General features: G+C 33.2%; 1 protein-coding gene across 3 annotated transcripts; it reads left to right on the top strand.

Annotated features, from left to right (window-relative positions):
- Nucleotides 1-27,297: 27,297 nt before the first annotated feature.
- On the top strand, nt 27,298-89,973 carry ZFX (zinc finger protein X-linked). Of its 3 annotated transcripts, none has more exons than XM_051985087.1 (9): nt 27,298-27,392; nt 34,961-35,108; nt 43,748-43,836; nt 55,230-55,799; nt 81,358-81,507; nt 81,891-82,034; nt 82,643-82,777; nt 83,340-83,480; nt 84,464-89,973. In XM_051985087.1, exons 3-9 carry the CDS (start codon nt 43,776-43,778, stop codon nt 85,645-85,647), a joined length of 2,385 nt encoding a protein of 794 aa, XP_051841047.1. In that variant the 5' UTR covers nt 27,298-27,392; nt 34,961-35,108; nt 43,748-43,775; the 3' UTR covers nt 85,648-89,973. The 3 variants fall into 3 exon arrangements, with proteins under 3 accessions (XP_051841047.1, XP_051841048.1, XP_051841050.1); XM_051985088.1 differs by lacking the exon at nt 27,298-27,392 and adding an exon at nt 29,858-30,114; XM_051985090.1 differs by lacking the exons at nt 27,298-27,392; nt 34,961-35,108; nt 43,748-43,836 and adding an exon at nt 54,196-54,703.
- Nucleotides 89,974-144,179: the final 54,206 nt, after the last annotated feature.

Raw genomic sequence — 144,179 nt, 5'->3', positions numbered from 1 at the left:
CATTGCAGGACCGCCAGAAAAAAATGCCCAGATTTGAGAGATGGAATGTCTTGTTCCTAGAACAATCGGGAGGCTAGAGTTTTTGGATCGAAGAGACATGGTAGGGAATAAGGTGTAAGAAGATTGGAAAGATAGGAATGGTTATGTCATAGAGGACTTTGAATGGCAAACATAGCAATTTGCCTTTGCTTCTGAAGGGGTAGTTGCTAGCTTTTATTGAGAAGAGGAGTGATATAGTTGTATCTGAGCTTTAGGAATATTACTTTGGTGGCTGAATAGAGCAGAATGAACTGGAATGGAGTAAGACAAGGCAGGAAGACCCACCAGTAAGCTATTGCAATAGTCTTAAGTGTAGTGATAGGGCCTATGAGAAATAACTCCATTGAACTTGGGAGGGGTGAAAGTAAAAGTCTTTAATTACACAACTGCAAAGATGGGTATCCTAAAGAACAGAAACCTTTGTCCTTTTTCATACCCCAAACTAAAGAACCTCCTCTTTTTGCTCTACTGGCTGAGTACCAGAGGTCACAATTTATAAGGAATCTATAATCCCCCCCACCTGAAAGTGAATCATTACTTCTGGTTACATCATTACTCTTCCCTTGGTGTTTGCCTTATTTGGAAATAGTTCAGTCCTTCCCCTGATTCTCTATTGGCTGAATATTATCCTGTCTGAAGAGTAAGTCTTAAATCTCCTCCTTTGATCACATCATTACATCTATTCATCTCCCTCCCCTCCACATTACAATAGTTTTTCTTATTCTAAATCTCCCCCTGTTTTTATTCTACCTTGTTCTTATTCTAAATGTCCATCCTTAATTGTGAAATGACCTAACCATTTTGGAGAGCAATTTTGAACTAAGCCCAAAGGACTATCAAACATGCAGACTCTTTGATCCAGTAGTGTTACTACTGGGCTTGTATCCTAAAGAGATCTTGAAGAAATGAAAGGGACCCACATGTGCAGAAATGTTTGTGGCAGCCCTCTTTATAGTGGGAAGAAACTGGAAACTGAGTGGATGCCAATCAGAGGGAGAATGGATGAATAAGTTATGGCATATGAATGTTATGGAGTATTATTGTTCTATAGGAAATGATGAGCAATCTAATTTCAGAAAAGCCTGGAAAGACTCACATGATCTGATGTTGAGTGAAGTTAGCAGAACCAAGAAAACACTGTACATAATAACAAAATTATGTGATGATCGACTGTGATGGACTTGGTTCTTCTCAACAGTGATGTGATTCAAGGGAATTCCCATAGACTTGGGATGGAAAATACCATAATCCACAACTAGAAAGAAAACTATGGAGACTGACCATGGATCAAAGCATAATATTTTCATTTTTTGTTTTTTCTTTCTCATAGATTTTCCCTTTTGGTTTGATTTTTCTTGCACAACATGACAAATAAGGAAATATGTTTAAAAGAATTGCACATATTTAACCTATGTCAAATCGCTTGCTGTCTTGGGGAGGGATGAAATAATGGAGAGAAAAAAATTTGGAACACAAAGTCTTATAAAAACAAACATTGAAAACTATTTTTACTTGTATTTCAAAAATAAAATGCTATTACTGAATATTTTTTAAAAAGATATCTAAATCTCCATTCTTATTACATTTTCCTTTCATTTTCAAGTCTGTATTTCCTATCTCTAATTACATTCTCCTTTTATTCTTATTTTTTATTTCCTTGTTCTGCATCCTAATCTCCATTTCTTAGGTTTCAATTTTATTTTTTCTAATTTAAGTTTTATTTCTCTGTATTTCTCTATTTCAATTTTCGTAATTTTCATATATTAGAATGGTATTAATGTCAGAGAAGAGACAGTAGTATATTGCAGAGATGTTGCAGAGGTGAGATTGTAAACCTTGGTTACAAATTGCTTGGGGATAGAGAAAGATATAATATCGAAGAGATGGTGAGAAGTTGAGGATAACCATAAGGTTGCAAGCCTGAAGGACTGAGAGGTACTATGGCTCTCTATAGTAATAATGAAAGAAAGGGCAAAAGTTTAGGAGAAAAGAAGTTCTGTTTTATACATTCTTGCTTTAAGAAATCTATTTGACATTCAGTTTGAGCTATCTGAAAGGCATTTGGAAATGCAAGACTTGAGGTTAGCAGAGAGATTAAGGATAGGATAGGCAGGCTGTGTTTTACACACTATTAAATAATACTTTTACTGGACAGATGACAGATCTGTCAAAGTGTTCAAACAATTTAAACACCTATGATTTAATTGGTATGGCTATTCCTTACATTGTTGCTGCTTTGGTAGATTATCATTGAGTTGCTGCACATAAAAAAAAAAAAAATCAACATCTGATAGCCAGATTTATGGCAATGAGTCTTTTAAATTTTAGCTTAGGGTGATATTCAAATAGAAAACATGTGTTCCATTCATAGGCATTAAAGTCCTTTTAGTATGATTGAGTTTGTGTTCCACTGATAGCCTAGGTCACCACCATATTAAGATGAATCATGAAAGGTGGACTTTAATGGAGAAATATAATATTAACACTAATTCTTTAGATTTAATTATCACTTTAAAATTTTCAAAATGCTTTTTCTGGCTTTTTAAATTTATAAAATTATTAACTTAATGACCATCAACAAAGAAAAAATTCAAATATATTAATATGATCAAAATATTTTATATTAAACCACATACCTCTAGTTTCCATTTTTAATTAACAAAGTAATAAAATCATTGTTTCTTTCTATGTTCTTAATCTTCCTTTGTTTTCGTGTATTTTAAAAAACTCTTTATTTACACAATTATAGGCAAGGTACATATTAGTCCTTTGGTTCTACTTTTTTCACTGCTTTGCTTCAACTTTGCTGGGCCCTGGAAATACAAATACAAAAGTGAGAAGTTCTTGACTTCAAAGATTATGTTCTATTAGGGGGATACAACATATTCACAGATTAGTAAATATGATATATATTCAAGATAAATATAAAAGTTAATTTTGTGGCAGAAGTGGCAAGAGCATATAATAAAAACAACTAGGGAAATCAAGAAATATTTCACGAGGTAATATTTTTATGTCACTATTTTGTTATTTTCTGTCTTATGACAGAACAATATTTCCTTATATTCATATACTACAATTTGTTTATCTCCCACATTTGATAATTGCTTACAGCTTTTTACTATGATAAATAATGTTACTGAGAATATTTTTGGACAGATAGGTCTTTGTTTCTAGGTCAATGATACCTTTAATGCATTTTTCTAGGACTGGGGCCCTTGAGTCAGAAGTTATGAACAGTTTTATAGTTTTTACTGCCTAATTCTATATTGTTTTCAAAACACAGTTAACATTTAAGTATAGGTAATGCAATGGGAAGCAAAGCACCAGGATTAGACTGAGAAAAACTCTTCTTTGTGAATTCAAATCTGGTTTCAGATACTTACTAGCTGGGAAACTTTGGTCAAGTCATTTAAAACTATTTGCTTAAATTTCCTCATCTATAAATGAGTTCAAGAGGGCAATGATAAACCACTTCAATATCTCTGCCAAAAATCCCTAGATGGAGTCATGAAGAGTTGGAGTTGACTGAAAAAATAACTCATAACAAATATTTTACTGTTTGCAAATTGTTATACATATATTCCCACCAGGTGGCACTAATGGTCATTAACTAGGGACACCCATGTTTTGTTGGAGTAGAAGTGTTGAGTAACTCTTGTTTCCTGGTGATCAGATATTCTTCTTGTTCTTGTTCTTGTTCTTGTTCTTCTATCTTCTTCTTCTTCCTCCTCTTCCTCCTCCTCCTCCTCCTCCGCCTCTTTCTCCTCCTCCTCCTCCTCTTCCTCCTCCTCCTTTTCCTCCTCCTCCTCCTTTTTCTTCTTCCATCTTCCATCTTCCATCTTCCATCTTCCATCTTCTTCTTCCATCTTCCATCTTCCATCTTCTTCTTCTTCTTTTTTCTGTTTTCAAAACACATGCATAGACAATTTTCTACATTCATCCTTGCAAAACCTTGTGTTCCAAATTTCTTCCTTTCCTTTCCCCTCCTCCCTTCCCTAGGCAGCGCTAGTCATCCAATATCTGACAAATATGTGCCAATTCTTCTATTCATATTTCCACAATTATCATACTGCACGAGAAAAATAAGATCAAAAGGGAAAAAAATAAGAAAGAAAACAAAATGCAAGCAAACAACAACAAAAAGAATGAAAATACTATGTCCTCTCTGTGGATGTAGATAGCTCTCTCCATACAAGTCTGTTGGAAATGGTCTGAATCATCTCTTTGTTGAAAAGAGACACATCCCTCAGAATTGATCATTGTATAATCTTGTTGTTGCCATGTACAATGATCTCCTGCTTCTGCTCATTTCACTCAGCATCAGTTCATGTAAATCTCTCCAGGCTTCTCTGAAATCATCCTGCTGATTGTTTCTTATAGAACAATAATATTCCATAACATTCATGTACCATAATTTATTCAGCAATTCTCTAACTGATGGGCATCCACTAAGTTTCCAGTTTCTTGCCACTACAGAAAGGGCTTTCCACAAACATTCTTGCACATGCAGCACCATCTTTCTAAGTTAATGGTACTCATTTTCTAGAAGTCTGTGGATTTGTGGATCTATCAATGTGAGTCTAACTCTGAGTTGTCACCTTCTGGCTATGCTCAGTTCTTTTTGACTAGTTTTATTTACATAACCATGGTATGGCAACGTTAGTTTTCCATAGAAGACAAATATTAGAATGCAGCATACACTAATTTTACTCAGATAAGAATCAATCAATAAACAGTACTTAGTAATGCAACAAGTATTAAGAACTTTCTAGATGTCTCCACATCTAGAAATATGATTCAACCTGTACTCTGAGTCCATCAATTCTCAATTCAGAAGTGGGGAACATGTTTCATCATGGGTCCTTTGGAACTGCAGTGAATAATTGTGTTGATCAAAGTTAGTAAGACTTTCAAATAAAATGGAGTTAATAGTTTCTTTTGTTGTTATGTTTAAAATACCATTTTATTTTTTAAAGTTCTACATCAACACAATTTTTATTATTTATTTTAATATTTTTCTAATAGTTTTCAACATTTATTTTTATAAAACATTATGTTCTGAATTTTTCTCCCCTTCTCTCTTACCTCCTCCCTCTCCAAGACAGCAAACATATAGGTTAAATGTGAGCAATTCTCTTAAACATATTTCCATATTTGTTATGTTGTGCAAGAAAAATCAGATGAGAAAAAACATGAGAAAGAAAGAAAAATAAATAACAATAAAGGTGAAAATACTATGCTTTGATCCACATTTAGTCTCCATAGTTCTCTCTCTTTAGTCTATGGAAATTGCCTTTAATCACTGCTTTGTTGAGAAGAGTCAAGTCCATCACAGTTAATCATCACATAAACTTGTTGCTGTGTAGAATGTTCTCTTCATTCTGTTTACTTCATTCAACAATAGTCATATAAATCTTTCCAGGCTTTTCTGAAACTAGTCTGTTCGTAATTTCTTATAGAACAATAATATTCCATTATATTCAGGTACCTTAATTTATTCAGACATTCCCCAATAGATGGGCATCCATTTAATTTCTAGTTCCTTGCTACTACAAAAAGGGCTGCTACAAAGATTTTTGACATAGGGTCCTTTTCCCTCTTTTATGATTTATTGGTATTCAGACTCAATTGAGACACTGCTGGATCAAAGGATATGCACAGTTTTATAGTCTTTTGGGCATAATTCCAAATTGTTCTCCAGAATAGTTGGATCATTTCACAACTCCATTAACAATGCATCAGTGTTCCAGTTTTCCCACATTCCCTCCAATATGTTTTCCTATTATCTTAGTCAATCTGAGATGTATGAAGTGGTACCATAGAGATGTCTTAATTCTGATTTCTCTAATCAATAGTGATTTAGAGCATTTTTTCCTATGACAAGGAATGACTTTAAAGTCTTCATTTGAAAATTATGTGTTCATATCCTTTGGCATTTACCAATTGGAGAATAACTTGTATTCTTATAAATTTGACTCGGTTTCTTATATATTTGAGAAATGAAGCCTTTATCAGAAACAACACATTTCTCAAACACTAGATTACTATAGTCATTGACTATTGTGACTTGTGAAGCTAACCTATTCCAATATCCACTACTCTACTTCTTAACTAGTACCAAATGGTTTTGATGACTGCTGCTTTATAAAAACTATAATTTTTTTTCACAGCTTTCTACTTCCCTTCTAATCTTGGCTGCATTGGTTTTGTTTGTGCAAACCTTTTTTTTTTTTTTTAATTTATTTTTTTAAATAGCCTTTTATTTACAAGTTATATGTATGGGTAATTTTACAGCACTGACAATTGCAAAACCTTTTGTTCCAATTTTTCCCCTCCTTCCCCCCACCCCCTCCCCTAGATGGCAGGATGAACAGCAGATATTAAATATATTAAAGTATAAATTAGATATACAATAAATATACATGATCAAACCGTTATTTTGCTGTACAAAAAGAATTAGATTCTGAAATATTGTACAATTAGCCTGTGAAGGAAATCCAAAATGCAGGCAGGCAAAAATATAGGGTTTGGGAATTCAATATAATGGTTCTTAGTTATCTCCCAAAGTTCTTTTGCTGGATGTTCAGTTCATTATTGCTCCATTGGAACTGGTTTGGTTCATCTCATTGCTGAGGATGGCCAGGTCCATCAGAATTGGTCTATAATATTGTTGTTGAAGTATATAATGATCTCCTGGCCCTGCTCGTTTCACTCAGCATCAGTTTGTGTAAGTCTCTCCAGGCCTTTCTGAAATCATCCTGTTGGTCATTTCTTACTGAACAATAATATTCCATAATATTCATATACCACAATTTATTCAGCCATTCTCCAATTGATGGGCATCTACTCACTTTCCAGTTTCTGGCCACTACAAAGAGGACTGCCACAAACATTCATGCACATACATCAGATCCCTTTCCCTTCTTTATGATCTCTTTGGGATGTAAGCCCAGCAAACCTTTTTTAATTTAATGTAATTAGAATTTTGCATTTCATAATGTTCTCTAGTTCTTCTTTGGCCATAAATCCTCCCTTCTGCAAACATCTGAGATGTAGACTATTCATTGTTCTTCTAATTTGCTTATAGTATCCCCCTTTATGTGTAAATTATGAACCTATTTTGACTTTATATTGGTAATTAGATGCTGGTCAATGCCATTTCTGCCATTTTAAATATTTTCTAATTTTCCCAGCAATTTTTGTCACACAGTGAGTTCTTATCCCAGAACCTAGAGCTTTTGGGTTTCTCAAACATTAAATTACTGTAGTCATTGACTATTGTGTCTTGTGAAGCTAACCTACTCCAATCATCCACTATACTTCTTAAACAGTATCAAATGGTTTTGATAACTGCTGCTTTGTAAAAACTATAATATAGTTTTAGGTCTGGGAATAGTTAGGCTACCTTCCTTTGCATTCTTTTTTTCATTAATTCCCTTGATATTATTATTTTTTTGTTCTTCCAGATGAATTTTGTTGTTTTTTCTAGCTCTGTTATTATTCAATTTTACAAAATTTTCATTTGCATTTTTTTACTCACTCTCTCCCTTTTTCTTGTCTGAAAATAGTAGTTTGATATAGATTATATATGTACAATCATGTAAAGCATATTTCAATATTAGTTATAGTTATGAAAGAAGAAACAAATCAAAAGGGAGGAAAAAGAATAAAGTAAGTGAAAAAAAAAAGTATTTATTAGTTTGAATTCTTAGTCCATCAGTTCTTTCTTAATTTGATTATGTATAACATTTTGTCCTTTTTACCTGTCTTGGATCATCATGTTGCTGAGAAGAGTTGAGCAATTCATGGGTGATTATCACATAATATTGCTGATATTGTGTACAATTTTTTCCTTGTCCTTCTCATTTCACTTAGCATCAGTTCATATAAGTCTTTCCAGGTTTTTCTGAAATTTGTCTATTCACTTTTTGCATAATAATATGTTTCATTTATATACCACAACTTGTTTAGCCATTCCCTAACTGATGAGCATTCCCTCAATTTCCAATATTTTGCCACCACAAAAAGTACTACTATAAATATTTTTTTGCAGGCCATTTTCCCCTTTCTATGATGTCTTTTGGATACAGATCTAGCAGTGGTGTTGTTGAGTAAAAGGATACATGGAGTTTGGTTGCCCTTTGGATATAGTTTCAAATTTATTTCCAAAATAGTTGGATCAGTTTACAACTTCACCAACAGTGCATCAGTGTTCTGATTTTCTGATATTCTCTCCAACACTTATCATTTTCATTTTTTTGTCATATTAGCCTATTTGTTAGGTATGAGGTAGTAGTTCAGAATTCTTTTCATTTTTATTTCTCTAATCAAGTGATTTGGAGCATTTCTTCATATGCTTATAGATAACCTTGATTTCTTCATCTGAAAACTGCCTGTTCATAACCTTTGACCATTTATCAATTGGGGAATGATATGTTTTATTATAAACTCACTTCACCACATATTAAAGAAATTAGTCCTTTATCAGAGACATTTGCTATAAAGATTGTTTCCCAGCTTTCTACTTTCCTTCTAATCTTAGTTGCATTAGTTTTTTTTTTTAATTTAATGTAATCAAAATTATCTACTTTGCATTTTATAATGATATCTCTTGTTTGCTCATGAATTTTTCCCTTCTCCATAGATGTGACATATAAACAATTCCTTGTTCTTTTAAGTTGCAAATGCTATTATTCTTTAGATCTAAATCATGTATCCATTTTGACCTTATCTTTGTATATGGGTGAGATGTTGACTTATGCCTAGTTTGTGCCTTATCTCTTTTAATGATTTGGATCATATAATGCGTGGTACATATATGTTTAGTATTATTACTTCATTGCCTATTTTATCTTTAAGATGTAGTTTCTTTTTTTATCTCTTTTAATTAGGTCTATTTTTGAGTTGGCTTTGTCTGAGATCGAGATTGCTACCTGCTTTTATTACTTCATGTTGTATAGTTTTTGATCCATTCTCCTATACATTTCCATTTTATGGGAGAGTTCATCCCATTCACATTTACAGTTATGATTACTGTGTATTTTCTTCCACTGTTTTTTTCAAACTCCTGTTTGGCTTTCCTTTCACTCTTTCCCTCTTTGACAGTATTTTGCTTTTTTCTTCGACCTCCCATGGTCTGTCCTCCCTTCTGTCAGTGACTCCCTACTCAGGTAAGAGAGATTTCTATATTCAGTTGATTGTGTTTGTTATTCCCTCTTTGAGCCAACACTGATGATAGTAAGGTTCAAGTGGTGTCTATTGCTTACCCTTCCATCTTTCCCTCTACAGTAATGGGTCTTTTACATCTTTTCATGTGAAATAATTTACTCTATTCTACCTCTCCCTTCCTTTTGCACTCCTTATATTCTTCTTTCTCAGCCTTTATTTTTTAATATCATTCTCTTAAATTCAGATCCTGACCATATTCTCAGTCTTTGTGTATTCCTTCTAGCAATTCTAATACTGGTACAATTTTTTAAAATTACAAGTATCTTTTCATGTAGGGACATAAACTGTTTAGCTCAATTGAATCCCTTATGTTTTCTTTTTCTCCCCTCCCTCCTTTTTTGTGTCTTGATACTTGCAATCAAATTTTTGGTTTAATTCTGGTCTTCTTATGAAAACTTGAAATTCTTATATTACATTAGATGACCATTTTCCCTCTTTGAAGTATTACACTTAATTTCACAGAATAGGTGATTTTTAATTGTAGTCTTTAGCAATTTTGCTTTCTGGAATATCATGTTCCATGACTTCTGATGCTTTAATGTTGCAGCTACTAAGTCCTGTGTGATCCTGATTGTGACTCTCTGATATATTAATTGTTTCTTTTTGTCAACTTGCAGTATTTTTTCCTTGACCTGATAGTTCTGAAATAATGTAGCTTGGAGTTTTTATTTTGTGATCTCTTTCCTGAAACGATCAGTAGGTTCTTTCAATGTTTATTTTGCCCTCTACTGCTAGGAAAAGAGGGCAGTTTTCCTCGATAATTTCCTCAAAGTTGCAGTCCAGCAATCCTCTTAGATTGATTGTTGTTGTTTATTGAATTGCTTTTTTTCTATTTCGTAGCTTTTCCCCTTAAGAACTGATTTTTTTCTTGTACAACATGGTGAATATGGAAATAGAAGAATTGCACATGTTTAACTATATCAGATTGCTTTCTGTCTTGAGGAGAGAGGGAGAGAGGGAGAAAGTTTTGGAACAGTTTTGCAAAGGTGAATGTTGAAAACTATCTTTACTTATATTTGGAAAAATAAAATACAATTAAAAAAAAACATGCAGTCCATATCTTCCTTTTGATAATCTTCAGGTAGTCCAATGATTTTGACTTCTCTTATGGATCTATTTTTCAAGTGAGTTGTTTTTCCAATGAGGTATTTTACATTTTCTTCATTCTCTTGAATTTATTTGATTAATTCTTGATGTCTCATAGAGTCATTAGCTTTTTTTCATTCTCTTGAATTTATTTGATTAATTCTTGATGTCTCATAGAGTCATTAGCTTTTTTTCATTCTCTTGAATTTATTTGATTAATTCTTGATGTCTCATAGAGTCATCATTTACTCTATTCCATTTACTCATTTCCAATTTTTAAGTTCTTGTTTTCCTCACTTAGGTTTTGTACTTCCTCTTCCATTTGGCTAATTGTACTTTTTAGGGAGTTGTCTTTTTTTTTTTTTTCCAAATTGTTGATTCTTTTTTTTTTTTTTTCATAATTCTCTTGTATCATTTTCATTTCTTTTCCCAATTTTTCTTCTATCTCATATGATTTTTTTAAGCTTCTTTTTTCATCTCTTCCCATGAGTTCTTTTTGAGTTTGAGACCACTTCCTGTTTTTGTTCAGGGCTTTGCTCACAGGTATTTTGCCATTTTTAATCTCTTCTGAGTTTGTACCTTAATCTTCTCTGTCACCATAATAACCTTTTATGGTCAGATTCCTTTTTTATTGTTCTTATTCTTTTTTGTTCACCTTTTTTGGTCTTTTCCCTTTCTTTTCTTTTCTCAGGATGGAAGGGGCACTATCTCAAGCTTTTTGTGCTAGGTGCTGCAGGCCCTGCCTGTTTCCACAGCGCTGCATTGATATTTCCCTGAGGCCCACAGAGGATCCTTGTATCTGGTGCTATGCTAAAGGGATGTGGTATAGATGGGTGGAGCTGCTGGAAGCCAGAGGTATCTGATAGTTTACCTGATGCTAAACCAGTGTTTTAATGATGGTTTCTGGCTTGTGTTGAAGCCAGTGGGGTTTTTCTCCATTTCTCTGGGGCTATACTGAAGCACTGTTGGGAGGCTGCCTGTTGACTCTGCTGAAGCATGGGGGACTGTCTCTTGAAGGCTGCCTTCAAAATAAACATTGAAAGAACCTACTGATCATTTCAGGAAAGAGATCACAAAATAAAAACTCCAAGCTACATTATTTCAGAACTATCAGGTCAAGGAAAAAAATACTGCAAGTTGACAAAAAGAAACAATTAATATATCAGAGAGTCACAATCAGGATCACACAGGACTTAGTAGCTGCAACATTAAAGCATCAGAAGTCATGGAACATGATATTCCAGAAAGCAAAATTGCTAAAGACTACAATTAAAAATCACTTCAAACCTGAGTTTGCTCAGGACTATGCTGATGCTCATGGAGATTATTAGAACTGGAGTCTATCCATTCCCTTGGCTATACGAGATACATGGAGGTCTTGATTTTGATGTTTGTTACCTCTATCATATTGAGGCTCAGAATATCCCATTGGTTTACTGAGGTGAAGCTTGCTTCTGGCTTGTTGTGACACTTCCTGTCCTGGACTGTGCTCTTCTTTTACGTAAGCGAGACAGGCTTTTCTTGTCCATCTTTCAAGTTTCTGGGGCTCAAAGACTGTTTCACCCCATTTTTTTGCTTTTCCAGTATTTGTTTGGGGTTGTTATTTTATGGGTTGTGTGGAGGAGAATATAGAAAAGGTATGGTGATTTACTGCTTATTCCACCATCTACCTTCTGCAATTAATCATTTCTGTAACATTTGTCTCAGAAGAATGTCATGAGCATCAAATTAGATGATTTATGTAAAGTGCTTTGCAAACCTTAAAGCACTATATAAATATCAGCTATCATGATTACTATAGGTATTTTTACACTATTTTACAGTGCTTGGTACACAATAGTAAATTAATAAATGCTTGTTAATTTTTTAAAATAGCTATGAGAAAACTGAGATTCAGAGAAGTGATTTGCTCATGATCACTTTTTCAGGTTTTCCTTAGGAAATCTAGCATTCTCTACTTAAACATATTGGCTCTCTAGAGATTGTAGTAAAGCAAAGCTCCACTAGCAGTGTGATCATATACTTCCCCTGCCCAGAACTGTATTAAGCTTTTAACTTTATTATTTTTAAGGCTCTATTCATTTGATAGACATGTGTAGTATCTCAGAATTTGCATTGTTTAAATGACAGTATATCATTTTTTAAATACATGCAAAGATAGTTTTTAACATTCACCTTTGCAAAATCTTATGTTCTAAATTTTTCTCCCTTCTTCTCTGTTCTCCCCTCCTCAAACCAGTAAGCAATCTGATATAGGTTAATAAACATGTGTAGTTCTAAAGTGTTATATTCTTCACTAAAGTGTAAAGTTCTCTGGGAGCAGGTTTCTTGGGGAGCTTCTGGTGGCAGCTGTCATTTCAATTCAGTGTAATCACCCCAAATGCAGCCAGGAATTAAAGTCCAATTCCTTTATTGTCTCTTTCAAAGTTTTGTCTCCTTCCTTGGGCCTGGTTAGCTTTCTTAGAAGCCTTTCTCTCTCCTTGGTCCTAAGAGCTCCTGGTGCTAGTCCTTTGCCTCTGCCAGCTTCTGCCTTTAGCTCCCTCCAAATGTCTCCAGCCAGCACAAAGATGGAAGATGGAATGAATCTGCCTCCTCCAAATGAGCTTCTAGTGGGCTTCTGTGTTTTGCCCTGAGAGCTTCTTGCTTATATGCTGTACATTGAGTATATACCAATCATTATATCAATAAGAAACCATTATTTATTGTAGGATTAAATCAATGCTAAACTAGATTTAATCACTGTGTCCTCAATTCCACTTACTTAACACCTTGTAAGAATCCTAACACTAAACATATTTCCATATTCGTCAGCTGTTACAAGAAACATCAGCTCAAAATGGAAAAAATCATGAAAAAAAAAAAAAACAGGGCAAGAAACAACAATAAAAGGTGAAAATACTGTGATTTGATACACATTTAGTCTTCATAGTTCTTTCTGCCTCTGGATGGCATTTTCCAGAACAACTCTATTGGAATTGCATTTAATTGTTGAAAAGAGCAAATCCCTTAAAACTGATCATCACATAGTCTTGTTGTTACTATGTACATTCTGCTTACTTCACTCAGCATCAGTTCATGTAAGTCTTTACAGGCTTTTTTGAAATCAACCTGCTCATAATTTCTTATAGAATAATAATATTCCATTACATTCATATACCATTAACTTATTTAACCATTCCCCAGCTTATGGACATCCATTCAGTTTCCAGTTCCTTGACACTACTAAAAGGGCTGCTACAAAGATTTTTGTCCATGTCGGTCCTTGTCTCTCTTTTTTTGTTTCTTAATAATATGCACCAAAATTTTTTCATAATTACTGCTTTAATATATATTTATTGTATTATTATTATATAACTTGAACTCACATTAAAAGTCCTCCTCCATTTGTATTTTTTCTTAAAATTTTTTAAAAGTATTTATATGTGTGATATTTTTTATTTAGTTATCATTACAACTTTGTATAGTAGTAAAGAGAGTCATATTATATATTTACATTATAAGCTTTTTAATTCTAGGGAAACTTTTGTTTTTATTTATACCCCAGCACTTAGCACAGTGTCTGTCATATAGTGAGTCAAGGTTCCATTTATTATTTTTGTCATTTATCCATCCATTTATCTATCTATCCATCCATCCAACTATCCATCTCTCTAATCTTCTATTTATCATCTATATCTATTTAGTCCAATGTAGTTCACATGACTCATAATACTTGCCAAGGTACAGGTTCATTTTCATAGTTTGAATCCCTGTTATGCTATGCTAATACTTCCTCTTTTATTTGCATCTAGCAACAATTCCTTATATCTCTTTTTAATAATTGGCTGTTTTCTGTTTTGTGTCTAATTCCTCATTGGTTTGTTTCCTCTAGTACCAGGTCTTCTCCAGGGAAGTTACTCAATTGCACTGGCCCCATGTTTCTTTTACTCATTGGAAATGTGTTTCATAGTGTTGTTCCAGTTCCTTGGCTGCTCCAAGGGTTTTCTCTAGGTAACCAAATCCATGTTTGTCTGACTTGTTTCAAGTTGACCTCTCTCTTAAAAACCAAGTCCATACAGCCAAAATATATAGACAAATAACAGAAATATATAAAACTTTCCATTCCCTCAATAAATATGTAAACTGACATGACCAAACATTTCCCAAAAAATGAATTTAAAACTCTTAAAAACCATAAAAAAGAATGCCCTAAATTACTAATATCATCACTTATAAGAAGAAAAACAACCCTAAAGTTTTATCTTCTACCCAGAAAATTGACAAAGATTACAAATGATCCTTCTTCCCTGCCTTCCTCCCTTCCTCTCTCCCTTCCTTCTTCCCTCCCTTCCTCCTTTTCTTTTTCCCTTTCTCCCTTCCTCCATCTCTCCCTTCCTCTCTCTCTTCCTCTCACCTTTTCTTCCTTCCTTTCCTTTTTTGGTGGTATGGAAAAACTTGAAATAAAGTAAATGTTCATTGATTTGGAAATAACAGTAAACTGTGATACTTGTATGCAATGAATTGTTATTATGCTATATGAAATGACAAATATGAATTTCGAGGAACATGGAAAGAGTTCCATGAAACAATGCAAAGAGAATTGAATGGAGCCAAGAAAGCAATATTCACAATGCCTACAACAATATAAATAGAACGGTAAATAACTATAAAACAATTGGAAAAAAAAAGTGGAAAATTTCATGTTATAATAAGAGATTAAAATATCTCCTTCCTCTATTTTTTTTTTCAGAGATGGGAAGTCCATAGGTGTGGAACATTGAGAATATTATTGTTCTTTCTGTGTACAATATTAATTGATTTTGCTGGCATTTTTTCTTTCTTTTTAATTTTTGTCATAAGGGCTAGCTCTCTGGGAGAGGTGAAAGTAGGACCATAGGGAGGAATTTTAAGCAGTATAAAATAAAGTATTAATAAAAATCAATTAAAAATCCCCAAAGTCCATGGTGTAAATTAATTAATGCTTCTTGGTGTTACATTTGTGAAATGGATCATTTGAGTCAATGCCAGAATAGACTATTTTAACAGGACAATACAGTTGAAATTTTGCATATTACTCCTTTCACATTTTTACCAAGAAGAGATCTTGGGTTTTGGGTAAACAATTTTCTCAATGTCAGATAGTAAATAAGAAACCTAAGCCTTCTAGCTCCTTGTCCAGTATTCTTTGAACAACACTAACTACTCCTTTTCAATATGATGTACTTTTACTATTTATAGATGGGAATTATTTAAGTTTGCTAAATATGTTGAGTGATCTATATGACATTGTTTGATTTATATAAAAATGTGATAGCCACATTAATCTCTATTATTTATCATCTCCTCCATATAACTTATCTCTTCCATATAATTTTAAGTAGGTCAAGTCTTTTGTTTCTCGGAAAAATAGGAGAAATACCCTCAAAGTGTCATAAGCCCTTAAAAAAACTTAATAGGTCATAAGATCACATTGCTCATCAATTTGCTTTTCAATTACATCTATAACATTTCAGAGAAATTTTCAATTCAATTTAATTTTAACAAAAATTTGTTCATTATCAAATTCAGAATTTACTAGATTCCTAAAATTCTACATAAATTAGTGCTTAAAAGGTGGAAAAATCTGTAGTTTGGAGGTAAATTTATTCTCTTTGCTTGATTTTTCATACAAATGAACCACTTATTGTCCCTCAACCTTTTTTTTTTTTTTTTTTTGAGCTTTTCTTGGTAAAGATATTACAATGGCTTGCCATTTCCTTCTCCAGCTTATTTTACAGATAAGAAAACTGAGGCAACCAGGGTTAGGTGATTTGCCTAGAGTCACACAGAAACAAGTGCCTGAGGCTAGATTTGAACTCAGGTCTTCCTGACTCCAGGGCCAACACACTCTGTACCACTCAGCTTCCCTTCTCAATCTTTACAATAATTTGAGTTAATCTACTCACTCTGAGAAGGGTTTAATTTCTACCAAGTATTGATTCAATCTTAATGGGATGCAATTTGCCACCCACTATTCACCCACTGTTCATTTGATGAATTCTTAAAAGGGGTATACTTGCACAAAGGAAAACTAACAAAACCAACAAAAATTTTATTCTTTTAGTGGAAGAAATTTTGGAAGGGGAAAGTTTCATGCAAAAATAGGCATGAATAAAAGACAAAAATGATAGGGATTTTTCGGCAAAAACACACAAAAGAACCCCAAAAGTTCTTATTATCACAGATAACCAGGATGATATAGTCACTGATCTACAGCCAGACATTCTGGAGAATGAAATCAGGAATGTTGCTAACAAACAATAAGACTGGAATTCCAGTTAAACTATTTAAAAAACCTAAAAGATGATGCTTTTAAAGTGTTATCTTTAATATGCCAGCAAATTTGGAAAATACAATATTGGCTGTATTGGAAAAGATCCATTTATGTCCCAATCCTTAAGAATGGCAGTGCCAACGAATGTTCAAATTACTGAACAATTGTGCTCATTTCATACACCATCAAGGTTATGCTTAAGATTCTGCAATTTCAACTATACGAGAACTATATGCATTAGGGTCATTATGCTTCTAGGTTTCCTAATATTAAACCAATTTTGTATTCCTGGTATAGATTTCACCTGGTCATAGTGTATGATTTTTATGGTATGTTTTTGCAATTTCCTTCTTAGAATTTTATTACAGTATTTTTTTGCATCTATATTCATTAGAGAAATTGGACCACAGTTTTCTTTCTCTGTTTTTACTCTCCCTGGTTTGCTTATCAAAAATATATTTCTGCCATAGGAAATATGTGGTAGGACTCCTCTGTCTATTATTAGGAGTTATAATTGATTTATTTTCATCTACATTGTTTGTGTATTCATCTTTATTTTTTCATTGAAGTTTTTTTTATTATCAGAACATATACATAGATAATTTTCAATATTCATTCTTGTAAAACCTTGTGTTCCAAATTTTTTTCTTTCCCTTCCTCCAATCCTCTTCCCTGGATAGCAAGTAATCCAATATATGTTAAACATGTGCAATTCTTCTTTACATATTTCACAAATATCATACTGCACAAGAAAAATCAGATCAAAAAGGAAAAAAATGGGAAAGAAAACCAAATGCAAGCAAACAACAAAAAAGATGAAAATACTATGTTGTGATGCACATTTAGTCTCCACAGTCTTTTCTCTGGATGAAGATGGCTCTCTTCATTACAAGACCATTGGAATTGGCCTGAATCACCTCATTGTTGAAAAAGCCACATCCATCAGAATTGATCATCATATAATCTTACTGTTGCTATGTACAGTGTTTCTCTGGTTTTTACTAATTTAGCATCAGTTCTTGTAAGTCTCTCCAAGCCTCTGAAATCATCCTGCTGTTTGTTTCTTATAGAACAATAATATTCTATAACATCCCCAACTGATCGACATTCACTCACTTTCTAGTTCCTTACCACCAAAAAAGAGCTGCCACAAACAAAAATGTTTGTAGATCCTTTTCCCTTTTTTATGCTTTCTTTATATACAGGCCTAATAGAGACACTGCAGGATCAAAGGGTATGGACAGTTTGATATCCCTTTGAGCATAGTTACATATTTGCTCTGCAGAGTGGTTGGATCAATTCATAATTTCACCAAAAATATATTAGTGTTCCAGTTTTCCCCCAGCCCCTTCAACATTCATCATTATCTTTTCATATAATTTTAGCTAATCTGAGAGGTGTGAGATGGTACCTCAAGTTGTCTTAATTTGCATTTCTTTAATCAATAGTGTTTTAGAACATTTTTTCATATAGTTTTTTAATTTCATCATCTGAAAATTGTCTGTTCATATCCTTTGACCATTTATCAAATGGGGAATTACTTGTATTCTTATAAATTTGATATAATTCTTTATATATTTTAGAAATGAGACCTTTATCAAAAAAAATTGGCTGTCAAGTTTTTTTTTTTTTTACCAGTTTTGTACTTCTCTTTTATTCTTGTTTCTGTTGGTTTTGTTTGTGCAAAACCTTTTTAACTTAATGTAATCAAAGTTGTCCATTTTGCATTTACATTGTTTTATCCCCTTGTGTTTTTAAGGGTATCAACTATTAACAGCCAGGGTTTTTACCTTTTGCTCTAAGCCATTTGTTCTCTCAGCTTTTTTTCTACCTAATTCTTCATTAATAATTTCTTTTTTCTCTCTAGAGAAAATTTCTTTCAGTCACTCTTGTAGTTGTTTTGGACAAGTCAATTTCCCCCCCTGAATTGTGTCTTATGGTTGGTATATCTCTGCCTCAGGGTTTACCTCTTGGGCTTCCCTTAACCTGTACTATTTTTTTCATTATGTTCTGTTTCCTTTTGTTTACTCATATTTTCAGTCTCAATTTTTAAAGTTGAAATTTTGTGCTTGAGCCAGCCCAGCCCCTCTTGAACCCTTTGCTGCATTGGGTAGGACCTTATTTGGTTCTCTACCCTCCCTTATCTAGATGTTTGCTGCCATTTTAAATTTGAATAGTGACCAGTATTTGGTCCCCTACCTCAGTATCTGGCTGTTGTCTCAATCTTCTGCTGAATTATTGCAGATTCTGGTTTTAAATGTTGTCTGTTTTCTTCTCCTTCAGTCTCTTGTTGTGACTCTGCTAGGGATATTTGGTCTGCAATATCCTAACTCTATTTTGGGGTTTTGGTGCTGAATTCTCACACTAGTCTCCAGTTCTCTGTAGAGAATACAGTCCCTGTTTCCCTGAGCAGTAACTTATGACAGTCAGTTCTTTCCTTAGCTTCTGTTTAGTTAGGCAGAGGCTGGGATTTGATTTCAAATCTCAGCATATTAGGGCTCATATGACTGGCTTGTAACCCCACTGTTTATAGTGTTGGCTGGTTTCAAGTCTACTTAGGGAGCTTGTGTTGGCTTCCTTGTCATGGCTCTTATCCTTGTTTCTGCTGGCTTCAAAGTTTACATGGCTTCCTCGAAGTGTCTCCTCTCCCCATTTCTACTAATCTATTTTGCATGGTTGTGGACTAAAGGGATAAGCTAACGTCTATTTTCCTTTTTTTTTTTTTTTTTTTTTTTTTTAATTACAGATCTTTCTAGGATTTTTTTCAGATGTATACTGGGGATTATGTGGAATAGCTAGGTGGCACTTTGGATAAAGCCCTAGGTCTTTAGGCAAAAAAGTAGTTTTCAGTCATTTTTCAGTTATGTCTAACCCTTGGGGATCCCATTTGGGATTTTCTTGGCAAAAATACTGGAATGGTTTGCCATATCCTTTTTTTGAGGAAACTGAGGCAAACAGGGTTAGGTGACTTGTCCAGGGCCACACAAGTCCCTATGACACCTAGCTACCCAGTCAGAAAGACTTGAATTAAGATCTGACCTCAAACAGTAGCTGTGACTATGAGCAAGTCACTTCACCTCTATCTGCCTCAGTTTCCTCAATTGTAAAGTTGGGATAATAATAACACCTGCTTCCAGTGTTGTTGTAAGGATCAAATGAGATATTTCTAAAGTGCTTATTATAGTGCCCAACATATGATAAATGTTAATTGCTAATATAGCTGGATGTTTCTACACTCTTTTATGTTGTCTTCATGACCAAAATATTAAATGTAATTCTCCAGTTTACTCAGTTCTTTGATTTCTTGTGTGATGTATTAAATTGATTCAGCTCTGAAAGAGCAACACTAAATTCTCTCAATTGTTGTGTTACTCTCTAGATCTTTTGATAATGTGGTTAGTGTTTAACCCAAGGAACTAAATTTTGATATTCCATTTGGTGCTTTTTTGGAGGAGGAGGGGAATGAGGTAAAGTTCAAACCTGCAATTTTATTGATATTAGGAATTTGTTTTAAATAAACTCTTTGTACCCATTGCAAGTTGACATCTGTTCCTCAATTGATAATCTTAGAGAGTTGACACACTGAATAACTAATAGATTTTGCAGGTATCAATGGTGAGATTTGAATACAGATATTCCTAATTCTGAGGTCAACTTTCTACTATAAAGTGTTGCCACTATTGGGAAATATAGATTTAATAATATTATTGTTTTATTGTCTATGATATCTTTAAGGAAAATGTAAACTTTGCATTTATTGCTGTTGACACTGGATTTTTTTTTTGTTTCATTATTTAAAATCATTATTGTAATTCCTGCTTTTTTGAGATTGTCAAATATCTCATAAATTTTGTTCCAGGTCCTTATCTTCACTGTCTATGTGATTTTATATTTGAAATGTGGATTTTGTATATAGTATATAGTTGAGTGTTGTTTTCCAATGAGTTTGTCCATTCTCTTGGATTTTCTATATGTTTATTTGGTCCCTTTTAAGTTTTCCCTAAATTAATTTGATTCTGGTACTATCTCCCTTTTTGTAAGCCTGCCAAGCCAAAAATATGCCTAGGGCTAAGCAATACATTTTCAGTTCTTTTGTTAATTTGTTAGCTGGACTTACACACCTGTCTATATTCAGCAAACAAAAATCTTGGGAAATGGGATCAAAATCCCAATATCAAATGATCTGTTCACTCAACAGGAAGTCTCACAGACTACTCTTGCCCTCTAGAACTAGAATTGTGCTATTTTTTTAAATCATAGATTTTTATTTTCAAAATACATGCAAAGATATTCACCAATGCAAAACCTTGTGTTCGAAATTTTTCTCTCCTTTTCCTCCACCCCTCCCTTAGACAGCAAGTAATCTAATATATCTAATAATAATGTAAACATATGTAAATCTTCTGTACATAGCTCCACAAATATATTGCACAAGAAAAATCAGATCAAAAATGGAAAAAAAAGAGAAAGAAAAAAAAGCAAACAAATAACAAAAAAAAGGGAAAATCCTATGTTGTGATCCACATTCAGACCCCACAGTCCTCTCTCTGGATGTAGATGAGTCTTTTAATCACAAGTCCATTGGAATTGGTCTGAATCTACTCATTGTTAAATGTCCATCAAAATTGATCTCACATAATTTTGTTGCTGGGTACAATGTTCTTTTAGTTCTATTCATTTCACTTAGCATGAGTTCATGTAAGTGTCTCCAGGCCTTTTGGATATCATTCTGCTAATTGTTTCTTATAGAACAATTATATTCGATAACATTCATATGCCATAATTTATTCAGTCATTCTCTAACCAATGGGCATCCACTCAGTTTCCATTTCTTTGTCACTACAAAAGAAATGCTACAAACATTTTTGCACATGTGGATCCTTTTTCCTTTTTTATGATCTCTTTGGGATACAGACCAAGTAGAGAAACTGCTGGGTCAAAGGGTATTCTCAATTTGATAGCCTTTGGACATAATTCCAAATTGCTCTCCAGAATGGTTGGATCAGTTCACAACTCCACTAACAAAATATCAGTGTCCAATTTGTTCACATCCCCTCCAACATTTATCTTTATCTTTTCCTGTCATCTTAGCCAGTCTGAGAGGTGTACAGTGGTACCTCAGAGTTATCTTAATTTGTATTTCTATAATCAATAGTAATTTAGAGCATTTTTTTTCATGTGAGTAGAAATGATTTTAATTTCTTCATCTAAAAATTGTCTATTCATATTTTTTGATCATTTATCAATTGAAACATATTTTAGAAATAAGGTCTTTATCAGAACCCTTAGATATAAAAATTTTTTTTCCCAATTGTCTGTTTTCCTTATAAGCTTATCTTCATTGGTTTTATTTGTACAAAACCTTTTTAATTTGATATAATCAAAACCTATCCATTTTTCATTTCATAATATTTTCTATTTTTTTTGGCCATAAATTTCTTCCTTTCCCACAGATCTGAGAAGTAGATTATCCCTTGTTCTATGTCTAAATCATGAACTCATTTCAACTTTATTTTACTATAGGATATTAAGTGTTGATCAATGTCTAGTTTCTGCCATATTATTTTCCAATTTTCCCAGCAATTTTTGTCAAATGCACCTTAAATTTTTCTTTTTTAATTTTAAAAATTGTTTAGTGGGAAGAATACTGGATTTTGAGTTAGAGGATTAGAATGCAAACCCCTACCTCTGTTATTTGCTATCCATGTGACTTTCGACAGAACGTTTGATCTCTCTGGTTCTCAGTTTCCTTTACTGCAAAATGAGTTGTATTAGTTAATTTCAAAGGTCCTTTTAAGGTCTAAATATACTAGACCTTAAGGGAAGGCAGAGTCAAGGTACCTAGCTACTTTTGCCCTACAGCCCCTAGTAGGAGATGCATGTTCCTTCCCCATTATATTTATAATAATCATTAACATAATGACATTCTGCAATTCCAGAACTGCTTGAACATAATTATATTGCAAAATATGACCAAATAAAAATGATACTGTACTTTCCCTTCACAAAATACATAATTAGGCTTCCTGAACATTAGTAAACTTCTACATAATGTGTATTTGGGGTTGGGGATTACCTAATTATTTTGAAATGAGATATTACAAATCTTCTAGATAAATGAAGTAAAGAAAAACTGCTCTCCATAAAAAAAAAAAAAAATGTGTTTTTGAGAATTGCAATGCGCACTAAAGTACTTTGTTTTTTGAATTTTGAATTTTGTGTCCTGTGCCTTAGAATTGATGAAACAGAATATGACTATCAGTGATTTTATTTAAACAATATTTCTTTAATTTGCAAGATACTGCAAGAAAATAATTTTCACTGATGCAGGATTTTAAACTTATTTATCTTTTAGGTTTCTTGGAGTCATAAGTTAACATTTCTTAATGTGCTACAAAGTAATACCTAAAGTGGGAATATGGAATTTGCAGTATAGTATGAGAGACAAATAAGTTTATTTTATTAGGCATATTAGTTCAGTAAATTACTTTGGGCTTTCTGGGAGAAGGTAATTATTTTATAACCTTTGGGATATCAAATAATAGTCAAAATGTCTTTTAATAAAGTCAGTATTTCCCCCAAAACTAACATTTTTTTTCTTTACATTTTGGATTTTTGTCAGTCTAGTTACGAGGAAAACTGAACAATTTCTAGTCTGAGTTAAGAAAAAAAAATCACAGGGAATTGGATTGTTGCTTGTTGAAAGATCTATAAATATGAAAAGGATTTTTAAAAGTGTTTTGTTATTAAAAAGCTGTCAAGAATGTCAGTAGATGCTTGCAACTATCTGATACACACTAACAGCTTTGAAGAAATAAAATATGTATTTTAGTATAGAATAAATTCTTTGAAATGCTGTGAAACTAGCTCTTTTTATATTGTGTATGCTTTTTAGTTGTATATTCTTTATGTTCTAAACAAGCAAGAATCTTTTTGTACTTTTTTTAGTGAAAATGATGGCATTTTAGAATTATTATATTTTAGTGTCTTTAGTTTTATTATACATTTATTTCCTTAAGGGAAAATACCACACCTGTGGTACTATGTATAGTGGCTAGAACTCTATAAGGACTTATTAACTTTAATAATAATACAACTAGAAGTAGTATTTAGCACACTTGAGTGCACTATGGCATAAGACAGTCAAGAATCTTCAATTATCTAAGAAGTACAGGTATTAACTATCTTAGACTGAGTCATTACTTTCATAAAATTCACTTTGTTATGTGATTGTAATGAGCCAATGAGGTGTGATGTCTATAATTTTACTTAAAATGATTTCTTTTAAATTTCCTTTAATCAATTACTATTGTTATGAAACCCATTTTATAATATACTTTAAAGTGCATTTCAAGTGATGTTAGTATGTCCTGATTTATAGCCTTTTAAATGATTTTTTCCTCTCCTATTCCAAAGACCAAAACAAAACAAAACAAAAACCCAACCCCAAATGCTGACTATAATTATCTACACAGTAGTAGATCACATGTTATTTACTATTTTCACATTAGGTTATATTGCTACTTACAAAATTATATTGTATCCATCCCTAATCTTTTCATTACTTTTGCCCTTTCCAACTGACTCGTTTCACATCTTCACTTAGATAAACATCAACATCCTGAATTGAACAGGCCTAACCCAAACTCATTATTTTCCCTCTTAAATATATGCCTCTTCTCCTAACTTAGCTGTTTCTATGGAGGATACTACCATCTTCCTAATCATTCAAGTTCATTATTTTTAGTAACTTTGATGGACTTTTTCTTTTCTTTCCATCATATCCAATCAGATGCCAAATCCTGCCATTTTTCTCTCTCTATCATATCATATTTATTCCCTTCCCAGTAGTCCTTGAGCTGCCACCATCTGTTGAAAATTTTTCACTGCTTTATCACTTCTTGCCTTATTTTATCCTAATATCCTTCTAATTGGTCTTATTGCTTCTAATATTTCTTTTAATTCATCCTTTATAGAATTAAATAACTGTTCTGAGAAATCAATCTGATGATTACATTCCCCTATTAAAAAACTTGTAGTAACTTAATGTCCGCACTAAAATATTCAAACTGCTTGGAATACCCTCTAGAACCTGACTCCAAACTATATATATATATATATATATATATATAAAATATATAAGCTTCCTTAATGAATTCTACATCTCAGTCACACTGAACTTTCTGGCTGTTTTTTTTTTTTCAATCTCTTTATCCTCAGTACATAGTATCATTCACAAAGTGGATATTTAAAAATTCATGTTTGTTGACTTGAATTATTTTACAATCACAAATGCTCCCCCTTGTTTTTCCTACAAATTTTAAGTATTTTTATGGAGATTAAAAAACATACATTTAAAAGTAACATCAAACTAAATTTTTTGGCCTTTTAAGATTATTGATAGTAGGTATGTCTTTTTTTTTTTTTTTTTTTTGCAGCCAATAGTTTCCATAAGAGTCTTGTTATTTGCTGAGGGATCTAGAAACATACCAGGGATTTTTTTTTTTTTATCATCATAAAGGAATGGTAATAATAATAATGATAAATCTAATTAATATATGACAAAATTTTTGGTTGCAGTTTTTTGAATTGGTTCTGACTATTCAATCCCAAGTAGTTATAAGGCTACCTGAGTGTTATAATGTATACTTGAACTCTAATACTTGTAAGTTTGAGGTCTCTGAACTTTTGAAAAGGGACCTATTAAAAAGCTGTTTTTTAAACATAGCACTTCAAAGTTTCCATCTGAAAATGCTTAGAATTATTAGGCTTTTCCCTGAAACAAATTTATAGCCTTAGAAATAAAAAAAATTGAGAAAAAATATTTAAAGCACTATGAGATCTTATGAAATATGTACTGACATATTACCATTTAACATTTTTGTGAGTTTATAGATTCACTTTAAAATATTTTTTCATAAATTTCTTAAGATTATATTTTAGTGCTTTAGTACATGTTGAGGACTTTGAGGTCAGAAACCTCATTCATATACATATAATTTTATATATTCTTAGGATATTGCTTAACACCCCCTCCTCCCCAAACAGCCAAATTAGTCTATGGATTACAAAGTGACTGGACTCTATGAGACTTGTAATTTTGTGTTTTTTTTGTGCTTGAACAAACACTTAACTTGGATTCAAACACATACAATGCAGCCAAGCAGAATTGTATTAAAAATAAGAACTCAGTCTTTGATATTTACAAGGTTTGGCTCAGGTAAAATAGAATGGGGAAAAATGATGCATTTTAAAAAGAAAAAAAGGTTTAAGAAAAGATTATTTTATTACTGTTGACTTTATATCAAATTTTTACTTACAAAATTATTTTAAATTAGAAATGCCTTTTTATTTTAACGTACATTCACCTCAGTACCGCAACCAACTAACTTTATTATATTTTAAACACTTGGGAAAATAATTTTAAAAACACTCAGGCAAAGGACTTAAATTCAAATTATTGGGTGTACCACTTAGTATCTATGTGACCTTGGACAAGTACCTTTCTGGTCCTCAGATTTTTCATCTTTAAAATGAGATGGACTTAAGATCCCTTTGAGCTTCGAAACTATGAGGATAAGACTTGGGTATTTCCATGCTACCATCACTACAATATAGGGGGAAAAATAACATACTTGTAGAAAATACACAATTTAAAAATCTTTATTACATGTATTTCTGCACATGTGCAAAGCCATTTTAAAAATGTAGTCATTTCCCTCCCCCCTTTTTTCTTTTTTTGCAAAATAACAGAAGCAGTTGGTTCTTATGGATCAATGAACAATTTAAAATATTTAACTTAATTTGTTTTGCAGTTGCACTAGGCTGGCCTTCCTCCCCTCCCTTCTTTACCCCCCTCCCCCATCCATTTACACTGGTAAGTTCGTTTTCATTTTAAAATCAGAGCAATACTATTTTTAAAAAGGAAATTAATGTATCGGGAGGGGGGAGATGCAAAATTTATCCTCCTTTGCCAGGGAGGATGAATAAATCCGCTTGGGGGGGGGGGGGGGAATACTGAGGCCTTCAACAAATGGAGTTGAAATCCTCGATCCCGACGTGGAGCTAGGCTGCTGGTGAGTCCTAAGTGAAGGGACAAGGTTGATTCTCCGGGGGAAAGGGGGTGCGGGGGCTACACTGGGGTATCCTTTTTGGCGGAGAAGAGGAAGAGGGGGGGCTTTGAGGGTAGCCTCCTGGCAGAGTCTCCCCGGGTCTCAGCGGGTGGGAGATGAGCAAGTCGCAGCCCCGAGCGGGTTTTTACGGCCGAGCTAGGGCGGCGGCGGCGGCGGCGGCAGTGGCGGTGCGTGTGTGTCGGGCGGGCGGGAGAAGGAGGAGGAGGAGGAGGAGGTGGCGGCGGCGTCGGTGCTGGAAAGAAGCGGGGAGGGGGGGGAGCGTTGTCACGGAGACTCCGGTGCCGCCGGGGACCCCGCAGCAGCGAGGGAAGTGGGTTCCCCCGGCGGAGGGGTGCAGGCTGCGGCGGGGCCGGGGCGACGGAGGGACCCGGAGGGGAGGTGAGAGACCATCTCCCCTTCCGCATTTTCCTGGGTCTCTCTCCCGGGCGGTGACGTGACGTGCTGACGGCGGGCCCGTGCCGGGGATCTGGGCCGCTTTTTGTCAGCTCCGAGCTCGGCCCCTCCTCCCTCCCTCCGCCCGCCCCAACCAGCCGGAGCCCGGCCCAGTGCTCCAGAGAGAGCCCGGCCTGCAGCACCCGCGACCGCCGCCGACATCCCTACACGCCTGCACGGTGAGTCCCCGGCGCGGCGGCGGCCGCCCGGCCTAGTGCGCGGGAGGGCGGCCTGGTCGTGGCCTGGCCGGCCGCAAGGCCCCCCTCCCGCGCACTAGGCCGGGCGGCATGGCGCGCGGCGCGGTGCAGGCCCCGAGGAGGCCGCAGCTAGGCCCGGGGAGGAGCCCGTGTGCCCAGAGCGGCGGCGGCGGCGGCGGGGCCGGCGGAGGCGCGCTCCGTAAGCGGGAGGGGGTGGGGGAGGGCGAGAGGCGGGGTGGGGGGGGACACAAGGTCGGTGCTACACCGGGGCCGGGGGGTATCGTGCACGGGGCAGAACCGGGGATGAGGCGAAGGCTGCAGGGGTGGGGGGAAGGCCGCAGGCGGGCTGGGGGTAGATGGAGATTTTTCGCTATGTAAATATCCGCGAGGGAGGGGGGGTTGGGGGACAAGATGGCGGCGACTCGCTGTCTGCTGCAGGAGGGCGGTTGAGGGGGGTGGTGAAGCGGGGGAGCCGCCATCTTGAATTAGTCGTCGGGATAGAAAATTCCGCTACAGACCGTGAGGGGGAGTGGGGGGAGGGTAAACTAGGGCTGCCCCCGCTAGGAGCTCGGGAGATGCGGAGCTGCGGAGTCTGCGCAGACGGGGGCGTGCTTTCTCTTCTCCCTGGGACTGCTGGAGCCGGCGCCGCCATCATTATCACTTTGCCTCCAATTTCTTGGCGTTAGCGCCACCTTCCTGCTCTTCCTCTGGCACCCGTGACTGCAGCTTCCGCGGAATTTTAACTGTGCAGCCTGGGGCGGCCGCCACCGCCTCCCTCCAACGCTTGTGGGCCTCCCACGAATTGCACCCGGCTCTTGTCCTCTTCGGAGGAGCCGGCGTCCTGATGTGGGCTTGGGGTCAGGCTGGAGCCGCCGAGGGGTCTCCCATCCCCTCGGGGTCCCTCATTGCTCCTATATTTCCCTCCCGGGTCCCGCTCTTATCCATCGCAGCACCCCGAGGTTCATTCTGTGCTTCTGTAACTTACTGGACCATTCAAAGATGGTCTTGTACAGCAAACAAAGATCTCACGGAATCCAAGAGAAAGGAGATTAAAAGGAAATTGTAGATTAATTTTACAGGCACGTTCGGATGGTTCTGTGCCCTTGACTCTATTATACTACGAGAAACATTGTTGCTTTGGTTTACTGCAGAATTAAAAAGAAACTAACTGGCTAGGAAAGAAGTTAGAGTTATTCTTGTTTTGTCCATACAGAAAAAGTACAAATCACACAGACCAATAAACACGTCATCGAGATTTAAAGTATCCATTTAATAAAATTCTTGTCTTAAAAATAAAAATTAAATCTAGAGATTAATACCTTTTTTTGAGATCATTTTTCCTTAATGTTGCGTTTTCAAATATGTACAAGATAGATGAGATATGGAAGTTTTTGAAGGATTTCTAATTGAATGAGAACAGTGATGTAATGCTGAGTTTGTTGCTGAAGTGTGTGTTTGTAACATTTTAAAGGATGCTTTCGTATTAAAAAAAAAAAAAAGTTAGCAATGTTTTTCAGTAACCTAAAATGTGTTGACAGCGTTTCAAAATTAAGAAATTATAATAACAGTAATTGGTTTGAACTGTTGTCACCAAAAAACGCTTTGAAAATTTTGAATCAGTTGTAGGACAATAAAGAGATGTACAGTGTAATGAAATTGGAAAACCTGTCCAAAAGTTGGTGCCTCTTAAATACCTTTAGTGTGGATTGTTGCCCCTGTTGCTTTTTTTCTATTGGAGCCTTTTGCTCACCCCAAATAACCTTTGTTCAGAAGCTGTTATCATTCACAAACTCTAAGGAATGATGATGCTGTAGGTCAAATTCACACGATGGGGGATGAGGCTTATGAGAATTCTTCAAGTAAAATTTGATTTCTTGTATTTTTAAAAATAGTGTAGAAAAGGTTTTTTTTTTGTTTTTTTTAAGGCATTGATTAAATTTAGATTACTTCATGCAACCAATGTGTTTCAACTTGGTTATGGAGAAATTAATCATCCTTTTGTTGAAAGAATAATTTGGTTTGTTCATCTAGTCCTTTGGCTAATGTTCACATGATGGATATCCTAAAGACTAGGGGATGAATAAAATCCCTAGGTTCTAGAATTTTGGACCTAAATCTCTGTTAGTTTACTTAGTGAAAATGATTCCAACACATAAATGTAACAGTAGTTTTATAAACTGCTTTGAGCCAAATGACTGGTAACACACAACGATCTTGTAACTAAAAGAATTTCTCCTATAGATTTCCACTCTTTTGGGCATGTCTGGTTTTTGAAAATAGTTGAGTTCCTCAGTCCTTATGAAGTAGATGTGTTTTTGAGGATTTGGATGAATCATATTTTTGTAAATTGAATCATTTTAAGTGTTGGAGAGATTTATGGCAACTTTTATAAAATGAATAAGAGAATCCAAACTTGGAATAACAAATTAGTAACTGACTTAAGTTCAGCAGTTAATTTTCATTCATTAGGTACATTTTCTTTTTAAGATTAAAATTAGTGTTTAAGATTACTTTAAATTAATATAAAAATAAATAAAATTAAATTATTATTGGGAGGGAGATGATAGCTGCTCTGGGGGTAAATGAAATTGACTGCATTAAACATATTTTAAATGTGGTTTTCTGGTTTCCTACAGATTAGAGGCACCCAACTAGGAGAGATGAGAGCAGCCTGTGTTATGTTAATGAGAAAATCTCCAGAGAGGTGTGTAAGTTAGAGGAAGACACAATTATGGCAAAACTGACAGCTGATGTTCTGACCTGTAGAGAAGAAAGCATAAGAGCTAAAAATAAAGACAGTAGTTGTTTACCCTATTACAATAATGCACATTGATAATGAGAGAATCATCCAGAAGGGATTAAATTATGCTATTATAGAAAAGCAGGAAATTTTCTGCATGTGGATGTATGGGGGACTATGGGTATAGAACACTACAGATAATGTTGAATTTGGTTATTAAGTTGTTTGGCTGAACTGTTTCCCACCCTCTGCCTTCCCCTTCCCCCCTTTTAAGAAATGGCTCTAGGCTAGAAAGGACGGAGGAATATGTCAGCTATTTTAGTTGATGTTAAAACATATCTCAATAAGAATTTTAAAGGAAGAATATATGCAAAAGCGTTTCATAAGAAATGATTAATACTACTATACATTTATATTGTGCTCTATACAGTTTAGAACTTTCTTATGCACTTTTTTGATGCTCAAAACAATCCTGTGAGGGTAAGGGCAAATATTTTTTCTCATTTTATGAATTGAAATGTAAGGTTCAAAAACATTGCGATTTGTCTAAAGATATGTGGATAAGATAGTAGGAATTGGTGTAGAACCTTGGTCCTCTTACTTCTAATCCAATGTTCTTTTGGAGATGGAAGGGATAAGCTTCAGTTAACTGGAGAATTCTGAGAATTACTGAAAGCTATGCCATCTGATGAGAGATCCTGAAACTTCCCTTCCCCCACCTTAACAAATTTGTTTCTTCACTCATCCTATCTTTTCAAGGTTGAACTCTATACCTCTTTTTTGATCACCTATCACTTGTCTCACATTTTTCTTTCATCTTCCACCCCCTCTATAATCCCTCTCCCCCCCATCTTTCTTTTCTCTTTTTAATTGAAGCTTTTTATTTTCAAAACATATGCAAGGATAATTTTTCAACATTGAGCCTTGCAAAACCTTATATTCCAATCCCCTCTTCCCCCCCCCATTCCTTTCCCTAAATGGCAAATAATATATGTTGAACATTCTCTCCCACCTTTCTAGAAAATATGCTGTTAGATTTTTCCTTTTCAAAAAACAAATAGTCCAAGCCCTTTTAACTTCAGTACTCTTCAAAGTATTACTCTTGCCTTTATCACCAAAGTTCTTAAAAGAATGAGTATGTATGCATGTAATATATAAATAATTTGATGTCCTACTCTTTGTGACTTCATTTGGAGTTTTCTTGGCAAAGATACTGGAGTAGTTTTCCAATTCCTTCAGCTTATTTTACAGATGAGGAAACTAAGGCAAATAGAATTAAGTGGCTTGCTCAACTGTGTCATCTAACTACTATAGATACAAAGAAATGTATATAAATGTGTTTATGTATTTTTAAAATTTATATATATATATATATACATACTGTCCAAACTGCCTAACTTACTCATCTTTTTTGTTAGTTTGGACTCTTTTCTGCCACTTTTATTTCCTAATAGCCAAATATAGTCACTTAGACCAAGTGTATCTCCACTTTATAGCTTTGCAACATTTGATGCTTGGTTACCACTCCAGCCTTAAAAGTTGATCTTTCTTTTGGCTTCCTATGATACTTTTCCTTGTCCTTTGACTATTCCTATATCTTTCTCACTGGCTCCTTCCTTTCTACTATATCCTTAAGTATCCATATTCTCTAAATAGTTCTTACTATTTTTTTTTATTATGTTCTTTTTCTTTACTGTCTTACCTATTTACATGACCTTAGTTTTCACTCATTAAGGTGATTCTGGGAACTGTCCAACTCTGTCTTCTCCTTTATGTAGAAGACCTATATTTTCAGTTGTTTGCTGAACATTCTTTTGGATATCTAGCTTTGAGTTGGAATGTAATTAAGCATTTTTCTGCACTGCCGCTACCCAAACTCACCTCCTTTATCTGTCCTCCCTATTTCTTAATGGCACCACTATTTTACATAACCCAGGCTCAGAGTGTCAGAATCATCTTTGGTCCACTCCCTTCTCTTAGTAACTATACTGATCAATGTATCTAACCTCTCTAGTCTCATCTTTTCATTCCCACTGCTGTCACCCTTAAGATCCTGATTTTTCATTTGGCCTTTTCTAATAGCTTTCCATTCAGTCTCATTACTTTCAAATTCTCTCTCCCCCTTTTTATTCCCTTCCCCTAATAATTCTGTGCATCTTGTACCCATATTTTATCAGTTTTGTTTCTCTTGTTTTTGTCCTTTCTTCAGCGCTCCCTCAGATTTTGCCTTCTTATTGAAATCTACAATGTGTACTATATTACTTGACCTCTTGTATTGAAGTTGATTCTATGTCTTATCTTTCTTACTATGATATAGACTTCCTATGGTTATGGACTAGAACTTAAAAGATAATAGATTTACAGATGGAAAGGATGTCAAAGGTAGTTTGTCCTTCAGTTCCCTATAAGGCCTTGTAGATTCTGATTGCTCAAATAATTTGTTGAGTGAATAAATTTTGAAGCAGTCTGATGGGGACGCACACATTGTGCAACTTTATGAGAAAACTGATTAGGTTTTATTTATCAAAGTTAATTAAAATAGTTGCCTTTGAGGACATTAGGAAAAGACTTGCCACCTCATAGTAGATTAAGTATTTTTGTTGTGGGGATTTTTCTTTCATGTTGTTACTAGGTAGGACAGAATAAACATCATCACTTATTATGAACAACAGTTCAGTTTTTATTTAAGTGAAATATATTGTTTTTAAAAGAGTATGAAGCTTCTAATCAAGAGTACTTGGGTTCAAACTCCATTCCAGTATTTAATTATCTATAGGATTTTGGGCAAGTCATGAGACCTCTATGTGATACAGGTAATTTCCTAAGAGTTAAACCATAGCTATGTCTTCATCTCCCTGTTTCCACACTATGTGCTCCCCAAATCATAGATTCTTTCCATATTTGGGAAACATAGGATATCCTAAGTTCGTGTTTTTGAAAATGGGCAGCTAGGTGGCTAAATGGATAGAGCACCAGCCCTGGAGTCAAGATCTGAGTTCAAAATGGGCCCCAGTCTCACCAGACACTAGCTGTGTGACCCCTGGGCAAGTCACTTAACTCCCTATTTGCTTAAAAAAAAGTATTAAAAACAGTAGAATAAAGGCATTTGAGTTTTAATAGTTTATTTCTTTTGAATTTTTAAGTAATGTACTTAGGTAAAATAGGGTTTTTTTGGCAGGGTAATTTTGAGTGAATATGAGCAAGTTTAAGCCAGTATATCATTAGATACTTCAGAAGATCTTTGATCTCATTGTTGTGGGTACCTCTTTTAACAGGGCAGATCACAAAGTTTTTATTTACTTGGATAATAGTATCCAATATCTAGGTAACTCTTGTCCATAGTTGATCATTCTGTAAATGGTCCAAAGTTGGGAGCTGATAGAGAGGAGGGGAGAAAAAGAAGGAATGCTGACAACTACTTAGTGTCCTGTTTTTGATTTTACTTGGATATCAGTGGAAAATCTAGGCTGACCATTTGTAATAAAATTTTTTTTTATTAAAATTAAAATTTTTACTATTTATTAAAATTTTTTATTTTTATCATTTGTAATAATTTTTTTTTATTGAGATAGAACTTTGCTTCGGGGAGAAATTTTAGGATGTTGAAAGCACACAAATTACAATTCATCCTTTTTTTCCCCTTGTATTTAATTCTGAGCTCAGTACATGTTTATTGACAATTTTTTCTCAAGGTCTATCTATAGAAAGTATAACTATCTATATAGATAGATAAACACGGAGATATATATGTGTATATAAATAATAACTAGTTATATATTTACACAAATATAAAAAAACTTATATAATTATATCTCTATCTATAGATAGAGATCAGCTTTGTAGGTTCTACATTCATAATTTGGACAACATTCATCCACTTTTTTTTCATGTGTGAGTAGTTAGGCTCATCTCCAGTAAATGATCACGAATTTCCTTTATGGGCTCTGCATTTTTTCAAGGCTAGATGAAATCAGCAAATAGGAGCATCTGGAAGATATCATTTGTAAATCCTTGCTTGTTACTTTCTCATGCCTTCATTATGGATTCACTGAATGCTTGCTTAGATTCTAGAGACAAGAATTAGGAAGCATTTAATTCAATAATAGATACCCATTTTTTTAGTGTCTTTCAAGTATCATCCTTAGATGCTTTAGGAATTATCTCACTTAATTTGAGCCTCCCACTAATTTTTTATAAGCTTGTTTTTTTCCTTACCTTACTGTTTTTTTTTTTAATGAGATGTTCGTCATCTCTATATTAAACTAATATTATCCTTATTTGCCAAGTAGCTTTCCCTTTCAAAAATATCATGTTTGTTGCTTGAAATGGTTTCTAAGCTTTTTTGGCCTTGTACATTTTAAAGAATTCACATATACATACATACATACATACATATATATACACACACATATATATATACACGCACACACATACATATGCATGCATATATATACACACATATGCATGCATATATATCTTACACATTATCTTAGCAAGTGAGCATATTATATATTGTCTCTTTCATTCATTTCCCAGTTATTGGCTTCAGTGGCTCATTTGAATAATGTCTTACTAAACTAAGACAACAGATTTGGAAATGATACTTTAAAATTTAGTTATGGAACTAACTCCATCTTTCTCTTTTTTTTTTCCCCAGTTTATTTGTAGATTAGAAAAATAAGGTGAACTTAATGGATTTTTCAGTTCACAATGAATGAGTACAAAGGAGAAAAAAAATTTGTTCATAAAATCAAAAAAAGCTAGAACTGAAAGGGACATTAGATACTTACTCTCAACCCTGTTTTTACAGATGTGCAAACTGAAGCCCAGGGAGGTGAAGTGACTTGTTGACCATCACATGGTATGACCAAGTGAGAATTTGGATCCAGGCCTTAGTACCAATCCAGTGCTTTCTCCAACAGACCCTGTTGCCTCTTCAGTGAGAGAAAAAGCTTTTTGTAAGTTGAATTCTTTTGTAGATTGTATTGTAAGTTCTTTGAAGTCACACTCTGGTTTTTCATCCCCTTTGCATATAAATAACAGCTTAAATAATTGTTGGAATTGAACCACATTCTATCACTTCAGGTACTCAAGTAAAAATTCTGTTGTCTTTTCTTTAAAAAAAAATTTTGGAGTTTCTTGAGTGGTTTATACCTTAAGCTTTTGTACTACAGTAGAGAAGTAGTTTAGAATTGGAGGATTTGGGTTTAAATCTTGTCTCTGCCACTTCTTATCTTTGCAACCTAACTTCCAGGGGCCTCAGTTTCCTCTTATGTAAAATGAAGGAGTTTACTTCCAACTCTAGATTGTATGACCTTATGATCCAAGAATGATTGTTGAATGGTTTCATCATAAGTTTCATCATATTTTATTTTCTCCCTAAACTATTATGATCAGAGTTACATTGTGACTTTGATTTTCAATTTTAATTTTCTAATTTTAGCATTTTAAATATTAATCTATTCTGTGATGTGGATGAAAAACTACGTCTTTAGCATATGTATTTCCTGAAAGACATAGGATTTGTGAATTTTAAATGAGAGAAGGGAAATAGCTTTTTGAATGAATTTATGTCATTTCTTTTGGATGAATTAATATAGGCTGCATATTGTGGAAATTTATCAGAATCTGAATTTGAAAAGAGGTATATGTTAGGGTGTTTTAGTAATTCACATTACAAAAAATGGCATATAGTTCATTAAATATATGAGTCCTATGGCTATAACCCTCCTGTAATAAATAGTGCTTTGTAAGTTGGAGGGTCTTAATAAATTTTATCAAATGATTCCTTAAATCCATTAATGGTTCCCCAGTGAGAAGAGAAACTTAAAGCTCAGATGTTTAGGGAAATGTGCTAGTAATTAAAGATGAATCAGAAATGAATGGGGAGAAGCTCAGAAATTATATGTAAATAGAAAAATGAGATCTTGTTTATTAAAAATACTTCATTTGCATCAGAAGAATAACACAACTTTTATATAATGATGCTAAATAAGTTAGCTATATTTCAGTGATGATGGATTGAGTGGAGAAAGTGATTTCTGACCAGGGGCATTTTGTATTCATTAAAGGCTTTAAAAAAAAAATATATATATATATATATATATATATATATATATATATATATATAATATATATATATATATATATATATATATATATATATATATATATATATATGAATTAATTTTAAATGTGTTTTGTGAGCTTGTTGACTATTATCTAAGCAGAACATAACTTGACTGTGCAAACTTTCTGTTGGTGTTAATCTCACTTGGTTTAAATCAAAGAAATCAAAGAATCACAAAGTGATTTTGTGGATTTTTATTGCTAATTTGTTATCCATTCATTCATTACTAATTCATTGCTTTTCAGAAAAATTTCAGTTTTTAATTCAGATTTACCTTTTATGCCAGCTTTTTTTGTGGTTCTCTGTATTCCATAAAAATAAGCTTGTTTTTTGCTTTTAAAATATGCTTTTAGTAAAAACTTTCCCCCTCCTCCCCAACCATCACAAGGGAAAGTTGAATTCAAAACCAGTTTTTAACTAATTGTATATTGGAATTAAGGAAAACCTAACATTAAAATTGGTTACTGTCAAAAATAGGTTTGCACTCATGAGTTAGCAACATGGCACTACATAATTATGAAGAATGATTTGAGAAGGATGTTGAGAATTTGAAGAAAGATGTTTGTGTTGGCTTTTTAAAAAGCCTAGGACCTACATATTAATGTACAAAAGTAATTCTAATGAACTGCAAAAATATCAGGTGTTATTTTAGTAAAATGAACTTTGATTTCACATCTGCTCATTTGCAATTCATGTTGGAACTTGTGTTTCTCCTTGTTTGTGTAATAGGAATTTCTGCATTGGTTGTTTTATTTGCTTTTAACTTGTGTTATTTTTATATTGAGCTCCTCTTATTGCAAACTTTGGCTTTACTTTAAAAGCCCTTCATAACTAAATCTCTTCCTATCTTTCTAATCTTTTCTCTATGTGCCCTATGATCCAATGATACTGGCTTCCTTGCTGTTCTTGTACAAGACACTCCATCTCCTGACTGAGTATTTTCACTGGCTGTCCCTCATGCCTGGAATGCTTTCTCCTCAGCTGCACTCCTGACTTCCTTGGCTTCCTTCAAGTCCAGCTAAAGCCTTATCTTCTGCAATATGCCTCTCTTTTCCCATCTTTCTTAATGTTAGTGCACTTTCCTGAGACTGTCCTTCAATTTTTCCACATATATATTGTTTGTACAGTATTGTTTGCATGTTGTCAACTCCTTTAGATCAGGGACTGTTTCGCCTTTCTTTTTTCTCTAGCACTTAGCACAATGCTTGGCACATAAGCACATTGGTGTTTAATAAATTCTGGCTACTTGCAGTCATCTTAACTCTCCTGCCCTTGATGGTTTATTATTTGTATAAGAGTCTTAATTTCAAAGTCAATTTTGTGGATAAACCTAGAAGTTGTTATTTTTAGATTAATGCACATATTCAAATTGTTATTGTTACATAATTTACTGTAGATTGGCATTGGTTATTCGATTCATTTCAAATATTGTTATGTGCAAGAAAGGCAATGTAGAATCTAAGTTCTTGAATTTATAAAGTAATGTGATAAAGATGCTTTGAAGATTAGTCTGATAATGTACTTTTTCAAAAGCTTTGCTAAAATTGTGCTAAATTTCATTTGTGGACTTTTCTATCATAGCACTAGGAGAATCAGGAGATCTGGGTTTGACTTCAATTTCTGCCATTAACTAATTGCATGAACTTAATCTTTAAAATAAGAGAGTTGGGCTGGATGCTCTTTTAGCTCTAACAATACATATTACATATTTGCATTTACAAACATCTATATATATGTCTATATCCATATATACACACATATATGAGAAAGTGGTATGTGTTTGATATGAAATGATGTATATGGTATCTTTAGGAATGGAGAGAAAGGAAACACTGTGAGAGTAGTAGTATAAGATTTACTGGCAGATTGATAGAGTGAATGAAGTACAACTTGGACTTAGTGCCAGGGAAAATACTGATAATTTTGAACAAACTAGAAAAATTTAGTTGGAAGGTTAGATTAGAAGGGAAGTCATTTCAAGATTGTTTATTTTTGGTTATGTTGAATTTGAAATGATAGATCACTTTAAGTAGAAAAATTATTCATGAAACTGTAGTTGTAAATCGGTCATCATTATAATGCAATTGAGGATGACAAGTATGAAGAATATAAGGTAATATAGAAAGACATGAAGTAAGGCAAAGTAAAGAAAGGAGAATGAGAAGACCAATTAGTTGATGGTCTGTTTCTGTTAGAAGCCTAACAGCTTGCTGAAGTCAGTGGAGGCCTTTCTCAAAACCAGGAATATTTGGGTTTGACATCTGCTGATTGTATGAACTGAGCAAGTCATTTAGCCACTCAATGTCCCAGACTCTTCTCATATGATGAGAAACTACAGCACAGTTGTCCATCTGCATAGATAGAAGGAGTCTCTTTACTGGTCCTCTTTCTACACAGATAAAATTACAGGTCTAGACTGCTTCCCCATCCACTTCTCACCCCTCAGAAACCCAACTATGTAATAGTGTTTGTATTTAGATACATAAATGCAGAGGTGACTAACAAGCAAAGAATAGGAGAGGAAATAGAATATTTGCATAGAGGTGTAGTATTTTTTAAAAGTTTTATGTGTAAGGTCATAATTGGAGCCTGGATGAATTGGAGAAAGAAACCTGAGGGAAGAGGAAAGAGGGAAGAGAGAAGTGAAGAAGGTAAATAGAATAATCAATGGGAAAAGAAGGGGGAAAAGAGGAGAAATAAGAGGGGAAAAGGAAGAAGGGAAGGGTAAAAGAGGAAGAAGAAGAAGGGTAAAAGAAGGAGAGGAAAAAGAAATGGTAAGGAAGAGGGAGTTAGGGGAGGAGAGGAGAGAAGACAGGATAGTAGAAAAGCTAGGGATTTTAAGAGGTGGAGGGATAGAAAAAGTGCATTCCAGTCATGGAAGACAGGCTTTAGAAAGGCACAAAGATGGGAAATGGCATGGCAAGTGCAGGGCAAGAGCTAGTTTGACTTGAGACAAGGAGAGGAATATGAGTCTAGAATGATAGAAGCCTTAAATATCAGTTTAAGAAGTTTATATTTTATGTTAGAGGTAAAAAGGCTGAGCCAGATGGAAAGGCTATGAGTAGGCTGTTGGTTATATAGGCTATGAAACATGGTCCAGTGAATGGTCTGGAGCTATATTCTGATTCTACCAGGATTCGAAATTATTTCTAATCTGGATTAGGATTGACCCAGGACATGTTACCAAGAGGCCCATTGCCTAGATGGAACAACCACAAGGCTTCATGTCAGAAAGTTAGTGAAGGCTATAATCAGTCAATAAACATTTATTAAGTGCCAACTATGTGCCAGGCACTGTGCTACATTCTGGGGATACAAAAATAGACAAAAGACTTAACTTTCTTTCTTTCTTTCTTTTTTTTTTTTTAATAGCCTTTTATTTACAAGTTATATGTATGGGTAACTTTATAGCATTGACAATTGCCAAACCTTTTGTTCCAATTTTTCCTCTTCTTCCCCCCACCCTTTTCCCTAGATGGCAGGATGACCAGTAGATGTTAAATATATTAAAGTATAAATTAGATACACAATAAATATGCATGATCAAACCATTATTTTGCTGTACAAAAAGAATTGGACCCTGAAATACTGTACAATTAGCCTGTGATGGAAATCCAAAATGCTGGCAGGCAAAAATATAGGGATTGGGAATTCAATGTAATGGTTCTTAGTCATCTCCCAGAGTTCTTTCACTGGGCGTAGCTGGTTCAGTTCATTACTGCTCTATTGAAACTGATTTGGTTCATCTCATTGCTGAGGATGGCCAGATCCATCAGAATTGATCATCATATAGTATTGTTGTTGAAGTATATAATGATCTCCTGGCCCTGTTTGTTTCACCCAGCATCAGTTCATGTAAGAAAAGACTTAACTTTCAAGGAGCTCACAGTCTGATGGGAAGACAACAAGTGACAGATATGTACAAACAAGAATATACGGTATAAATAAAATCATATGGGTATAGATGGACAGAAAGGGAGAATTAAGAGTTGAGAATGACTTCAGATTTCATAACTGTGTGACTGATCAAGTGAGGGCATCCCATCATCTTCTTCAGATTGCCTCTAGTATAGATCTTGAAAAAGGCTTTCTGTTCTTATCATCCATGAAAAATCTTATTATCTTGTATGCTTTAGGGTTGGTGATTTTTTTTAGGAGATTACTACTCCTTTGTATTTATCCTCAGTTGCTGTATCGTCACTCAAGCTCTTCTGTCCTTCACTATCGCTCAAAGTCTGTCCAAGCTTATGTTCATTGCTTCTGTGACATTCTCGGTCCATCTCATCATTTGCCATCCCCTTCTTCATTTGCCTTCAACCTTTCCCAATATTACCCTCATTTAGTTGCCCCTGTGTCTACAAAATTGTTATTAATTGGTTTTGTTATTACTTAAAGTTAATAACAATTTTTTTTTTGTTTGAACTTGTCATTTTATTGATACAGGTAATCCCCAGGGAGGAAACTCCCTCTATCCATGCATATCAACAACTGCTCTTCAGTTTACAGCCTTAGAGAATTGCCTATTGGCATTAAGAGGTAAAATAACTTGCCCAGCATCATACAGTCAGTGTGTGTCAGAGGTAGGGTTTATACCTAAGACTTCTTGACATACAAGTCCAACTTTCCACTAAGGGTAGGTAACCCTTTTTCTTTCAAGAGCCATTTGGATCAACATCATTTGCAAAGCACACAAAATTATCAGCTTACAATTCAGAAGTTGTCATACCTAGCTTACAGCTCATACCTGTGGTTGCCTTAGCAAATGATTTTGTGGATGTTATGCAACTCGCAGACTAGATCTTCCCCACTCCTGTACTATACCATGTTGTCTTAATAAAATTAGAAAATTGTGATGTTTGACTAAATGATCCAAACCAGACCTATGAAAAAAATAATTGAAACTGAAGTGAGACCTAGGAAGTGGCATCACTGATAGTGAAACCTTTACTTAAGGCATTTTACTTTTATTCAACCATGTAAATGTTGCTCGTAGATTTAATTATACATTTTACTCTGAATCCCTTTATTGATGTTTATAAGAAGGGCAGCTGGAAATTTGAAGAGACGTTGGTGGTCATTTTAAACTTATTGTTTACTCATGGGGAAACAGGCCTACAATGGTCAAGTTACTTGTACAAGGCCTCTGTTTGCAAATTCAGTGGTTTTTTTTCTCCTGTGCTATCTTGGAGCTCATTTTTAGCCAAGCTCTCTGTTCATGAGCAATTGTTACATTATGGAACCCTGCAATACTCTATTGATATAGGTTAATTATAAAGATAAGTTACTTCCTCTTCTCCCTAGTATTTAAGAAGAGTTAGTTCAATTTAAAAGTTGTGAAGACTGAGTTAGCACCTTGGTGCAGTAAAAAGACTAATCAATTTAAGTTAGAGAAACTGGGTTTAAATTGTTACTCCCTGTGTGATCTTAGGTAAGTAATTTAACCTCTTTGGTTCTCAGTTTTCTCAAATACTTAATGAGGGGTATTGAATTAAATGACCTGATGTCCTTCTAGTCCTAAAATATATATATATATATACACATATATATATGTGTATATATTTTTTTAATCACATGTGTTTTATATTAAATTTCCAGCTAAAGCTTTCCTTCCTCCTTTGCCCATCAATCTTTTTCTTGTGATTAAGTTTTTTTTTTTTTTTAAGAAATAAAAATCAAGTCAACCAAACCAGTCAGCACACTAATACTTGATAATATATTTAGTATTTCATGTATCTGAAGTGAGTAGTCCTCTATCTTCTCAAGGAAAAAGAGGGATAATCTATTAAATCTTTGATTTTCCTTGTCTGAAAGAGGAGGAATCAACCCCAGAGAAGTTCACGTCCAAGATCCAAGATCACCCACTTAGCAGAGACAAGATTAAAATGAAAGTCTTCCCATTTTCTTTTATTTTGTGCTGTACTCCATTAAATGAAAATTTCAGGGTATTTTTTTTTTTTTTTAAAAAAACAACAACAAGCTATTATTTCAGTAAAAACTAATAGGAATAAATGGTTTGAAATGTTTTCTTAAATTATTTATGAAATTGACTTAAAAGAATGCAATTTTTAAGTTAGCTCAGACCTTAGAGTTATAGCCAATATTGTTTAACCAAATATAATATTTTACAATTTACCTAAAAGATGGTATTGAATAGCTTATTGTTTGATTAAAACTCTTTATGATTAAAAATCTTTATTATTTTTAGTGTGTGTGTGTGTGTGTGTGTGTGTGTGTGTGTGTGTGTGTTCCTGTTCAAATTTTTTCGTCTTTGCAGGATGATTTCAGTTGTATCCAGACTGAGGTACCATGTTTAATTACCAAGGTAGCATTGGATAACATTACTTTTTCAACAATTGCTATAATTTTAGTCTGCGTCTAATCACATAGAAGGAATTCATTTGAATTGTGTGTGATTGAGGTAAATCCAAAGATTGTGATTTTATATCATTACAGGAAATCTAGGGTAAAATCATGTTTCATTATATATGAAATAAAATTTCACAAGGAGTTTTTGAACTGTGGGCACATAAACTTAAAAAAACCCCAATCTCTTTTTGGAACATCAATTTATTTGACAATTTTTTTTTTCATTAAGCAGAATTAACACTGTCTTTTTAAACTACTTTTAATTCTCTGGTTTGCATGTTCAGTCCATTTTCAATACTTTTTCCTGGATAAAAATCATATTTAAGGATCTATATAACAGTATTTCACTATAATTTTTGTTATATCAATATTAAAAACTGACAATCTTTATTAATGTCATACTAAATGCAATTGTCTTTGTGGAAATATTCTGCTTCCTTTTACTTGACACTTTTTCAGAGCTAAAAATTTTGCAGCATTACCCTACATTTACTCCTAAAAGTTTTTAAGTTGAGCATAAGCTGCTTCTTGTGCTCAGTGGAAGTAAACAAAAATGGTTGACTTCTGTTCTTAAGTTATTGTTACCTATATTGATTTATATAGAATTTTTATCTTAAGGATTTTAACAATATTGCAAAGGATATTAGGATTAGGCTTGAAATTTGGAAACTTTGAGTTAGAACATTAAGTGCTTTTCAAATTAGGATTGTTTTGTTGTGTATATATCTTTAGCACCTTGCACAATTTATGGCACATAGTGGGTGCTTAATAAATACTTATTGATTGTGGGAATTCTGTAGTTAAAGAATAGGTTAAAATTAAATTTAAAAAAGGAAATAGATATTAGAGTTAAATCCTTGGACTGGGAATAGTTTGAGTTATTCATTGGTCTATCTGGTTTTCCTAGTTATTTTTCAAACATATCAATTTTTAAGGATATGGACTTCTTTTAATTTGGACTGACAAGTTTTTGATGATATTTAATGTATCAAAGGAAAAAAATGCCCATTCTGAGGCAAGGAAAATAACTTCATTAATTATAAGCCTATAACTTTGACTTATGAAAAGATTAATATGGGATTTGGTTTTTTCCTGGCTCAGGATCAGTGACTGATGAGAATTAAAGGCCATGGATGAAGATGGACTTGAATTGCAGCCACAAGAGCCAAACTCGTTTTTTGATGCAACAGGTATCACAGCAACTTCTTGGGTTGTTTTAACTTAATCACTGAAAGAGGATAAATTGTGAATGAGTGGTATTCTTGTTCATACATCTGGATGTTTATGCTATTACTTTAGAGTCAATATGTATACCCAAACTTAGGTAAATTTAACTCATTCTGGGCTTCAGTGTCTTCTATAAAACAAGGGATTGTGAGATCTAAGATCCCTTCCAGATCTAAATCTTGTGATCTCTTCCTAAATTGCCTTTCCCTCCCAACTTCCCTTTTTTTGCCTTCAGAGTCTTAGAGGCAATTTTTGCTATTGCTTTTATGCTTTTTTCCAGGCATTAAATCTTCAAATTCTTTGATTGAGTTGCTAATCACATTCAGCTACTTTTCCTGTTTTCCTTTTTCCTGAATTATTGTAATAACCTCTTGTTTTCCTTCTTTACAATTTCTCCTCCCTCCAAGAGTTGTCATTGCCATCAGAATGATCATCTTAAAACTGCTTTTATCATTCCATTCATCTTCTTTGGCTTCAGTGGCTCTCTATTGCCTCGCCAGTCCAGCGGTCTTGGCCCTCTCCAGTCTACTCTTTTGCTTTCTAGTCACAGTAGGAATATGTTCTATATGGCAAGGGACTCTTCTTACTGTCCTTTCACTCATTAACGCTAATTCTTTTTTTTTTTTTTTTTTTTTTTTTGGAAGTGTCTTCCAACTGTTTAAATTTTTTATTCTTCAAATTGTAAAGTAATATATAAATGGTGATCTGTTAATAATTAAAGTCAAAGCCCAGTTCTTCTTCTGTGAAGCCTATATAGGTCTTAACTTGTTTTGTAGTCATAGCACTTAATAAAATACATGTATAGTTTTGACAGGATGGCATATGTTTAATTCATGTGTATTAAGTCTTTATAAAAGCTAATTCCTTTAGAGAAGAGACTTTTGAATTTATTTTTTCACATGTTCTAAATGCTAAAGGGAAAAAAAAGCAGTAGATCTTCATTAATACTTATTAAATAAATCCATTTTGAAGAAAAATATTTGTAATTTACTCATAGGACATTATGAATTTGACAGTGGAATCTCTATGACCAAAATCCCTTAATAGTTACAACACTATAGTGAAAAAGTAATTTTTCTGTCCAAACCACTAGCATTGCAAAGAGGTACATTTTAAATTATAGAATCAATTTTATAGGTTTTTTCTATTTTGTCCTGTGAACCTAACCTATTCCACTGATTGACTACTCTATTTCTTAGCCAGTACCAAATGGTTTTGATGACCGATGCTTTATAATATAGTTTTAGATCTGATACATCTAGACCATTTTCATTTGCGTTTTTTTCATTAATTCCTATAGGCTTTTTCACCTTAAATTTATATTATTGTTAAAATAAAAAAAAAAATACCCAAATTTCCAGAAAATAAGAAATTTGACATCTCTTTTAATTTGCTTCTAAAGTAATTAGAATCTTTGAGCTACAACATGGTCTATGCAACAATGACTTGGATTTGAAGTCTTAGAACTTGTGTTCAAACTCTGTGCTACTTAGTGTCATGATGAACTCTAGGGCTAGTCGGTTTTCCATAAACCTTTTATGGGAGTTCAGTTTTCCATAAAATGAAAGGATTGGAATACATGATCTTCATGGTTCCCTTCAGCTACAAATCTTATGATCATCTAATATATTACAGTTGGAAGGATCTGTAGAAAGTTCTTTTGGTCAACTACCCGCTTGAATGGTAAATGTCTTTAACACTAACTCTGACAAATGCCAATCCAGTCTCTTTCTAACTAGGGAACTCCTTACATCTTGAAATATTCATTCTTTCAGATAAATCTAATTGCTGGGATATTTCTTATATTGATAAGAGTAAGAAGATGTTTCAAATTTCTACCCATTAGTCCTTAATATTTATTTGGGAGACAAGTAGAATAAGTTTGATGATCCCTCATAAGTGTGATAGTCATATAAATATTGAGGGCAATTACTTTGTCTGCCTCATTTCTCCAAGCTAATCATTTCCAATTCTTAATGCTTACATAACATGCACTGCACTCTCTCTATGCTTTCTTATCTTAAATGATGTTTATTTGTATCTTTTCTCTAAATATGCCATGGAAGTTCCACTAAATTTATTTGAAGTGTTTTTAATATCTAGTGTCACATTTGGAGTAATCATTTCCTCTTTCCCTCCTCCCCTCATTTTTGGTATCTACCTGATTGTTTCTGGTCTTACATGTTATTTCGTGTCTTTTGTGGTATTTTTGGGACATTTGTAACACTAGAAGATTAGACCTTATGTGTTTAAATTTTTTGATCATTAAAAACTTGTGAAATGGGAGGAAACAAAGTTTTTTCTAGTTCATGTTGATATAAATTCATTAACACTCTTTGGATCCAGATTTTCAGGCGTACTAAATGCATTTAAGTTTGTGATCTAGGCAGCATTGCTGTCCTGCAACCATAATGATATACCTTTCTGAAATAATGATATACTATGTTTAGTCTGATATATTTGCTTAATAACCCCGACAAAAGAGAAAATGGATTTGGTCTGACATCACTTAATTTTTCATGATTTTTCATGGTTTCTAATACCTTGACAAGTGCTAATGTTTTATAATTTGATCTAGTATTTTATTGATCATGGCCATTAAGTCTGGTCTAAAGCGCACAAATTTACATTTTCTCATTTTTTGAAAATTGAAACATTTGTTTTTAGTCCAGGCACCTCTTCTTATACCTGATACTAAAGATAAATTATGATTTAGCTGTCATCTATTCAAGCAACATAGGAATTCTCAAATTCCAAGTGACTTTTACTCATTTAATTAGAACAGTTAGGTGGTTTTTTTGCTTCTTCACTTATCTTCAATTTTAATTTCATCTTAATCATTTTTACTTTACCTTTTATTCTAAAGTAATTTCTCTTAGTATATAAAAAGCAGAAATAGTTGGGTAGTTGGTTTTTCTATCATCTGTTAACTTTGATCCCAAGTGTTGGACCTTCTTTAAGAATTCTAGTCTTTCCTCCAGTGTAATTACAAGGGTGTTTTTGTAATTACAAGAATTTTTCATAACCTTCAACTTATTTAGAGCTCTAGTCTTCTTAACACCATTCTTCAAGGAGCTAGTCATTCATAGATTTATTTTTATTCATCCCTGATTGTGTTCCTAATGTCATATTTTGAACATAGTCTTGAATATTTCAATGGATCTGAGATCTTAATCAATGTGGATATTCTTTCTGTTCTATTCTTGGCTATATTTTTTTGTGTATATCTCCTTAAGATTTACCCAGACTCCTGAGGGGCCTTTTTTTCAGTCTTTTTCTATTTTGTCAGTCCCAGTAGAGAACTTGGGCTGTACTTTTGTTATTTTTTGTGCTCAATTATAAGATTGGCTCACTTGTTTTTCTGACCATTCATAATGATATATCTTGTGCCGTTTCCTATTTGTGCTAATCATATTTGTTACCCTTTGGGTCACCTACATCTTTGATTCCTTACAAATTCTGATATTTTCATATTTGCAATAAGACAATATTGCTGGAAGAAAAATATAGATGTTTGTTCTAGGATAAAGATTAAAGTCATATTTTTTCATCAATTTGTATTATCAATCTTTTTTTTTAAAGTAGTATCTTATTGTTGGTTTTTTTTTTTTTTGAAATAACATGCAAACACATTTTCAACATTGATTTTTGCAAAAATTTGTGTTCCAAATTTTCCTCCTTCTCTCCCTTCCCTTCCCCAAGCCAGCAAGCATTCCAATATAGATTAAAAAATATGTAGTTTTTCTAAACCTATTTCCATATTTGTCATACTGTACAAGAAAAATCAGACAAAAGTGAGAGAGCAAAAAATAAAGCCCTATGAGCAAACATGACCACCAAAAAAAAAAAAGTGAAAATACTATGGTTTGAACTATATTCAATCTCCATAGTTTTCTCTCTGGATGCAGTTGCTTCTCTCCATCACAAGTGTATTGTAATTGTCTTGGATCACTTCATTGTTGAAAAGAGTCAAATCCATCATACTTGCTCATCATATAATCTTGTTGTTACTGTGTACAATGTTCTCTTGGTTCTACTTACTTCACTTAGAAATAGTTCATATAAGTTAAAGTCATTATTTTAAACCCTAGAACTTTAACCTTAACCATTTCTACAAGAAAAAGTAGATGAAGAATTCCAGTTATCTAGCCAAGTGGACAAACTGTAACTAGAAAGCCTTGACCTACTTTTGTATGGCCTATGAGGTAAAAATGTTTTTTATATATTAAAATATCACAAAGCTATTTTTAAAATGTAAAAACTATTCTTATTTGGAAGGGGTCAAAGGTCTAGACTTTTTGTAGTTAAATAGACAACCTTTATTAGCCTTTGTCCACTGCAGACTCTATAACTGGCTAGTGAATTGTGATTATACTTTTAAACAGGAGACTTGAACAGAGTTGTCTTTGGGAAACTGCATAATTATTTTAATGGCCTCAAATTTCTCTAAAGCAAGGCCCATTCTTATAATATTAGTATTGTTCTGGTGAAATTGTATGGTTGTGAGTTATGAGATACTATAGACTCCAAAGGTTGGAAATTAAAGATCACGCAAAGGACAATCAAGAGGCATATGGTGGGTTTGCACCATATTACAAACAAGTAATTATGAAGAAGTTACAGACATTATTAAAGATAGGTTTCTTTTAAAAAGATGGTGAGATAGCAAAAACAGAATTATTGATTAAAAACCTGCTTATTCATCTCAAAAGAATTTATGTAATGGGTGAACCTATGATGCATTTGTGGGAAGACTTGGAAAAAAGTCACAGTAGATAGGCAGCGATGGGTGGTTTGCAGCCTGCCTTGTTGGAAGCAGTGATACCACAAATCATGTGAAGTAACAAAGTAATCTAGCTTACTTTTTTCCCCCACTTTTGAACCCCACTCATTGTCTACTTAAAGTGTCAGCTGTAGATATTGTGTGTGTGAGATACATGAGGCTGTTGGGTAGTGTAGTGGATAGAGTTTTGGACTTAGACTCAGAGAAGATCTGAGTTCAAATCCAGCCTCAGACACTAGCAGTGGGACCCCAGGCAGGTCACTTAATTTGTTTGACTCAATTTACTTATTTATAAAATGGGTATAATAATAGCACCCATTTTACAGGGTTATTCTAAGAGTCAGATGAGATTATTGTAAAATGCTGAGCTCAGCATCTGGCATATACTAAATATTGTATAAATATTATCTTCTCAAATATACATATGTAGTGTATACATATTTATGATCATATACATCACATTCATACATATACAATTTATTATGGGCTTCCAACCTCATGTTATGATTTAGACAATAGATATTCTATTTAGTATTTGTTTATAGGTTATTTGCTTGATCTCTTTAGAGTGATAATCTACTTGAATAGACTTTATAATATTCATATACTTGATGAAATCAGCTCATTACCATCCATAAAAGACAAACACTTGGAAAAAATCCTCACTATTTCTCCCTTTCATTTAGGTCTGGTATATTGGATCAATGATGGACCTCTTTGATGGGCATATATTTCTTGGTTCTATACCTTACTTAGTATTGATCACTAAGGTTTTTGAATAGTTATCACTGTTTGCATTTATCAAGAATTTTGTATGAATTTGAGAGATCCTTTTAAGGCTTTACTGAATGCTTTTTTTGTAATCAGTAAAATCAAAGTGTGATATACAGTAACCTTGGTTAGCTATAAAGGATAGTTGGCAAAACCTTGTCTTTTCCCTCTCATATTTTCTTCAAGATTACCCTGGAAGTACATAGAACAATTTGCATAAAAGATTTCATAAAGTTGAGAACATAGACATATAAATTGGTGGTTACTGATGTTCCTTCATTTTCCTTTGAGGGGTCTAGTTATTAAAAGTGTTTGTGATCTTTCCCCCTATTCTTTTGATACTTTTTTTCCTCTTATGATACACCTTGTGATGTTTTTTCCATACTGCTTGCATTGAATTGCTTCTAGCATAGATTCCAAGATGGATTTGATTTGGTTTATCTTTTCTTCCTGACTTTATCTTCTGTGCCATTTCTAATTCTTTGGATTACATTGGATATAGGTGTTAAGAATGATGATGCAAATAGTTATAATATATATATGTATATGTATATATACATATATATATTTTAATAACTTTTTATTGATAGAACCCATGCCAGCGTAATTTTTTACAGCATTATCCCTTGCACTCACTTCTGTTCCGATTTTTCCCCTCCCTCCCTCCATCCCCTCCGCCAGATGGCAAGCAGTCTTTTACATGTTGAATAGGTTACAGTATATCCTACATACAATAAATGTGTGCAGAACCAAACAGTTCTCTTGTTGCACAGGGAGAATTGGGTTCAGAAGGTATAAATAACCCAGGAAGAAAAACAAAAATGCAAGCTGTTTATGTTCATTTCCCAGTGTTCTTTCTTTGGGTGTAGCTGCTTCTGTCTATCCTTGATCAATTGAAACTAAATTAGCTCTCTTTATCGAAGAGATCCACTTCCATCAGAATACATCTTCAAACAGTATCATTGTTGAGGTATATAATGATCTCCTGGTTCTGCTCATTTCACTTAGCATCAGTTCATGTAAGTCTTGCCAGTCCTCTCTGTATTCGTCCTTCTGGTCATTCCTTACAGAACAATAATATTCCATAACGTTCATATACCACAATTTACTCAACCATTCTCCAATTGATGGGCATCCATTCATTTTCCAGCTTCTAGCCACTACAAACAGGGCTTCCACAAACATTTTGGCACATACAGGTCCCTTTCCCTTCTTTAGTATCTCTTTGGGGTATAAGCCCAGTAGAAACACTGCTGGATCAAAGGGTATGCACAGTTTGATAACTTTTTGAGCATAGTTCCAAATTGCTTTCCAGAATGGCTGGATGTGTTCACAATTCCACCAACAATGTATCAGTGTCCCTGTTTTCCCACATTCCCTCCAACATTCCACATTATCTTTCCCTGTCACTCTAGTCAATCTGACAGGTATGTAGTGGTATCTCAGAGTTGTCTTAATTTGCATTTCTTTGATTAATAATGATTTGGAGCATATTTTCATATGTCTATAAATAATTTCAATTTCTTCGTTTGAGAATTGTCTGTTCATGTCCTTTGACCATTTATCAATTGGAGAATGGTTTGATTTCTTATAAATTAGAGTCAATTCTCTATATATTTTGGAAATGAGGCCTTTATCAGAACCTTTGATTGTAAAAATGTTTTCCCAGTTTATTGTTTCCCTTCTAATCTTGTCTGCATTTGTTTTGTTTGTACAAAAACTTTTCAATTTGATATAATCTAGTTATAAAATATTAATAAATTTGTTCCATTTTACATCAATTTACTTTTGAGGTAATATGGCTCCTTTGGGTCACCTGGCAGATTTTCCTTTGATTTGCTTTTTACTTTTTTATGAGGTTTTATTATTTGTAATCTTTTGTCATCCTTTCTCTATTGCTTTACAAATGGATTTGTAGTTTCAATCAGTCTTGCCCTTGGCTTTTAATTCTTCTTGGCAAGAAGATCAAGTATTTACTTGTTATTGCAGTTTGTGAGCTCTTTTTTTCTTTCTTTGGTTGTTTTATAGTAGTTGATAGTGATAGTAATAATTGAGGTCATTATTTGTCTTTTTTTCCCCAGTTTCAATTTTTCATCATGATGGATAATTTGAATAGGTATGAATATTGAAATTGTTGGTTTGAAATGGTTTTAATTGTTCAGAGTGACTTCTCATCTTTAGTAATGGTCTTATTCCTAGATTTTGATCTTTGCTCTGGCTAGTCAGTGGTCCATTTGCATACCAAAAAAACTGATTAAAATTAAGAAATTAATGACATACAAGTATGAGTCTAAAAGCCTTTGGCCCTCTTTCATTTCCAGACATTGAACCATATTTTGTAATATTAAAAAAAAAAATCTATGCTTATTAGAAAATTATCTATATAGCCATATTAATGTTATAGGTCCCTTTTTGGGATTTACTTGTTTATTTGATTTTGGGGCACTTGTTTTTAAGAGTCTTTTTACCCTTCTTTATCATAGATTCATAGGAAAGGGACTTGAGAAAAGTCATCTAGTTCAACTCCCTCTTTTTTACATGAGGTCCAGAGAAGTTGTGTTATACCCAACGTTACAGGTGGTATCAGGCAGGATTTTTTTTTTTTATTATTTCCCCCAATTATAATTGAAGACTATTTTTAACCATTTAAAAAAAATTTTGAGTCAAATATTCTTCCTCCTATCTTCTCTATCCTGCTCCCTGAGACGGTAGGCAGTTTGCTACAGATTGTACATGTGCAGTCATATATAGCATTTCCATATTAGTCATGTTGTGACAGAAAACAGTCCAAAACAAACAAACAAAAAAAAATAAAAAAAAATACGAAAATTAAAAATTATATGCTTCTATCTACATTCAGATTCCTCTTTGGATGTGAATAGCATTTTTCATCATGAGTCCTTTGGAATTGCCTTGGATCATTGTATTGCTGACAACAGCTAAGTCATTCATAGTTGATCATTGTATAGTATTCCTGTTACTGTGTATAATATTCTTCTGGTTTTGCTCACTTCATTTTTCATCAGTTATGTCTTTGCAGGTTTTTCTGAAATCATCCTGCTCATCATTTCTTATGTTACAGTAGTATTCTTCCATTATAGTCATATACCACAGCTTGTTCAGCCATTCCCAATTGACAGGTATCATTAGAGGCAGGATTTAAATGGATTGTAGAAACAGTGCTCTTTCAGCTGTTCTGCATACAGCCTTTTGTTTTAGATTTGCTATCTGTCAGTTATAATCTCTTTTTTTCTCTGATATGTGTCAGTTATATTATTCTAAATTCTAGGATACATAATAAATTATACAGTATTCTTCCTCTTGGCTATCACAAGCTTTAAAATGATATGATTGTTTTCTCCCAACGTTACTTTTTTTGGTTTACCAGTCCTTCTCTGATATTCAGAATTGGGTTCAGAATAGCATCTTCTCTAGTCACTTTTTCTACCTTCTAAAATAGGAAATTAACATTAAAGCAAGTCAAGATGCTTGGCTCTTGGCAGAAAGAGTCCCTTAGCAGATGTCCAAATATTTAAAACTTCTCATCATAGCCTTATCTTGCCTTCTTGCCAGTTTTTTTATTTGATAAGTTTATATTACTTGTACATTCCTTTTTATTTTAAATTAATTTTTATAATCCAATTGGAGGATATTGTTAAATAGGATAATTGTTTTTTTGACTACTTTATTGAAATATGTAAGAGGTGGTTAAATTTATCTTTAAATCAAAATAATTTCTTTAATGAAATTAATTTAATAGTAATAGTATGACAGATCCATGTAATTCAGAGAATGGAAGAGACATTTAGGAGCTGTGAGATTTCTAAACTCTAAGAAGTATTTGTTGGACTTTCAGTAAATTCCTAAATTTGGAGATACACAAATTTTAATGTATAAAATAATTATAATAGAGAATATCATTTTATAGTTGCATAGGACTTTAATTTGTATTTTCTCATTTGATAGACAGCATGGCATAATGGCGAGTGAGCTGGCTTCAAAGTTTCAAAGCCCTGCCTCTGATACACACATATTATCTGAGTGATCCAAGTCTTTTAATCTCTTAGTGTTCTAGGCAACTTTTTTAGACCAAGTTTCAGAGAAAGTTTTGAGCTGCATTGATAGCTTCCTCATCTAGGGATTATCATATGTTAATGAAATCATAGACATCCCTATCTCTTTTCCTCTTTAATGTGAGGGAAGTATAGAAGCTACTGTCCCCATTTCATAATAAATGCAGAAACAGGGTGAGGGTGATTTCGTAACTATCAAGTTGGATGGCAAAGTCTAGGACTTAACACTCAGATTTCTGCATATTAATTCAGTAATTTTTGTACCTCAACATGTAAATAAATATATTTAAAACTAGAATCATGGTATTGAAAAAATATATATAATAAGAAAAATGGATACAAATGTAAGGAAAATGGATATAAATTGTTAGAAAATATTTTACAAAAGAAATTGTAGCAGACATAAAATATTTTTAAATTGATGATAAAATTATTTTTTGGCTCATTTGAAATAATTTTTGACAATAAAGATTTGTCTTTTTTTTTATTATTATTATTATTCAGAATAAATACTATGTTTAAAAAATTCACCAAACATTTCTGTCCTTCTGTATTTGAGTGGTTTTTTTTTTTTTTAATAATAATTTTATATCCCTTGATGAAAGAATTAAGGAGTGGTCTTTCAGTTAAGACATTAAAATTATTTTTCTTGTAGTGACAAAATCTTTGAATCTTGAGTCAAAAGACCTGGCTTCTAGTCGTAGGTAACTGCTTAATTTACCTGTGTATGACATTGGGTTAGTCACTTTTCTTTTTAGGCATAAGAATAAGTATTGGAATAGTTCATGAGACCACACTTTAAGTGTTTTTTCCCATTTAAAAATTTAGCTTTTCCTTCCTTATCCTAGTCCTTAACTACCAAAGAATATTGCCTTATTTGCTTCCTTTTCAAAATGCCTTACTTGTCATCTCTTCTACATTTTTCTTATGTTGAACTTACTGTCACGATAATTATACCATAATTCAAGGTGTCTCTTTTTTCAGCTTGAATACATAATATGTATGTCCATATGTAGCACTATATTCTATATTATTGTTAGAATAGAAGGGAAGAAATTTGAGGAGATAGGAGAAAGTGTATTTTAGTGAAAAAAAAATTGAAAAGGATAAATCAGAAGAGGGTGAATGTTTAAAGAAGGAAAAAAGATGAAAAATGAATGTTTGGTGAAAGGAAGAAATGTGTTTTGCAGCTCAAATTTTCTGGTAATTATTTAATTTAAATTTTTTAATTTTATAGTCATCTGTAAATACTTGGATAATATTACTAGTATTAATCATGTTAAACTTTTTATCCTTGTGTTTCCAGAAGTATTTTATAATATAAATATGTTTTCTGATTATCTCCTGTCATTGGTTTCCCTAGAACATTTTTTCAAATATTATTGGAAAATGTTTTGCATGACTTCATATGTATAATGGGCATATCCATGTGTTTTTCCTTCTCAGTGGATGGTGGGGATGGTGAAAATTTGGAACTGAAATAAAATGTTTAAAATTTTTAAAAATATGTTTTTTTACTTATGGGTAGTTAAAAAGTGATCAGTATTTTATGTTTGTATTCTTCCACCCTGCTCCCAAAAATAGAAATAAATCACACATTCATAGTTTTAATGTAATTGAGTATAAGAGAAAACTTTGAAGTCTGTAGTATCCCATGAGGAAATTTTTTTAAAAAGCAATCTATCATTTAAAATAGGCAATTGTTCATTTCTGTTTTTATTTTTTTAAGGAGCTGATGCTACACACATGGATGGTGATCAGATTGTTGTGGAAGTACAAGAAACTGTTTTTGTTTCAGATGTGGTGGATTCAGACATAACTGTGCATAATTTTGTCCCTGATGACCCCGACTCTGTAGTAATCCAAGATGTTATTGAGGACGTTGTTATAGAGGATGTTCAGTGCCCAGATATCATGGAAGAAGCAGATGTGTCTGAAACAGTCATTATTCCTGAGCAAGTGCTGGACACAGATGTAACTGAAGAAGTTTCGTTAGCACATTGCACTGTCCCTGATGATGTTTTAGCCTCTGACATAACTACAGCTACTATGTCTATACCAGAACACGTATTGACAAGTGACTCTATGCATGTACCTGATGTTGGACATGTGGAACATGTTGTTCATGACAATGTTGTAGAAGCAGAAATTGTCACAGATCCTCTGACAACTGATGTAGTTTCAGAAGAAGTATTGGTAGCAGACTGTGCCTCAGAAGCTGTTATAGATGCCAATGGAATCCCTGTGGAACAACAAGATGATGATAAAAGCAACTGTGAGGATTACCTTATGATTTCCTGTAAGTTTTGGGGTAAAGCTCTATTGTCAAAGATATATTTTGAAAAATGTCCTCTCTAAATGATATTAGGGATGATATTTACTTTATTTGAAACTTTTATAAAATTAAAGTAAATCTCATAAACCTACCTGTATTTGTGTTTCAGTTGGATCCTATTAAGTTAGAATCTTAAGAAAATTAAAGGGCTTACGGGACTGCTTGTAGATATTGTTGGTGTATAAAGATAGACTAAAAAAGATTAGCATTTTTCAATTCAGAAAGATAGACATTGAAAGGGAATTTAATTGATTCCTTAAATCAAGAAGAGTACTAAAGCTGGACCACCTAATCTTGAAAATTAGAACTAGCGGGTGCAGTACTTGAAATTTTAAATGGAGTAATTTAGAAGTTATAAAAGGAAATGTACAATACCACAAATAAGAGGTGAGTACAGAGAAAAGTATAAACATCTTCAAAAGAGTTAAGACAAATTGGTTATTGAGTACACCTAGGATATTTTGTTTTTTTCCTATCTTTTAAGTTTTTCAGGTGGCTGTGCCCTTGAACAAAATGTTTTTAGTTCTGTTATCAGAAACAGTTCAAGATTGAATGTATCACAATTCATTATATGAAAATTTTAATTCTTTTAAAATGAATTTTTCTATCAAATGACTGCAAACAATTTGCTTCTTTAAAGTCTTATTTGATGATTTCTTTTTAATACAGAGCATTGTTAAATAATATTCTGTATAGGAAATCTGTAACATTGAAGAGTTTTTGAATGATTCAATGTAATTTTGCAAACGTTTCTTGTTTTTATTCTGTACAAAGTATTGGATGCTAAGGAAGATATAGGAAGAATGATAAAGCATGGTCCCCACTTTTCAGAATTTATAAGGGAGAGGAAACAGAAAAATATTGATGGTATCCTCCCAAAAATACACTCAGGTTATGAAAGGTATAAATAAAGTTCTAGGACAGTTCTAAGTATAAAGTCATTTCTGACTGAGGAGAAGAGGAAGTTTGGTTGAGAAAGGTGCTAATCCTTGAAGAAAGGATAGAATTTCAGTGGGCAGAGTTAGAGGAAATTTCAAGGGAGGGTATGGTGTGAGCAAAGAAATGAAAGCAGGGAAGTGAATGATTATTAATCCAATTTAGTTTGAACATAAAGTAAATGAAGGAGAGAAACAGGGAATAAGTCTATTGAAGTATGGTTTGAAACCAGGATTCTTTGAGGCCAGCAATTAGAAAATCTTGGAAGGATTTTGAACAACATAGTGCCATGAACAGATCTGTATTTGGGAGATTAAATTAGTACTGCTATATAAAATGGATTCAATAAGAAAGAGAGACCAGAGGCTGGGAAATGGAAGGACCTTAGGAATACAAGAATTACTATAATCAAAATAATTAAGACTAATAGGATCAAATGTGGAAGCCTTGTTGGAAAAGGAGTCCCTCAGGGTTCTTAGACAGTTCTGGATATTTATATTTTATATTTGTATTTTTTTTCCTCATCTCAAAGGAAAAAAGAAAACAAACCCAAATATAGTCTTCGCTGGAGTACATTTCTTAGGATCACCTTTTTTTTTTTTTTAAAAATGGCACCAACCACTTCCACCTTTCACATCTTTTCAAGGGGCTCATGAAAAACAGTCTTTACCTGGAGAGGGGCTGGGCTGGTACAATGTATCATTTATTTTGTACCTACTATGTAATTCATTCTTTTTTTATTAACATTTTTACTTAGCTTTCTTTTTAGACCCTGGCTCTAATTTAAAGAACTCTCTTCCCCACCCCACTCCCTCCACCTCCTTTTTCCTGATTAAATAAATACTAAAGGGGGAATAGCTATTTTTAGCTTTTTAAAAAAATATTCTAAAACCTTTAGAGCAAAACTTAGCATAATTTAGCTTTTAGGAGTGAGAATAGTTAATATTTACATAGCACTTTAACTTTTGCAGATTTTTGTACATGTCTTATTTGATCCTCAAAATTATCTGGTGAGATAAACGCCATTATCCCATTTTACAGAAGAAGAATTGGGTTGAGAGAGATTATACAATTAATACACAATTAATAAGTATCTGAAGAGGTAATTAAGCCCAACTCTTCCCAACTCCCAGTTGATTCTCTTCTTTACTATGCCACAATGTCTCCCTTCTATATAGTATATTTTAATATCAGCAATTTGAAAATAGAATTAAATTCTTTTGTAATTTGGACTACTGAGGGCTTATTCTCTTATAAATTTGTGCTGGTGTCTAAGATGAACAAGAAATTCATTGTTCTTTAATAATGCAAATATACACTGACATTGAAAGAGAAACACTCTTCGATTCCCGTTTGATAAACTTAAGAAAAATCATTGAGATGATTGTGTTATTTTTTTTTTTAACTGTGATTCTGTGATGGTAGTTTTTAGGTACCAGCCTTAGTTTTTTTTTTCCAACCAAATGTTAAGTAGTTGTTATGTGCTAATTAATTTGGGGTACAAAAGCAAAAGTGAAATACTCTTACCCTCAAGGAGTTTGCTTTATATCATTGATTTAAGTATCTTTGGAATTGTCAGCAATGTCTGATTACAAATGGAGCATAGTATCTAAAGAAAACTATAATGGGGTAAGTGAAAAGGACCCAAAACAGTCGGAAAAGTAGCTAAAGATTCTTGGTTGGGAAAATTTAACAGAAATTCCAGTAACCAACACATTCCATGGGAAAAAGTATGGTTTTACTTTTTCTTTTGCAGCCCTTACATTCTTTCTTTCTTAGCAAGTATTTGTTATGTGAATGTATTCTAGAATATCTTTGTATCTTCTTTGAATTTAAATAGTTGTGGTGCAATAGCTGATGAAATAACTAGTAGCTTCTAATTTTCTCAGTTATGTGAAAGATTGAAAATGGTTAGGATTTTGTTGCCATGTTGGTACACTTGAAAAAACTTCCAGTGGAGAGTATCACTTCTTTAATGGTTTTGTTGCTTTCTTTGTTATTAATTGACTTATGTGTGGTATAACAGAAGTAATGTTAATAATGATAAATACTTTTTGTATTTATTTGTAGATTGTAGGGTTTTCTTGGTGCCATCTGGTACCTTAGTCTTTAGGCTTATTTTTCAATCTATCAATGCTAAACCAACTCTACAGAGTTGTTTTATAATCCCTATATACACTTGAAAATTAGAGTCTTCTGAAAATAGCAGCTCTAGGATTTGGAAATTATTTTCATAAATTGCAGTATTCAAAGGGTTTCAATGTTCTAATCTTAATTCTCTCTCTTTATCTGTCTCTGTCTCTGTGTGTCTGTCTCACATATACACAAATTAATAGATTACTACATATATTTACATAACAAGCATTCTAGTGATGAGCGTTTAGACATATATAGGTGTGTATATATATATATATATACATATGTGTATATATGTACATATGTACATACACACACATGCATAATGCAGATATAAATAGTTTTGTAAAGTTTTTTCCTTTTATTTTCTTGGAATGTCATTCCCCAAATGGCATTAATGAGTCTAAGAATGTAAAAAGTTTTTATTAGTTTAACATTATCAACAGTATAGAAGTCTGTCTGTCTCTATGATTTCAGCAACATTGTGCTTTTTCATTTTCATTTTTTTTCCTAATTTAAGTGCGTATGATAGTAATTTTGATAAGTTTGTAATTATTATTTGAATTAGAACCATTTCCATAGTTACTTAGTGTTTGTGTTTATTTTTGTGATTTTTTTTTTTTTTTCCTTTTGGAGATTATATATCAAATCACTTTTACCTATATATTTTGGAGATCAAAATATTATCTATAATTTTAATTGTGAATATATACATATATATTCTTATTTGAACATTTTGTTGTGTAGAAATGTTTTATTTATGCAGTATTAATTGCTCCTTTTGCTGGTAATAATTTCTTGACTATTGAAACAAGAGAAGTAATCTCCCCTCAAAATTGGAATATGTATATGATTACTGTTTAATAATTTTAAATGTAAATTCTTACTCCAGTTATAGTGACATATTTCTTATTTATATCCAGTTTTTCCAGTGGTATTTATGAAATAATTATTCCTTTCCTTATTGATTTGTTTTACTTTATTTTCCTTTAAACTCTAAAATAGATTTGGATCTATTTTTGATAATTTGGTTTCACTGGTTTACTTATCCTTAATCTGTTATTAAATAATTTTGACTAGTTGCTTTACACTTGTGGAAGGACATTTTTCTTAATATGCTACCTTTTAACATTTCCACATGTGTCCACATATCAAAGATCTAGTTTTTCATTGGTGTGGGTACTTTTCCTACTGTTGCAGATTGCAGTCCCTTTCTAGAGTTCAGTATATAGTCTCCAGGAATTGTATCCCAAGACATTTTCTCACCTTTCAAGAAGTGTGGATGAACCTTTCCAAACTTGTCTGTCCTTATTTTATAGACATAATTTTCCATTCACATGACCAACATTTTAAAGGCTTTTCAACTAGATAGTACCTCCCCAGAGATTTGCTAATATATTACTTTCAAGGACCTTTTTGTTGTTTAATCATTTCAGTTGTGTCCGGCTCTTTGTGACCCATTCGCAGTTTTCTTGGAAAAAATATGGGAGTGGCTTGCCATTTTCTTTTTAAGCTCATTTTATAGATGAGGAAACTGGCACTGGGGTTAAGTGACGATCGATCAGAATCTCACAGCTAGTAAGTATCTGAAGCTGATTACAGGCCCAGCACTTTATTCATTGTTCCACTTATGTGCCCTTCAAGAAGCTAGGTTCACCTCATTGCCATAATGATCAATCAGAATACTGTATTTGTGTACACATGTGCTTTTGATGTTCCTGACACTGTTTGAATAAAACTAGCTTTATCTTGCTCTCTTCATGATAGGGAATGAATGTCATTTCCATTATTACTGGCACTAGCATCATGGAAAAGCACAGTATTTTAATGGATATCTTTAGTCATTCATTTGCTTATCCCAGGCCTACTGATTGATTAAATAAAGTTACTGGACCTTCTCTGTGCCAAAGGCTATGGTAGGTGCTATAAATATATATATATATTTTTTTTTTTTTTTTAAAAGGAAATGTTGATTAAATTAGTGTGTAACCAAACACATTGCAGCTTTAAATCTATGATCTTAGCTAGTGCTTTGAGTTTTAACAATGTGCCTTAACATATGTTATTTTATCTGATTCCCACTAAATTTTTGAGGCAAGTGTGGAGCTGCTTTCATTATTATTTTACCAAAAAGAAACTTGAAATGTCAGAGATGTATGAAAACTGGAACTGAAATCCATGTTTTCTGACACCAAGTCCACTAGGCTTTCTTTGTTTTTATAAATTTAATGTCCCTCTATCCTTTTACAAAGTACATTCCCAGAAATAGTTAAAACAGAATCACCTAACATAGAATTGCGATTAATATGTATTGGTTATTGATTATATAATTAACAAAAAAAGAAAGATGTTGTTGCATTATGTTGCATGATACCTGCCATGTCCATTATATTTGACCTCTTACTGTTCATTTGATTTACGTTATTGCAGTTACATATGTTGTTATTTTTCCTCTGCTTTATTCCTGCCTTGTGTCAACTCACATAAGTTCTATGGCTCTTTCTTTTTCATTATGTAGTTCTTGTGTTCATGTTATATTCCTAATTGTTTCACAACAAAGTTATTTTTTTTGTTGTTGTTGTTTTGCATTTCCACTTAAAATTGTTAATTTAGGATTAGTGGTGTTTTGTATTTGGCATGATAGTTCATAAAAACTATTAACAATAATCTTACCAGTTATAGACAGCAGTGAAAATAATAGAGTATGTAAAGCAGATCACATATCAGCAATATCCAGGAGCTTCATAACTGATTTCCCCTCCCCCCCCCAAACATTTACAAAATTTCCCATTGCTTCACCCTGACTGATTCTCTTCATCAGGAAATTTCATCTATGTGTAAGATGAACTCTTTATCATAGTAATGTATATATACATACATTGTAAAGTATTATGTATGAATCTTTTGTTTGAGAGCACTTGGATAAAATCAAAATCTTTTTTGGTCTTTGAGTTGTCCATATGCACTTCATAACTAAGTTGCCTTAAGAAAAGAGGCTATCTTTAAATTCTCATGTATTTTAATTATAAGCTTAGACTTGAACATTTCAATATATAAAGAACAGAAAACAGGATTGTGTATGAAACTGAACTTTTATTATATAATTCTTTTAAACAATAGCAAACCCCAAAGCTACCCAGTTTGTGACTCCTTTAAAACTTCCCTCTGCTCACTTATTTCTTTGATTTATGTCTTGTTTTTTGTCCTTCACAGTATTTAGTACACATTATGTGCTCATTAAATATTTGTTGAATAAATCTCATTCTCCATTTTTGTAAAAATGGATTTTGTTTCTGGAACAAAAAGCTACAAGGAATTGACATATTTTTCTCTTTTTTGCAACTAATGCCTTGTGGGTCTTGTTTAAAAAAAAAAAGGTCTCGTATTTTACAGTTTCTGTACTTGTTTTTGACTGAAGTTACTTGCTTAGGATATATAGTCATGATTTTAGGTTGCTATTGAGTTTGTCACTAGGCTCCTTGAATGAATCTTCATTTTTTAGAAGTATCACATTGCATTTAGACAGGTTGCTACTTTATGACCACTTTTTTGGTGGGAAAGTTAAAAGTGGATTAGATATTACTCAGTGTATATATACACAGTTGTTTCATACAACTATAGAAATTTAGATGTCTTAGGAGATCTGTTGATGTTTAAAGCTAGGTTTATAACTATCATATTGCATGTAACTAAGTTTTAGAATAAGGAAAAACCTTAGAGGTATTCTGATTTATTCCTCTGATTTTGTTGATAAGAGAACCAATGAGTAGTGCTTTGGGAAAAGATCTTAATTTGTAAAGCCATTTTTAGTGGAAGAGTCAGGATTTGAATCCAGATCCCTCGACTCCAAATCTATTCTTCTTTCCACTCTCCCCTTCTTTTAGTACATACATAGTATTCATAGTTGTGGACTAAAACATAGAACATTAAATTTTTAGCTTTTCAGCCCTTGAAGTTTTGGTTATTTATTTTTACAGTCAATTATGATTGCCCCAAGTATCAAGATCATCCTTTACTCCAAATGTTTTTTATGTGGTTTTTTGAACATCTACTTAATTTTTGTAACAAAGGTGAGAAAAGAATTTCTTAGACTTCTAATTTTCCCTGGCTGTCATTTGACTATTAGTCTCTAATTTTATTATCAGAAGGATTTAAGTTCATTCAGCAAATGTTTAAGTACCTTCTGTATTCATCATATTTTGGAAATGGACAATTTTCATCCATTTGTTTATACTGGATTTAAAAAAAAAAACCTTGATATTATTGAAAATTTTGTTTATTGAAATCTTAACTTCCAGCTCTATTACTTCCTCTTGCCTATCTACAGAGCCACTCCTGATAGGAAAGAGAAGAGACATTCAGCAAAACCAACAAACATGACACCCATGTCTGATAATATGTGTAATATTAAATACCCATAGCTCTCACCTCTGCAGAGAAGGGAGTGAGGTACATTTTTCTCTGCTCTTTTCTGGAACCTGGCTTTGTCACTGTAATTGCATAGCTTTTCTTTTCCTTTTTATTGATGTGTTTGTAGATATTGTTTTGGTTCTGCTTATTGCAGTCTGCATTGGTTTTATTTAAATCTTCCATGCTTTTCTTATTTCTTCAGATTCACTGTTTCTTAAGGTGCAATAATGGTTCAAGACGCATGTTTGCTTAGTGATTCTCCAGTCTGAGATTCCATCTCTGTTTGTTGATTCTACTTCTGCTTATTTTAGTAACAGAAAAGAGAGAATTATTAAAAAGGAAAATAAAATATTTTCAAATAAAATTTACCAATTATCCAACCATCACCACTAAGACTTTGTTTATTGCTCTTCTTATTTCCCTTTTCATTGTTCTTTGTCTTTTCTATTCTCTTTCCTTCGTGCCTTCTTAAAAAAATTTTTTTGGGGGGTGGGGGTACTTTTTCATAGCTGATTAAATAGAGTAACAGAGGTTTTATATAGAAGCACAAAATCTGCTCCCATTATTTTTATAATAAACAGTAGCTGGTCCCTGACTGCTTCTTGTCCTTGATGCTTTCCCTGCCCCAGTTTCTATGGAAACAGCTGAGCAGAGGAGTGACAACTGGAGGTTTTCTGAATAGGTGAGTAGGTTTTCCATTCTGCTTCTCAGTAGCAATGGTAACACTTCTCATCATGAGTCAGCTATTTTTCAAGTTCTCTAGGGAAAGATGTCATGATTAAATTGCTACTTAATAAAATATTCTAGGATTCTGAAAAATCAAAAAATCAAATTTCTTGTAATAACAGGAAGCTATTTTTTTGGTTTTATTTGCAAATCAGGAAGCTGTAGACAGTTGAGTAACAAAAGGCAGGTGCTTACTTTTGTTTGCATTATTTTTAACCATCTAATCTTTTTAAATGTGGGTACAGATTTGATTAAGATGCTGTTTTACATTTATTGCTAAATGTTATCCCTAAATCTCAAGAAAATATTATGGACTTAAAAAAGATATAAATGACTGCAATGAAGAACTTCTTACTATATCAGGATGACTTTAAAAAGAATAAAATTTTAGTCTGGATAGATGAGGCATAAGCAGAGATATGATTTGAATTCTATAAAATCATAAATTGTATTGGTAAAGGCAGCAAAAGTTCATTTGCCATATCAAACAGTAAAAGTAGAATTGAAAACAGACCCTTTGGAGCTCAATCAGTTATTCAGTAAACACTAAGTGTCTTACTATATGCCAGGCACTGTGTTTTATTAAAGGCCAAGGATATAAGAAGTGACAAAAGACTGTCAGCTCCCAAGGAGCTAACTATCAAGTGAGACTCATTAAAGAAGTCATGTGGGATTTAAAATGAAATGTTTATTTAAAAGCAGTTTTAGACAAATGAATGCCAAGTCTGTAGTGAGTTTTCAGGGGGAAACATGAATGTATTATGGTTTTGACCTTCACCTTTATAGATGATGGTAAGGAAAAATAGGCATGTTCCTTCCACTGTACAGAGAGAGAGCATTTGAACTTGGATAGATCTTGGGGCTGACCTCATGTAATATTTCTTTCTCTTCTAGGCTAGTGATATCCCATTCCTAAAATAAGATTAGATGAAATAGTTTTTAAAGTAATTGTCAATCTTAAAACAAGTAGACTTTTTTTCCCTTTCATTTGAGTTTCACTCTTATTATGATCGTTGGTGTTTATACTAACACTTTTTGGTAGGTGTGGGGTAAGTGTATTTAGACACAGGATTTTGACAAGGCCAAGACAATTAGATAACTCCCAAGATTAGAACTATACTATTTCCAAACAACGTGCATATTTGCTGAATAGGGGAATTGAATGATAACTTAAATCATTAAGTCGGTTTGGTTTTAATTTTTGATGCCTAAGTTAGTGTTTATTATTTTTAAGCTAATTTTATTAATGTGTTCAGGGAAGATTTGGGTCAATACTGTATTCTTTGATTCACTCAAATCAACTGAATTTTATCTTATTTGTTCAACAGTTCTGTACAAAACAAATGTTTTTTCTTATGTCAGGGTCCTCTTATTATCTTAAAGCATATCTTTAAAAAAATTTTTTTTACCATCAAACTATTCTTTTAAGTTGAATTTGTGATAGAAGTCATAGAAATAAGTTTTAAAATTTGAGCATTTTTTAAACATTGCCAAAAGTCTTGTGAAGTTTGAAGCTTGAAACTGCTCTGAGATATTTGGTACAGAGCATAGAAGTGCCACCATCATCCCTGTTCCCCTTTCCAAAAAAAAAAAAATTGAACTTATAATAGACTTTAGTCCAAAGAGTGGGGAAAAGTTGAAATAAATTCTGAAGGTTTATATGTCAAGTGCAGAAAGAAAACTCATTTTCATGGCTCCACAATTCTCCATCTTTTTGAATCATAATCACAGAATTTGGATGAGATTTCAAAGGGTCTTTATTTCAATCCAAGGCTTTTGCATTGTTTTGAAAATCTCTAAATTTTTAAGAATAATTAGGAAATTGTTTGAAAAATTGGGCTTAAATAGTTTTCATTGTTATTTAATTGTAGTAGAAGCTGTCCCAAATGATCTTGAGAACCTTTTCAGTCTTGTTTTTCTGTAATTTCATCCATAGATTGTAAAATTTTCTAAACATGCCTGTGCCATATAATGAGGGGAAAACTTGCAGCAGTTAATCATTATAATATATATAAATCCTGGAGTTTTTTTTCCCTTGTTGTCTTGAATGGCATTCATATTATTTTAATGAAATGTGCCACTTGCTGAACAATAATCCCTCCAATTTCTCTAGCAACTAGGATTTTCAGGTCTTTCTTAGAAAGCAGAAACTGAACTGAAGAAAGAACTTTATAATTAGAGGAAAAGGGAATTGGAAGCTAAAGACCAGTTTGGTGAAACTCAAATCTTTCATCCTTTGAAGCTCTATAGCCCTAGACAGAGTTTAGCAATCTTGATGACTTCATTTTTATGTAGCATCTTTAGAAAATACTTTTTGGTTATTCTTCTTCCCCATGATAGTCAACAATATACATTGTTGATTGATAATTTCTACTACCAATCAAAATCAGCATACTACCTTAAACAAAAAAAAACTATGCAATGGCATATCTTTTCTAAACAGAACTATAACTTTTTATGTAGTTAAGAGGCCATTGCCAAAGCTTTCCTTTTAATGGGAAAGTCCATTTGCATATAGTAACCACTCAAAATATTTTGGAATGATTATAGGCTACATTAGTATGGGATTGCTAAACTGGCAAAAATCATACTATTGAGCAATAGTGTTAACATATACGAGTTTGATTAAATTATTCTTATAGTAATCCTTTTCTAAGTTATTTTATGTCTTTTTAACAGTATATTTTTGTGAAGATCTTATTGTTTAAAAAAACCCAAAAAAACCCAAAATATCCACAGGTGAAAAATGGAGCTTTGTTTTTAGAGATATGTACTATTCTATCCTTAGCCAAAATCTTCCTGCAGTTTTAGGAAGATAAGGTGTAATGCTTACCTCAGCCTGCTTATGTATGTTGGATTTACTTCCTATTCTTAAACAAGTTGTTTTAATATGCTTCTGGAGCAGAGACTTAAATTGGGATTAAACAATAAGAATTAATAAGAATAAAATTAGTAATTAGTAATTTTAATAATTAGTAAATTAGACTACGAAAACTTATCATTTTTCTTTATAATCATTTATGGATTTTTTTTTTTGTATGTGTGTGTGAATCTGGCTTGGGACAACTAGATCTTTATGCTTCATGCACATGGTGAGAAATAATACTGTTTATTATATTAATTCATTTAACAAATATTAATTGCCTACTGTGTACAAAGTGCTACATAGGAAAGAGGAGATAACAAAGTCTTGTTATGACTTGGTTTATGCCCTATAAGGAGGTTGTGGGAAAAAAGAAATATAGAAATTACGGTAACTACAAAACAAGATTACATAGTCTCTATATTAGGAAGTAACAAAGAGAATGTGAAGCCTGATTTTTATTGGAGAGGAAGGTTGTCACTGACAGGAAGAATCAAATAGGATTTCACAGAGAAGGTGCTACTTGAGTTGAGATTTTAAGGATGAATAGGAATTCAATAGGCAAAGGTGGGACTGGGATGGTGATGATGAAAGAGAAGTATTCCAGTCATAGAAAAGATAGTCCATTGTATGAGATGTATAAGCTTTCAAAAAGTCAGGGCCACAAAATCCTCATGGCCAGCTTCATGATGACAGTCATAGACCGGCATTTTTCATTTTACCTCAATTTAAGGATCCTTTCTCTTCTTTCCTTTTTTAAGCCTTTGTTTTTTTATCTTCAAAATAAGAAAGTTTGAACTAGATGGTCTTTAGAAGTACTAAGTCTGTTATATTGTTAGCTACCAGCACTTTTATAGTTTATACATTTCAATAAATGTTAACATCATTTATAAAATGCTTTTTCTAAAACAGCCCTGTGATGAAGATAGTATAGTGCAAATATTTATATGTTACGAATGATAGGATGTTGAGAAGTGTTAAGTGATTTGACTAAAATCAAACAGCTAAAAAATATCAGAACCAGGACACAGACCTTCAAACCTTCTGATTCTTGAATTAAGTGATTTATCCACTACACCAGGCTAAGAAGTTAAGAATTTCATTCCACAGGCAACAGGGAGTCATTGAAGATTTTCTTAGTACATGAGTGACATGATCTTGAACTCTACATGATTATTAGTATGGTATTAAAAGATGGATTGGAATGGGAGGAGAGTTAACAAGGAATCTGTCAAACTATTAGTAGTAGTAAGAGCCAGTGGTTTGGTGTAGTGGTAGTGGCAGTGAGGGCGGAGAGGAAAGAGACAGATGGAAATTTTAGTGCAGAGATATAATTGGCAGGATTTGGGACCTTCTGATATATATATGTATACACACACACACACACACACACACACACACACACACACAAAGTGGTGAAGATGGATAAGTTCCAAGGATTTGAATGGAAGCATAGATAAAAATAGCAGTGCTGCAGATAGAAATAGTAAAGTCATCACCTCCATGAAGACTTCTCTGTACTTTTCCAGTTGTTGGTACTATGAAATAGTCTAGCCCAAATTTCTTGTAAAGTGTAAGCTCTTTGAGAGTAAATTATTTTAGTATTTGTATCCCTGACAATGTAGCACAGTGCTTTAAGGGATCAAATTTTTTTTTCCTAAGTTGAATAAAAGTTTTAAAAAGGGGAATATTTATGGCTTTGTCTAGGATGTCACTAGGAGAATTAAACCATATAAATTGTTGGCAGTGTGTTTGTCTGGAGCTTAGAAGAAACATTATTATTAAAGAGAGAATTGGGAGTTTTAACTTCTTTACAGATGGTAATTGAAGCGATAGTAGTGAAGTAGATAGTAAAGAGCAGATAACAAAGTCTTGTTATGACTTGGTTTATGCCCTATAAGGAGGTTGTGGGAAAAAAAGAAATATAGAAATTACGGTAACTACAAAACAAGATTACATAGTCTCTATATTAGGAAGTAACAAAGAGAATGTGAAGCCTGATTTTTATTGGAGAGGAAGGTTGTCACTGACAGGAAGAATCAAATAGGATTTCACAGAGAAGGTGCTACTTGAGTTGAGATTTTAAGGATGAATAGGAATTCAATAGGCAAAGGTGGGACTGGGATGGTGATGATGAAAGAGAAGTATTCCAGTCATAGAAAAGATAGTCCATTGTATGAGATGTATAAGCTTTCAAAAAGTCAGGGCCACAAAATCCTCATGGCCAGCTTCATGATGACAGTCATAGACCGGCATTTTTCATTTTACCTCAATTTAAGGATCCTTTCTCTTCTTTCCTTTTTTAAGCCTTTGTTTTTTTATCTTCAAAATAAGAAAGTTTGAACTAGATGGTCTTTAGAAGTACTAAGTCTGTTATATTGTTAGCTACCAGCACTTTTATAGTTTATACATTTCAATAAATGTTAACATCATTTATAAAATGCTTTTTCTAAAACAGCCCTGTGATGAAGATAGTATAGTGCAAATATTTATATGTTACGAATGATAGGATGTTGAGAAGTGTTAAGTGATTTGACTAAAATCAAACAGCTAAAAAATATCAGAACCAGGACACAGACCTTCAAACCTTCTGATTCTTGAATTAAGTGATTTATCCACTACACCAGGCTAAGAAGTTAAGAATTTCATTCCACAGGCAACAGGGAGTCATTGAAGATTTTCTTAGTACATGAGTGACATGATCTTGAACTCTACATGATTATTAGTATGGTATTAAAAGATGGATTGGAATGGGAGGAGAGTTAACAAGGAATCTGTCAAACTATTAGTAGTAGTAAGAGCCAGTGGTTTGGTGTAGTGGTAGTGGCAGTGAGGGCGGAGAGGAAAGAGACAGATGGAAATTTTAGTGCAGAGATATAATTGGCAGGATTTGGGACCTTCTGATATATATATGTATACACACACACACACACACACACACACACACACAAAGTGGTGAAGATGGATAAGTTCCAAGGATTTGAATGGAAGCATAGATAAAAATAGCAGTGCTGCAGATAGAAATAGTAAAGTCATCACCTCCATGAAGACTTCTCTGTACTTTTCCAGTTGTTGGTACTATGAAATAGTCTAGCCCAAATTTCTTGTAAAGTGTAAGCTCTTTGAGAGTAAATTATTTTAGTATTTGTATCCCTGACAATGTAGCACAGTGCTTTAAGGGATCAAATTTTTTTTTCCTAAGTTGAATAAAAGTTTTAAAAAGGGGAATATTTATGGCTTTGTCTAGGATGTCACTAGGAGAATTAAACCATATAAATTGTTGGCAGTGTGTTTGTCTGGAGCTTAGAAGAAACATTATTATTAAAGAGAGAATTGGGAGTTTTAACTTCTTTACAGATGGTAATTGAAGCGATAGTAGTGAAGTAGATAGTAAAGAGCAGAACATCAGAGGCTTGCCTTTTTATTGCTTTAGATTGACCTCTTTAAAGTTGCCCTTTAGTTCTAGGAAACTGGAATCTGACAACTAATGAACCCATTTTTGCCATATTAATTATAGCTATTGTTTTATAGTATAGTAAGGTTTATAAACTATTTTACATATATTATCTTATTTAATCCTCAAGACAATTATGCTATTATTTAATAGATGAAGCTGCTGAGATTAAGCAAGATTACATATGACTTGTCTGAGGAAGGATTTGAACTCAAATCTTATTGACTCTAAACACCCAGCATTTTATTACATATTATTACATAGTCTTATACAGGCTTCAGCAATTGTGCTATCAATTTAAATTCTCAGTTACCTAATTTGCCCATTAGATCTGTGTGTTTTGAAAAGGTATCTATTTTAATTCATAATTAAACTAAGAAAAATTCAGTTATCCAATTTCATATTTTATATCTCGATGATTTTATTTTGTAAGTGTTATAGCTCTTTTTTTGTTAATTGAGGGCACTGCTTTCTTTTTCCTTCTGTAATCTTCTTTAATTGCTATTTATATTCTTGACTCTTAATCCCATATTGTTCTTTGAAATTTTGGGATACTTTTGGAGTAAATCTCTTTATTTGATCCCATTCTTGTAAATGGAAGGGGTAAGGTAATTAATTTGAAATTTTTTTAGATATTACATTAATCAGAAGAGATATTCAAATGTAGCTATCTTTTTGAAAAGCATGGTTGCCACTGGTAATCATTATTATGTCTGTCAGCTGTTAAATTAGAATGAGTTTCTTGGAACAGATTAGTTTCCTAGGAGATTGTATTAGTGTGAATATTCAGAATTCATTTTTTCAGATTTTTCTTCAATTTTTGTGGAAAAATTAATCTGATTGGTAAAAATGAGTATTTGTTGGCTTGCTTTTTGCTGAAAATATGACATTGGCTAACTAATCATCTCTTAACAGTGTGTGTAAACAGAGAATAACATTTGTTTTCTTTGTTGCTTGTCCTATTCATTTATTCATTTAATTTCCTTACTGGCAAGAGGTAGAGCTTGGTAGTAACCTGCTTGTCAGGTCACTCTTTTCCATTTTTGTCAGAGATGAATTAATGTTATGAAATACCTTTGTCAGGGCTAAGGCTACATATTTTATCTGTTGCATGATATCATCAAATGTTGATGCTTGTACCTTAGTAAGGATTTCATGCAATGATCTCCTGCAGTAGCAAGCTTTTGGTGCTTCTGAAAAAGAGAGACAGAGATGGAGACCCATATCATCTCTTAGCTACTATTTCCTACAAGTATAATACAGATTTAGGCACTTCTCTTGGGAATTTGATCACAACTGAAATCTTAAGATTGACATGTATAGCTTCAGGACTGAAGTAACTTTGTCGTGTTCCAGAGGCACTGGTTCTCTCTCCTTTCATGTTCCAAAATAAAGCTCAAACTGATAGTAGCAGCCAAACAGTGCCCCCAGTTAAATACCCTGAAAATAGTTCTTAACTCTAGAATAAAACTGCTCATAGGTACATCCTTAGCTAGCAGTCTCTCCCAATAGTGCCAGCCTAAGGTACTCCAGCCTGAATAAACGCTTCCCCTAATTAATACAACTACTCACACAGCCCTGTAAAGACTGATCTGATTTTATTTCATAGTAGTAGTAGTGGTGGTAGTGGTAGTAATAAACTGTAACATAATTGCTTTAGGAAAGACATCAGATATTTATGCTATGATCTTATTCTAGGAAATTTTTGAGTCTAGAGACAAGATTGCTCTGACTACATGTCAGAAAACTGCCAAGGTTAATTAGGTTTGGGGTAGAGGTGAATATTAAATGCTATGAAGTATATTGCTAATTTCTAAACTAACACTAACATATCTAGCAAAGTATTGTGCTTTTCTGTTGTATAAAATACCAGGTTTTATCAAAGAAAGAGAATAACAGTTAATCAGAATAGTTCTTCCAAATCTGAGTTATAGCATTTCATTTTCTTTCTGAATGGTTCTCTTGTTTCAAGCTTCAATCTTGATGGTTTGTAGAGTCTTGTTGATTTGTAGATGTATAGCAATCAAGTCATTTTTATGTGGAATGACTTCTAAATTTTATCCTATCTTGTTTAAATAATACTTTAAAAATATTCTTTTATGGTTTACTAATGGATAGTAGTTCATAGGAGAAAGTTGTTAACCTGTTTCTTCTCTGCATGTGTAGCTTATACTCTGGACATAGGCAAAACTATTGTAGTCATTTAATGGTTACTTCTGATGACATTTTTCAAATTGAGTAATTCTAAAATTTTCCGATTGCTTAGACATCCATTTTATTGTTTTCTGGGCCTTGATTATTGCAATTCACTTAAGTGAAGCTTTTTTAAATATTATGATTTGCATTATAATAATATTGTTTAATATTCTTTGTCCTGGTCAATTCAATCTATATCATTTCAAGTCTTTCTTTTTTTAAAATTCCTCTTAATATTACTAAATATTTATATGGTACTTTTTTAGCCATCCCCCAAATGATTAGTCTCATTTTTTGTTCCAATATTTTTGTTATCACAAAGAGTATATCTCTGCATATTTTGTTATATGTAATATTGACCTCTTTGTGATATATATGTTATGGTATTCAGCAGGCCAAAAGTTAATTGTTTAGTGACTTTCCTCAAGTAATTCTCAAGTTGTTTTCCACAATGGTTGGACCAGTTCACATCTAACCCCTTCAGCATCTGTTATTCATGGGCTTTATTGTTTTGTCCATTTTGACGGGTATGAAGTAAGACTTTGTTTTTTTGTGTTACTATTATTTGTAATTTGGAATCTTCATGTGATTGTTGATGATTAGCATTTCTTCATTTGAAACCATAATCACTGCCACCTTTATTGGAGAATGACACTTCATCTTTCATATTTGTATCAGTTCTCTGTATTTCTCCTCATCCCTTTATATGACTTTTTACAGATATCTTATGCAAAGATTTTCCTCTACTCAACCTCTTCTAATTATATTACTTTTGTTAGTGCAAAAAAGCTTTTTAAGTTTTATTTAATCAAAATTGCCTCATTTTCACCTTTATGATCCTTTGTTAAGTTACAAGTTCTCCCATAGCCATGACAGTAAAATGTACTTCTTTTGCTTTCTAACTTATTATGTAATCTTTTCTATTTAGGACTAACGTTTATAACGGAGCATCTTAATTACGTGGGGATCAGATTCTGTGTTCTAAATCTTAATATCTGCCAAACTCCTACATTGCTTTTTTCTCCCAAAATTGTTATTCAAGAACTATATAAGCAAGTCTTGGTAAATTGGATAGAGCACTGGTTTAGAGCTAAGAAGACCTGAGTTTTAATCCCAAATCAGATATTTTGCTAGCTATATGACCCTTGGCAAATGATAAATCTCTTCTTAAACCAGTTTCTTCATATGTAAAATGGGAGGTGATAATAATAATGTCTACTAAATAGGGTTTTTGTAAGGAACAAATGAGATAAAATATTTAAAGAGCTTTGTACATCTTGAACGTTGTATAAATGTTAGCTATGTATCTAGAGAGAGAATTGTAGTCAAATATAATATTTACAGAAATGTATGTAAATAGAATTTTTAGGTGTTAGATGAAAGGTACTTATTGAAGGAAATACTATTATGAATCTTTTCTATAAAAAAAAACATAGTTTGTTTTGCACAGTCAAATTTTTATAAATTTGATTTATTTGAAGTGGGGAGCAGCTATATGTAGAAAACACTTTTTATTAGAATGCCACTTTTGTCAAAGGATATCTGTTTACTCTTTTACTGTTACCATAAAACAGACTGGGGCATTTTCTAAAACATTTGACAAAAGTTAATTAGAAAGAATTAGGAATAGTACTGAAGGAGGCTTGTGACAAATCTCACTCTATTGTCAATGTTATAAGAAAGAAAGGAATCCTAGGGATTATAGTAACATAATAACTTTATTTATAGGTTACCTAGAAAATCATAGTAAGTCAAATCCCATTTATCCCCCTTTTAATTTCAGAACTCCTTTATGTTCAACTCTGATTAATCTTTAATTCTCAAGCTCCAGACACTTGAGTCTTGTTTCTCTGTCAATTTTTGTGTTTAATGGGTCTATATTATTTTATCTTTTAGGATGATCATAGTCAGGTGAATAGTTTCATAGCCTGAAATAGATTTGGAAGGACTATTAGGTACCATTTAGGTAAGAGATTCCCTTCAAGACAACTAGACTTGTTTTTTAAATCTGTTTAGCTCCCAGTAAATGTGTTTGCTTATTTAAGAAGGGGGAAAGTATCTTCAGAATTTCAGATATTGTTAATTTAGATTTTTTAGAATAAGAAGAGACTATAACTGCCTCATTTTCCTGAAAGTAGGACGGAGATGTTCTATATAAATGAGACATACAGAAAATTGAAGTGTTAAAAATTTTGATTAGCCTAAATCTTTTGGTTATAATGGTTTTTGATGGAAATCTTTCTAATACATTTCTTATGCCTTAGAACACAGAATACATTTTATAATTTTTGTCCCTCCCCCCCTTTTTTTTTTCAGACTTAAGATCTTAATATAGACAGGCAAAGTTTGTTCATGTAATAGTATGTATAGACAGGAATCTTTATATTTAAAGACAATGAACTTGAATGGGTTGTCACTTTTTGTCCCCTTTGTCTTTGTAGCATCATTAAAATGTTGTTTCTATATTATTAATAGAGTAATGTCTGCCTTAGTCTCCTAGTTAGCATCAAGCCATAAACATTTCATTATTTTTGTTAATGACATATGAATTTACAAGTATTTTTGAATGTCTGTTTTGTGAAGCTAAGCTACCAGATGTGAATTCTCTCTAATCACAATTAGAAAAATATACTTCTTCAGAGAAGATACTATACAACAGTTTTCCCATAGAATCATAGCTGTAGTCCCACAAGAAACCTCAAATGCTCCCATGATATATCCATATGCTCTTCATTCCTTTACCTTATTAATGAAAAACAGATGTTTAGGGGAAACTGACTTGTATAAAGCCATAATGGTAATAATCATCAGTACCAATATTTGAACTCTGATCCTAAAAGCAAGAGACAATACTCAATTATATCATGATTTTCTGCGAATGTTTGTGTTTTAAGAGAATTTAAACATAAGCAGTATTTTGAGATTTTTCTTTCCTGTGACATTCCCTCTATAACATTTGACTTTCTGGATACAACCTTGGTTTAATCAGTAAAGTAATATTGGCAGAAACAAAAGTATTTTACCACATATTCTCAGATCATGCTCTCAAGTAGTTGTCTGCTGAAAGGGGAGGTGCTTTGCTATACAGGTAAGCCTCTGATTTGGAAATGATTTTTAACTGAAGGTAAATGTGTGCATCTACAAATAAGCTGTGAAAGTTCTGGGATAATTGTTTTCAATGGGGTTTTTTTTTGTTTGTTTTTGTTTTTTTTGTAAAGCTATTTTGAAGTAAGAATTCACGAATAGGGATAGCAGATGGCTTAGGGCTTACACCTGAGAACTCTTAAGAATAGTAACCTGAGAGAACTTGCTGTGATTGTTGAGACACCATTGTACAATTTTTAATTATGGAACTACAGGTTGGAGAGGATAAACGTTATCTCCATTTTTTCTCCTTCCCTCCCCAAATGATTCTATAAAAGATAAGCTGATAGAAATAACTCTGGTTCCTGACAAAAATTTGAACATTATCAAACTAGAAAAGGAAGTAGTAATCAAAAAGAGCTTCATGATTTCATGTAGATCAGTCTCATTTGGTTTCCTTTTTTGACAGATTGACCACATTATAAAGTTAATCTTTCAGTTTTAGGAAAGCATTTAGCAGTTTTGCTTGATTTTTGTGGACAAAATAGAAAGGCTTAATGTGCATTTAGGTGGGTTCAAACATATACCCAAAAGTCAGTCATGAATGAATGAATTGATGATGATGTAGAGGGGATTATCTAGTAGAATGTCTTTGGGATATTAAATCTTCAATAAATTCCTAATTGTTTTTCCAGGCTCTATTTATTTGCCTAATACAAGTTCCAACACTGATCAGAATTTCCATCTTTGCCAGTTTGCAGGGTATAAAGTAAAACTTTGGATTTTTTGGATTTAATTTCTTAATAATTTACATTATTAGTGATTTCAACTATTCTTTTATATGGTGGTTAGTAGTTTACAATCCTTTTTTTGCAAGTGGCATATATCCTTTAACCACTTTGAGGAATGGCACTGTGTATAGGTAGGTATGTGTGGGACGTACATACCTGCATGGGTACATGCATGTATTTCATATAAAGTTGTCTCTTATAATTAATTCTACCTCTTGTTTGTTAGAAAATATATATCCAATCCATAGATGTAAAGGCTGATGATCTGTTTCTTTTCTTTTTGTGTTATAATTTTAAATATGAAAGTCATATGACCATTTAGAGTGTTTTATATAATGTGGTTTAAGGTATTGGTCTAAATCCAATTTCTGCCAGACTACCTCCAGCTACCTTAGGAGTTTTTTGGGTTTGTTTGTTTTTAAATCAAGTAGATTATTCTTTCCTAATATTTTCCACTTTATCAAACATTGAGTTCCACTATTTGATTTTTCTTTGTCTAATTTATTCTTTTGATCAGTTTATTTTTTTAATCAATACAAAATTTTTTGATGACTTGTGCTTCATAATATAGTTTGAGGCCTAGAAGTACCATTCCTGGTTTCATTTCCTACCTCTTTTCATTGTTTCCCTTGATATTACAGATTTTCTTTTTCAAATGAGTTTATTTTATTGAGTTCAGCAAATATCCCTTTAGTAATTTGATTAATATAGCATTAACTTGTAATAATTTTTGTAGTATTGCCATTTTTACTATCTTGACATGGCCTAGCATGTATTTGATTTTTTAAGCCCTTTACAATATGTCTTATCTTTCTAATCTTATTAATGCATATTTATTTTAAATACAGTGTTCTAGCCATATTGGCTCACTTGCTGTTTTCCAAAATTCAGCATGCCTTCTTCCATCTTCATGCCTTGGCATAGACTAATTGTAATAGATTCTCTCCTCAATTTTAATTCATTGTGTAGGATTCTTAACTTCCTTTTGAACCCAAGTGTTACTTCCTATAAAGGTATGACGTTTTTAGATTCTGTATATATTAGTTTAGGAGTTGGTATCTTTGTCTTTGTCTAGCAACCAACAGGTTAATAAACTATTAAGGAACTGAAATATATCAATTTTGATGTTTTTGCTTTAAACAGATACAGAAGACCTAGGAAAGTGGGAATTAAGTGAAAGGACTTTGCAAGTTTTCCTGGATAGGTGATGAAGTTTGTAGTAGCATTACTTTCACCCTGTGCTTAAAGGCAACAAGAAATATTAATTCATAAGATACTTGGTTATCTCACCAATGAATTGATTTATTCATAATAAGTATAAGAAGATGATAATAATAATTAAAGTTTATATACTAGAATCTGCTGGGGAAGGGGAAGGTGTCTCTTCTTTGAGGAAAAAAATTGTGTGAATTACATGGGCAGGATCTTTCAAGCCAAATCACCTCATCTCCAGCTACTTGATGACTTCACTATGAAGGTGGGCTCAATTGACAGCAAAAGTTATGCTGGAGAATGTGGTTTTAGATGAAGAAACTTGTGAATCCTGGATTATTCAGATGCTTTAAATAATGAAATTGGTTATATCTTAATAGAAAGGGAATGACTAGTTACTGACATATAATAGTCATTTTAGCATTTTAGAATTAACTGGCAGTTTAACATGGTTCATCAGCTGATTAGAGAAAAGATAAAAGTTGGAATAAACTAGAAGGAAAGAAAAAACATTATGCAATTATAATAATTTTGACTATACTTATAAGCAAGATTGTTGATTCTGGAAAATGGGAAATGGATTGAAGTAAAGACAGTAATTGCAATCTTCTCTATTCCTCAACAGAAACTCAATTTGTATAAAATAGTTGGCATGAGAAAGACTGGTGAATTCAGAAACTGCCTCAGCCAGCTAAATAATTTGATCTCTTTACTAGAGAGATACACTGGTTTGAGGTACTAGTCCAGTTACAAAGCAGTTAGGTTGGAGGTCAGTACTATTCTGTGTGTGACAATGGACAAGTTATTCAAGCTCTCTCATTTTTCTCAGTTTTAAAGTGCCCCAACTCTAAATCTATTATGCTATAGAATAAGTAAATCAGTAGGATGATGGTAGATTTTAAACAGTTTTATCTCATAAAATAGTGGAAAGTAGCAGTAGGAAAATGAGCCTACTATAAACTTGATATGAATTATAATTAAGCCATATCATTATCAAAATGTTTCTAAGCCAAAATATACATGAAGGACTTAAAATGTCTACTGCTATAGATTAACCAGCACTAGCACTGTGCTGTGTTGAGTGGTCTCCCTTACCCCATTTGGACCCTTAACACTCAGTAATGAAGCCACAACCCAACTAAATAAAAACACTTAGGTCAAATCTATGAAGACCCCAGCTTCATAGTTTCACATAACATCTTTTTTGGATGATTGGATATAGCCTTTGTATTGTTTCCTATGTTCATAGGATTCCAGAGTTGGGAACTAAGGTCATCCACCCTCCCCTGAATACTTTTTGCCTGAGGGTTTATCTCTTTTGAAAATGAATCATTTGTGTCTGTATGTGTATAATTCTAGTTGTTATCAATTTGTAATTTGTATTTATATTTTGTATTAATTTGTAATTATTATATTTTTTGGTAATCTGCCTCTTAATTTCTGTTTACTGACCCTAGTTACTGACATGGTAATTCAGCTATTTTGGAAGTCTTTTCTTTCTAATGCTTTCCCCACTCTGGGCCATTGTTCATATCATTTCCCATTCCTAAAATGACCCTTCTCTGTGCATCTCTGCCTAGCTTCTAATTTATTGCTCATACCACTTCTCAAAATAAGTTGTTCAACCAGTGTGTTTATGGAGTTCTGGGATCTTTCTCAGACAGCATGTAATTTTAGTGGCTACATTGACTATACAACACAATTGTGCATGTAGAGAGAGAGAGAGAGAATGTGTGTGTGTGTGCGTGCGCATGCGCGCATGCATACATGGCCATATATAACAGTACAAAGGGAAAAAAAGACTAATATTAATTGTAAGTCATTTAATTCTAGTGCAAAATCCAGTCTTAGCTCTCTGAGACATGAGGTGAGAGACATTCACTAGAGGTGAAGACTCATGTCTTTCTAGAGGCTGAAGAGAATCTACTAGCTACTTCTAGATATTTTTGTTAACATGACATTGTGCTTATCAGTCAAGCTGCAGAATACTATATGGCTTTTCAACTTTTAAGAAGAGATATGGCCCAAGAATTGGTATTACTCAGATTATATATGAAGTTGGTTAAGTATCCTTTGAGTTAATCTGTCATTGTATTCATCATAACCTGCATGTAGATAGATAGGATAACAGGTTGAATTGCCTTTGGGAAGTTGCCTGATGCTTCCAATGATTTTATGCTGCTGCTTGGCACAAAATCTTATGTTTTGGGCACTATATTCCTCTTCTGCTGCTAAAAACAACTCTATTCTTTCCAAAGAATCAAAATTTACAAATGATCCAAAGAGCAGTGGAAAAGTGCCTGGTACTTATAAATAGACTACATCTTGTCACTAACAGAGACTTCCTTTGCAAAAATGATGTAGAAAACATTTGTGACACATGTGCCTGGAAAAAGATGGCTTAATTTAGTGGCAAAATCAATCAAGTTGTTCTCAGTAGTTATATTGATACCTACAAAATATTAAAAGACCATAGGGAATTTAGATAAGATAATCTTTAACATAATCATAAGACCCAAAGTAGGAATGGATTTGTACTGGGAAGATCCTAAATCAATTGAAATAAGCAAATGGTATTTAGCTTTTTTGTTAACTCTTCCTTTAAGGTGATTAATTTTTTAAAAATTGAATAAATTTTCCCTCTGGCATATGTAACTAATTATATAATCATAAGTGATATATTTCCTTAAATGGTTCTAAAGAGCCATTGATTTCATTGGTGTAGATTCATCTCCAACAGCAGAGACCATGAGTAAAAGTTTATGCTCCTTATGAATTCTTATAACCAGAAGAAAGAATTGTTACCTGGTGACCAATCTGGTGAATAGCATTTATAAATTTTGCTAGTGTTCTTCGGAGTATAGACTCAATCTGTAATTCATACTTGAAGTCTTTCCAGATTGTGATTCACTTTTGAGATTGATGGTCACCTCTATACACTGGGGATGCATAAAAGTACTTTTCCTTCATGTTTTATGTTGTACACTAAGACCATAATTAAGAATACCAAGAATACTACCTAAATAAATGTGCTTGTGTCATGTTTTTTCTTAGGACTCTCAAGGGTTTTGATACATGGTGATCTTAATGCTTCAGTGTTTTTTTGACTAATTTGAATTTTAACTGTTAAACAGTTAAACATGTAACATTGTAAACAAGTGTAATTTGTAAACATTGTAAACAATCTAACTTTCCAAAGGGTTTATTTGGAACCTATTAATAATTGTCAGAAGTAAGCTTTACCAGGTAGTCATGACTTAGGAAATATTTTTGTTTTTCCTAATTTCATTACTACATTCATTACTATAGAGATGAATAGGTTGTGGGGTATGTAGTTTTAGAGTTAAATTTAACTGTAAACATAGTTGCTGGATTTTTTTTTCTTTCCTTTTTGCTGAGGCGTTTGGGATTAAGTGACTTGCCCAGGATTGCACAGCTAGGAAGTGTTAAGTATCTGAGAACAGATTTGAACTCAGTTCCTTCTGACTTCAAGGCTGGTGCTCTATCCACTGCACCACCTAGCTGCCCCTAAACATAGTTTTAAAGTTACATTTATCAATGTGTTTCAGGAAGGCTACATATTTCCCTCCTCTCCTCCTCCACCCCCATTTTTAGTTTTCTAGAAAACCACATATTTTCCATTTATGGTTCTGTTATTAGAAGCCTCATTGAAACCTAGTTTTACTTGCCCTATTTTACAATTTTACTTTGTAGTGGATGATGCTGGGAAGATAGAACATGATGTCTCTTCTGAAATCACCATGGATGCTGAATCTGAAATTGACCCATGTAAAGTAGATGGCACCTGCCCTGAAGTCATCAAAGTTTATATTTTTAAGGCCGATCCTGGAGAAGATGATTTAGGTAAGATGAAATATTTACTATATGTTACATACCTTAATCCAATTTCTTAAATCTTGTCCCTTTTTATGTTTTTTAATGACATATTGTTGCTGTGAAGATAATGCTTTGGTTTTTTTTTTTTTTTTAATTAAACCTTTTTATTTACAAAACATATGTATGGGTAATTTTTCAACATTGACCCTTGCAAAACTTTCTGTTCCAAGTTTTTCCCTCCTTCTCTCCACCCCTTTCCCTAGATGGCAGGTTTGAGTCCAAAACATGTTAAATGTGTTAAAATATATGTTGAATCCAATATTTGTATACATATTTATACAGTTAAAAGATAATGCTTTGAACAGAGCATGAAATTTGAAAATAAATTGTTCTTTAATCATTCCCATTAGGTGGTACAGTGGATATTGTAGAGAGTGAACCTGAGAATGATCATGGAGTTGGACTACTTGATCAGAGTAGCAGTATTCGTGTTCCAAGGGAAAAGATGGTTTATATGACTGTAAATGACTCTCAGCAAGAAGATGAAGATTTAAGTAAGTAGGTGGCCTTTTTGTGGGAGAAAATTTTATATAATTTTTAGGACTATCTTATTCAGTTGATATTTAACAATAATAGTAGTTATTTTTATAATGGTAACAATAATGGTAGTGTTAATTTTAGAAAAATATATGTGATTTCCAAAAGCTAGAAAATAAAGATGCTCTATGAAACTTTACTTTGTGTGCCTAAACTTTTATAGGAATGACAAACCTGGGGGGGGAGGTGGGAGAGACTAGGTGGTGATTATAATTTGAGGTTCATTTTTTTCTTTATTGATGTAATATAACTATTAAATTGAAAAAATGTTATCTCAGATTTCACCTTATACAATGTTAGAGGAGGAAAAACATACAATATTAATAGAGATCTTATGATTATCAAGTCCAGTTCCTTGATTTTACAGATAAGAAAACTGAGGTCTAGAGAAGCAAAATGACTTCCCTTAGAGCACAGAACGAGTTGTTGGAGGTGATTGAGGAATAGAACCTGTGCAGATTTTCATTCTAGGATTTATGACTGTCCCATAGTTTACTTATCTTGCTACAAATATCTAGAGATCTATTTATGGAAAGTTTTAATACTTATGTCTTCATTTTTTTAGATGTTGCAGAAATTGCTGATGAAGTTTATATGGAAGTGATTGTTGGTGAGGAAGATGCAGCAGTGGCACATGAACAACAAATTGATGACACTGAAATAAAAACTTTTATGCCAATAGCTTGGGCAGCAGCATATGGTAAGTCACATGCAAACTCTTCAGGTCTTGAGAACAAGAAAAGCTGGTGCTTTTTCTGTAAACATCTGTGCACATTCAAAGAATCCTCTTTGTGGTGTAAAACCCAGAAAGCTAAAATACCAGTGCCTATAAAGGTTATTTAATTTCAGCAAGGATAGAGGAAGATTATAAAGTCTACTTTTTGTCTCTATTTTTAACAGGAATTTCCTTCATGTCTATATTACGTAGAAGGAAGTACTGCAAGAAGTACACAGACTTCCAAGCTGAAAATTTCCATCTTGATAATATCTGCCCTGTGGCTTTACAATTTTGGGAGACAACAAGGGATTCCATGGGGCAAAATGCTGTAATGTGTTTTTTTAAATTGACAACTAGGAGTTTCCTAGACCCCCATCACCCCACCCAAAAAAATTCTAAAGCTCATTTTTTAGGATGGGGAATTTTTGTTATTCATGAGGATCATGGCTGTTTTTGTAATATTGTAATTAATAAAGAATCCATGATACGCATAGTCTTCAAAGTGATAATACTGTATAATTTTGTTTTTAATGCGCATTGTTAGGTAATAATACTGATGGAATTGAAAACCGGAATGGCACTGCAAGTGCCCTCTTGCACATAGATGAGTCTGCTGGACTTGGCAGACTGGCAAAACAAAAACCAAAGAAGAGGAGAAGGCCTGATTCCAGGCAGTACCAAACAGGTGAGGGGGCCAGGAGGTCGGGGGGTTAGGCCGGGGCTATCTACTAAGGGCACGCTGTGCTGTTTAAGTTGGATATGTGTGTGAGATCTGAAAATGCAAGATAACTTCAGAGATGTGGAGGGGAGAGAAGATTTAGCTTGACTGATTCCAATTCAGATGGAAAGGTTCCCTCCTCCCCTACTCACTACCATGGTGCCATTGCTTTTTGGAAACTTATTGATATCTTTTGTGTGTATATCATGTTTATACCTGAATATATCCTTCCCTTGTCACATATCTGGCAAGCCATCTCTTACAACAGAGATTTATTTTTTTTTAAGGGGGTGAAAACAGTATAGTCCAGCTTACCGTCCCTGACAGTTAATGAATGTACCAACCCGTGGTCCCCTCAGTTCTGTAAAGAAGGGGGGAGGCGGGTGCATTTCCTTTACTTTCTGGGCCAACGGTATAATGTAGCCTGTTTAAAAGAAACAAGGAGCCATGTTGTCTAGGCATGGTAGTGACATTCACTGTAATTTCTTTGCAGAAATATTTTAAGGTCTCTTAATTCTTGGTTTTTAAAAAAATCTATTTCAGTTGTATGTTAAGTCCAATTTAAATGACAGTTTTGGAAAGATCAGACAGAAATATGGAAATGTTATATATTATTTTTTCTTTCCCTTGATTTGATCTGATACTATAAAGTTCAAGATAGAGATAGCTTCATTTGCTGTTTTGAGCTGATGACATTTACCTATGGGAGTTAGTAGGGCAGTATTTAGTGAAGTAATGTGTAGTAATACAATATATAGTAATACTCAGTGGAAGAAAAAGCTATGTCTGTGGTCATGGACATAACTTTTCTGATGAGGATGTCTTGAGTGTTGAATTATAGAAAAAATGTAATTTATACTTGTCTAATAATAAGTAGAACATATCATTTAAATGCTCTTAAAGAAATCTTTGTTTTAATGTTTATAATCTTTTTTTTTCTTCCTCTTCAGCAATAATTATTGGCCCTGATGGTCATCCATTGACTGTCTATCCTTGCATGATTTGTGGGAAGAAGTTTAAATCTAGAGGATTCTTGAAGAGGCATATGAAAAACCATCCAGAGCACCTTACCAAGAAAAAATATCGATGCACAGACTGTGATTACACTACTAATAAAAAAATTAGTTTACACAACCATCTAGAGAGCCACAAGTTGACCAACAAAACCGAAAAGGCAATTGAATGCGATGAATGTGGGAAACATTTCTCTCATGCTGGAGCTTTGTTTACTCACAAAATGGTGCATAAGGAAAAGGGAGCCAACAAAATGCACAAGTGTAAGTTTTGTGATTATGAGACAGCTGAACAAGGATTATTGAACCGCCATCTTCTGGCTGTCCATAGCAAGAATTTTCCCCATATTTGTGTGGAATGTGGCAAAGGTTTCCGTCACCCATCAGAGCTCAAGAAACACATGCGTATTCATACTGGTGAGAAGCCATACCAGTGCCAGTACTGCGAATATAGGTCTGCTGACTCTTCTAACTTGAAAACTCATGTAAAGACTAAACATAGTAAAGAGATGCCATTCAAGTGTGAGATTTGTCTTCTGACTTTCTCGGATACCAAAGAGGTGCAGCAGCATGCCCTTATCCACCAAGAAAGCAAAACACATCAGTGTTTGCATTGTGACCACAAGAGCTCGAACTCAAGTGATTTGAAACGACACATAATTTCAGTTCACACAAAGGACTACCCCCACAAGTGTGACATGTGTGATAAAGGCTTCCATCGGCCTTCAGAACTCAAGAAACACGTGGCTGCCCACAAGGGTAAAAAAATGCACCAATGTAGACATTGCGACTTTAAGATTGCAGATCCATTTGTTCTAAGTCGCCACATTCTCTCTGTTCACACAAAGGATCTTCCGTTTAGGTGTAAGAGATGTAGAAAGGGGTTCAGGCAGCAAAATGAGCTCAAAAAACACATGAAGACGCATAGCGGCAGGAAAGTTTACCAGTGTGAGTACTGTGAGTATAGCACTACAGATGCCTCGGGCTTTAAGCGGCATGTTATTTCCATTCATACAAAAGACTATCCCCATCGGTGTGAGTACTGCAAGAAAGGGTTTCGAAGACCCTCAGAAAAGAACCAGCACATCATGCGACATCATAAAGATGTCGGACTGCCATAAAAATTATTTCACTGACTTCTGTGGAGTGGAATTGTAAAGAATATTGGCCTTGAGACAGTCAATTCATTTTAAAGCCAATCAGTTGTGATTACAAAAAAAATACTGTGCATTGATTTATGCTGTATACAAATAGGATTATTGCTTCTAGTTGTTTTTTTTTTTTTTTTTTTCTGTTTTTGTTTTTGTTTTTTACATTTTGTTCAATAGCGTGTTCTGGATTCTATTCAGTTTGTTTAATAAATGAGGAAAAGATGGCAACAATAAAGTTGCATTTAATAAAGTAATCCCTGCCTCTATACTGAATCTTTCAATCCTAGTAGTTTTTATATTTATTTAAATATTTACCTTGCTTACCTTGTTGGTACTCACCTAAATACCATTTAACTAAAGGTAATCTAAGATTGGTAACTCGCAAAGTGTTCATGTTGACTCATTTGTGTCACAAATTTTAAAGGTAATTTGCATTTTCTCATGATGAAATTGTCATAGACACATCTAATATATATATATATACATATATAAATATATATGGGAGATTTTATTGTCAGATCTAGCTGTCATAATACAGAACTCATTTAATTGTCTTGTTTAATATCTTAAGATCACGTGACAACAGAACTTTACATTTAAGCTTTTAAGTCTGTAACATTACTAAATGAAAAAGCTGTGGTTGTTTTTAAATTTTCATTTTTAGCAGAAAAAAATTGTTTGGGGCTTTTTTGGAGTATTTACATCTTTTGCAGCACAACAAACTTTTAAAAAGACATACTGAAGATTTTTGCTCTTAACTATTGTGTCTGCTATTCCATCTGTGCTTTTTTTTTGTCTTGGAATGATTGTGTACTACAAATGAAACAATACTATGAATTTTGGAATTTGAGAGAGATCATTCCTATGGCTCATAGAATAGTTTGCAACTTTGTATGTAAGTGTACCCCAAATTTTAGTATACATATATGTGTGTGTATTATTTATTTTACACATTTATACACACATCCTAAGACAATGGCTGAGTTAAAAATTTCAAACTAAAAAAGTACTTAATTTACAATAATTCATGAAAAATCCAGGGATGTATATGATAGACAATTTTGTAAAACATGCTATTTAGAGAAGAGATCTCAGGTAAAGAAGTAGAAAGAAAATACGTACAGTAGTATTTTTAAAAGAATAAAAGGTATTTTCAGTAAATATCTTTAATAATTGAGAAATAGAAATGATACATATCTAAATAGAATGTTTTTCATGATATTTCAGCCTCATGTTATTCCAGAAAAGTAATTATTATCCATACACGACTAAATTCAGTTCTGTGATATAAGCAGCTTGAGAGAACACTATGTATCTATCTCACCAAGCTGAGAGTATGAAGAGTATGAAGGAGCTACAGATCTCTGTAATAGATAATGGGTACTGATTACTATATAAACGTAGCAAGTTCAAGTTACTATACCTTAAACAATTGCAATGGGTGAAAATGTAACTGGTTCAACACCTTTGTCAGCACTGAATTGAAGATTACAACTTTATTAAGTATACTGAAAAAAAAAATGAGCTAAGACCTTGTATTGGTTAGTAAGTCTTTAATTGTTTGGTCTTTCATTGCAATTGAATTTTTTAAGTCATGCTAAATCAATCTAAACAAGCAAGGATATAATAGATAGTAGATTCCAGACATTCTTAACCTAATTTTATTGAAATTAATATGAATTTTGAGGTGGGGGAGGGAAGTACATATAAGTACCCAGAAATGGCTACTGCCACTTAATTCAGTTCCCTTTTGTTTGTGGCATTTTCTTGGAAGTTTCAAATATCTCTTCCCATTGCCTTGCCTGCTACATGTTAAGTCTGATGATACCAGTGCTGCCTGTTACTGTCACGCTGCTCTGTCTTACCTTTGCTTTCAGATTTTCATCTTTCATCTTTCCTTTTAGCCCCAGTATTTTGATTCAGAATTGTGTAGAATACTACATTTTTCAAAGTATTTGACATATCCCCAGGGTATTAGATTTATTTAGTTGTAAGTTAAATGCTTCAGGCTGTTATGAAGTTGGACTGATGGTGATCAAAGCTATGTTTTCTGTACTTTAATGTCCTCCATAAAACACTGTCCCACATTCTATATTTCATTGGTCACATATGGTTGTGCAATCCATTGATGTCTAGTGTTGTCCTTGAAAACTAAATGTTTATGTTTTCATCACAATCTTTTCTTTTGAAGTCTCCCCTGTTAATTAATTTTGATTTTCTTTTAAACAGTGTAAAAGAACTGAAAGAACATGCTGTAAAATGAAATTAGTATGAAAGTAGCCATTTTAACTATATTTTTTTAAATAAACTGAAAGATAAAGAACACAACACTTTACACACTTTGTATTTCTCTTACATAGTCTGGAATCATACACATTTTTTTTTTTTAAAGCACAATATTGAAACCTTTAAAAGGTAATTAAGGGTTTGGTCAAGTGGATTTTGTAAAATGTATTCGTCTGTATAAAGAGAAAATGAAATTGTAGTTATTGTTATGTACTGACATTAGTTACAGGATAGTTTTAATTCTTAAAACAATTTGCTTAGCAAATGCTATAAAATGGATGTTTCAGTTAAATGTTTTAAAGAGGTACAGCATTTTTACAAGGACATAATATAAGTTATTGTTCTGTAGAAATATCCTATTAAATATTGTATGTCCCTCCCTCTGTACACTTTGTAAAAAAGTAAAATACATAAAAAGAAAATCATATAGGGAAGTGTGACATTATTGTAATTGTGTACTTGAGAATAACGTGCAAAAATAAAAATCAGAATATTTTCCTGTTAATGAATGTTTAGTCTATTTGATACCAGTACTAAGTTAATGCTTTTTCTTAAGAAAAAATGTACAGTTTTTGTAAACCTAATAAACAAAATACAGTGGATTATTTTCATTTCCCCATTTCTTAACTCATTTTGTGTAGTACTGGAATGCAAAATGTCATTGCTTTGAATTTTTGACACAAATGCAAATATTGGGAATCCTTTAGTTCTGTGATTTTGCAAGCAATATTTTATAAAATTTGAGGTAATTGGTGAGATCTTTGATGAGTATGTCCTTGAAATTTATTTGTGGGTGGGTTTTTTTTTTTTAATCTCATTAGCCATTGAGAGGAAGAGATAAAAAGAAAAATATCGTATAGAGTAATGCCACAATGTCCATAAAGCTTGTTTTTGAGAGTGTTTAATTTTTTTTTTTTTTTTTTTTTTGCTATAAACTCACAACACATTGAATCAGTGTTTAATTTCATGAGTCTTCATTATGTCCATGGCAGAAAATATCCTACGGTGTTTTTCAGTCTTTTAAGTGTCTAGTCTAATTGAGAGCTGATTGGTCATTGTCAAGTTTGAAGTTAGTTAGCAAGAGTCCAACTAGGAACTCTGATAAGATAAGAATAAGGTGACAATTATTAAGATTCAGAAACTAGTTTATTAAATAAATATTTCTGAATATAAAATAGTAATTAGCCTTGCTTATCTGGTGCACTGTCTGATTATGGAGAAAATTCTTCAAGGAAAAAAACCTACTTAATAATTGAAACTACCATTCAAGACAGTTAAGTGAAACAAAATACCATAATTGTTAATTTATTTGAAGTTGTGAATCAAATATAAAAACCATAGCAATCCAGGAGTTAGCTAACTAATTTTAATAAGACAGTTAATTGATCTAGCCATTTCTTGAGACTGTAAACTCTTTATCCTTTTGGTATGTGTAATAGTTGTTATCCCTCCTCCCACCACTATTTTTGAAAGGAAAATCAACATTAGAGCATTGGCAGAAAATTAGGATCACTAGTCTAGACATTTCATTGTATGGGACATAGAAGGGAAAGAATTACAAAACATCTGAATGAAGAAGTTGGAGTTGAAACATAGCTTGCAAAGTTTGAATCTCTTTACCTTGTTTGGATGATAAAAGTTCAATAAGATGTCCATCAAAGGGTTAACACATCTCTTCCATTTCTTAAATTTTGCAAAGTTTCCAATATGTTACATTCCTTATGTAGACAGAAGGTCAGCTAAGTAAAATGTAAAGACAGTTTTTGTGTTTTATTTTTTTACTACCATAGGGGTTCTTAAAAGTTCTCAAAAAACATGCTTTCCACCTCTTGCAATTGTTTAGGTATGGTCTAGGTAAAGTTTGTCCTTTTGGTTTATGTTACTTTATGTTCCATCATGTATATATTGTTTGTTTTGTTTATAAAATAATTCTTGAATTTGTTACATATTGTTCCTTGTTCTTTTGACAGCTTTGCTATCGTTTGTAAATAAATTCCTATTTTGTTTTAAGCTATTCTAGTAGAGTGTTGGCTATGGATAAAGATATATTTGTGTGAGCAAACAAGGTGAGGTGATTTTGTTCTTAACTGAAAGCTGAGAGGGGTAAGAATATTGTTCCACTCCTAATTTGGTATAAATAAGCTATTTCACTATTTTAATCTAGTAAGCATTGTTATATAGTACCAAGATTAATTTTGTACTTTTCATATACAACATAGAATTTTAATTTTTACGTGCCTATGAAGTAAATGTAAGTGTATAACAAACAATTTGATTTTTTAATTTGGGGACAAATCTACAAAACTGTTTAATTATTCAGAGACTTTTCTCATCCACATAGTCTATTTTTTTTTTCCTGTGCATCAAGTACATCAATTGAGATAAATGACAGATGAGCCTGTACATAAGTATTTCACTATTCCAAATAGCATTTAGTTGTGTAATTAATGCATCCATGATTCCAGTAATCCAAGGAGTACCCACTTAATTTCATTTAAAAACAAAACAACATGAAAACAACAAAATAAAATAGAACATTGTCATGTGTCCTGCAGAACATTGGGGAAGATTCAAAATACATAATAATCTGTTCAAGAAAGTATGTAAAATTAGAAGAAATTATATTCATGAGTGTCCATCTTAGTTCCTTGTAGGTTCCCTGCTGCACACATCTTTTATTCTCTCTCCCTCTTTTCTCCCCCCCCCACCTTTACAATCTCCCCTTCTTTCCCACTTCCCCCAAGAAGGCTATAGTTAAGCAGGATATATTTATGTATACTTATATAGATAATAGGCATGCACCTCTCCCCCCATATAAACACATCTTTCCTAATTCTGCTCCTAATTGCCTTGCTATTACATGACCCCCCCCCCCCCACTCCCATGGATCCCTCCCTTGTCATCTTCCTTCACCCTTTACTTCCCCTCTCCACTCATCCCTTCCTTCATTATACATTTTGAAGAGCGCTGTACTTTTCATGGTATATATTAGTGTTGCCAATTTAACCCATTCCTAATGTGAGTAGATTTTCAGAACTATGAACCCTCTTCTCCTCTAATGTCTCTATACCTCATTTGTGTCAGATTATACTCAAATCTGTCCCAGTCTTTCTTTTGAGCTATTTCTGTCAGTCTTAAACATGGTATACATTTCCATGTAAAAAACAATTTGTACCTGTTAAGTTTTTTGAAAGTGACCTTTGATATTGGCTCTTAATATTGTTAAATTTTGAGTTTGGATTTGATTGATAGAAAGTCATGAAAATCTGCAAGTTTGTTGAATGTCCATTTTTTTTTATTCAATATTATAGATAATTTTGCTGGATATGATGTTGGCTGCAGGCCTAGTTCTTTTGCTTGCCAGTATATATGATTCCAGGACCTGTAGTCTTTTATTGTGGTTGCTGATAAGTCCTGTACAATTCTAATTGTAGTTCCAGGATATTTGAATTGTTTTTTTCTTGTTTCTTGCAAAATTTTTTCTTTTTCAGAGTTTTGAAATATGGCAATAATATTCCTATGTGTTTTCCACAAGGGATCACTTTGATGTGGTAATTAGTTTTTTTCTTTCTATTTTTCCCTCCAGGACAATTTTCTTGGATTATTTCTTACATTATTGTGTTGGTGTTCTCTTTTTGGTCACAGCTTTCTGGTAGTTTATTATTATTATATTTTCTCTACTTGATCTATTCTTCAGATCTGTTATGTTTCATATTCTGTTCTATTTTTTCATTATATTTTGTTATTTCTTGATCTTTTATAGCTTCACTAGCTTTTCCTTGCCCATTTCTCATTTTCAGTCATTTTCATCTTTTAAGATTCTGTATCTCCTTTTCTAGTTAACTTTTTTCATAATTGTGATTTTTTTGGATGATCTTTATTTATTTATTTATTATTTATTTAGTTTTTCCTCAATGTCTCTCACTTGATTTTAAAATTCTTTTTTGAGTTTAATAAATTTTCTCTGGGCAGGAAGCCATTTCACATTACTCTTTGGGTTAAAAGAAGCTTCTTTTTTACTTATGTCCTTTGAAGATGAACCCCACTCTTTACATATCTCATAGTATGTTTCTATAGTTGGGCGGGCTCTTTGCTGGTTCATTTTTTTTTTTTAAATAAGTATTAATGTAAGCACCTCTAATGGGGTGAGAGGATGGTGCTTCTGGCTTTACTTCAGCTCTCCCCTCTGACCTAGAACCCCAAACCAATAGCTCCCTCCTCCAGCAACCAGCTGTATCCCTACTTCGCTACCCTTGCACTCAATGGGTGTACTGGTTCCTTCTTGCCTCGGGTTGCATCTCAGCAACCTGCTGGTCCTGGCGTTCTTGATAACAGGGGTTCCTCAGTCTACCCAGATTCAGACCCCAGCTTCACATGCAGTCTGGAAGTTAAAAGTTCCTGTGGTTCCTACTGAGGCTCCAGCCAAACCCACTTAGCTCTAGGTCCCCACTTGGTGTTTCTGTGGAGCTAACCTGGAGATGTTTGCACTTCATACAGGTTAATATCCGGCTGGGGTCTTTTCTTCAGATCTTGCATTGTGTCAGGAAGATCTCAGTTCTGCCCCAAGTTGTCTTGGTTTGTTCTGTTTGTGAGGGAAATCTGGAGAACTTGAAATTTACTGACATACTCTGCCATCTTCCCAGAATCCTCCATCCACTTTCAAAAAAAGCCCTTCACCAGGTTGAATCACTGGTGATAAAATTTTTAATTATAATAATAAGTTACAGAAGAGGCGGGATCTTTATAGGTAATTATGTTGGAATTGTCCTGTATTTGCTGAATTTTTCATTTAAATACATCTTGGTTGTAGTCTTTTAGATACTTTAGATGCTTAAGATTATATTCTTCATTGCTTTCTCTGCAAATATCCTAGCTTTTTTTCTCCATGTTTTGTTCAAAGTGTAGAATCTACTTTCCATCTTTTCATTTGCTGCATGTTCTAAAAAACTTTCTATTCATCCCCATATCTTTAAGAGCAAATATATAAAAGACATTATAGAGAAAACTGAAGCCTAGAAATGTTCTGGAATAATTCCTGTTTTAAGGGCACAAGAGTGATAAGATCACCAGGCATAAAAGTCTTATTGGTAGTTATCTTTTTGTCCCATCTCAGCTATACTTTTCTTCTCTGCCTATAGATTGTCAATAGGGATTCAAATAAAAATTCAAATGCCTACCAAAAGAGGCAGCCTGACAACTTGCTACCTTTGAAATACTATCAAGTACAAATCACTCATAGGGTACTCCTTGGACTCTTAAGACACATTCTAGAACCACATTAGTGGAGAATGTTTCTATAGAAGTTCCATACAAATGAAATCACGGATTAAAACAAAAAATAAGTATCCTAGGCACTTGGGAATATGGAGGTAAAACAGTTTTTGGCCCATGGAATTTTACAGGGAGGAGGAGATAAGTTTCTAAAGGGAAGACACTGGGAATACTGCATATTGCTGAATATGTATAAGAATACTGAGGAGAGAAGGAGAGCACTTATAATTGGGGATCTCAGAAAGTCTCAGTGCTAACTAAACCTTGAAAAATAAGAATTGTAAACTTTGGAGATGAAATGAAAATACTTTCTAGATATACAGAGATGCAGAGATGGCAGAGATAAAATGTTGAGTTCAAGGGACAGCTAGTACGGTTTTTTTCCTGGAATATTGAATTTGTGAAGGAAAATAATATGAAATGGGGCTGGTAAGGAGTTTATATTTTAATCTATAGTTATGAGGAACCACTGAATATTTTTGAGGAAAGACTATCAGCAAGGAAACTACATTTTAAGAAAATGCTTTTGTCAGTTGTATTTTCTTAGGAGGACATAATCTTTGTCATGTAAAGCGGTGTGGTTGAATTTTTTTTTTTCCTATAATTTTGTTGATATGGGCAAATGTTGAATAAGCCATTAGAAAAGATGGGCAATTGTTCTTTAACTTAGAGTCTTAGAAAGCTGGGAATGAAATCTGAAAACTAAGGTGTTAAGTCCTCTTTCCCAAGACACAGAGATAGCATGTCATAGTTGAGACTTGAACTCAAGTCTTCCTGACTGCAGCTGGCTCAATCCATTCTGCCAGATGGACTATATATTTGAATGTATGTTCGAAAAACAAGTTTGAGACTTTTAAATGTTACCTTCTTTAAATTAGGAATATAAATGTTGTTAATATTTACATATGCATGATTTTTCATAGATTGAATTCAATGAAATCATTTCTTTTGAGTCATAGCTTTTTTTCTAGTTAGACATTTCCCCTCAACTCAGATTTGGTTCACTTTTCCTTCCCCTTTGTGGCTAAAAGGAAGGAAGGTATCATTTTTACTTTGCTAATCTGTCCCAAATGATGTTCAATATGTATACAACCAAATGGCACCAAGGCAGCAATGGTAATGATCATGATGTTTGTAATGATAGTATCTTTACACTTGAAGAACATTCATCCATCAATGAATATTCCAGTCACTCTAGGAAAGGGGGAAAGGAATGAGAATTAAGTGTATTCTGTGTAGTATGTGCCAAGTATTTATTATGCTAAGGACTTTTTAAAAAAATCTCATTTGATCCTCCCAACAACCCTAGGAAGGAGTTGCTATTATCTCCCTTTATAAAAAAGGAAACAGGTTAAATGACTTACCTTGAGTCAAACTTTAGAAAGTGTCTAAGGATGGATTTGAACTCAGAACTTTCTGAATCAAGTCTACATTTTATCCACTGCACGTCTGGTGCCTCTAATATTCATTATAATCTAGGCTGCCTTCTAAAGTGATTGTGGCCAAAAATTTTCACCTGAAAAACAAATTCATGAACCATACTTAGCTCGGGTGGGTCTTAGGTGGCTGGTATATAGTCCATCACTGGCCCATTTCAGCTCTTTTCAGATTAGGAAGACTTGGCAGAGCTATGTTCTGCTAACATCACTCTAAGAAGCCCATAATTATTGCAGTGAGAAATGTACATTATAGCATTTGCAATACATTATTTTTTATTATATTTTCTTTTTTATTATTATATTATAGCTTTTTATTTACAAGATATATGCATGGATATTTTTTCACCATTGACAATCGCAAAACCTTTTGTTCCAATTTTTCCCCTCCTTTCCCCCACCCACTCTCCCAAATGGCAGGTTGACCAATATATGTTAAATATGTTAAAGTATAAGTTAAATACAATATATGCATATATGTCCATACAGTTATTTTGCTGTACAAAAAGACTTGGATTTTGAAATAGTGTACAATTAGCCTGTGAAGGAAATCAAAAATGCAGGCGGACAAAAATAGAGTAATTGGGAATTCTATGAAGTGGTTCATAGTCATCTCCCAGAGTTCTTTCACTGGGTGTAGCTGGTTCAGTTCATTACTGCTCTATTGGAACTGATTTGGTTCATCTCATTGTTGAAGAGAGCCACGTCCATCAGAATTGATCATCATATAGTATCGTTGTTGAAGTATATAATGATCTCCTGGCCCTGCTCATTTCACTCAGCATCAGTTCATGTAAGTCTCTTCAGGCATTTCTGAAACCATCCTGTTGGTCATTTCTTACAGAACAATAATATTCCATAACATTCATATACCACAACTTATTCAGCCATTCTCCAATTGATGGGCATCCACTCACTTTCCAGTTTCTGGCCACTACAAACAGGGCTGCCACAAACATTTTGGCACATACAGGTCCCTTTCCCTTCTTTAGTATCTCTTTGGGGTATAAGCCCAGTAGAAACACTGCTGGATCAAAGGGTATGCACAGTTTGAAAACTTTTTGAGCATAGTTCCAAATTGCTCTCCAGAATGGCTGGATGTGTTCACAATTCCACCAACAATGTATCAGTGTCCCCGTTTTCCCACATCCCCTCCAACATTCCGCATTGTCTTTCCCTGTCATTCTAGCCAATCTGATAGGTGTGTAGTGGTATCTCAGAGTTGTCTTAATTTGCATTTCTCTGATCAATAATGATTTGGAACACTCTTTCATATGAGTGGAAAGAGTTTCAATTTCTTCATTTGAGAATTGTCTGTTCATATCCTTTGACCATTTATCAATTGGAGAATGGCTTGATTTCTTATAAATTAGAGTCAATTCTCTATATATTTTGGAAATGAGGCCTTTATCAGAACCTTTGACTGTAAAAATGTTTTCCCAATTTATTGTTTCCCTTCTAATCTTGTCTGCATTGGTTTTGTTTGTACAAAAACTTTTCAATTTGATATAATCAAATTTTTCTATTTTGTGATCAATAGTGATCTCTAGTTCTTCTTTGGTCATAAATTCCTCCCTCTTCCACAGGTCTGAGAGTTAAACTATTCTATGCTCTTCCAATTTATTTACAATCTCATTCTTTATACCTAGATCATGAACCCATTTTGATCTTATCTTGGTGTATGGTGTTAAGTGTGGGTTGAAATACATTATTGAGTTTGAAAGTGTATGAAGTGTTTTTTGCACTTACTTGAAGTCTGTGGTACTATTAGGATTTTTTCTACTTGGAACATCAATCTGTTAGAAGACAACAAATGATTCATTCCATTTATCCTACCTCAGTCATCCTTCCTGTTACATAGACATAACATACACTTATCTAAAATCCTAGGACCAAATGCAAAAGAAAACATCTGCAAAGTAAGATATACTTTTCCAGGAGTTAAAAAAAAAGCATTAAGGCGGGGTGGGGAGAATGGGGAAGGAAGGAAGGCAGCATGAATGCTAAAAAAAATTCACTTGTTCTCATATCTTTATTCTTTTACTTTTTCTCCTTCCCATTTTATAGGTACTATGCCATAAGCCACATTATTGTTAGCACAGGCTTTGGACCTGGAAAAATTCAGCACAAAGCATATTTATTGTTCAGATTGAACTTGATTCTCAGAGTCATGAACCTTTTCCTCTTGGGGGATTAGGAAACTGACTGGCCTCCATTCCTCTCAGAAGAAAGTCAGCAGTATTTCCATAGAATACATGAGAAAAACTGGCATTTGTTATTCATATCATACTTCTTACAAGTGCACTATAATTCTATGTACTTGTTTTTTTTCATTTGACAAATGAAGAGACTAGGAGTGAGAAAAGTTAAATTACTTGCTTGGGTTCTAAGCTAACAATTGCCAGAACTCAAATCTAATTTTCTGATTTATTCTACCACCAGTAGCAACCTCTGTGATATGTTTCAGAAACTGCCTTTCATGGCTAAGAAATCTGGTTGCTGATCAAGAAGTGTTTCAAAACTAGAGCACATTGGGATTTGTATGCCATATGATCATTAATTCTATGGGAACTGATGAGATTTAATAGGTGAAATAATATAAAAGGAGAAGGAAAAAAGGTCCAGGACGGAGTTTTGTGTGAACACTCATGATTTGCAATCATGGCCTAGTTAAAATACAGGAAAGAATCCAGAGAAAGTATATCATATAGGTAAGAAGAAAACTGGCAGAGAGTAGTTTCACACAAACTTTAACCTAAGATTTTGACTTTCTCAACTCTCCTCTTTTTATTTTCTCTTTCCTCCTTCCACTTTCCTTCTTTTGTTTTCTTCATCTTTGTTTTTCCCCTTTTGATAGCTTTCCTACTTCTGCCCCTTCCCCATATGTTTGTTATTTCTAAAGATTCAGATCTATTTGTCCAATCCCAACCTTTTTCCTGATCTCCGGTTCTGCATTTCTAGCTGCCTATTAAACATCTCAAACTATATGTTCCAAAGACATCTTAAACATGGTCAAAAATGAACTCATCTTTCCCCCAGACCCTTTATTCTTAACTTCCCTGTTAGAGGAAACCACCATCCTCCCACAACTCTAGGCTCCCAGCCTTGGTGACATCCTCAAATTCTCACTCCCTCATCCCCTTAATGTACAATCGGTGGTCATGTCCTATCATTTCTGCTTTCATAACATCTCTTCTATGTCCTCTTCTCTCTTCTCTCTCCTTTCCTCTTCTGTTCCTATTCTATACCTCCCTTTTCCTCCCTCTTTCTCTCTCAATACATTTTAACAGCACTTATATATTATGTTTGCATTGTGGATACCTACTTAAATGAAATTAAATAATCTAAAGTTTATCACAGCACATGCAATATCTGAAACTCTCCCTTGTAGATGACCTGCCTTAAAAACTACCTCAGATCCAAGTCACATTATGGAGATGGGATAGTATCACTTAGGAGCTCCCAATGATGTGTGTGTGTGTGTGTGTGTGTGTGTGTGTGTGTGTGTGTGTGTGTGTGTGTTAATAGCCAATCAGAGAACACATTGTTCTAAGCAAAAGACATTCAATCAAACAGCACTGAAAAAAATGACAAAGATTTTCCTCATGTACTCATGGATATACTCTCCCCACAACCTAACTTATCCCCGCCCCCAACCATGGAAGATGATACAGGTATCGAACGCAATATGATTTCTAATTGGAAGGGAAATAGTGGCCATCTGTTTCAAAGCTTTTTAAACTGGGTGTTGCGACCCCATATAGGATTGCAAAACTAAATGTGAGAGTTGTGAAAAATTTGACAATAAAGAAAACACCAAATATTTCACCAAGATTTAATTCTGTACGTGAAAATAAACAAGCACATCCAGCTTAGTATGCAAATTGGCTTTCATCTTTAATAAATGGTAAACTTATATGCATACCAAAGGATTAAAAAAAGTTTCTTTATAATTTTTTATTAGTAAATGTTTGATTCATATACCTCTATTATATACCTATACACCTAGGGTTGCATAAAATTTCTTGGGCAAAAAGGGGTCACAAGTGGAAAAACTTTAAGAAGCCTTGATCTTGTCTTTACAAATAGGGAAACTAAGGTCTAGAGAGATTAAGATTCCATATTCAGCTTATTCTGCCTTACTTTCTCCCTTCAGGGGACACAGGTACCTAAGGAACTCATTTTGATCTGATCAAAACACACATCTAAGGCAACTCTTGCCTGCATCACTGAATATTCATATCACTAAGTAAGGTATTTTCTCTGCTAAACGGGGTGCTTTGCTGTCTGGTCACTTTGTCATGATGTTGCTGCTTTGAGCTGTATATCAACTGCACTGCTTAGCTGGGAATTTTGGGGTAGCTGCTACTCTTTGCTACCATCTGCTGGACTTTTACTACAATGCAGTCTCTTCTCTAATGAAGGTTTGGGATTAAGGTGAGGTCTCTTGTCAATTCTTTACTTTTTGCACAAAAATGACAGTGCACGCAATATAACCTCTGAAGCTGAGATGCTACAAAGTACGGACGGATTATCTGCTGTCTAGCTACTTTTGACTTGACAATCAACATCAAGGAAACATATTCTCCACCAGTCAGGTCCACATTATCCATAGGTGGAACCATTGCTCACCATAAATGGAGAACATTTGAATACTGTAAATAAGTTCATTTACTCTGGCAGTACATTCCCCAGAGCTGTCCACATAGAAGGAGAAAAAGGAGAAGGAAAAGAAAAGAAGAAGAAAAGGAGGAGGAAGAAAGAAAAATAAAATAAGAGTTTTAGAGGAAAAATGGGGAGATATATGAGAACTAACCAAGAAAGTTATGAAAAGAAATAATAACCTAGTTTTTAAAAAGTATAAAACTTTACTGAAGAAAAAAATTCATTAAAAAAACTGGGAGAAAAAAAAAGACTATGAAATATCTGAAGAAAAAAAAAACCTAACTCATCTGGAACAAAGCTTAAGGAGAACTTACATAAGAATTATTTGTCTGTTTGAAAGTCCTAAATAAAATTTTAAAAAGAGCCTAGACTAGGCTGATATATATATATATATATATATATATATATATATATATATAGAGAGAGAGAGAGAGAGAGAGAGAGAGAGAGAGAGAGAGAGAGAGAGCTATCAAGATATCTCAGAATCAGAGGGCAAAGTAGAAATGGAAAGAATTCACCAATTATCTCTTGAAAAAAATACTGAAATGAAAATAAGTAGAAATATTGCAGTCAAATGTTATAACTCCTAGGTTAAAGGAAAAATATTGCAAAGAGATAAAAAAAAAAAAAACAGAATTCAAGTATCATGGAACCACAGTCAGAATCACACAAGATTTTGCAGCCACCATCATAAAGAAATGGACAGCAGAATTAAAAAACGGCAGTGGTTGCTCAGACTTAGTAAAAGTAAAAGAAGTAAAGAGTAAAAATTTTAAAAAGATGAATTTTTCAATAAATTATTAATTATATTAATATCAGTAGTGAATATGCATCACATGGCATGGCATCTGAATTCTTTAAAGGGAAAGTTAAATGAGCTACAGAAGGAAATAGACAATAAATTATAATAGTAGGGGGTCTCAATTACCCCTCTCAGAACTAAATAAATCTAACCATAAACTAAACAAGAAAGAAGGGAAGGAGATGAATAGAATTTTAGAAAAGTTAGATGTGATAATTAATTCCAATACTATGTAAACTATTTGGAAAAAATAGGGAAATAAGGAGTTTTACCAAATTCCTTTTAGGAGACAGATATGGTACTGATACCTAAACCAGGAAGGATCAAAATAGAGAAAAAAATTATAGACCAATTTTCCTAATTAATATTGATGCAAAAATCTTAAATAAAATATTAACAGATTACAGCAAGTTATCACTACGATAACACACTATGACCAAGTAGAATTTACACTAGGAATGCAGAGCTGGTTCAATATTAGGAAAGCTGTTAGCATAATTGACTATGTCAGTACCCAGATTAACAGAAGTCATATGATTATCTTGATAAATACAGAAAAAGCATTTGAGAAAATCCAACACCAATTCCTATTAAAAACACTAGAGAACATAGGAATAAATGGAATTTTCCTTAAAATGATCAGTAGTATCGATCTAAATCATCAGCAAGAATCATATGTAATGGGGATAAATTAGAAGCATTTCCAGTAAGATCAGGGGTGAAACAAAGTTGTTCACTCTCACTATTGTTATTCAGTACTGTATTAGAAATGTTAGCTTTAGCAATAAGAAAAAAAAGCAATTAAAGGAATTAGACTTGGTAATGAGGAAATAAAATTATCACTCTAGAATTAACTAAAAGGCTACTAGAAATAATTTAGGACTTTAGCAAAGTTGTAGTATACAAAATAAATCTACATAAATCATTGGCATTTCTATATATTAGAACAAAGTCTAGTAGCAAGAGATACAAAGAGAAATTCCATTAAAAATAACTGTAGATAATATAATACATTTGGGAATCTACTTGCCAAGACAAAGTCAGGAACTATGTGAACACAATTACGATCTAACATAAACTTAGATCTAAACTATTGGAAGAATGTCAAGTGCTCATGAGTAGGCTGAGCAAATATAGCAAAAATGACAATTCTACCTAAATTTATCTATTTATTCAGTGTCATGCCAATCAAGCTGCCAAGAAATTACTTTCCAGAACTAGGGGAAAATAATAACAAAATTCATCTGGAAGAACAAAAGGTCAAGAATTTCAAGGGAATTAATGAAAAAAATTCAAATGAAGGTGGCCTAGCTGTGCCAGATCTGAAACTATATTATAAAGTAGCAGTCATCAAAACCATTTGGTACTGGCTAAGAAATAGAACAGATTAGGCTCACAAGACACAATAGTCAATGACTATAGTAATCTAGTGTTTGATAAACCCAAAGACTCCAGTTTCTGAAATAAGAACTCAACATTTGATAAAAATTGTTGGGAAAATTGGAAAATTGTATGGCAGAAACTAAGCATTGACCAACACCTAACATTTTATACCAAATTAAGGTTGAAATAGGTTCATGATTTAGACATAAAGGGTGATACTATAAAGCAAATTAGGAGAACAAGCGATAGTCTACCTCTCAGATCTGTGGAAAAGGAAGGAATTTATGGCCAAAGAAGAATTAGAGAACCTTATGAAATGCAAAATGGATAATTTTGATTAATTAAATTAAAAAGTAAATTAAAAAGTAAAAAAATTAAATTAAAGAAAAGAAAAAACCAATGCAGTTAAGATTAGAAGGAAAGCAGAAAGTTGGGAGAAAAATTTACATCCAAGGGTTTTGATAAAGGCCTTCTGAAGTATATAGAGAATTGATTCAAAATTATAAAAATACAAGCCATTCTTCAGTTGATAAATGGTGAAAGGATATGAACAGACAATTTTTTTAAAATAACTTTTTATTGATAAAACTCATGCCAGGTTAATTTTTTACAGCATTATCCCTTGCACTCACTTCTGTTCTGATTTTTCCCCTCCTTCCCTCCACCCTCTCCCCTAGATGGTAAGCAGTCCTTTACATGTTAAATAGGTTATATCCTAGATACAATATATGTGTGCAGAACCGAACAGTTTTCTTGTTGCACAGGGAGAATTGGATTCAGAAGGTATAAATAACCCAGGAAGAAAAATAAAAATGCAAGCAGTTTATATTCATTTCCCAGTTGAACAGACAATTTTCAGATGAAGAAATTGAAATCATTTCTAGTCATACAAAAATGTTCTAAATCACTATTGAGCAGAGGAATGCAAATTAAGATAATTCTGAGGTACTACTACACACTTCTCAGATTGGCTAAGATGACAGGAAAAAATAATGACGAATGTTGGAGGGGATGTGAGAAAACTGGGACACTAATACATTGTTGATAGACTTGTGAACTGATCCAACCATTTTGGAGAGCAATTTGGAATTATGCCCAAAGGGCTATCAGAATTTGACCTAACAGTGTGGGACTATATTCCAAAAAGATCATAAAAAAGGGAAAAGGTCTGACATGTGCAAAAATGTTTGTAGCAGGTCTTTTTGTAGTGGCTAGAAACTGGAAACTGAGTGGATGCCCATTAATTGGAGATTGGCTGACTAAGTTACAGTATATGAATGTTATGGAATATTATTATTTTATAAGAAATAATGAACAGGATGGTTTCAGAAAGACCTGGAGAAACTTACATGAACTGATGCTAAGTGAGGTGAGTAGAACCAAGAGATCATTGTCCACAGCAACAACTAGGTTATGTAATAATTAATTCTGATGGTGGCTCTTTTCAAACAATGAGAGAGCTTCAGGGAGATGTGAATTCGGATATCTCATATTAAATCCTGAAATCTCCCAAACATGTGAACTCCAGTGAGTAAAGGTGTGAACACAAGCATTGTTTCTCAGTTCCACTTAGTACCTTGTTTCTTCTGGCCCATAACATCTCCTTGTAGGATCAGATCAATCATACTGAACCATGCTAAATTAGATAATTATTATCTCTATCAACTCTAGTGACTAATTATTGTCTCTATCAATTCTAATGACTTAACAATTTGTAAAGATTCCAACATCGATTCAGGCCAATTCCATTAGACTTGTGATGGAGAGAGCCATCTGCATCCAGAGAGAGGACTGTGGGGATTGAGTATGGATCACAACATAGTATTTTTCAACTTTTTGTTGTTATTTGCTTCCATTTTGTTTTCTTTCTCATTTTTCCCTTTTTGATCTGATTTTTCATGTGCAGCAAAATAATTGTAGAAATAGGTATAAAAGAATTACACATGTTTAAGATATATTGAATTACTTGCTGTCTGGGGAAGGCATGGGAGAAAGGGGAAACCTTGCAACACAAGGTTTTGCAGGGGGGAATGTTGTAACTCTTTTTTTTTTTTTTTTCCTGAGGCAATTGGGGTTTAGTGACTTGTCCAGGGTCACACAGCTAGGAAGTGTTGAGTGTCTGAGGACAGATTTGAACTCAGATCCTTCTGACTTCAGGGCTAACTTCAGGGCAGATCCACTGCACCACCTTGCTGCTCCTGGGATAAATGTTGAAAACCATCTATGTATATATTTTGAATATATTATGCATATTCAATATTGAATATATTATATATATTTGAATATATATTTCAACTAAAAATAATCTATCCAGAAAAATTGAGTGTAATCCTCCAGGGGAAAATGAGTATTTAAAAAAAAATAGAGGACTTTCAAACATTCTTGACAAAAAGGCTGAATAGAAAATATGACATTAAAACACAAAACTCAAAAGTATTAAAAAGGTAAACATAAAACAGCAATCTTAAAGGATTCAATAAAGTTAAACTGCTTACATTCCTATTTGAGAAAATGATACATGTAACTCCTAAAAATGTTATCATTATTAGGGCAGTTAAAAGGTATTCACATATTTAGAGTACATGGGTGTGAGTCCATTCTGTTGAGATGATCCCCAAAAAACAAAAATGAGAAATGAGAAAGAGGAATGCCCTGGGATAAGGGAGAAGTAGAATGGAGTAAAATATATCACATAAAAGAGACACACAAGGAAGAGCTTTTATAATGGAGGGGAAATGAAGGGTTAGCAGTCAATTCCTGAATCTCACTCATTGAAATTGGTTCAAAGAGGAGAGAATATATATGTGTGTGTGTGTATGTGTGTATACACACACATATATGTATGTGTGTATATACACATACATACATATATGTATATATGTATTCACACACTCAATTATGTACAGAAATGCAACTTACTTAATAGGGGAAACAGGAGAAAAAGGAAATGAGAGAAGAATGGGATAATAAAATGGAGGGTAGATTAAGGAAGCTGTGCTTGTAAGTAAAATGGTCTTTTGAGGAGGGACAGGATAAAAAAAGAGAAGGGAAAAGAAAAAAGAAAATGGCATGGAGGGAAATATACAGTAATCACCACTGTGAATATGAGTGGGATAAAGTCACTCATAAAATGGAATTGCAGAATGAATTAGAAACCAGAATCTTACAATATGTTGCTTGCAAGAGATATACTTAATATGGAAAGACACACAGTGTTAAGGGGCTGAAGCAGAATCTAATAAGCTTCAGGTGAACTAAAAAAAAAAAAGCAAATGTAGTAATCATGATCTCAGACAAAGCAAAGGCAAAAATAAACCTAACTAAAAGAGATAATCAGGGAAATTGCTTTATGCTAAAAAGAACCATAGACAATGCAGTATTATAAAAAAGATTTTATAACCTTTCTCCAAAAAAGGCCATATTTCTCATTTATACTGATTATAGAACTGAGTCATATTTATAAAAATAAGAGCCAGTTCCCAATTGATAAATGATCAAAGGATATAAAAAGACAGTTTTTAAAATAAGAAATTAAAGCTATGTATAGCTATATAAAAAAGGGATCAAAATCACTATTGATTAGAGAAATGCATACTAAAGCAACTTTGAGATACTATCTCTCATCTATCAGAAATGACAAATGCTAGAGGAGACGAGGGAAAATATGTGTGCTAATGAACTGCTGGTGAAGTAGTGAACTAACTAGTACCACTATTCTGGAGAATAATTTGGATGTGCCTAAAGGGCTATGAAACTGTGAATGTTTTTTAATCTAGTAACACCACCAGTCTATATCAGAAAGAGATCAAAGAAAAAGGAGAAAGACCTAAATGTAAAAAATATATAGCAGCTCTTTTTGTAGTAGAAAAGAACTACAAATTGAGAGAATTCTACCAACTGGTGAATGGTTGACCAAGTTATGGCACATGACTATAGTGGAGTCCTAGTATGCTATAAGAAGTGACAAGAGGGATGGTTTCAGAAAAGGCATGGCAAGTCCTAAAAGGATTAATGCAAAGTAGAATGAGAAGAACCAGGAGATCATTGAATTAGTAACAGTTACATTGTAGTGATAGATAAATTGTAAAAGACTTGGCTCCTCTGATCATTAATGTGATCCAAGACAAATCCAAAGAACTCGTGATGAAAAAATACTATCCACTGCCAGAGAGAGAACTGAGGAACTCTGAATGCAAATTAAAATATAATTTTCTCACTTTTTTATTTTCCTTGCTTCTTAGGAAAAAATATGACTAATGTAGAAATATGTTTTGCATGATTTTGTATATATAAATGGTATTCAAATAAAAATGGTGGGAGGGAGGGAGAGAATTTAGAACTCAAAATTTAAAAAAAAAATAGAATGTTATAAATAAATAATGAATTTTAAAAAGAAGGTCAAAAGTTGAAAAGGGGGAACTTACCAAACATAAAGATCCCTGAAAATATATATTGACTTTTTAAAGTCTCATAATATTTATATTTCATTATGTTTTATTTATTTTGTTTAGTTTTTCCAATGTCTAATATTTAATTTAATATTACTTGTAATAGGAAAGGTAGAAGTTTGGAAGTTTGGAATGGGAGAGAGTTTGTAAAGGAAAGATAGTGAATTAAGTTTTGGATATGTTGAGTTTAAGACGTCTACTGAACATAAGATAACTAACAGTCAGTTAGACATGAGACTGAAGATCAGCAGAGAGATTTGTATTAGATGAGAAGATTTGAGAATTATAAGCAGAGAGATAACTGACTCCATGGAAGGTAATGAGTTCAGTAAATGAAATAATCTAGAGGGAGAAGAGAAGAAGACCTAATCCAGAGTCCTGTGGGACTCCCATCGTTGGCTTCAAGAAGCTGTAGCTTGCACAATGGGCACATCCTAGTAAACTTGTCTTGGTTAATGGACTAATCCAGATTGAGGGTAACCAACAGGCTTAAAAATCTGCCTGTGAATTAGGGGGATGACTGTACCAAGCATGTGAAGACATTTCCCCTGGCAGAATGGATAAGTGAGAATAATTTTCTGCAAGGGTTATGAAGGTGTCTGAAGCAGCTGCTGCAGAGGACTTAGAGCTTGTCAGACATTGAAGACACCAAAGTCATTCACTGTATCTTGGGCCACTGCCAGTTGTCCTGCCTCTGGATTTTGATTTCATGGTGAGTGAGACTGACAACCCTGCAATTTGGTCTCATTTAAATCCAATTTACATGGTCCTGTGATGTCATTGCTCCTCTTAAAAAAAAATGAAGGATGAACACTAATAACAGAATTATGGATGATGGTGCTTATATATTCAGTCAGAGTTGATGTGTTGTTTGTTTTTTCTTATTGGTCCTTTTCCTTTATTATTATCATTTTTAAATGAGTGAGAGCTCCCAAGGTAGAAAGAAGGGATATGATCAAAAATGAATATGACATATATATGTGTGTATATATATATGATATATATAATCAAATAATCCACTTAAAAACTTTTTTTCACAAAAAATTCTTCTCATAATTCTAAAATTTATCATTACTTATTTTCCTCTGATTTTTAAAAAATGTAACTTTTCATACATAGCTTGCTGTTTCTAAGAAGCTAGTATAAACCATTCTCTTCCCCCCCCATAGATTTCTAGTTTCCCCATCATTCTTTATTAAAAGGGGAGTCCTTTCCCAAATGATTTATATCCTTGAGTTTATCCATTACTATGTTATTGAATTAAATTATTTATAAGTAATAAATAATGAAGTATTTCTAAAACTTGATTATCTAGTCTATTTTACTGATAATATTTCCATTTTTATCATATTGATATAGGCTGACCACAAGCAATGAAAATTCCTCCAGTTATTTAAGTCATTTTTAATTTTGTTAAAGAATGTTTTATATTTGTATTAGTGGCTTCTTCTCTAGAGCTTTCCCTCAACACTCATTTCACTAGTTGGCAGGCTAGGGAAAAAGGCAATTGACTACTCCTCTCAGGGTTATATTATCAAGTTCTCAAAGAATTATAATTTCTAATATTCTCACTCATTAGCCCTTATCCAGTGACTGCTCCCAAAACTGATCAATCTATTGATAGCAGTTAGCTTTTACAAAGTAATATTACTATTGAGAAGAAAATAATAACAACAGTAATAGCTGGTATTTACCTACTTATGGGTAATTGCTTTACAAATATTATCTCATTTGGGAAATAGGGAAGTAGGTGCTATTATTTACCCCATTTTACAAATGAGGAAATTGAGGTAAACGGAGGTTTTCATTTATTTATTTATTCATTTATTTGTTTGTTTACTTATTCATTCATTTATTTATATATTTTCATCCATTTTTTTATTTGTTTGTTCATTTACTTATTTATTTTTTATGACTTGCCCAATGGCACATAGTGAGTAAGTATCTGAGGCTGGATTTAAGCTCAGGGTTTCCTAACTTGAGACCCATTGCACCACCTAGCTGAAAATATATTAAGGTCAGAAATTACATAAAACATCTTCTATACAGGCTCAGGCTCTAGGAAGAGTGGGCTTAATCTTAAACTGATTGGTACAAAACATTTCCTTTCTCTTCCTCCCAAACTGTGTACTCCCTTTTCCTCCTGCACGTCAGCCCCTGACTCATAGCTAAAAGTAGGCTTACTAAATCTCCACATATTAAATTGAAATTAGGCAAAGAAAGAATATTTGTGTATGTTCTAAGTAACCCACTAGGAACTTCTTTGGTTAGTCCCACATTACACATTTAGCTAAATCTTGAATGTATTTTGATAGATTGGTTTGCAGATATTTTGTGCATTTCATAGTTATTCTATGTGACATTTATCTTTCTATTACTTGTTTCTGGATTTTGTTCTTGCTGTATAGAAGTATTAATGATTTTTATGAATTTTGCAATTGCTACTTTATTGAAACTCTTGTCTAAATTTTTTGTGTGCATTCTTTTGTTTTATATCATTTCCATATCTATTCCTTACACTTTCCCTGCCCAGAGAACCATTCCTATAATAAAAGAATTATTAAACGATAAAAGGCAACTTAATAGAACTAACCAACAAATCAATCAAATATGACAGTTTTGGGACTGTTTTGCACCTCACAAAGAAGGAAGGAAGGTTAATTTTCTTTTTTTAATTGATTTTTATTTATAGATTCTTACATATAACTACTAATAGGTTGCAATTTTTCTTCTGAGAATTATTTGTTCATGTTCTTGGGAATGACTTTTGGTCTTATCTATTTCTATTAGTTGTCTAATATATTTTGGATATTAAACTCTTATTTGAGATTTTCAGTACGAAGATTTTTTTTTGTAAGTTGATTGCCTCTCTTTTCATCTCAGATGCATTAATTTTGTGTGGCAAAATCTTTCCAATTTCATGTAATAAAAATGATCTATTTTATCTTTTGTAATTTCCTTTCCTTCATTTGATCCAAAAATTATCCCCTATCCATGGCTGTGAAAGGTATATGAATTGTTATTTCAAATTTTTTGTGATATGATCTTTAATATTCAGGTTGCATATCCATCTTGAATTTATTGTGCAATATGGTATAAAATGTTGGTCTAAGATTAGTTTTTGCTAGACAGCTTAATTTCTTTCCCAGGTAATTTATGTTTTAGGTTTATCAAACACTAAGTTATTTAGTTCAGTTATTTTTAATTCTTTCCTTTCCAGTCTGTTCCCTTATTATATTTTTAAAAATCCAATTCAAAATAGTATCAATGATTGATATTTTATAATAAAATTTGAAATCTGAGAGTGCCAGTCTCCCTTTATCCTTATCTCTTTTTTTCATTACTTCCTTTGTTGTAATCCTAGTTATTTTAGTCTTCCAAATAAATTTCCTTTTTATTTTGTCTGGCTCCATAAATTGTTTCTTTAGTAATTTGATTGGTATGACATTAAATTTGTAAACTTATTAGTAATATTTTCATTTTTATCATATTGACATGGCTGAGTTATGATCACCAAATCTTCCTTTAGCTGCTTTAGTTCTCCATTTTTTTTTAAGACACATTTTGCAAATGAACATATTCAGGTATGGAATATTGTTTGACAGATTGACTTTTACATATTTTATGCATTTTAAAGTTATTTTTAAATAGGTTTTTTATTATTGCTACTTAGATTTTAATATAAAGGAATATCTTTTGTGGCTTTATTTTCAGAGCTTGCCACTTGATGAAGTTATTATTTCAATTTATCTACTTGTTTTCTAGGACTGTTTTTTAAAGTAAAGCATTATGTTACATTAAATCAAATTTAATTAAGTCAAATCAAATTAAATCAATAGGGTTTTGCACAAACAAAGCTAATGCAAATAAGATTAGAAGGAAAGCAGAAAGCTGGAAAACAATTTTTTTAGTGGCATTGTTTCTAATAAAGGCCTTACTTCTAAAAAATATAGAGACTGAGTCAAATTTATAAGAAGACAAATCATTCCCCAATTTATTGATGATCAAAGGATATGAACAAATAGTTTTCAAATGAAGAAATAAAGCCCTCTGAAATCATATAAAATATGTTTTAAGTTACTATTGATTAGAGAAATAAAAATAAAAAACTCTGAGGTACCACCTCACACCTATTAGATGGGCTAATGTGACAGAAAAGGGAAATTATAAATGTTGGAGATGTGGGAACATCAGAATACTAATGTATTGTTGGTGGGATTGTGAACTGATTCAATCATTCTGGAGAATGATTTGGAACTATGCCCAAAGGGCTATAAAACTGTGCGTATCCTTTCATCCAGAAATATCATTGTTAGATTTATACTATCCCAAGGATATAATAAAAAAGGGAAAAGGACGCATATGTACAAAAATATTTATAGCAACTCTTTTTGTGGTGGCAAGACTTTGAAACTGAGGGGATGCTCATCAACTGGGAATGACTGAACAAATTGTGTATATGAATGTAATGAAATACTATTGTTCTATAAGAAATGATAAGCAGGAAAATTTCAGAAAAACCTGTAAATACTTACATGAACAGATGTTGAGTAAATTGAGCAAAATCAGAAGAAAATTGTACACAGTAATAGAAACAGTATATAATAATTGACCTTGATAGACTTAACTCTCCTCAGCAATACAATGATATAATCCAAAAAGTCTCTATTCATAACCAGAGAAAGAACTATTAAGTTTGAATGCAGATTGAAGCTATTTTCACTTTAAAATTTTTTTCTGTTTACACTTTTGTTTTTTTCCTCTTTCTCCTGGTTTTTCCCTTTTGCTCTGAGTCTTCTTTCATAACATGACTAATGTGGAAATATGTTTCACATGATTGTACATGTATAACCTATATCAGGCTGCTTGCCACCTTGGGGAGAGGAGAGGACAGGGAGAGAGGAGGAAAAAATTTGGAAGTCAAAATCTTATTAAAGTGGATATTAAAAACTATCTTTACATGGAATTGAAAAAAACCCACTATTAAATGGGAAAAATAAGTAAAACATCATGCCATAAGCAAATAGGGATCATTTCATCTCCTATTTGTCTAATTTTATTCCTTTATTTTTTCTTGTCTTTTGATAATGGATAGCATTTTTATGTATATTTCAAATAATAGCTGAGAAAGGGAGATTACTCTTATTTTTAATAGGAAAGCTTCTAAGATATCCTTATTTCATATAAAATAAGGCTTTAGGTTTTAGATAGATGCTATCATTAAAAAAATCCCTAAAATTTTTAGAGTTTTTACATAAAACACAAAAGCACATTGTATTTTGTCAAATACTTTTTTTTGCATCTATTCAGAAAATGACGAGGGCTTAGATTTTTTGTTTTAAATAGGTTATTTTTGTTGATTTCCAAATGATGAACCATCCTTACATCTTTGGTATAAATCCAACTTGACAAAATAAATGATTTCTTGACTGAAATGCTGTGTAACCTGTCTGACAAGATTTATTTTTGAATTGATATTCATTAATGATTTTGCTTTATAGTTCTCCTTCCTTGGTTAAGCATCAAGACTGTTTATCATCAGTAAAATGAATTTTTTTCTGCCTTAAAATGAAATATTTTGTATTGGTATCAACTATTCTTTTAAAGTTTGATATATTCTCTTATAAATGAAGAGTGTTATAAGCCTCTGTCCCTCCACATTTCCATTACAACTACTGCTGTTTCCTTTTTCTGAGACTAAATTATTTTGATCTCTATTTTGTATTCTATTGATTTGAGTCTTTTATATTTTTGATGATAATCATCTATTTCTTTTTATATTCCCAGTTTTGCTGGTATAATACATTCTGATAATTCCTTTTATTTCTTTTGGTTTTGTTGTGATTTTACATTGTGAGGGAGATGCATTTTCTTACATCATCTTCATTACCAGACATGGTCATTATAATTACTTAGTGTTCCAGTTTAATTTTTCTTGTTCTTTCCACTTACATTGTTTTGATTATTGTGCATATTATTTTCCTGGTTCTGCTTACTTCATTTTTCACATGCTCATATAAATAACCCCCTTTACGTCTATACTAATCATAGTCATTTTTTTCTTACAACACAGTAATATTCCACTGCATTTATGTACCTCAATTTATTTAGACATTTCCCAATTGATTATCTAATTTGTTCCCAATTCTTTGTTATTGTACAAAGTGTTCTGTTTTTTATATATGTTTTATATGTATGTATATATATATATATATTTTTAATATTTAGCTCTCCTTCTTGAGTAAGACCTGCCTTACTATTTCTTGATCCCATCCCTCTTCATAATTTTTATTTTATATTTCTTCTCTATGAAAAGCATGAACATTTTAACATATAGATAACAAAAGAAAGATAGTGTTAGATGTGTGTAATGAGATCATTATATGTTAGTCTGAGCTCCCGCACTAATTAATGCATCATAATACACGTGTAAATGCATATCACACTGTTTTATCAATGAACCTTATAGCTATTGTGAAGAATAGGCACACATTTATAGGAAGCTGGCCAAAAAAACACACAAGGCAGGAAAGCTCATAAATTTAGGGCAACTCACAACTTTAGATTGCAGGCTTCAATGTTATTGATCCATTCAGTAACATGAAATTGCTTTACTCACCACTGTTGATCCAAACTACTCTTCAGCTGGGGAAATCCCCATCTTTTCTCTACTTGAAATCTTTAAAGCAAATTCAATTAATTGTTACCCTTAAAAGAATATTTAGAAAATAACTCAATGTAAAAAACAAACAAAAAAAAAAAAAACAAAAACAAAAAAAAAAACATGGTTATCTTTAACCTAGACAGTTGCAAAGTTTTTTGAATTGGATTTCTCTAGACTCAGACCAGCCTTTATTCTGCACAGATTCTGTGCTATTCAATCAAAATGGAGCTCATGGCAGCACAAATCTGGTTCAACAACTGGTTCACTACTGCAAGTGCAATTCTAGATGGTGATGAAGGGCAATAGCAGGTTTTGGCCAATGAGGTCATTTCTCTCCAAACAATCAGGAAAGATCCAACAGAAATTGAGGATTACTCTCTTTAGTAAGAAAAAAGAATTTTTAAATGTAGATATCATGCCTCAGTTCTGAAGTCTCCAACAAAATTATCTCTGATGTTCTTGAAATTGTGTTTCTTCATATTTATATTTCTCTAGTTTTTAATAAATGAAATTTATTAAATAATCTATGAAACAATTAAATTGTTTGCACACAAGGAAGATATCATGACATATTGTTAATAAAGAGACTCCAGTCCTCAGATATATACACAGATAATTTTCTCTCCTAAAATGTCAAAAATCCTGTTTGAAATCTCTTCATTCATATGTACACATTTCAGCAATTTATATTAAAACAAAGTTCTTTTTCTACTTATATTAGACATCAAAAAGTTTATCCCTAGTTGGAGAATGGCTGAAAAAGTTATGGTATATGAATGTTATGGAATATTATTGTTCTGTGAGAAATAACCAGCAGGATGAATATAGAGAGACCTAGAGAGACTTACATGAACTGATGCTGAGTGAAAAGAGCAGAACCAGGAGATCATTGTATACAACAACAGCAATATTATACAATAATCAATTCTGATGGACTTGGCTCTTTCCAACAATGAAATGATTGATGCCAGTTCCAATGATCTTGTGATGAAAAGACCATCTACACCCAGAGAGAGGACTGTGGGTGCTGAGTGTCTCTTTTTTTGATGCTGTTCACTTGCATTTTGTTTTCTTACTCATTTTCTTTCCTTTTTGATCTGATTGTTCTTGTGCAACAAGAAAATTGTATAAATATGTTTACACATATTGGATTTAACATATATTTTAACATGTATAACACATATTGGATTGTTTGCCATCTAGGAGAGGAGGTAAAGGGAAGAAGGGGAAAATCTGAAACACAAGGCTATGTAAGAGTCAATGTTGTGCATATGTTTTGAAAATAAAAAGCTTAAAAAAAAGTTTATCCCTAACAGTGCCAGTATTAGCCATGTATGCTTTGACAATAAATACAAATCTTATTTTTCATACAAAACCCATTTTTTGCTGCCCTTTTCTTTTGTTTCCTTTAAAAAACATATGTTGTATTTTTTAAATTACATGTTAAAATATTTATCCAGAAATTCCCACAATGAGCTGGAAATATGATCACAGTCAGGAAGGTGATTCAATAGATTTGTGATGATACTGTTTTGTTAGATTGACCAGTACCAGGTATATGCAAGCCAAATATTAAATGTTATCAATCTAATGGGGGAGAAACCCAAGTAAAATAAATTAACAACTCACATATCAAAGCCTAGACATTGAGGTTCACAATTTTGTGTTCAGTAGAGAATTGCCAAAATCTGAATCACTAGAAGTTCAATTGCCCCTTCTTCCTGAAGCTGGGAGCTACTTGGTCTTGAATCAAGTATCTTAAGCATGTTAACTGCAGAGAACATCAAAGAAATAATTAGTCAACTTTACCAGACTCCATCCCACTAACTCAGTGAGCTAATTGCCATTCCTTTCTCTAAGCCGCAGAACTGTGTGAAAAGATTTCAGAGTCAAGCATCCAAAAGTCAACAACCAAAGACTATACTGTCTGAGAACATGTTCCATTAAAAAGAAAACAAACTGTAGTTGTCACAGGTTCTCTGAGCTTGGTTGCTCTGATAATAACTCTGGATGGTTTTGTATTTACATATGAAATTTGTTTTCTAATTTTCTCACACTCAGAGGTTCTAAGTTTCTTATATTTAGAGCTGAAAGGAACCAATGTACTCAGAAGAGTACATTGAGAACAAGGAGACTAAGCAACTTGCTCAGTCACATAGGTAATAAATGTCATAGATGGGATTTCATCTCTCTTCTACTGAATCCAGAGCCAATGCTCTTCAAAAAAAATTACCATAATTTTTTCATATTATTTTTTTGCTGAGGATTCTATCAGTCCTTTGATAGCTTTAGATAAGAGTGGATATTTTTTCATCATCTAACATATACCCCTAGCCTTTATTCAAGGAAGGTTAATTTTTGAATACTTGTCTAGGATCCTTTATATATGGATATCTACAAACTGATTTGAAAGAAAAATTTAAAAATTTTCTACTAACACCAACAAATTATTAGTACACAAAATGAAAGTTGCCTTCAAAGTGGTTATCCAAAATAGCACTCACAAATCTAAAAGTTCAGGTAGGTCTTAAGCAAAAAATTGAGCAAGAAGCAATAAATGGAAGAAGCAATGAATGGACCTATAGCCTGAAAAAGAAAGGAGATGTTGTATTTTAGGGTCTGGTTTTACCTCAGATCTTTTATTCCAACAATGATGTTGGAGAATTACCCCAGAGCATGGAAATTTTCAGCATAATCTAGACGTTATTGCTGTTGAGTCATTTGGTCACATCTGACTCTTCATGACCCCATGATCAAATTGTCCATGGGGTTTTCTTGGCAAAGATAATGGAGTAATTTGCCATTTCTTTTTCCAGTAATGAAGGCATAGCTTTTATTATTATGACTCAGACCATAAAGAAAAAGACCCTCATTAAGAAAGAGATTCAGTGAAGAAGCTCATTCAGTTGCACTACCCTCTGAAGGCAATCAACTGAGAGTCTTGAACAAGATTAACTGAGGTACATGACATTGAGAGATTGATGAAGGTATATGATATAGACTAGATAATAGAAGTATCCAAAATATAACTGAGGTTTAACATCTCTAGGGAGATGGATTGTTAGTATGTTCTAACAGGTAAAGCTAAAGAGGTAAAGTGTTAAGATTATTAATTATAGTAAATTCTGGCATATAGATTTTTCAAATATCCTGAAGAAAGCAAGTTTATCTATAAGAAATCCCATTCCCATGATCTTTTAGGGAAAAAAAATGTCTAACCCAGAATTCTTTATAGCAAATCTAAGCTTTTTGAAACCCAAGAACAAAAATGTGGAATTAGGATCTGTTAGGATCAAAATATTGTTTCCACACTAAGCTATGAAAAGAAATACACAAGAAAATAGAATGGAGACAAATATCCCTTCATGATCTATCCTTCTGCACTGAATTCTTCTTAGAGGTTGCAAGTCATATTATCGCAAATGTGATGGACCTGGGGCAGGGGTGAAGGAGGGGACAACTTGGGTTCAAATCCTATTTCTCTTCATTTCTACATATATAACTATATTCAAATCCTCCTCAAAAATCTCATTGGAAACCAGTTTTCCTTACTTATAAAATAAAAGAGTTGGTTGAGATGGTCTTTAATTTCTCTTCCATTTTGCTACCCACATCAACTAACCACTCTTTAGGAAAAGAACCTTAAAGAAAATGCACCTTACATATGAAACTGTGAATTATTATGTACAGGGAGTATATTTTAAAAGTATGAATTAAATTTATAGTTACATGTTAAAATATGGTAATAGTAAAGAAAAACTGCTCTTCTTGTTTAAGATCCCTTCTGAATGTTCTTCTGTTTTCTTCAAGTAATTTTCAATGTTTCACTGATACTCTTTTCTTAATTTTCTTTTTTTCATCAGTATTGCTATGCATCAAATGTCCTTCCCAAATTGAAGCTCTTCCTTGTAATAAATATCATTCAGAAAAAAAATAATTATACATTCTTCCATTTCTGGGAGTGGGAATGCTAAGGGGGAACTGTAATATTTCAATTCTCCAATGTTATTTCATTAGGACTTTTGCCTTTTGCAGTTTTTCTTTTTCCTGCAAAAGAAGGTATCATGTCACACTTATAAGATTATTTATGTACCACCGTTTATTTTTAGCTATTCTCCAAAAAATGAGCATTTATGTTATTTTCACTTCTTTTCTACCACAAAAATGCTGCTATAAATATTTTGGTGTAAATGTGGTCATTCTTTTTGTCACTGAGTTGTTTTTCCACAATTTAATAGTAAGAAAATTCTTGTTCAAACAAGACTTTCCTCATATGCAAGTTCCTATTCAAGGACTACTTTTATCTTTTGGACTACTTCCCCAGACAAACTTATTACACTTTTCTCCCCGAGTTTGCTTCTCATTCTTTGCCCAATGTTCTGATTGTCAGAACTCCTAAGCCTCCTTTCCACCAATCTCTCCTGCATCCACCAAAACTAGATTGAAATGTCTTATGTTCTCCCTCCCTGATTCCTGTTGCAGCTTATGGAATCTTCTACATGCTATTATAGGGCATCATCTTTATTCAATATCTGGATACAAAGCCAATATCCCTATCCCTAGGCCTATTTTGAGGGTATTGGCAATGGGATATATTATTTGTACTGTCTTATTGAACTCAAAATGTCTTACTACATGAAGAACATTATAATACGTGATTAGGTTTGAATTATATTGAATTTCAGTTTTTTTTTAATTAAATAACTTTTTCTGCTGATCTGAGAACCTAATTTATAATATGGTGAGTTATTTCAACAGCATGCTTCCCTCCACTTTTAAATTCTTAGCAATCTTAATCTAATCTCTAATCCTACTCCTGGACACACATTGATGGAGAAAGTTATAAAAGGCACTAATTCAATTCAGCACAAATTCATGTTATTTAACCTGCTTTAAGCCCTCACTACTATTCTTCAAACCTTTAATTCATTTCTGATGGCAAATGGGTTGGACCTGGGGTTGAGGAAGGGGACAACTTGGGTTCAAATCCTATTTCTGTTCATTTCCACATATGCAACCATATTCAAATCTTTCTTGGAAACCTCATTGGAAACCAGTCTCCCTTATTTACAAAATAAAAGGGTTGGTTGAGATGGCCTTTAATTTCTTTTCCATTTTGCTGCCCACATCAACTAATCACTCTTTAGGAAAAGGAGCTTAAAGAGAATGTACCTTACATATGAAACTCTGAATTTCCATAGCAACTGTTCCAAAACTTTTCTACTTTCCCAAAACCCTTGTCTCCACTTTTGTTAGTTTGGCAGGTAAAATACAGAATAGACATGTAGTGTGTAGGAGAGTGTATGAGGATGTGCTGTGGCCTCTAAGGGGCACATCATACACTTATAACATATAAATCCTATTACACAAGTATTGTAATAATTGAGGTAATTTTATTTTATTGAACATAATCAATTAATGAAGGACCAATTTGCCAATAAAGCTCAGCCTCCTCAGCTGGCTAAGACCCTGAATGAGGGCTGACATAATTTTTATGGATAAAAGGAGAAACATTAAAAAACTACAAGGTAGCATTACAGAGTGGGGAAACAATATAATTGATTACAAAATCAGAGCTATCATAGATGCGGAGGATAATATAATTGGTTGGAAATTTTGAAGGCACAGCTAGCAACAATCAACTGAGGTCATTTTAGGCAAAGATACAACTCCTTTCAGAGGCAATAGACCTGATTGAGTGTGCCAGCATAATATCTTTCTATCAGACAATTTCTTCATGGTAGAATTCTAAAAGTTGTAAGAGACTTGTGGCTTCTCTAAGCAAGTATTACTAGTCTATCCTATTCTTATTGTTCGGTGGAATTATTTTCTTATATTACACAAACCAGTCCATCTGATATAGTTTGCTATCTATCTTTTTAAAGAATTTGTTATATTAGTGATTGTCTCTTTCTTCTACGTTCTTTCTTTCTGTGATCTTATTTTTATTGATACATTTTGTTTCTACTTCATCTTTATTTAGAACATTTCCCTCTCCCCCTCCTATTCTCATTAAACCATCCCTTTCGACAAAGATTGTTTTAAAGAGGAAGATCAACAAAAGCAAACAATAAATCAAACAATTTTGATGGTATATGCATATATTCTACATCCATAGTTCCCCACAGGCAGAAAGAAGAAAGGACAATTTAAAAAAAATTTTTTACAAGCATGATTATTAATTTTTAAAAGGTCTTTATTTAAAAAAATATATGCATAGTCTTGAACATTCAGCCCTGCAAAACCTGTGTTTCAAGTTTTTTTCTCCTTCCCTCCCCTCCACTCCCTTCCCTAGATGGCAAGCAATTTTATATATGTTAAGCATGTACAATTCTTCTATACATATTTCTACAATTATCATGCTATATAAGAAAAATCATATCAAAAAAGAAAAAAATGAGAAAGAAAAATCATTAGTCCTCTGGAATCACGATTGAGCATCAAGCTAATAAAAATTCCCAATTCTTTCAAAATTGTTTGCCTTTGCCATATTGCTATTACAGTGATAGCATTGTAATTATTCTTCTAGTTTTATTGATTTCACTTAGCATCACATCATATAAGTTTTTCCAAGTTTCTCTAGAATTGTCTCCTTTGTAATTTCTTACAAAACATTAGTATTCCATAACATTCATATACTATAACTTGTTCATCCTTTCCACAATTTATGGGCATTCTCTTTCCTTGCCATGTCATAAGATCTATAAATATTTTTATACATCCTCAGTTTATTTTGATTATAATTAATATTTTCCCTAACCCACTATCTAATTCTCCCTCCCCACTTTCCCCCTTTCCTACTAATTAATTGTTGAATAAAATGTTTTATCTGTACTCCATTCTTTTTGTATGTATATGTGTATTCTTCCTTCCTTTAGTCAGTTCAGAAGAATGTGAAGTTCCCTCTTCCACCTTTTACTCCTTATTTGCATAAATTTCTACTTGTGCACTTTAATTAAGTGATAAAATTTCCCCTAACCTTCCTTTCTTTTCCCCCATCTCCCACTACACACTGTATTCCTTTTCTTTTTCCATTCTTCTCTTAAGAGCATCAAAACATAACATATCTGCCCTATACCCAAGTTTTGCTTAATCAGATGCTTTTTATTACCCTAGAAGTAATAGGGCTCAGAGGGGATACATGTATCTTCTCTCCATATTTATTTTTTATTTTGATCTTTGTTTAATCCACTATCATTTACATTTCTGTTCATCTTTTTATGTTTCTCTTAACTCTTCTGTTTTTGGATAAGTTATTCTTGGTTGTAAATCTTTGTCATTTTTCTCCTGGAATATTTCATTCCGGTTCTTTGCTCATTTGTAATGATAGTTGTCAAATCATGTGTGACCAAGACTGTGGCTCATTAGTTCTTGAATTCTTTCTTTTTGGTTACTTGCAATAACTTTTCTTTGATCTAGTAGCTATGAATTTTGACTATGATGTTCTTAGGCATGTTCATTTTGGGTTTTATTTCTGGAGGTGATCTTTCTATTTTCACTTTGCCTTCTGGTTTTTAAGAGATCCAGACAAGTTAGAGATTTCTTGAAATATCATATTCAGGTTCTTTTTTGAGAGGTTTTTAGCATTTCATTAGTACACTTTTTTTTCCCCCCCTTGATCTTTTTTCCAGGGAATTTCTTTTTTGCTATGGAATACCTTACATTTTCTTCAACTTTTTTTTTCAGCTCTTTGTCTTTATTTTCATTTTTCTTGTTATAATGTAATTTTGAGATAATTCATGCTTTGGGCAACATTCTATATATTTTGTGCCAATCTGTTAATTCCCTTTCCAATTCTTTCCCTCAAATGTTTTCACTTTTATTTATAAAAACATTCATAAATATTAAAAAAAAAACACATCTTGCTTTATCTTTTCCAATAATTCTAGTTGAGTTTGTACCAACACACTAACACACTCTGAGACTTTGTTTGTAGATGTTTTAGAGTCAATTTCTTCTTTTGAATTTGTGTCTAGAGCATCTTTGCCAACAACCCCTTTATTTATTATAAGATTCTTTTTTTTTTTTTTTCTCATTCTTCTGCCTTCCTTCCTGGAGTTGGACTTAATGTTAGGACTGGGCTTTGATGTACTTCTAATGGTCTAAGCTGATCCTCTTAACTGCTTTTTTGGAGACTGAGTACTGTTTTATTCTAGAATGTTCAGGGCCTTGCAAGTTTTCAGTACCCCTAGGGTGGTATGATCCAGGGCAAAGTATGATTACTATTCCCCAGATTGGAATTCTTCAAATTCCTGACCTGAATTTTGTCCAGAGCAATAATAGACTGCTGTTGAATTCAGTCCTTATCATGGGAGGTGGGAGGTTCTGTTGGTTCAGAGTGACAAAAATGCAGACTCCACTTTGGTCTGGGATCCCTGCCCTGGTTATTTCTCAGCAGTTTAGATGCTGGAAGTGAAATCCTAATCTGTTTCTGGGGTCTGAGCCAAACTATTCCTACCTATTTCTGAAATTTCTCTTTTTCTTGGTATACTGCCCAGGGCCTCCCTACCTGGAAACACCACTCCCAAGGTGTGCTCAGTTCTCTGTGAATCTGTGAACTGGAACTGAATAATGAGAAACATAGCTGCCAATTGGCAGTTGTCCCCATAAGCATGTACTAGTATGAATCTGAGGGTGCTCTGGTACGAGTCTGCTACATCCTTTTGCTCTAATGGACACAAGCCCACAAGAATTCTTGAAAAAGCTAAAGAATGAGCTAAGAATGATAGGAAAAAAAACTGGATAAACAAATGAGTGATACAATAAAATCATAAAAAAAGAATTAATAACAATAGAAGTAAAAAAATACTAAGAAAAGTAATATTTTAAAAACCAGAATTGACCAAATGGGGAAAGAAGCATAAAAAAAAATCAGTGAAGAAAAGAACTTCTTAAACAGCAAAATTGACAAATTGAGGGGGAAATATATAAAAATTCATTGAAAAAACAATTCCTTTTTTTTTTTTTTTTTTTTTTGCTAAGGCAATTGGGGTTAAGTGACTTGCCCAGGGTCACACAGCTAGGAAGTCTTAAGTGTCTGAGGTCAGATTTGAACTCAGGTCCTCCTGACTTCAGGGCTGGTCCTCTATCCACTGCGCCACCTAGCTGCCCGAAAAAACAATTCCTTAAAAATTAGAATTGGGCAAGTAGAAGTTTAGATTGCTACAAGATATCATGAAATAATAAAAGTCAAATGAATGAAAAAATAGAAAAAAAACCATGAATCTCATCAGAAAAATAATGACTTGGAAAATAGGTCAAGGAAAGATAATTTAAGAATTATTAGACTATTTAAAGTCACAATCCAAAAAAGAATCTAGACTTCATATTTCAAGAAAGTATAAAGAAAACGAACTCAATATTTTAAATCCAAAGCCTAAAATAGAAATGGAAAAAAATCACTGAAAATCTCTTTAAGGAAATAAAAAATGAAACTATCAGGAATATTATAGCCAAATTCCAAAGCTCTCCAGTCAAGGAGAAAATAGTTCAAGCAGCCAGAGAGAAACCATTTAAATATTACAGAGCCACAGGCAATATTACACAAGATTTAGCAGCTGCTATGTTTAAGGAGTGGAGAGCTTAGAATATGAAATTACAAAAGGCAAAAGAATAGGATTACAGCCAAGAATAATCTACTCAACAAAACAGATTATGATTCTTTAAGGAGGAAAAGATACTTAATGAAATAAAAGATTTTAAAAGCATTTCTTATGAAAAGACCAGAGCTGAATTAAAGAAAAATTGACATTCAAATACAAGACCCAAGAAAAGCATAAATAGTAAACCAAAAAGAGAAATCACAAGATACTCAATAGAGATAAACTATATATTTACATGGGAAAATGTTATATGTTACTCTTAAGATCTTTATCATTTTTGAGGCAATTAAAAGGAATCTACATAAGCAGAAGGTATAAGAATGGGTTGATTGTCTTGGGATAATCCCCAAAAAATGGAGGAGTGAGAAAAAAGGATGTGCTGATAGAATGGAGGAAAGGAAAAGAATAATGAGGGAAATCATTTCACATGAGGAAGAGTGGAGAGGTAAGAAGAGGAAGGATAACAGGCAATTACTATCTCAGTCTCATGAAAGAGGGAAAAGTATATATACACACTCAATTAGGCATAAAAATACCCAAGATTTTAAAAATTTACTCACATTGATCATGGATTAAAGAGAAATAACACACACATACAGAGAGACAAGAGACAAGACAGACAGACACACACACACACACACACACACACACACATACACACAGAAAGAGAAACAGAGACACATAGACACACAGAGACACAGAAAGAGACAGAGACAGGGAGACAGGGAGCTAAAAGGATATAGCACCCTCCAAAATCTATAAAGAAATAAGGAGGGAGGGAATAGGATAGGATGGCGTATAGACTGGTATGTAAATTAGTGGGAGAGGGATTAAGGTGCTTAGCTTAAAGAGAAAAAGATAAAAAGGGAAGGTTAGAGGGGCATAGGATAAGGTGGGATAGTGTTAGATTAAGGAGGTGGGATACAGTATGTAGATTAATAAGAATGGGATTAAGAGAGAAAGAAAAGGTGGAGGAGAAAAGATATATTTTGAATCCTCTCTAGGGTTCTGCTGAGCACCTGACAACTTTTGTTTGTTTTTTTTCTTTTTCTTTTTCTACTTTTTTTCTTACTTTGCATTTTAAGTTTTAAATAAATGTTTTTTAAAACTAAAGATTTTTAATTTTATTTTTCTCAATTACATGTAAAAAATTTAATATTTTAATATAATTCTTAAATTCCAAATTTTCTTTTTCCCTCCTTTTCCTCAGGAAAGGAGGAAGAGACAAGCACTTTGATATAATTGTGTAATTAGGCAAAACATATTTCCCAATTAGCCAATTTTTTATCATAGTCTTTCAGCATTGTCTTATATCATTATATTGCTGAAAGTAGCTAAGTCATTCACAACTGATCATACAATATTGCTGTTACTGTACAATGATCTCCTGCTTATTTCACTTTGTATTAGTTGATAGAAGTCTTCCCAGGTTTTTCTGAAACCATTTTGCTCATCTTACAGCATAATAATATTCCATTATACCCATATGCCACAACTTGTTCAGCAATTCCCCATTTTCTGGGCATTCCCTCCATCTTCAGTTTATTTTATTTTTTATTTTTTTTTTTTATTTTTATTTTTATTTTTTTTTGCCACCACAAAAAAAATAGCTTAAAGAGAAAAAGATAAAAAGGGAAGGTTAGAGGGGCATAGGATAAGGTGGGATAGTGTTAGATTAAGGAGGTGGGATACAGTATGTAGATTAATAAGAATGGGATTGAGAGAGAAAGAAAAGGTGGAGGAGAAAAGATAAGGGAGGGATCTATGGATGGGAGATGGGGGTGGCCAGTTGTGAAAGACTTAACTATTTTTTATCAGTACAGTGATGCAACACATTTCTGAAGGATTCATGATTAAAAAATGCTATTCACCTCCAGAGAGAGAACTGAAAAACTGAGTGCAATTTGAAGTATAATGTTTTTACTTTATTTTTTCACTTTTTTTAGTAATGTGGATAATATGGAAATGTGTTTTGCTTATTTCACATTTGCTTGATATATTGCTTTCTTTCTTAATGGGTGGGGAAAGGGGCTGGAGGGAGGGAGAGAATTTGGAACAATTTTTAAAAAATAATTTTTAATTAAATATTTAAAGGTGAATTCCTATTTTAAAATATTTTGAAGTTTCTTGCTATGGTTTCATAATCTCTAGGAAGTATACACAATACACAATTCTACTTTTCATCAGGTAGTTTTAAAATTGTTTTATTTTTTCTGGTTATACATGTACATTCTTTTTTTCAATACATATTTCATTATAAATTATGTTGTGAAAGAAAAAAATCAGAACAAAAGAGAAAAACTATGAGAGAGGAAAAAAACAGAAGAAGAAAAAAATGAATATAGAATGTGTTACTTTACATTCATTCTTCATAATTCTCTCTCTGGATGCAGATGGTGTTTTTTATCCAACGTTTATTGGGATTGCCTTGGATCATTTAACCGCTGAGAAGAATCAAGTGTTTCATATTGATCATTGCATAATCTTATTACTGTATACAATGTATTCATGGTTCTACTTGTTTCACTCAGCATCAGTTTGTGTAATTCTTATCAGACCTTTCTAAAGTCAGCTTGTTCATCATTTTTATTGAACAATAGTATCCCATTACTTTCATATACCATAACTTACTCAGCCATTCCCCAACTGAAGAGCTCATTTTCCAATTCTTTGCCACAACAAAAAGAGCTGTGACAACATTTTTGCACTTGTGGGTCCTTTTGCTTCCTTTGTGATTCCCCTGAGATACAGATCCAATATTTATACTTCTTTTTATGAAGTTTAGTAGTCCTTTGGGCATAGTTCCAAATTGTTCTTCAGATTGATTGATCGTTTTACAACTTCACCAACAATGCATTAGTGCATTGGGACATTAGTGTTCCAATTTTCTACATCCCCTCCAACATTTATAATTATCTTTTCTTGTCATCTTAGCCAATCTGAGAGATATGATACCTCAGAGTTGTTTTAATTTGCTTTTCTTTTATCAATTATGATTTAGAGCATTTTAATATGATGATAGATGGTTTTAATTTCATCATATAAAATTGTCTGTTCATATCTTTTGACCATTTATCAATTGAGGAATGTCTTGTATTCTTATTAATTTGACACAGTTCTTTATGTTTTAGAAACAAGGCCTTTATCAGAAACACTGGCTATAAAAATTGTTTTCCCAGCATTGTGCTTTCCTTTTAATCTTGTTTGTGTTAGATTTGTTTATGCAAAATCTTTTTAATTTAATATAATCAAAGTTATCCATTTTGTATTTTATAATGTTCTCTAGTTCTTCTTTGATCATAAATTCTTCTCTTCTCTAAAGATCTGTTAGTTAAATTACCATTGTTCTGCTAATTTGTTTATGCAATCCACCTTTATGCCCAAATCACCTATCTATCTTTGACCACCAAAATAATGGGCTGTGAGATGTAGGTCCATGCTTAGTTTCTGACATATGATTTTCCAGTTTTCCCAGCAATTTCTGTGAAATAGTGAGTTCTTATCTCAGAAACTAGAGTTTTGGGGTTTATCAAATACAAGGTTACTAAAGTCATTGATTATTGTGTCATGTGTATCTAATCTATTCCACTGATCCATCACTTTGTTTCTTAGCCAGTACAAAATGGTTTTGATGACTGCTGTTTTTTAAATATAGTTTTAGGTCTGATACTACTAGCTCACCATCTTTTGTATTTTTTTCCATTAATTCCTTTGATATTCTTGACCTTTTGTTCTTCCAGATGAATTTTTTTTCTTGCTCTATAAAATAGGGTTTTTTTGGCAGTTTGATTGGTATAGCACTGAATAAGTAGACCAATTTAGGTAGAATTGTCATTTTTATTATATTTGCTTGGCCTACCCATGAGCAAATGATATTTTTTCAATTGTTTAGATCTAACTTTATTTGCATGAGAAGTATTTTATTAGTGTCTTCATATAGTTCCTAGGTTTGTCTTGGCAGGTAGACACCCAAATATTTTACTTTGTCTACAGTTATTTTACATGATATTTCTCTTTCTATTTCTTGTTGCTGGATTTTGTAAGTAATATATAGAAATACTGATGATTTGTATGGTCTTTTTATTTTTTGAGATTTTGTTCATTCTTCCTTCTATATGATTCTCTTTCTCATTTATTCATATCTAAGTTTTTATTCAAGTTTTTTTCTCTTGAATTTCAGATCTTTCAGATTAGTTTTGCCTCTTTTTTCTTTCTTACTTCTTTTCTTTCCTATTCTTTTAATCCTCTGTCTTCCATAGCTAAACAGCTAGGCTACTAGATATTCTCAGTCTCTTCTTAGAGTGTATATGGCTTGGTTTGGTACGTATCTTACTCAAAGTAAATTCTGAGAGGCAGTAAGGAATTGGTCCCACTTGGGGTCAGCAATATACTTTTCCTCATGTTCTTCATGCATGGATTTTTTTTCTTTCTAGCCTATGGCTTTGCACTATGCTCTGTGTTTCCCACATCTTCCTATTGCTCTCTACCCAGTAATTCTCCCAGTTCTTTGACTGCAAAATCATTGTCTTCTGTCTTGTGGAGTAAGGAAAAAGGCTTCAGTATGGGTCACTTTCATGGAAGCTAGAGTGGACAGGGATCTCTGTAGGTAGACTCAGAATCACAAGTCTCTGAGTTTTCTTGTGCTCATTAGTTTGGGGATGGAGTAGGATAGGGATATGGATATTCAGTAGGATTTCAAAGTATTGAAGATGTGATTTCAGGAGGTTTTTCCTCTAGTTCACTGTTTGTCTTAACTTGCAAATTCATCTTCAGTTTTACACCAGTTATTTGACATCTAATTCATTTTTTGAGATTTTTTTTCAGTTGCTAAGTTTTAAAGAAAATACTGTGCTATCTTTTTGATCATGTTCTGACCAAATTTTCTATTTTTCTTCTCCAATTGATTCCCTTCCCATTGCCTTGACAAGCAGTCTCAAGTTTTCCATATCCTAAAAAAAATCTATGTACTTTACCTAAGATGCCACTTCTTATCTCTGCCAAAGTTTCAATGACATATTTCTTAACCTCAATAAAGCTTCAGTAAACATATTAAGGATTGTCAAATCATGTGTTGCTTGAGGTTATTCAAAGATAAAATCTGAGATGATTTGATTTACAAATAGTTATGACAAAATCAAGAAATAGCAAACTGTCTTGATTGGTAACTGCTTATTGCAAAATCTTTTGGTCAATATAGAATTTCATAAAAGACTTGATCCATGGCAATTATATTTATAAGCTGTAGATTTAAAGACAGAAGTGACAATCCAAGCCCCTCATTTCATAGATGAGGAAACTGAGGGAAGAAAAATGGAATGATTTGCCCAAAGACATAATCTAATAAGCCTGCAAATTTCATAGTTCCCAACAATTTCAGGTAGATATTCATTATTTTCTCCATAGAATGGAATAAAGAAAAAGAAAAAAAAATATTTTATGGAAAATTGAGATGTTAGTAACAGAGAAGTCCAGAAAAAGGGACTTATTAATAAAAGAATAAAAGTTATATACAACAATTATTTTGTAATAGTGTATTATTTTTTTTTTAATGGTTATAATATCATTGAAAAAAAATAGGAAACGCTCTACCAGTTAAAGCAATTATCCTTGGCTACTTCAAGGAGAGTTAGTTATGGGTGAGGAACTAGTTTTTCAGAGGAAATTGCCCTTCATCTTTTTACTTTTCCCAGAGAATTTCTTTCTCTTGCACTATTTCATCTATAGTGGTGTTTTAAAGCAGTCACTTAGTAAGAGAAACTGAAAGCAGAAGGGAGCAAGCCCAAGAGAGATCAATGGAATGGGACACCCAGGAAAAATGGCTTATTGTGCCATGAGGGAGCAACATGGGCATACAATGAGAAGAAAAAAAAAAAGCCATGGAGTCTTTCAGTGCTAAAAATATAAACTACCTCGGGCCTTAGTTATATTCTATTGTATACTTCTCTACTTGTGAACTCTTCCCATTGACTTGGTGTTTTTATGGTAGGGTGTACCCTGGCTTATGGAGTAATGTTTTGTTATTAGTCTTCCAGGTATGTTATTTCAATAAATACAGTTGATCTGAGCTAATTGCATCACCTGGTGACTATTAAAGAAGTAGGTGGCCCAGTGGATAGAGTACCTGGCCTGGAGTCAAAATGACTTGAATTCAAACATAGTCTCAGACAGTAGCTATGTAACTTGGACAAATCCCAGGATTTTGGAAAATTCCTGGGTCAGAAAATTCCAAACTCTCTAGAATTTCCTCACAAACAGAACAAATTTTTACCCCAGGGCGCTGGTGAAACTGGTGAAACACACACAAAAAAAATTGGGGAAGAATTTAGCCCCTCAGAGGATAAACCAAAAAAATCCTGAAGATAGACCCCAGGCCATGGATTAACCAGTATGAAGTGCAAACACCTCCAGGTTAGTTCCACAGAAACACCAAGTGACAAGCCCTGGAGTGATCTGGGTGTGGCTGAAGCCACAGCAGAAACTTCCAACTTCTGAACTGCATGGAGAGTGGGGTGTCTGAGCCCAAAAGACTGAAGGAACCTTGGCTGATCAGGAGCAGCAGACCCAGCCCTGAGACACAGCTCTGGGTAAGAAGGACCCAGCATACCTGGTGAGTACAGAAGCAGGGGACAGTGACATTAGCTGCAGGCACTTGCAGGAAGGTGGTGCTTTTGGTTTGGAGTTTCACATCAAGAGGGAAGAGCTGAAGGGAAGTGAGAGGCATTGTATGGGATTAAACTGAGTGAAGACTCTCTTATAGGATATGGCTTTGATTTATGCCCCTAATTATGACTTTAGACTTTGCAATATCAAGTTAAACTATAGCTAAAAAGCCCAGGTGTTCACTGTCTTGAATGAACATTCCCCTTCTGTTTCCCATCACCTCTTAATTAGCATTTAACTACTTTTAAAGGCAATTTATTCTTTTGTTTCTAGGTTTATAAACCTGAACTACCCAGACAGTAGGATAAAAGGTCAAAGAGAAGGGGACTTCTGTTCTATTTAATCTTGTGCTTTACATTCCTTTAACTGATTTCTTGTGGGTTAGGAGTTGCCCTTTCTGTTAAGATCCTAATAAATCCCTTTTTGCTTTTCTTACTCTGGGAAGCTGATTGTTTTTATGGTTGCTACTATCCCACACAGGCACCATTTCCCCACCCCACAATTAGAGGTGTTTACACTAATACTTCTCATTTTAAAAAAAAGTGAATGAGCAAAGAAGAACCCAACCTTAGAAACTTACTTTGGAAATTGGGAAGACCTGGCTTCATCTTCAGAAGAGGATACTGAAGCAAAAAAAAAAAAAAAAAACTGCTTCTATCCCCCAAAAGTAACAGTCAAGGCTTCTCTGCCCAGAGAGAATTTATAGAAGAACTCAAAAAAGAATTTTAAAAATCAAATGAGAGGAAAAGCTTAAATAAATGAATAAAAACATCTAAGAAAAATGAGACCATTATGGGGGAAAAGCTAATCAGTTAGAAAAGGAGATACAGAATCTTAAAAATGAAAATAGTTCTTTGAAAATTAGAACTGAGGAAGGAGAAGCCAATGAAGGTAGACGAGACCAAGAAACAATAAAACAAAACATAAAGAACAATAACAAAACAAACAAACAAAAAATCCTACCAGAATGGAAACTTCTTATAACAGATTTGGAGAACAGATCAAGAAAGAAAATGTAAGAATAATTAGACTGCCTGAAAGCAATGACCAAAAAAGGAACCTTGACACAATAATGCAAGAAATAATTCAAGAAAATTGTCTTGGAAGGATAGAAAATGAGGGGAAAGTAGAAATAGAAAAAATCCACTGATCACTATATCAAAGAGACTCCTTGTGGAAAACACATAGGAATATTATTGCCAAAATTCAAAACCCTCAGATTAAAGAGAAAATTTTGCAAGAAACAAGAAGAAAAAACAATTCAAATATATTGGAACTATAATTAGAATTGTATAGGACTTATCAGCAGCCACAACAAAATACTGCAGATCCTAGAATCAAATATACTATCAATCAAAAGAACTAGGATTGAGGCTAAAAATATCATATCCAGAAAAATTATCCATAATACTGAATGAAAAGAAATTACATTCAATGAACTTGCAAATTTTCAGGACTTTCAACTAAACCCAGATTTAATAGAAGTTCTATTTAACATATAAGAGCTAATATCAAAGATTAATTTCAAGGAACTTAACATGGACAAATTGTTCATGTTTTTTATATGGAAATGTACACTATATATTTAAGATTGACATCAGTAATTGGATAGCTCAAAAGAAAGATTGGGGCAGAATTCAGTATGATCTGACTAAAAAGCAAAACTGTCTAAGAAAAGGTAAAAATAGTAATTATGTTATACAAATGAGGTGTGTGCGCATGCATACTGATTCAACACCTGTGTGGAGAATGGATTGGAGAAGAAAAAAACTGAGAAAGAAAAAAGTCTATTAACATTAATTATTAACATAGTATCAAATCTGGTACAAACATTGTGGAAAACAATTTGGAATCATGAGTCTCCAAGGTTCTGGGTTTATCTTTTGAGGAAATCTTTGCTAAGAACAAATTCCCCAAATATTCCAAAACATTTATAGCATTACTTTTTGTGATAGCTAAGAATTAGAAACAAAATAGATGGCCATCAGTGGGGAATGACAACAAAGTATGGTACACTAAAGTAATGTAATATTACTGTGCTATTTAAAAAATGTGTGTTGAATACAGAAGAGCATGGAAAAAATATGCATGAACTGATGCAGAGTGAAGTAAGCAAAAGCAAGAAAACATACACAGTAACTACAACCATGTAAATGGAAAGAACAATTCTTCAAAAAAAAATCACAAGTATATCTAACCAACTTATAAAGATAAAGCAAGACTCAAATATCAAAGTCATAGCTATAACAGCTAATACATAGTGTTTAATATGTGCTAGGTACTGTGCCGTGTTTTACAATTATTCTCTCATTTGGTCTTTGCAACAATGTTGGGAGGTAGGTACAATTATTATACCCATTTTACAGATGAGGAAACTGAGGTAAACAGGGGTTAAATGACTTGTTTGGCTTACATAGCTGATAAGTATCTGAGACTGAAATTGTATTGGGGTCTTTCTAACTACGGGGTTAGTGCTCTATCCACTATGTCTCTGAGAAGATACTTTTAACCTACTATTTTGTGGGTACAAGAGGTCCATGGATGTTACACAATGCACATATTTTCAATGTGTTGATTGTGTTAACTTTTTTTTTCTCTTTTAAAAAATACTATTTGTTATAAAGTATGACTCTCTGGGAGGGGGACAGGGGAAAGATACTTTATATGATTATGTATGAAACAGAAAATATTCAATAAAAACTTGAAAAAACCCAATTACAATAACCAAGGAGAGAAGTTATTAGGCTTTAGTCTAATTAGTATCGGCCAGAACTGAAGTAGAAGTTGAAAGAATGGGTAAAAGGAAATTGATCCAAGATATGATAGAGCAGGACAGGCAAGATTTTGGCAAGTTATTAGATATGAGAGGCAAGAGACAAGAAAGAGTCAAGATGTATCCTAGAAGTAAAGCTGTGACTGGAAAGCTGATAAGAAAAATAGGAAAGTTTGATGGAAGGAGAGTTCTGAGCAAAATTATGAGTTTGTCTTTTACTTAAAAGGCATTTAGGTGCTACAGTGGATACCATACCTGGCTTGCAGTCAGGAAGATCCAAGTTAAAAATTTGGCCTCAGATACCTGATAGCTGTGCAATCTTGAATAAATCATTTCATTTCTTATCTTTAAAATGAAGATAATAATAGCATCCACCTCCCACAATGGCTATGAGGATCAAATGAGATAATGATTGTAAAACACTTAGGGCACTCCTGGCACTTGGTAGATGCTTAATAAATACTTGTTTCCTTCTACTTGTTGAATTTGAGACACCCTTGGGAAGTTAAATAGGAATATCCAATGGTCAGCTGATGACATTGGACTGGAGTTCAAGAAAAAGGTTGAGAAGTTAGTACTGAATACATATAGCTTTGAGAGTCATGTGAATCCCAATTCAAGGGAGAGAATGTAGAAAGAAGAGAAGAAAACAGCCTTGGGGATGTCTGCACTCCATGGATAGCAGAAAGATGAGGATCTAGGAAAGGGCACCTTGCCATAGGAATGGTTAGTTAGGTAGCAGAAGAACTTAGAGATGGCAGTGTCACAGAAACCTAGAAAGGAAAAAATATCTGGTTAGGAATGGCAGCTCAACAGTCTCAAAAGCTGCAAAGAGATAAAAAAGGCTAAGTACTGAGAAAAAATAATGGGATTTTAACAGCTGAAATGTTGATAACCTTTCAGAGAATAGTTTTGTTGGAAATTTAAAGACATTGAAAAGAGATAAGAAATGAGTGGGAGGTAAAAAAATGAAAGTACTTCTAAGAAAATGAAAGTACTTCATGTTCTTCATTACAGATCAGTGCTTTGCATGTAGTTGAAATTTAATAAATATTGTTTGTGACTAACATGGAAATATGTTTTACATGACTGCACATATATTATCTGTATCAAATTGCTCACCTTTTCAATAAGGGAAGGAGAGAATTTGAAATTAAAAAAAATTTTTGAACAAATGTTAAAAGTTGTTTTTACATGTAATTTGAGGAAAAGTCATTAAATTAAAAAATAGAACAACCAAAAAGTTAAAATATATATTTATCTGACAGATAGATTAGACAGCTTTTTTCCCCTAGAAAAGTATATGATCTATGGAGTTGGAATTTTTCCCTACTATTTATATTATGTAATACATAAACATAGATATTAATGAACTCTTCTTTTTCCAATTTTAATTTTTTTTATTATAGCTTTTTATTTACAAGTTATATGCATGGGTAATTTTACAGCATTGACAATTGCCAAATCTTTTGTTCCACTTTTCCCCCTTTTTTCCTCCCATCCTCTCTCCCAGATTAATGAACTCTTAAAATCAGCAACCTCTCTTAAATTTGAATGAATAGGATGAGAAGAGGTACTGGATATAGTACAAATAGAATATTGTTACAAATACAATACCGTGATACAGTATTTGTTAACATTGCTGCTTTCAGAAAATCTTATCCACTAGGTGGCAGTACTGCATAAGAACAGGTAAGAGAACCTCAAGAAACCAAAGTTTTCTTAACCAGCAATTCTAGTTTTCATAGCAGAAGGGAACAGTACTGCTTACAAAAGCAAAACAAAATAGGCAAACTAAAGTCATGTAAAACATGGAATTATTGGAAAACTCCTCTACTTAAAAGTTATAGACCATTGTGAATTGGATCTTAAAAGTTGTTAGTCACCCATTTTTGCAGAAAGATGAGAAAACAGATACATAGAGATGAGAAAACTTATTCAAGGACATATAGCTAGGTAGTGACAAATTTGGTCACCGATCTAGCGCTCTTTTTGTTTAATTGTGCTTTCATCCAGAACATGAAAACAACCATACTATAAGTCAATGTCCTCATCTATCAGTCAACTTACTCTTTTTTTTTCTTTTTCATAATTATAACTTTTTATTGACAGAGCCCATGCCAGGGTAATTTTTTACAACATTATCCCTTGCACTCACTTCTGTTCCGACTTTTCCTCTCCCTCTCCTTCCCCGCCTCAACTTACTTTTAATCTCTTAGCCAAATTAATTAGATGGATAGACATGATTAGTGATGATGAGTGCTGTTTGAAAACCATGATGGATATGACATCTAGCATCAGTTTTGGGCAAAACTACCCAACAGGAGGCATATTTTTAGCAGCTCCTTTCTCCAACTGTTGGGCTTTTATCCCCACATTACTTACTCCATTGTGACTGCACAGATTTGCACAAAATGCACACATTTTGTATTCCCTCCTCTGCTCTCCCTCTAGGGAGAACTGTTCTCAAACAAGGATCATATATATATATATATCACACTCAATATCACACTCAAGTTAGCCTGTTATATTAGTTTTTTCTCTTGCAGAAATTTTAGGCATTGCCAAACAATGTCACTGAGACAGAGTTTTTAGAGATTTGGATGGATTGGGCTAGAGTGGGAATCTTTCCCCCAAACCCTTAACTTATAAAAGGTAATTCCTCACCCAGTCCTCCATCTGTAAAGTTGATTCTGTTCACAATGCTGATCCTGTCTGAAAGTTCATACTCTCAATACTGGTAAGAGAATCTTTAATAATATCCTAGTCTGTGGAGAATGGTAGAAATCTGCATAACTTCCTGTCTTATAGAAAAGATTTTATATAACTCATAGATCATAGACTAAGAGACAGAATTAAGTGGGGAAAACATAAATCGAGTGATTTTCTATGTGCCATGCACAGTGCTAAGAGCTGGAAATACAAAGAGAAAAATGAGACAGTCCTTAGATTTGAAGAGATCATATCCTAACTCAGGGAGACAACTCACATAGGAGATTTTCACTCTAGGGTCAGGGGTCTTTGAGGTACCTCATAGGAAGAAAGCATCTTTCCTTCTAGGCAGGAAAGGCTCACTTATGAAATGATAGGGAGATAAAGAGGTTTCATACTAATTTGCCCTGTGATGGTCTTTGGGTATATAAGGTACTGTTTGGAATCTTTGCCATATTAAAAAAAAAACAAACCCAAACCTGTTAATGTTGATGTAATTACAAACATAACTGACAAGAAAAAAAAAAAGAATCACAGCAAGTGAATCTGGTAGCTAGTAAGTATAATGCTGAGTCAATTGTTCTTTTTTAAAAAATATTTTATTTTTTCTCCTGATACATGCAGAGGCCTTCAATAAAGACTGGGGGACATAGTTTTTTTTTTTTTTTTAATAACTTTTTATTGATAGAACGCATGCCAGGGTAATTTTTTTTTTACAGCATTATCCCTTGCATTCACTTCTGTTCTGATTTTTCCCCTCCCTCCCTCCACCCCTTCCCCCAGATGGCAAGAGTCCTTTACATGTTGAATGGGTTGCAGTATATCCTAGGTACAATATATGTGAGCTAAAAGTTTCATTTTGGAGATCAGATAAATGTACATGAAAAATTGAATGTAGTTAGCAAGGAAGCAGGTGGGAGTGGGAATTGAATATTTGTAGCAAGATTCTTTGATAAAGATCATTCAAGAAATACAGAAAATTAATTTCTCTTATTATTAGTAATCTGAAACATTTGTGGGCTATAAATTTGTGATATGTTATCTCATTGTCATTTATTGTCTTTAATAAAATATTTTATTTCTGTGACTTACTCTTTGACCCACTCATTCTTTTTTTTTTTTAATTTTTTTATTGTAACACTAAATTTTTTAAAATAACTTTTTACTGATAGAACCCATGCCAGGGTAATTTTTTACAGCATTATCCCTTGCACTCACTTCTGTTCCGATTTTTCCCCTCCCTCCCTCCACCCCTTCCCCCAGATGGCAAGCAGTCCTTTACATGTTGAATAGGATACAGTATATCCTAGATACAATATATGTGTGCAGAACCGAACAGTTTTCTTGTTGCACAGGGAGAATTGAATTCAGAAGGTATAAATAACCCGGGAAGAAAAACAAAAATGCAAGCAGTTTATATTCATTTTCCAGTGTTCTTTCTTTGGGTGTAGCTGCTTCTGTCTATCTTTGATCAATTGAAACTGAATTAGCTCTCTTTATTGAAGAGATCCACTTCCATCAGAATACATCCTCAAACAATATCGTTGTCGAAGTGTATAATGATCTCCTGGTTCTGCTCATTTCACTTAGCATCAGTTCATGTAAGTCTCGCCAGTCCTCTCTGTATTCATCCCGCTTGACCCACTCATTCTTTATGATTGGATAATTACTTTCCAATTAATTTTTAATCTATACCCTCAAGGCTCCTTATTGAATGTAATTTTTACTGTATTATGATCAGGAAAAGAAGAATTTAATATTTTTGCTTTTCTGCATTGGTGAGGTTTTATGTCCTAATATAATCATTGTGTGTGTGTGTTGTGTGTGTATGCATGCACATGTGTGTATATGAATTTACCATGCACAGCTAGAAAATAGGTATATTCTTTTTTAATCCCATTCAATATTTTCCAGTGGTCTGGCATATCTAAATTTTTAAAAATGCTATTCATCTCCTTAACTTATTTATTTTATTGTTAGCTTTTCTGTCCATTTCCTGATGTTACTCATTAAACTTTTCCTTCAAGAATTTGAATTTCACTTGGTACACATATATTCACTATTGATATTAATTTATTGTCTATGGCACTATTTTTTGCAAAGAATACTTTCATTCTCTCTTTTAATGAGGTCTATTTTTGCTTCTGATTTACCTAATATCATGATGACTACCTGTTTTGTTTTACCTCTCCTGAAACATAATAAAATCTGCTCCAACTCTTTGTTTTAACTCTGAATATTTTTCTATTTCAAGTGTATGCCTCATAAACATCTTATTGGATTCTGGTTTCTAATCCATTTAGCTATTCTCTTCCATTTTCAGTGGTGAATTTATCCCATTCACCTTCAGAGTTATGATTGCTAACTGTGTATTTTCCTCCATCATATCCTCTTGTAGTTATTCTTCTTTTTATTCTGTTCCCCTACCCTTGTTAACCCCACCTCTTCTTTTAGCCTCTTTCCTCTCTTACTTTCTTATAGAGTAAAAAGAATTTCTGTACCCAACTTCTATATGTATATTCTTCACTCCTTGAACCAGTTCACATAAGAGTGAGGTTCAAACATTATCAATTTATCCCTTTCAAACTCGTCCTTGCATGCCTCATTTATGTGAGAAAACTCACCATTTTTCCTTTCCTTTCCTCCTTCTCCTGGTATCTTTCTCTGGTTCTCTGTCTCTTTCACACCTTCAATTTCTTTTGAGATCATTTCAACTTAGTCATACTCATGCTTCTTTCCTAAGATGAGTCCCTCTAAACTGTTCTAGTGAGGATAAACTTCTTAGGGTTACATTTATTATCTTTCCATATAGGACTATCAAGAAATCAACCTTGTTAGGTCCCTTAATATTTTTTTTTTTGGTTCTTCTCTGGAGTCTTGTATTTGAATGTCAAATTCCCCATTTAGCACTGGTCCTGTCATCAAGAATGCTTAAAAGTCCTCTATCTTATTAAATATCTATTTTCTTCTCTATAAGATTATATTTAGTTTTTCTGAGTAGATTTTTTTTTTATTGTAATACTAGTTTTTCTGCTTCCACAATATCAGATTCAAGCCCTTTACTCCTTTAAAGTGGTAACTGCTAAATCTTGCCTGATCTTGCCTGTGGTTCCATGGTATTTGATTTCTCTCTGGCTACATGCAGTATTTTCTTCTCAACTTGATAGATCTGAATTTTGGCCACATTATTATTGGAAATTTCCTTTTGAGGATTTTTGTTCAGGAGTTGAACAATAGAATTTTTCAAGTTCTGTTTTGCCCTCTGGTTCTAAAATATGTAGACAAATTTCCTTTATAATTCTTTAAAGTATTAATTATGCTCTTTTTTCTTTTTTTTAGATGTTATTTTATTTTATTATTTTTTAAAAAAATTCTTCATCAAAGCTTTTTATTTTTCAAAACATATGCATAGATAATTCTTCAACATTAACCCTTGCAAAACCTGTGTTCCAATTTCCACCTCCTCCCTTAAATAGCAAGTAGTCCAATACATGTTAAGCATAGGAGAAATATATGTTAAATCCAATATATGCATACATATTTATACAATTATCTTGCTGCACAAGAAAAATCTAATTAAACCAGAAAGAAAATGAGAAAGAAAATAAACTGCAAGCAAACAACAACAAAAAAAGTAAAAATGCTAGGTTGTGAATCACAATTCAGTCCCCACAGTTCTCTCTCTGGGTGTAGATGACTTTCTTCATCACAAGATCATTGGAACTGGTCTGAATTATCTTATTGTTGAAGAGAGCCACATCCATCAGAACTGATCATCATATAATCTTGTTGCATGTACAATGATCTGATCTTGCTCATTTCCTTTAGCATCAGTTCATGTAAGTATCTCCAGGACTCTCTGAAGTCATCCTGCTGATTGTTTCTTATAGAACAATAATATTCTATAACATTCATATACCATAACTTATTCAGCCATTCTCCAACTGATGGGCATCCACTCAGTTTCCAGTTCCTTGCCACTATAAAAAGGGCTGCCACAGACATTTTTGCACATATGGGTCCCTTTCCCTCCTTTAAGATCTCTTTGGGATATTAGCCCAGTAAAAACACTGCTGGACCAAAAGGTATGCAAAGTTTTATAATTCTTTGGGTATAGTTTCAAATTGCTCTCCAGAATGGCTGGATCCTTTTACAATTCTATCAACAATGTCCCTTCCAACATTCATTATTACTTTTTCCTGTCAGCTTAGCCAATCTGAGAGGTGTGTTGTGGTACCTCAAAGTTGTTTTAATTTGCATTTCTCTGATCAATAATGATTTAGAACACCTTTTCATATGAAATGGTTTCAATTTCTTCATCTAAAAATTGTCTGTTCATATCCTTTACTATTTATCAATTGGGGAATAGCTTGAATTCTTATAAATTTGAGTCAATTCTCTATATATTTTAGAAAAGAGGCCTTTATTAGAATCCTTGAATGTAAAATGCTTTTCCAGTTTTTTCCTTCCCTTCTAATCTTGTCTGCATTAGTTTTGTTTGTACAAAAACTTTTAAACTCACTATATATTGAACTTAATTAACTTAATAGATATTATTTAACTTAATATATTTGACCTTATCTTGCTATACGGTGTTAGGTGTGGGTCAATGCCTAGTCTACCATACTAATTTTCAATTTTCCTAGTAGTTTTTGTCAAATAGTGAGTTCTTAAACCAAAAGCTGGTGTTTTGGGGTTTGTCAAACACTAGATAGCTATAGTTATTGATTATTTTGTCCTGTGAGTCTAACCTCTTTCACTAATTGACTATTCTACTTCTTAGCCAGTACCAAATGATTTTGATGACAGCAACTTTATAATATAATTTTAGATCTGGTACAGATAGGCTACCTTCATTTGCATTTTTTCATTAATTCCCTTGAAACTCTTGACCTTTTGTTCTTCTAGGTGAATTTTGTTATTATTTTTCCTAGATCTGTAAAATAATTTCTTGGAAGTTTGATTGGTGTAGCACTAAATAAGTAGATTAATTTAGGTAGTATTGTTATTTTTATTATATTATCTTGACCTATATAAGAGCACTTGATATTTTTCCAATTGTTTAGATCTGACTTTATTTGTGTGGAAAGTGTTTTATAGTTGTATTCATATAGTTTCTGACTTTTCCTTGACAGATTGATTCCCAAATATTTTATACTATTGACAGTTATTTTAAATAGAATTTCTCTTTCTATCTCTTGCTACTGGACTTTTTGGTGTTTATAAAAATGCTGATGATTATGTGAATTTAGTGTGTATACTGTAACTTTTAAGCTTTTTTTTCTATCATGATTATTGATTGATAATGTTGCATTTGTTATCGTCATTTGTCATTCACTGTATTTTAAGGACAATTAGTTATACCAATTCAATAAGCATTAATTAAGCACCTACTATGCAGATACATAGCAAGGTGTAGTGATTAAAAAAATAAAAATGAAATTGTCTTTTCCCTCAAGAAATTAATTTTTTATTAATATAATATTTCACACTATTCTTCCCTATATACTCCATGCTTCAGCCAAATTGGATTATTTACTATTTCCTTAAAATGTCATTTAATACATAATTTATTAACAGAAGGAACCAGAAAGAAACAAAAACAAAATAGTAATTCCCTCTAAAGATATTAAATTTTAGTGAGGTAAGATGGGTAATATTTGGGATCTAATAGAAACACAGTAAAATGCAGTATAACATAAAGAAATGAAGGAAAAATTCAGACTATTTTAGCAGAAGGGAAACACTTTTAGCCGGATTGGGGAAAAGAAGCAATATACTGTTAAGGGAAGTCAGTGCATAGAAGGTAATCTCTGACCTGAGCCTTGAAGGAAGATTAGAATTATTAAAGGTCAATGGCATATTTTGTTTGGGGAATGGTTAGTAGTAAGCATTTAGAGTATGAAAAGGAATGACATAAAAGAAGACTGCAAAGAAAGATTGGAACCCTTAAATAGTAAAGAGCCTTGAATGCAAGGTTTAGGAATAGACATTATAAGACGGTAAGAGGGAGCTTCTAAAGGTTTTTTTTTTTTTTTTTGGTTGTTTTTAGCATTGGGGTGAAATAGTTGGGCTTGCATATTAGAAAGATACAAAGAAGAATGGATTGGAGTATGCAAAGATTGAAAACAGTGAGAGATCCATTGGGAGACACTAATAATGGGTAGAGATGCTAATAGTATTTCAGACTGCTAATGCATTTTATTTTTGGTACTGAGTTCTTTGTGTGAAATACATGATTTGATGGAACATTTTGATGAAATGTTTTCATTTTTGTTGGACTGATCCAGATCCCAAGCAAAATACCAAGAAAAATGTTTTGTTGCATTTCTTTTCCATCTTTTGTTATTGTACAAAAAGCGATCTTTAATATGCACAAAGATATCTTGCCCATGTAAAAGATACAAGTGTGTGTGCGTGTGTGTGTGTATGTGTATTGTAAATCTTACTATAGTATAATAAATGCCTTTACTCCTGCCTAATTTTGCTTCTGCCTAACTATTAAGAGGTGAACAGGTGGGTTGAAGTTTCTGAAGTATAATTTTAGAGTACTTTGAACCTAGGATAGCCATACCTGGAAGACTTAGCCCATAAAGGGGTTGGAGGGAGGAGATCTTCCCAAAGAGTTCTAGTGTGGTTAACAGGTTCATAAAATTAGTTTTTGAGCCGAGAAAGATCTTAGAGGTCATTTAAACTGACCTTTGTCATTTTATTGATGGGGAAATGGTTCCAGAGAGGTAGTTTAAGGTCACACTATACAGTAAATGGCACAACCTGGATTTGAATGTAGTTTTTTGGTTCCAAATCCAGGCTCTGTCATTTACTACATGTATGACTTTGAATTTCCTTCCCTCTCTGGGGTTGTTTTTTCATCAATAAAATGACAGGAGTAACTTTATTCAAAATCAGAATTCTTTTCACAAGAGTGACTGTCTTCTTTGGAGTGACCTTTGTGGTAAGTCTTATTGAAATTGGATTTGAAGAACAGAAAAGAATTTGGCTTCTTTGAAACAAAAGATAAAGTCATAAATGACTTTTTAATGAGTAAATAAACGAGCACCTACACAGATGAACTTGAAAGCACAAACTACATAAATACATCCTCTCTTCAGACGTAAGTATCGAGCTGCAGACAGCATAGTATATGTATAGGAATCGGTGCAATAAACTGTTCCCAGTAGATGTTAATTAATGCAAAGCTAAAATGGCCTTGTGAGTTACAAGAGAATTTCATCTTACCTCTATTGCAGTGCCAGATGAGTTTCTCACAGCTTAATGTTATTACCATGCATATCAAAGGAATTAATGATTCATCACTTAGTTTCTTTCCTCCCTTCCCCCAACACCTTTTCTTTCCTTTTAACAAACTGGTCTGAAGCCAACTGCGACATCAGTTTAGTAATGACTTTAAGCACCATTTACTGCTATCATTGCCATTTAAATTGTCACTTTCTATTAAAAGGTCGAACTCAGAATGGGTTTAAGTGAAAGCGTTCTACACTGACAGTGCAATTAAACAAAAAAAAAAAATTCCCCCTTTTCTTGGGATGTCAGTGCAAACACAAAATTTTAAATAGTGGTTCAGCAGTGCCTTGCTAATTTAAACTATAGTATTGCTTTCTATTAAAGAAAGGAACTTGATTGGTATTTTTTTTCATACTGTGTGACAGTTTGAATTGCTGCTACCGTAGAGTTAGAGCATAGGATATACTGCTGGGAACCTCATAAAGCAGGATATCCCCCCAGCCCTCCAAACACACTGTGACACCTTCTTCTAACTCCCACCCTTACCCTGATTGCTAGCTAGGCAGAAATCCCTTATTTCTAAACATTATCTTCTAAAATCCATACTTTGGAAGAAGCCTTCTTCCTGAGTCCCCAGGGCTTTCTCACATGTGGTCTTTGTTTTCTGTTGGCAGGGTTTTGAATTGCTAAAGAAACTTTGTTATTGAGATTTTAAAGTTGGTTTTTATGAAAATTTATTTTGTTTCTAGAATTTAACAATTTCACTATTCCCTTTCATTATTAAAAATTTAAATATTTGTTTTTACAAATGAGCTTGTTTTAGAATTCCAGAGGTTTATACTAAACTAATAACATCTGACTTACATTGAAACAGGACATGAAATGGAATGGATAAGGAGGACAGAGTGTTGAAATTCTGGTTTTTTCTTTTCAAAGTTCAGTGAACTGTGTCACTTGTAAGTGATCAACAACTCAGAAGGTTGTGGGATGAGGATGGTTGGGTTAGGGAAGGAGTAGAATATTAGGTTGTCCAATTCTGATGGGCAGTTCTTAGAGGAGTAACAATTTATTTTCTGTCATTTATCAATTGAACAATTGCAAGTGTGACTTAACTGAAATCTGAAAGGTTATGAATGACTCATTGGTCATATTTTAAGATTATATCAAACAATCACCAAGCATTTTATTAACTCACAATGCTAGAAACTGGAGATACCAAGACCACCTTTGCCCTTGTGGACCTTATATTTTATCAGAGGAAACAACATGTATACAATATGAAGATATATAGAAAACAAAAATAACATAAAGGACTAGCAATTGAGAGGATAAAAAGTACTCATGTAGGAAGTGGCATTTTAGCTGAACTTTGAAAGGAAATTAAGAATTTTAAGATGCTAAAGTGAGGAGGGAGTATACTCAAAGCTTGGAGGATAGCCAGTAAAAAGGCCCAGAGACAGCAGATAATATTTCATGTGGGAGAGCAGAAGATCAGTGTGGTTAGACTATACAATGTGTGAACCACTCCAGATAAGGAAAAAAAAAAAACTAACTATTTTAGCTGATTTCAGGGAAATTTTTCCTGCCTTAGCAGAATACCTGCATGCTGAAACCACCAACTGTTTGGTCTTTTCCCTCTCATTAAGTTGCTAAGGCTTGACCTACTTTAAAACATTTTGTTATTATTATTATTATTTATTAATTGGTGGCTCTGAAATTTAACTATGAATTGTTTAGAACTTGAACAGTTTAAGGAGGGGTTTCTTCAGGTCTGTAGCTTGAATAAATTACACATTTTGCAATCTGAACATGGTAATAAGGATTTTCCCTTCTTAAGGGTTTTTATAAGATACCTAAGTCTAGGATGGGTGCCATGTTTATCTTCATAAGCTTTCTGATTTAGTACATGGGATTTAGAGTACGGAGACTTACCTCTGATTTTGTAATCTTTCTGACCTGGGTTCTGTGACAATGGGCAAGTTACTTTCTCCAAGTCTCTGCTTGTTCATCTATGAAATGAGGGATTTGGACTCAATGACTGAAAAGCTTGCTCTAAAGCTATTATCATTGCCTAATTTAAAAAAGAAATTAAATGACCACTTTGATATAATATGTAAGATGGAAAACAATTCCAGGGGGGATAGATATAATGCTCTTCCTCTCTACCTCTAATTTCTAAATTCAGATCAGGTTTATGCTTTTCCCTAACCTCTTGTTCAATCCATCTCAGGGAAGACATTTCAGTTGCTTTAGTCTTTGGATAAATTTTAACATCTTAAGCGATAGATGGAGTGCAAATATTGAACGTGCCAGTAAAAAAAATGACATGTTTTATGTGGCTCATTTATCTTCCGGCCTCCTTTAGCTCAAATGGTCCATAATACCTAGGCATTTTGCTTAGATAGACTAGCTATCAGAGAGAATAACACAATTACAATCTTAGATGTTTGTGCTTGAAATTAGAAGTAGGAGAATATTTGAGCAGTAGCAATAGTTGGCATTTTATTTTAATGGTCTTGAACCTTTTTCCAGCTTCTCTGAGCGTATGTTATGTC

Source organism: Antechinus flavipes, chromosome 3 (genome assembly GCF_016432865.1).
Source record: "Antechinus flavipes isolate AdamAnt ecotype Samford, QLD, Australia chromosome 3, AdamAnt_v2, whole genome shotgun sequence".
NCBI classification, from domain to species: domain Eukaryota; kingdom Metazoa; phylum Chordata; class Mammalia; order Dasyuromorphia; family Dasyuridae; genus Antechinus; species Antechinus flavipes.
This window is presented reverse-complemented; position numbering and strand designations above follow the sequence as displayed.

Coding starts and splice junctions, on each gene's coding strand:
- ZFX (XM_051985087.1), top strand. CDS start 43,776: ATGGATGAAGATGGACTTGAATTGCAGCCACAAGAGCCAAACTCGTTT. Junction 43,837..55,229: donor CTCGTTTTTTGATGCAACAG/GTATCACAGCAA, acceptor TATTTTTTTAAG/GAGCTGATGCTACACACATG. Junction 82,778..83,339: donor AGCTTGGGCAGCAGCATATG/GTAAGTCACATG, acceptor GCGCATTGTTAG/GTAATAATACTGATGGAATT.